Source organism: Plecotus auritus (genome assembly GCF_963455305.1).
Source record: "Plecotus auritus genome assembly, chromosome: 2".
Lineage (NCBI taxonomy): Eukaryota > Metazoa > Chordata > Mammalia > Chiroptera > Vespertilionidae > Plecotus > Plecotus auritus.
This window is the reverse complement of record NC_137771.1, coordinates 159,007,922-159,139,970: the sequence shown is the minus strand read 5'-3', so window position 1 is coordinate 159,139,970 and position 132,049 is coordinate 159,007,922. Positions and strand designations below refer to the sequence as shown.

General features: G+C 40.8%; 2 protein-coding genes and 1 pseudogene across 3 annotated transcripts; 1 reads left to right on the top strand and 2 right to left on the bottom strand.

Annotated features, from left to right (window-relative positions):
• Nucleotides 1-15,504: 15,504 nt before the first annotated feature.
• Nucleotides 15,505-110,489, bottom strand: CD96 (CD96 molecule; the record flags this gene model as incomplete). The annotated part of the gene is made up of 15 exons (XM_080655218.1): nucleotides 15,505-15,613; nucleotides 17,462-17,585; nucleotides 20,498-20,587; nucleotides 22,372-22,434; nucleotides 32,511-32,582; nucleotides 33,838-33,906; nucleotides 55,055-55,147; nucleotides 62,390-62,578; nucleotides 68,640-68,730; nucleotides 69,826-69,867; nucleotides 81,246-81,301; nucleotides 84,998-85,205; nucleotides 95,584-95,708; nucleotides 108,115-108,471; nucleotides 110,429-110,489. 15 exons carry the CDS (start codon nucleotides 110,487-110,489, stop codon nucleotides 15,505-15,507), a joined length of 1,749 nt encoding a protein of 582 aa, XP_080511344.1.
• LOC308241685 (cytosolic 5'-nucleotidase 3A-like) lies at nucleotides 24,774-25,509 on the bottom strand (annotated as a pseudogene). The gene has a single exon. The product of its transcript is annotated as a cytosolic 5'-nucleotidase 3A-like (transcript).
• Nucleotides 74,951-75,604, top strand: ZBED2 (zinc finger BED-type containing 2; the record flags this gene model as incomplete). The annotated part of the gene is made up of 1 exon (XM_080655219.1): nucleotides 74,951-75,604. One exon carries the CDS (start codon nucleotides 74,951-74,953, stop codon nucleotides 75,602-75,604), a length of 654 nt encoding a protein of 217 aa, XP_080511345.1.
• Nucleotides 110,490-132,049: the final 21,560 nt, after the last annotated feature.

Here is a 132,049-nt window from a genome sequence, read left to right as displayed (position 1 = left end):
ATAAGGCAGTAACTGTGTAGAGAGGATCGAAGCTTTCGATGGAAGATTGAACTAGATGGGCTTTGGGGTCTCTCCAAGCACACTCTGTTTTCCCCTCCTTCAGCTGCAGAATTGTAACTTTACACAGTTCAGCCTTTCCTTCTTCTCCTGTTTATTACGTTTTCTTATGCAAATCTTTGGCTTCTTTTGCTGGAACTGGGACTACTGGGCTATCATATGTATAAATATGGACCTGACATTCTAAAATTATGCTGCTACCAGAGAAAGTTTGAGATTGTAGTTTGTAGAGCAGTTTTCTAATATAGCTTTTATATTGGTCATGCATTCTAGCCCCTGGGGCAGCTCAAATTTTTCTCTAATCCATCCCCACATTCAGAATCGAGGATGAGATGCTCTGACCTCAGGAAGCCAGTCTCAGAAAACAAAGTTCTCAGAGTGAGGAGTATGAATGGCCTGCATGCTCACCTTTCTATGTTTCCAACACCTTCCCAGTAGTAGCACTGGTATGTGTGTGTTCTTAGGGCAGAACTTCTCAACTCTTCTACCTAACAGTGGACACTGCCCAGAGCCCCATGTGGCAAGGGAGAAAGCACTGATCATGGCATTGCTTTCAAGATGCATGGTTTGTTTTTCCAATTCATATACAATTTATATATAAAACAAAATTTAAATGAATATATATATAATTGAGGCTATAGCTACTCTGTTTATCCTGTGGCTGAGTCCTTCTTGGAGCACATACATATCCCTGGGTAGTCATGATCCCTAATATGCAAGTTTGAGGTCTGAGGGAAAGGCACCGAGAATCCATTTAGACACAGTTAACCTCTCTTGGTTCACTCATGCTTTGACCCAGTTCAGCAAGGTAGAAGACTGTAGGTGGATTTGGGGTCAAAGCTCAAAATCCTGTCCATTTGTCCAAACCTTAGGTAGCATGGGGCAACAGCAGGTTGAGAATCAGGGATATGAGACAAAATTTTCTTGAAATCAGAGACATGGCCATGTTCTTGAAGAGAGTAGAAGACCAAAGACATCCTACCTAAGACTTAACTCTTTGCTCTTGACTTGATCTGGAAAACCACCTGCAGGGCTCTGCCTGTCTTACCGCCCAATGAACAGTAGCATAGCCTGACCAGTTTCGCAAAGGAGACAGAAGATGGAGGTCTCTGTCCCAGGTCTAGAACTCCCGTGGCAATCCTGTTGAGACCTGTTCTTACTCTCAGTTTCAGACCACAGTGCCTTAACCAGTGTTTTTATTTCTCTTCAGCTTTGCTGAAATGTAATTGACTTGTGTAAGTTTAAGTTGTATAACTTGATGATTTGACACACATATATATTGGGAAATGTTTACCACAATAAGGTTAGTTAACACATCCTTCACTTCACATAATTACCATTTGTTGTTGTTGTTTTTGTTATGGTGAGAACATTTAAGGTCTGTTCTTTCAGCAACTTTCAAGTATGCAATACAATATTGTTTGCTATAGTCACTATGCTGTATGTTAGATCCCCAGGGAACTTATTCATCTTATAACTAGAAGTTCATACCCTTTCACCAACATCTCCCCATTTCCTCCAGCCCCCAGGGTATTGGTGTTGACTTATTTTAGTCTTCATTGATTCCCTAGATTTGGCTTTTCCTCTGCACCAGTGGATACTAGCCTAATCCTACCAATCTGAGTGAAATATTGAAATGGAGCCAGAGGCCTGTTCAATCTGCCAACCCCGCCCCCAGATTTAGATCCTGACCTCTCCTAGCTTGACTGACCTGCCCCCATAAGAAACATGTGAAGAAAATAGCAAATGGATGTATTGGTCTTTGACATGGAGTGAATCCAATAAAGCTCAGATCACCACATTAAGTGACAGACCATGACCCGTTTTTGGCTAAATTCTGTGATCCACAAGTCTTTTTTTTTTTTTCTCCTATTCACTCATTTGCCATCACCTGTCATCAGTGACACCTGTCATCCAATACTTAATTGAGCACTAACTTGTCCCAGGCCTCACCCTTACTCTGGGGTGCTGATATGTGCAAAGGAACCGCATGCTCTTGGGGACATTCCAGTCCAACAGAGGAGTTCAGGACCTGAAATTGCTTAACTGGCAGTGACATTATACGTTTTGATTTGAACATTATACCAAAGGTAAGAAGTTTGGTTTCTGTAAAATAGAGTGTATCTTCAAATTAAGTATTTATTGAACAAACTAGAGGCCCGGTGCACAGATTCATGTGTGTGTGGGGGTCCCTCAGCCTGGCCTGCACCCTCCTGCAATCTGGGACCCCTCGGGGGATGTCCCACTGCCGGTTTAGGCCCGATCCCTACAGGATTGCTGAGCCTTCTGTCCCAGGGTTGGGGAGAGTCCAGGGCCTGCGGGGATTGGGTCTAAACTGGCAGTGGGACATTCCCAAGGGATGTAGCAGTGCACCAGGTGGCAGGTGGCCAGGGAGGAGCCTGAGCCGGGGCTGGGCGCTGCACCACTCATGCTCATCCCGGCCTGCTGTGCCTGCCACCCTCTGCCATGGAATCAGGAGAGGCTCTTGCTGCCACAGCTGTGCTCACCAGCCATAAGCCCAACTTCTGGCTGAGTGGCGCTCCCCCTGTGGGAGCACACTGACCACCAGGGGGAAGCTCCTGCATTGAGCATCTGCCCCCTGGTGGTCAGTGCACTTCATAGGGACTGGTCGACTGGTTGTTCCTGTCATTCTGGTTGTTCTGGTCGTTCGGTCGTACAGTCGCTTAGGCTTTTACTAGTATATATATATAGATACATATCAGTCATCCTTTACCAAAATTTGGGGTGCTCTGAAGCAGGAGAAAGGGCAGTGATTGCTGAGTCTTTTGCCCCAGGATTGGGGAGAGTCCAATTGCTAGAGGGAGCTGCACCCATTGCCCTGGGTGCAAATTGGGCTACAGGGACTGCTGTCAACCTCAAACTGTTTCTATAGTTTCTACTAAGGAGAAAAACAAAAACACTGCCCCAGGGTGTGAGGAGGAACTGAAGTCTCTCCCTTGGGGAAAGAATGGGGAAACACAACTTAATCTCCTTTGATATGAAATGGTTTAATGGTGGAGGAAAAGTTTGCCCTGGAGTCCTGGGAAAATCAAAGGGCTCTATTCATTTTCTTGGAGAAAGAAAAATTGATTGAAGTTTTGGTGGCTCCCAGCCAGTACCTAAGGCAGAATAAGACCCAGAAATGAAACAAAAACAGTGGACTTGCAGGATGAATCCTCGTTTATTTTCTTCTGAACTATGCATTAAATAACACCCAGAGACTAGAGAAAGAAAACACCCTGAAATAAACAGATTGTTGCATCTCCTCATGCTGTTTGAGAGTTGCAATGTTGGGAAAAATAGGCTAGTTTTGAGTCAAATTCAGTATTATTTATTAGTGTTTTACGTACTTTTTAAACTTTCTTTTTGGAAATAATTTTAAACTTTAAAAAAGATTGCAAAAATAAAACCAGTAAAGAATCCCCACGCATTCCCTTCACCTAGATTCATCTAGTGTTAACACCTTGATTATCTGCCTTTCTCTCTTTGTCTGTGTATGTGTATGTATGCATGTATATGCACTTATGCATGTAAGTACTACATATACATACACCCATTTGAGAGTGAGTTATGTACATAATGGCTGTTTAATACTAAATACTTCAGTGTGAATTGTGTAAGATTAGAAATATTTTCTTACATAAGCACAACAGAGCTATCAATACTTTTATCTAGCTTTCTGCCCATATTCCAATTTTGTTAGATGACCTGAAAGATATTAGGTATGGTTTGTCAGATTTCCTTTATAGTGTTTTTTCCCTCCAATAAATGATCCAGTCTAGACTTACTTATTGCAATTAATTGTCATGTCTTTTTAGCTTCCTTTAATTGGGGGAATATTTTTAGAGCTTCTCTTTGTCTTTTTTTTTTAATTTAATAAATCTTTATTGTTCTGATTATTAGTTGTTCCTCCTTTTTCCCCCATAGCTCCCCTCCACCCAGTTCCCACCTCACCCTCTGCCCTTACCTCCCCACAACTGTCCTCATCCATAGGTGTACGATTTTTGTCCATTCTCTTCCCGCACCCCCCACACCCCTTTCACCCTGAGAATTGTCAGTCCACTTCCTTTCTATGCCCCTGATTCTATTATATTCACCAGTTTATTCTGTTTATCAGATTTTTTTTATTCACTTGATTTTTAGATTCACTTGTTGATAGATATGTATTTGTTGTTCATAATTTTTATCTTTACCTTTTTCTTCTTCTTCCTCTTCTTAAAGAATACGTTTCAGCATTTCATATAATACTGGTTTGGTGGTGAGGAACTCCTTTAGCTTTTTCTTATCTGTGAAGCTCTTTATCTGCCCTTCAATTCTGAATGATAGTTTTGCTGGGTAGAGTAATTTTGGTTGTAGATTCTTGCTATTCATCACTTTGAATATTTCTTGCCACTCCCATCTGGCCTGCATAGTTTCTGTTGAGAAATCAGCTGACAGTTGTATGGGTGCTCCCTTGTTTTTCTCTTGCTGCTTTTAATATTCTCTCTTTGTCTCTTGCTCTTGGCATTTTAATTATGATGTGTCTTGGTGTGGTCCTCTTTGGATTCCTTTTGTTTGGGGTTCTGTATGCTTCCTGGACTTGTAAGTCTATTTCTTTCACCAGGTGGGGTAAGTTTTCGGTCATTATTTCTTCAAACAGGTTTTCAGTATCTTGCTCTCTCTCTTTTTCTGGCACCCCCATAATTCTGATGTTGGTACGCTTGAGGTTGTCCCAGAGGCTCCTTACACTATCTTCATATTTTTGGATTCTTTTTGCTTTTCGGGTTGAGTGTTTTTTGCTTCTTTGTAATTCAAATCTTTGACTTGATTCTTGCGATCCTCTAGTCTGCTGTTAGATCTCTGCACAGTATTTTTTATTTCAGTCAGTGTATGCTTAATTTCTAGTTGGTCCTTTTTCATATTCTTGAGGGTCTCACTAAATTTATCAGCCTTTTCTAGAAAATTCTTGAAAAACCTTATAACCGTGGTTTTGAACTCTATATCCAGTCGTTTGCTTTCCTCCATTTCTTTCATTTGTGATATGTTTCTTTGTCTCTGCATTTTGGTTGCTTCCCTGAGTTGATAGAGTGGCTTTGTGTGCTAGGTGTCCTATAGGACCCAGTGGCTCAGCCTCCCCAGTTACCTGAGGTGGACACTCTTGGTGCACCCCTTTGTGGACTGTGTGCAGTCTTGTTGTAGTTAAGCCTTGATTGTTGTTGACATCACTGGGAGGAACTGACCTCCAGGCCAATTGGCTGTGAGGATTAGCTGTGTCTACACTGGGAGAACTTCTGTGCTGGAGACACCCTTATGAGACAAGACCTGCAAGAGCCTCTGTGCTCAGCTTGGATGGGGCAGAGTCTCAGGGCAGGGCAGACAGCATTGGTTTCCTGTCAGCCCTGCCCTAATAGGCCCCTGTGTCTCAGTGTCCCATGGTAATCACTGCAAGCACCTTGAGAGAAAGCCGCCCTTGAGTTCCGCCCGCTGCCAGACAGTCCAGTTTCTCCCCGAATGAGTCTGGGTCCCCAGAGTCTCACCTGGAACTGGAGTTCAGTGCAATCGGGAGCTTTTGTCTCCCTCCCACTTGAGAAAGCCAGCTGCTCACTCAGTTGCCAGTCCTTTCCATGCGCGCCTCGGTACCTCTGCCTTCTGCAGCTCCTCTGAGTCTCAATGTGCTTTTCTCTTTCCTTTATGTTGTAGTATTTCCACTCAGGCAGCCTTCCTGTAGTTCTAGATGATGTCTGTTTTGTCTTTTAGTTGTAGTTTTGAAATTGTTGTGCGAGGCAGCTGTTTAGGTGTTTACCTATGCCGCCATCTTGGTTTCTCCCCTCTTTGTCTTTTAAACATTTTCTATTTTGTGGTATTTTATATTACTTTGTGTTTGCATAGGTGATATTGTTGCCTTCCCAAGGTGTTACAAACAGAGGAGCACAATATCTATCTGTCCATCACTGGTGATGTTAATTTTGATCAGTCTGTCAAGTTATTCTTTTTAGTCTAATTTCTCCACCACATAATTACTGTTCTTTTGTCCTCCCTTGAAACTGATAAGCATATTCCAGGGAGATCCTTAAAGACCATGCAAATATCATGATTGTCATAAAATTTTCCTCTTTGACTTAATATCTGTTGATGAATCTAGGCTAATTCAGTCTTTATTATGATTATTACAATATAATAACTTCCCAATTGGAGCACTTATTCCATGTTTACCAGTTAGATCTTGGCATTCTCCTGTAGGCAACAACCCTTTCTTCTTTTCTTTCTCTTCCTCTCTCCCTCTCCCTTCCTTCCTTCTATCCTTCTCCCTCTCCCTCTCTCATTTATTATAATTTCCAATTCTTGTTAATGGTTCCTAATTCATTAGTATACTTAATTATATTGGTGCTCTAATTGTCTTATATTTAGCCAGGAATCCATTCAAGCTTACTCCTGAATCCTTTTGACATACCCCAGCAATTTTTGGTATTCATTCCTATTTTTTGATACAACAAGATACTCCAATCTCATATTATAGCTACTTGGTCTTTAATTAGACATTTATTTGAAAAGTTCTGATTCCTCTCAGCAGGAAATGATATTAGTGACCAAGATCTGGGTACCAGTGTTGCTCACTGCTACTGGGATATCTTTGCTTCTTTATCTTTTCAAAAGACAGATCTAGGAAAGATAGGCGTGTATATAGTATACTTATAATGCACACCCACAATCAAAATTAACATCACCATTGATAGACAGGTGGACATCATGGACCTCCAGATGTGCTACCCTGAAAGGATACTATTATCTATGTAAATACAAATGCATACACACATATGTTGAAGAGGTCATGAGTTCATTGATACCTCCAATCCATTCCACATCCACTCAGGGTTCTTTCCTCTCCTATTTCATATTTATATGTTCCTTCTCCCACATTGAAAATCTGGGCTCCCCAAAACACAACATTTACACATTTACTCAATCTTATAATACATACAAAACAAGTTGAAAATTGCTTTATTCATATCTTTACAATAAAAAAAAGCCTACTACAAAGCTTTCCAGATTTGTTTGCAATTCTCTCACCTCCCCCTTCCCCTTGTACATAAGACTTGGGGTATATGGTCAAGCACTGTGTTCATGGATACTGGGGTTGACATTTTTTTCTCTCTTTCTCTTTCAATGTGATTATGGTATTTATTTGAAATACAACTGAGTTCCTCTGTTTTAGTTTGCTTTCAGTTTTAGGATTTTTTTCTTTCTGTTTTTATTTATTTAATTTTTAATATGTAGAACATTAACATACTTTTGTCAGTCAAAATTATACAGAAAAGCGTACTCAGAAAACTGTTGCTTCCTTCCAGATTCCCTCTGTTCATTTCAGTCCCCATTCCTGGTAGATAACCAACTCTACTTTTCTTGGTTTATCTTTCCTGTGTTTCTTTTTGTAATAGGCATATACACCGAGTGGCCAGATTATTATGATCTCTGAATGCATAATAATCTGGCCACTCAGTGTATATCCTATATAATAAAAGGCTAATATGCAAATTGTCCCCTCAACCAGGAGTTTGACCAGCAGGCAGGCCGGCCAACTGCCCATGTCCCCTCCCCCTGGCCAGGCTGGCCAGACCCCCACTCATGCATGAATTCATGCACCAGACCTCTAATACACACACACACACACACACACACACACACACTGAGTGGCCAGATTACTATGCGTTCAGAGATCATAATAATCTGGCCAATCAGGGTAGTTTAATATTTTTGGAGATAGAACTTCAAGGTACATTCCTAAAGAGGAATTTCTAAGTCAAAGGATGACTTACTATGAAGCTTTCTTAGATACTTTCAAATTTCTGTCTGTATTGGTTGTGCCATTTCACATTTCCTTCAACAACATATGGGTGTACCTGTTTCCCCACAACCTTGGCAGCAGAACACATTGTCAAACTTTTGAAATTCTTGTCAAGTGAATGAGGAAGAAATTATATCTTAGTCAAATTTTAATTTGCATTTTTAAAATATGGATGAATTTGAAAAATTTTTCAAGTTTTTAAAAGTTATTTTTATATCTTCTTTGTGGATTGTTGGTTCATAATTTTGGCCCAATTTTCCACAGGACTTTTTAGCCTCTTTATTCTCAATATTTGTAAGTTCTTTCTCAGTTTGTAAGTTCTTTATTTCCCTTTTTCTGTGATACATGTTGTGAATCTGTTCATCTAGTTTATCATTTACCTTTTGGCTTTTTTATTTTTCATGAAAATTGTTTTTATTTTTAGTTGTAAACTTTATCCATCTTTTCTTTCTTTGCAGTTATTGTTATAGTAACAGTTAGCTATCTATCTATATACTATAACCATAGTATCCTATATAATAAAGAGGTAATATGAAAATTGACCTTCATGCCCTCACAAGATGGCTGCCTACGACCAGGCCAGCAAGGAGGTTAGTGAGGGATGACCAAATGACTGAACAAGCAGGCTGCGTGGGGCGACCTGGCTGGCAGGGGTAGTTAGTGAGGAACGACCAAACAACTGAACAAGCAGGCTGCATGGGGTGACTAGGCCAGCAGGGGGGTTAGTGAGGGATGACCAGGCCATCAGGGGGGTAGTTGGGGGCGACCAGGCCAGCAGGGGGTCAGTTGGGGGTGACCAGGCCAGCAGGGTTCAGTTAGGGGCGACTAGGCCAGCAGGAGAGAAGTTGGGGGCAACCAGGCCAGGGGGGGGCAGTTAGGGGCGATCAGCCCAGCAGGGAGGGTGCAGTTGGGGGTGACCAGGCCAGCGGGGGGGGGGGGAGGCAGTTAGGGGTGACTAAGTCGGCAGGGGTGCAGTTGGGGGTGACCAAGCCAGCAGGGGAGGTGCAGTTGGGGGCAACCAGGCCAGCGGGGGGGGGGGGGGCAGTTGGGGGCGATTAGGTTGGCAGGAGGGGCAGTGAGGGGCAACTAGGCCAGCGGGGGGGGGGGGGCAGTTGGGGGCAACCAGGTTGGTGGGGGGAAAGTTAGGGGCAACTAAGCCAGTGGGGAGTAGTTGGGGGCAACCAGGCCAGCAGAGGGGGGCAGTTAGGGGCAATCAGGCCAGCTCACAGAGGGAGTGAGGGGTGATCAGGCCGGCAGGGGGGGTAGTTAGGGGCAACCAGGCAGGTGAGCGATTAGGAGCCAGCGGTCCAGGATTGTGAGAGGGATGTCCAAGGGCTGGTTTAGGCCCGATCCCCTGGGACATCCCCTGAGGGGTCCCGGATTGGAGAGGGTGCAGGCTGGCCTGAGGGGACCCCCTCCATGCATGAATTTCATGCACTGGGCCTCTAGTGATATATATTCTAACATATGTATGTATATACAGTATAGTATATATAGTTATTATATCTATACACTAAACAATAGTGTATATATGTATATACATACATAGGTATAACTATATATAAATAATTATGAAATAGATATGTGTACACATATTATACACATACACACATATATATAAGGAAATATTCCATTTTCTCAAGAGTTTTTACTAGAAATGGGAGTTGAATTTTGCCAAAGGCTTTTTAAGCATCTATGAAAATTAATATTATGCTCTTCCTCTTGAGCACTATTTATATGGTGAATTATACAGTATTAATAGAATTTCTATTATTGAACCCTCTTTGCATTCCTGGTATAATCTTCAGGTAAGGTTTTCAAGTTTCATCACTCTTGCTCAGATATCAGGGTCTCTATTGCATTGCCTTTGTCTCTACTAATGGTCTCCTCTTAGAAGCTGTTTAAACTATTTTTCACACTCTGTCCCTGGAATAATACCCTCTTCTTTATTTTTTTCTCTTCTGTGAACGTGCTTTTATTTTTACATGTTTCAGATTATACTATATTTGTTTAAATATCTGTCTCTCCCATTAAACTCTATACTCACTGAAGGCCTGAAGTGGTGGGTTTTTTTTGTGTTTTTTTTGTTTGTTTGTTTTTTTGTGTGTGTGTGTTTTTTTATCAGTTTCTTGAGTGTGAAACCTAAAAACCCTAAACTTTACATCCAAAAGAATTACCAGAAATGGTGTTTGTCATACTTGTCCATTAACTAGCCACAGAAATTAGAATCAATTACTATTTATAATTATGTCAGATTCATATCTAGTAGGCATCAAAGCATGTCCCTTTGAATCAGTGCAACAGCTTTATGTTTAAGAAAAATCCAGTGCAACCCAATTATCTATAAAAGTGGATTTATACTCATCCCAAACTAGTGGTGCAAAATGGTTCTACCATATATGAAATTCCCCAATCTCCATTCCTCTTCCTATTCAGCATTAATTGATATTGATGTCATGAAGAGAGAAAAGGCAGGACAGAGAAGGTAACTCTCATACATGATTCTCAGGTTGTCAGGCCCACATCAAATTTGTCTTCACAGTTCATGAAACTGTTGTTCCATCCCCTCCAATCTGCCTTCCCAGCAATTTTGAGTATTTTCTGGTGATTGCGACATGGCATAATACTGTAATCAGTTTTATTTGATGGTATGACTTCTTTAGACAGGAAATGGGGAACTGTCTGACAGAACTCAGGACAATTGTGCACATGTTGCTGGCATTTACCAAGGGTTGCTGGATGCAGCCCTATCCATGTTCTCTTCTTTATGTTGTGATCTTGGGTTTGTTACCCTTCCCCTTTATTCTCTTCTGTGCTGCTCCCTATAATCATAACCTCACAGAGCCTTTGAGCAAACATGAGGCATGTGAGTGAGCAGACTAGGCAAAGAATATATCAGAAGTTAGAAGGGAACAAAGATGCTGCTTGGGGAGAAAACTTCAGATTCCATTGTTCTCATTCTATGTTAATTTGCACCCAACCAAGGTCCAGACCCATCACAGAGTGCAAAGCAGGGTTTAAGAGTAATTTCAAAAGTGTTTCATGGCCCTGACCTTGCCTAAAGCCACATTCTCCTGTGCTCTGGTTATGTCTTCCTGGCTGCAGCATGAAGACTTGGTAGAAATCACAGAATCCAGGAAAAAAGGCCCCATTTGCAGGAGCTGGGAAATAAAAACGCCCTGTTCCCACCAACTCAACACATGTTTCTGGCTGGAACATCAGCCCATTTTTGCTAGTTAATGTCTTTTTCTCCAATAGTGATAACAGTCATTCACCACTTCAGCTGTGTCTGTTGGACACGCAAACATAGTTCAAGTTTTTTACTGCTGTTGTCAAAAACTTGAGCTATGTATGTCAGCCCTCAGAGAATAAACTTTTTATGTTTCTGCAGATTCAACCTTCAGGTTCAAGCCACAGGCGCACTCCTAAGTCAGAATGCTGAGAGGGCTGCCTTCCAGAACCTCTTCCCCTGCTCAGAGCCTCTGAGACAAAGTCCTTTTCATTATCTCTGGCCTTGATCAGTTTCTCTAAACTCTCCAGCTTCTGACCTTGATTATTCTCTTTTCAATTTATAGTCTTTTCCCCCCCACACTTTCTTAGCCATGCACCCCTAGGGCTCAATTATTTCTACTTTCTTTGTTTTCTGTCAACCATTTTTAGAATATACAATCTGGGCATTAAAAAAATCAATATTTACTTAAGTGCACACAAAACAGTTCTTATTTATACTAGGATGAGATACAAAAGCAGTTAAATATGATGATTTAATAGAGATTAATCACATGATGTACTGGAAATCAGAGAGCTGGGTCATCATTTTAACTATGTCACTTCTAATTATGTGACCTTGGGCAACTCAATTTCACAGAGCCTCTAACTCCTTATTTGCAACATGACCTGTAATGCACATCCTGGTTAAATGTTTCATAATGTTAAAGATCTGTACTGCAAAGTTAATTTGATCAAGCCAACCATATGTTCTTCAGTTAAAACAAAATTTATGCTGAACCAAGGGAAACACTTTTTTATTTTTTTATTTTTTTTATTTTTTACTAAGGCACTTATTTTACTACTCATCGTAGGCACTTGCATATGAGCAAAACTTATGCCTACCTCTGGACTTACGTGTATAGGTTAACAATTGCTATGATAATGCTGTGTAACAATCTCACAATTTCAGTGGCACATAACAATATTTAATTTATACCCCTTTGAAGTAGGTTGGAGGTTGGTTGATCTAACTTGAGCATGGCTTGGGTGGTTCTGCTCTTCTCCACCAGTCTCTCATCTTCTTGGAGCTAGCGGGCTAATCTGAAAATGTTCTCATGGTAATGGCATAGAATAAGAGAGTAAGTTCAATCATATGAGCACCATCCAAGCCTTGGGTAGACCATGTTCTTGATATTCCATTGTCCAAAGCAAATTGCATGGCCAACCCCGAAGTCAAGAGATGCTCATGATGCAGGTGGATAAGGAAGTGAATAGTTCTGAACAACAATCTAACACACTGTGCTTTGGAAATGAGTGATGAAAATGCTTATGTATGGCTTTTTCTCAGTGAAAATAAAGGCAGTGATGAAGATGTGCAGAAACCTTAGGGATTAGTTGCTACTTTTCCTCCTGTGGCACATAACTGAATGCACTTCTAGGGAGAGGAGTTGCTGGTTTTGAGACAGCCTTTATGAACTTGCTTGCATACAATTTTAAGTTGCAGGTAAAATGGTCATTGTACTCAAATGAGGGAGGTCAAGATCATGGCACTGTCTCTAAAGCATCCCGAGCCCCTCTGATTGGCAGATTTGTGAAAAATTCCTGGGAACCACTGATCGAGTATTCCTCCATAGGCAAGCTCCTGCTCACTCTAGTCAAGTTGGAGATGATTTTGAAAATGCTGATCAGGACTTATTTATAAAAGCAAGGGATGGTGGTTCAAAAAGGAGCTAGTGCAAAAACACTGTGAGACACCTCCTATCTGATCGATTGAAAAATCACATGACTTATGTTGTATTTATGTATATAAAACTGTCTATCTCTTTACTGAAAGAATCTAAACAGCCTTCAACTCTGCCGCTTTTTACCCCAATGCCTCCACTTGTTTTCATGTCTTCTGATGAAACAGTAAAATAAAACCACAATGATGACACATTACTGATGATTAAGTTGTATTAAGCAAGAATAACTACACATGAAACAATAATCATATATTATATTATGAAGCTAGTCTGTTTCTTGAGAACTAATGAGAAATTGAGGGTAATTAAAGCAGGCAAACCTTAATTTATTTTTCCATTTATTGGGCTATATTAGTTATCTATTACTGTGTAATATATTATCCCAAATTTAATGGTGTGAATCAGAAGTATTTATTATGTCACATAGTGTGTGTGGGTCAGGAATTCAGAGGAGGCTTAGCTGGATGGTTCTGGATTTCCTGAGGTCCCAGTCAAAAAAATCAACTGAGGTTTTAGTTATCTGAAGATTTGAGTGGGGGCTGGAGGAGCTGCTTCCAAGATGGTTCAACCACATGGCTGGCTAGTTGTTAGGAAGAAGCCTTGGTTCCTTGACAGGTAGACACATCAATCAGGCTTCCTGAGTGTCCTCACAGCATGGCAACTGGCTTCTTCCAGAACAAGTGGTCAAAGAGAGATCAAGGCAGAAGCTACAACATAATTTATGACCTAGCCTTGGAAGTCACACTCCGGTCATTTCTACAGCATTTTATTGGTTATACCAGACCTGGGACTGGTACGCACTCACAAAATTATGTAAGTGCATGCCCTGAGTGTGAATATGTCCTTAAATTTTACACCCTTGCTGCTTTGCTTGTCTTAATCTAGTCCTGACCAGCTGTACACATTTGCTTTACTTAGTGTTAGAGGGGGCTATATAAAAGGCAAGAATCATGGGAACAACTTGGAGGCTGGCCACCACAAGAGTTAAGCACTTAACCAAGATTCTGATCAATGAGAAGGGACTTCCACTGGCTCATCAGTTCTCAACTTTGGTTAAACACTTGAATCATCTGGGAGTGATGATTTAATTGATCAGGAGGGACAGCCATGATGTCAAAAAGGTCTCCAAATTATTCACATGTGCAGTCAGGGATAAGTACATTGAAAATGAAGTAGAGGTTCCTTTTGAGACTGAATTCCACACAGAATTTGCTGTTGTATCTATCAGCAACATATGTTCTTCCCTCATGGAGCAGAGTGTGGAGCAAGGTTTAGAAGGACAAGGGGCATCAGTAATTTATTCTCTCACAAACTGTTGCTGAAAACAGAACAGGCCAGGATGACTAGATGTCTTTCCCCACCACCTGTATGTTCTGTTGAACCATTTTATAAAAGACTAGTAGCCCTGCACATGAATCCATGCACCAGTAGCTCTCTGTGGGGCCTGGCCACTCCGTGCCCACTGCCCAGAGGCTCTCTGCGGTCCAGAGGCCCATCCGCGGCCGGACGCGGAACGCTTGCCTCGTCGCCAAGACAACAAAGCAAGCATTCTGCCAGGCCGCTCAGGCTGCCCACTCTCAGCGGCCACCCCCCTACCCCCCCCCGGGACTGGGGGACTCCGGCGGGGCTGAGAGGACTGGGTGCCACCATCTTGTGGCTATGGGCGCCACCATCTTTGTGACGGAGTAATGGTTAATTTGCATATTACCCTTTTATTAGATAGGATTGGTAGGCACAGGGTTAACTCATCAATGCTAGTCTGATTTGAGGTTCTTTATTTGTTTCAAGACATATAAAAACAGGCACATTGGGTGAACAGAGAGGTCCCCAGATGAAAAAGAGAATAATGGAAATTAAATGAGTTAGATTGGGGTTAGGCTGTCTGTTTACTTATATACCAGTTTGCCAGTGGTTTCACACACACACACACACACACACACACACACACACACACACACGTAAAGCTGAGAATGAGATTACGCTTAGCTCATATAATTTTAGAAGCCAGTTCACGTTTGTATCTGCTAGCTACATGATTGTTGAGTAGTTATCTCTTTGAACCTTCCCTATCCCACGGGGCAGGAGCCTGGGCTGAATGTACTGGGAAGAAAGGTGAAGGAGGATTGGAATGGAGTTCTTATGCAGGATATTCTGTTTTTCTCCATTGAAAATAAATAACAGAATTTCAATATGAAGACTCCTGCTAAAACTTTCACATTTTCTTTTTGTAATTTTCCTAGGAAATGCAAAAAACCTCAGAGATTGTCATGATTTTGGCAAATAGTTTAGAATGTTGTCAGTTGCCCGAAGAGAAAAAGCTCTGTTACAGACATATGCTTGAAACCATTGTTGTCACCTCAATCAGATAATTAAAATGAAAAATAAAACACTACAAGCATTTTTTATGGCAGTAGCCTAATTTGCACTTCTTACATAAGCAAGGACATTCCTGCAGATTGCACTGGGTGTCAGCATAACATATCCTCTCACTCTTCTGTGAAAGCATACTCAGATGAAAGGGGACAAGTTGCTGGGAAAACAGGTCATTCTCTTCTGACATCCATTTCGGCCACAGAAGAGGCTTGGCTAGAGAGTGAATACTTTATAAACAAAATATCTACCTGCTCAATAGGATTCTAGCAGAGTTTCATTGTATGGCAAAGTTTTAAAGGGTTAGAGTGCTTCCATCTCGTGACAGGGTAGATCACTTCCAATGGACTCTTGAATGCAAGTGTACTTGATGGGAGGTGGAGGCGGCTTGAAAGGTGGGGGTCTTTCCATGCTAGGAACAAAACGTTCTTCTTTTAATGCTAAGAATGTGAGGGGGTGATTGAAGTAGGAAACAGAGAAAAAGAAAGACATACTCCACTAGCTCTCTCAGAATTTTCTTGGCATAACTTTCTGCTTGTTAGTTTTATCATGATAATATCATTAATTAATATTTAGATGGTAATTTTATAGTTTGAAAAAACTGTTTTCATTATAACCTTGTATCTAGAAATTGAATATTACTGTCACCATTCCATATATAAAAATTAGGCACCAAGGTTTTAAGCATCTTGTTCAAAAGAACCAGACCAGCAATTCAAGTCTTTTAACCAAAACCTATACTCTCCATGGCAACTGCTTCCTAGTAGAAGTGCTTCTCTTATGTGAGTTAAAAACTTTCCTCCAGAGACAAAATTTTAAAATTCTGTGTGCTGTGGGGATCTGGTTTAGGTGGGAAGTAAAGACTGAAATGTTACACTCAACTGAATCCCTGAGTTGGTTGGTAGAGGATAGGTAATGCCAGAGTCCCTTCTCTTTAAATAAGTGAACATTCTGAATGTCATCTTTGTATAAAGTGCTGTTCTCTGTTAGCACAACTCATCTCTTGTCTGAAATGCATCAAGCATAAAGGTGAGTGTGAGATTTAGCTATACAAATGCATCAGCCGTACTGATAATAGAAAAAAGAAATATATCTTTGAGCAGATTTATGTCCACAACCCAAACACCTGTAGCCTTGTCTGTCAATCCATAGTACCTTAACTTCTCTCTCTCTCTCTCTCCCATCAAAACATTGTTTCTCATTTCTATATAGCATAGACATTTGACTATAGCACAACAAAAAAATCATTTCAAATTTTCACAGTCCCATAACTTTCTCATTCTATTATATAAATTCCCAATGTCTATTACCTGGTTTTCTGATGCTTTAATGGAGACAGTATTTATCAAAAGGTAGATAAAGTATTAAGAAATTTGCACTTCTGTTTTTTTCAGGTAAATTCTGAATTTCTCAAGGTCATATGGTGACCAAAGTGTAGTACTTGGATAAGAATCCATAAATTCTGACTACTGGTTTAGTGTTTTATTCACCACAAAACACTTCCTGCATATGGTGATAGAGTCTTCAAGGATACTCTCAGAAAAGTAGAAGAAGGTATTGCATGATGGTCAATGTTATCTTAGATAGTAGTTGGAAGATATGTGGAAGATCAGCCCTATGTATTATGAGGGTATCCTCTAATCGTGGCCTAATCTGGACTGATTCAACATAGCCCTGTCAGAAAAGTAGAGCGTAACCTTATGTGTCATTTCAAATTGTGGATTGGAAGGAGAAGAGTTCTGGAAAAATTTCAATAAGATGAAAAAAGGGGGTAACCAACTGCTTAGTTTCTTTTCCTCTTGGGGAAAAAGGTAAAGAGCAGTAAAAGCTCATTCTGCTGAAAAGCAGCTGGAAATTTCTTAAAATTACCTTTCTCACTCAATTTCACACTTGAGCATCTCAGCAGGGCTAGGCTCAGGCAGGTCAGAGATGCATGAAAATGAAAAAATAATAAAGATTAAAAGAAAAATCATTTTCAATTTTGAGGTAAGGTGAGGCTCGGTTTTTATTTCATGCCCACTGACTGTTCCACCTGCTGAGTGTAGAGTTATAGCCTGAACAAGGCAGAAGGGCTACCAAATCAGAAGTTGTGTATCTAAGCCCAACTGTGTGGTGCTGGGAAAGCTATATTACCTCTCTGAGTCTTATTTCCTCTGTTAAAAATCAGAGAGACTCAATATAGGAATGATATCTATAGTGCTGAGTGAGTAATGCATATTGAAAAAGTATTGGTTCCTGCATATCTTGGCATTATACTCACATTTCTTGTTGGTACTGACACCATTTTCTTACTCCAAGACCAAATGATACCAGGCAGAAAAAGAGCAAAGCTGCTACCATCACTGGCCAGGACATTCCATCTTTGGGCTTATTAACCACAATACCTGAAAAGGGCATAAAGAGAGGAATTTCAATGCCAAACTTTGACCATTGGAAACCTGAATTAATTGAACTATTTCTCTCACCTGACAGATATTTTAGTCAAGGACCAAAAGGTGTTTCTTGATCACAGTCACACCGAGGGACCATGTCTATGTCTTGTTCTAATTTCTGGTTTGGCATTTATACAATTGCATTTTTACATGAATGTCTTTCTTGGTCATGTGTTCCACAACTGATCTTTTCCTTCATTTTCCCAAGACCCTGGACAATTCCTGACATGTGGTACCCAATGAAATGTTATTTGCAGGAATGAATAAATTAAAATAATCTGTAAATTAACTTTATCTGTGAAACAATGGTCTACCTTTGGGTTTTCTTATTCTTGAAGGAGTCACTAAATGCTTTATGGAAGCACATGTGATAGGAGGAGGAAAAAAGAGTAAAACGCAATGTGACATTCCAAAGTCCTGAAGAGCTAAAGCTGAGAAGCCCTGGATAATACCTATGGAGTTGTAGTGCAGAAAAACCACGTTCCAAGACTTCTCATTTGAATGTCACTCAAGGAATCATATCCAGGCTAGAGATTTTCTCATCCTTTTCTATCACCTCCCCTCCTTTTTTTACTCTCCATATCCATTTCAGGAATAGAAAGGGAAGAGGGACAAAATGGATAAAACTGAAACCAGTTGGTTTTGTCATTTCTGTAGTCTGAAAGGGAGGAAATTGAAAGTAACAGACTGGCTAAAACTATATTGGTGAGTAATCAATGGGCTATTTTTCTTATCCTTGCTGACCATACGCATACTCAACTCATTCATTAACATTTTAACATTTGAATATTGAGTTAAACTGCATGAATCAAAGACTTTAAAGTATTATGGATTCTAGGCTAGCAGCAAAATAAATATCCTACTCTGGATGGTTTTACTTTATAGTAAATGAGGTTGCCTGGTTCTACCTGGCAGTTAATAGAAGTATTTCCTTTTCAAAAAGTATTTTATGATCATGTTAACAATTCAAACTGCACAGAACTATAAAACTACAGTGAAAAGGAAGTGCCCTTACTACTTTAGGTACCAGTTACCCACACTAGAAACAATAACTTTCAATAGTTAATTGCATATCCTATCAGAAACTTCCTATGCATACATAAACATATATATGTATCATGAATATACATCCCTTTTATTACAAATGCAGGCATACTATACATATTGTTCTGCCTGTCCCCTGGCTTTTTTTTCTCTTAAAAAATGTTCTTGGAATACTTTCCAAATAAGTGTATAGAGATTTACCTCATTCGATTAAACTCCTGGCTAGTTCCCCAAATGTAGAGATCTACCATAGTTTATTTAATTGGTCTCTTAATGTCAGGTGGTTGAATTGTGTCCAAGCTTTTATTATCTCTAACAACACTCCAGTGGAATCCTTATACATTATAGACAGATCTTTAGCTCTTTAGATTACATACATCATTTGGGCAAAAAGTGCATTTTTATATCAGAATTGTCTGGATTGATTTTCTTTTATCATTTCAACTAGATTATAAACTACTCATAGGTTTTTATTTTCTCTTGTTGCCTAGATTTATTATACTGCTTTCCATACAGCAAGTCTCAAAAAAAAGATACAGTCTAAAAAACTGGATTTAAAATATTACGTACCAAGTCTTTTCTATGTCTTACATAGTTTGGACTGCAGCCACATTATGTCAAGTTAACAGTGTGTTGGTTATCAGTGTGGAAGACTGAAGACTTTTTCTCTCACAACACACACATCCAGGATTCAAGGTCTTCCTGAAGCTCACCTTACCTCAGCCCTGTCGAAACAGACACTGAGGGTACCCTGGAAGCTCATGTAGTCCTGCCATACATAACCATGTGGTACTGTGTATGCATCGGTGACTAAAGAGAGTTCAGAAATTCAAACCACTGGAGTACTGTGATCACCAAAGGAACAGCTCAGGACTACACAAAGTTCTGTTTTAGTGAAATCAAAATTGACGAGGCTCTACACTAATAATATGGTAGGAAATAATATTTATCCCCAAAGTTTTAGAGAAGTAAAAGAACAAAAGGTTTTTTAAATGGGTGTTAAATTAATGTTTACAAATTTTCTTCAAACCAAATATAGAATGAGACCATTGACTTCAGGAATGTCTCAGTGCAGAAGTAGAGCTCCAATCCGGCCCCATTTCCAAAGTAGGCAGTTCTTAAAGGCAGCAATATCTTAAAGATATTGGTAGGACCACAGTTTGCAACTCTGTTGCCATGTTGTGTGAGGATGATGCTCTAATGATCTGAGGATTGCATGACCTTCCATGTGAAAATAATGATTGCACAGGCAAAGTGCTCACCAATCAAGTGAACAACCCCTGAAGTGAAAGAGTTGATTAGACCTCTGAATTTATGATTAAGACCTGCATTGGGAAGGTCCTAACTTTATTGAATCCCTTGCCCTCTTCTCATATAAAATAATGGATTACATTTAGCATTGATGAAATTTTATTAATTGAATATAGGAATTCTATTTGTTCCAACAATCTCTTTCTTGATTCAGATTATATTTTCACAAGACTAAAATGTTACTCACTACTTTTCTCCTGACTAATTCTTATTCATTTTTCAGATTTTAATTTAAATATATTTTCAGTGAATATTTTCCTGTTCTCCAGTTAAAATCAGATCTTTCTGTTAGATGCTGACAATACCTGTACTATATCATAGCATGTCACAAATAAATTTAATTGTATGGTTACTTACTATATATCATCTCTAACAGATCATTATCTTCAGGAGGTCAGCGTTTTCACTGTATGCCCAACAATTGGCACAGTGTCTGGCAAACGGTACTCAATAAATATTTCTTGAGTCAATAAAACATAAAATCCAAAAATAAATGGCATATGGCTCACCAGTGATATGGATGTCATTATTTTGAGTAGATCTATTGGCAGTTGTGGGAACTTCTGGAAATTCTTTGGTTGTCCTGATGAAGTCATCTCCTAGGGATACAAAGGGGATTATCTGAACTGATCCTAATAGCCATCTCAATCTGATCAAATAGTATAAAATCATGACTGGATTTCACTTGCCGTTAGGAAGAGCTCAATTTATATGGCTTAAATACTCCTAAAATATTTTATGTGTAAAGTTCACTAAGGACCAATTTACAGCAAGGCTAAGATCCTAGGCTCTGTCTAATATGGCACCAAATAGTGAAACTTCCTATTGGCTTAAAGAAAAAAATAAATAAATGGAGAGAGAGAGAGAGAGAGAGAGAGAGAGAGAGAGAGAGAGAGAGAGAAGCTGTATAGCACACACAACAACCCAATATCTGCTAAAGAATCTCCATGAGAAATTTAAGTAATTATGGGAAAATATCTTAAGTTGGGATCATGGAAAGATGAGGTCTATCCCTATTCTCTCACAATAACAGAGGTCTAGCCCAGTGGTCAGCAAACTGTGGCTCGCGAGCCACATGCGGCTCTTTGGCCCCTTGAGTGTGGCTCTTCCACAAAATACCATGGCCTGGGCGAGTCTATTTTGAAGAAGTGGCGTTAGAAGAAGTTTAAGTTTAAAAAATTTGGCTCTCAAAAGAAATTTCAATCGTTGTACTGTTGATATTTGGCTCTGTTGACTAATGAGTTTGCTGACCACTGGTCTAGCCAATTAAAATACGGATTCTCTCCACTCTAATGTATTTGGAAAGGTCAATAAAAATCCATTGGCAACATTCAAGTAGACAAATCTATATTGACAAATCATTCAATTTTCCAATGGAAAAATAAATTGCATTTTTAATGAATTTAATTGGTTAAAAAAAGCCATTATATAGATTTAATCCTATATAATAAAGAGCTAATATGCAAATGGTCATCACACCTGCACGCCATAATGGCTCAGACATTCAACACTGGGAAGAGAGGTATGGGGACCAGCCAGGCACAAATGAGCTCGCAAGAAAGGAATGGGGACCAGCCAGGCTATGGCCTAGGAGAGGGACAAGCCACCTGCCCCGCGGTCCCGGGTGCCAGCGGCTGTGGCTGCGGCCCGGTTGAAGCCGCCTGCCCATGGTCCCCTGCGGCTGCAGCTGGCCCGGGCAAAGCTGGCCTGGGTCCTGGGTGCCAGCAGCCAGCCAAAAGGAGGGAAGCCTGGGTCCCAGGTGCCTGCAACTTGCTGGAGGAGAGAATCCTGGGTCCCGGGTGTGGGGTGAGGCAGAGGCAGTTAGGGGCAATCAGGCCAGAAGGGGAGCAGTTAGGGGCAATCAGGCAGTTGGGCAGAGGTGGTTAGGGGTGATCAGGCAGGCAGGCAGAGTGGTTAGGGGCAATCAGGCAGTTGGGCAGAGGTGGTTAGGGGTGATCAGGCAGGCAGGTAGAGTGGTTAGGGGCGATCAGGCAGGCAGGAAGGCTGGCAAGCGGTTAGGAGCCAGCAGTCCCACGTTGCAAGAGGCAGTTAAACATCCTCTGAGGGGTCTCAGATTGGAGAGGGTCCAGGGTGGTCTGAGGACTCCCCGCCCCTTGCACAAATTTTGTGTACCGGGCCTCTAGTTTTGAAATAAAAGACAGAAAAATCTAATACTTGGTCTCTGACTATCTTCTTTCAGTGACTGGGCAGAATTTTGGTTCCATTCATTATCATTGTCATTGTCACTGCCATTTTCATTATCAAGATGCACTTTTAAATATCTATCTGAGATTGGATTCTTACCAATCCTTGTTTTTTTAATCTCTGTCAAGATAAAGCAGACCACTACCTCTCCTGACCCTAAATCTTCCCCGCTACTTACCATGAAGTGTCGAGCCCGCACCTGAGGGGTATGAACTGTATGTTTCACTGGGCATCCATGAAGCTGCTAATGGAAGAACATAATGGAAGAATCAATCTGTAAAAGACTAGTTATTTTCTCTTAACTTTTAATTGAATCTAATGGTTATTTAATGTCTATTTAAAGCAACATCATTGAACTATTCTGCAGCACACATTAGAAAGTCCCAAACTAAAGTGGGAGTTGAGGTAATGCTTGTGGAAGGTCTGTATTATAGACAAATAGGAGAAGGAAGAAGAAATGAAAGGAAACTACTAGGAGAGGTTCTTTCAGCCACAGAGAAGGTGTTGTGACTATTCTCATGGCCATCCATGGGTGAGCTAAAAGAATCGGAGAGAACGAAAGCCCAGGTGTGTTATGGTGGCTTTTAGTCAAGGAGAGGTGCCAACAGGACTTTGAAGAACTTGGTAGAACACACGAGGGAACAAAATAGTTTGTATTTGTGAGTAAGCTGACATTTTTATTCAACTGTGAAAACTGAACTGTATCAACAGTGAATTATCAGATCCCGATTGTTACAAGCCTGTTAGCTGCTGGGTGTATCCTTTTGATGTATTCTGTGGCAAACCTTCCCCTTGAGTGGATGGCAGCAAACTCAGCACATATGGCTTTTGAAATAGAGCCATTAACTCATTTTGTTTAGTTCCCCATCTCTGGCAAGAAAAATCCACTTCTTGGCAAACTCCCCATAACTGTATTTGATAACAGGCCAATACTGTGATGTAAAGTAAAATAACTATAGTGGTGCCTGAGTAGTATGCTCATTTATTTAAAACATTAGCATACATGATTTTGCAAGTTAAGTGTTTTCTTGTGTGTCCAAACCAAAACAATCAAAACCAAAATAAAATAAAACAAACATTAAAAACAAAACAAAAAACAGCCTCAGCCTTCCTCTTTCTTGGTTTTTCCCTGAATGCCAAGGGCATTTGCAGCTGTAGACAAAGGTATGTTATTAGGTCCTTCAGAAGAGGCATTGGTCCCCGGACAATCTGGCATGGCAACTTCCATGGGTAGTCAGCTCACAGGAAAGGGTGGTTTTGTACATAGCTATTTAGAGTTTGACTAGGCCAGAGAGATGTTCTTATCTTCAATATAATTCTCTGACTCTGCACCTGTGATCTTGACTCTTTTTTTTTTTTTTCCTGGTCTACCAAGGTATACAGATGATGATGTACTGAGTACTTTTTAAATGTCCATTGTTAATGGTTAAGTCATTAAGCCAGGAATTTGATTGGCAAAGAGCAACAATTATAAAAAGAAATTAGGACGAGGCCTGGATTTAGGTACAATTATGATGAAGGCAGTTTGTTCAGTTTTTTTGTTTGTTTGTTTTGTTTTTGGTTTTTGCCCACTATTGTGTCTCACTTGCTTTCTATTTTTAGGGCTTGATGTCTTTATATATTATCTCTTCAAATTCAGTTTTTAAGAAAGTATGTGATAACCTTATGCTAAGGTTATAAATGGTTGACCAAGTGCTATCCCTTTGAGAAAGACAAGTATTTTTTAAAAATATTTTTCCATTTCATGATTATTATCAGCAGGTCACCAGAGAACAGTTTGTAATGATTAGTTACATGTGGATACCAAGGTGTTTTGTTTTTTTTAAGCGTAACACAATTTCAGGAGATGGTGATATCATTAGTATGATCCATCCAAATTACAATACTTAAAATCATGCAAATTATTTGACCATTTCATAAAGCTTCTTTTTAGACTTCTAGGAATTTTTCAAGTGTAAAAAGACATCTCAAAAAATGTGTGATAGAATTAAACTACAAAAACTATTTTGGAAGAGTAAAGAGTTATTTCTCTAATTTTGGATTTAAGCTTTTATTTTAACTTTGTTTAAAAAATACAGTGGGGAGTGTATTGAGAAAGGTGAAGAAAAAGGAGCTTCCAGTTGATGGATTCAGCATGTCTGAAAATATTTAAGTAATGTAAAAAAAAACTTTAAGAGCCCTAGCTGGATTGGCTCAGTGGATAGAACATCGGCCTGTAGACTGAGGTGTTCTGGGTTCAATTCCGGTCAAGGGCATATGCCCAGGTTTCAGGCTCGATCCCCAGTGTGGGGCGTGCAGGAGGCAGCCAATTAACGATTCTCTCTCTTCATTGATGTTTCTATCTCTCTCTCCCTTCCTCTCTGAAATTAATAAAAATATATTTTTAAAAAACCTTCAAGAGAAAGAATATATTATAAATAAAAGCTCAGCAAGATGAAGAAATGAACAATTTTTGCAATAAATGTGCCCACAGGAGGAGGCCTTCCTTAAGAATGCTTGTTTACAGCATCCTTAGTAAGATAGAATTGGTTATGTACAATAACTCATCTTTCACTAAATGCAATACTTTTCTGAAAGTTCCTACACTCTATCATTTAGCTATAAGATTTTTAGAATATGTTCCACATTGACTACACCATCTGCCATTTTTAAGTCTCAAGAGTCTCAGCAGAATTGTGTTGTTATTGTCTTTTAATTGATTGAAATATTCTGTGTTCTTCAAGTCATATTTGTTAAATACAAGAGTTAAATCTCTTTCAAACCTTTGAGCACCCATTTTCATCAAAATCCACAAATGAACATGACTTTGATATTTAGATGATAAACACCAGCTTGATGGATAACCTCCTTTAGCACATCACCATTATCAGCTAAAACATGAACACAGGGATACTATGTTGATGGAGTTTCTCAAATATATTTTTATATCGTCTTTTTAACATAACCTTGGTTTCTTCCACAATTTCTTTATATTTTACTTTTGGTAAAGCTTGTTCAACAAGGAAACTATGTGATACCATTCTACCATAAAAATGTACTTCTCTTCAATGGTAAAAACAGGATCAACTTCAATAGCACAGTATTTTTCATTTACTTGCAATAACTCTTTTGGACATCTGTCTGTAACTAATTTGTAGTTATCAATTTCATGACATGGCAGGCATCTTTTCCCTTTGTAGAGAAATCTACTCAGTGTCATATCAAAGTCTGTGGTTACCTGAAGTTTGGCAGCTCATCTTTTGATGAAACCAGTGATAATTTCTGTTACTTTTGTAGGATTCTTGTGGCAAACTGAACTTTCAAATTCTGGAATCATTTTACATGTCCAGACTTTTTTTTTGGTTATGTAGTCTTCCTTAAGGCACTCTGAGTTCTTCTGTCACTAATTTTGTCCTAATACAATGGCATAGGTGGCAAGCAATAACTCAAGATGCAGGGCTTATACCGAGATCTCAATGACCTTGGTCTTCAGCCTCATCTTCCTCTTCAGGTATGTACTCTGCCAGCACCACCTCTTCCACTAGAACATAAATGCTGGAACAAGTTACCATGTGTACTCTTGCCATGATCACCTAGTCCAAAGATGGGACCCTCATACTCTTCCTGGCCACCAAAAGAAGATGACATGCATGAGCTTTCAAAGTGTAACGTTTGTGTTCTCGCTGTACAGAAGTCCCCAGAAACTGGTAGTTTAACAAAAAATATAATTTTAAATCAGAGAAATGCATCTTTAATTTGAGACTGACCTAATTAGAAACTATATGACAGAAGGGGAGAACAACATTTTAGAGGATAGGAAAATGGAATGAGATGTGATCAGAGACATAAAAGATTTTAGAATTTGAAAACAAGAGTGGTGAATTCAGAGAATCAGCATCAAAGCCAACAGGGAACAGAGGGACTGAAAATTATCCTGGAGACTGAAATAGGAATAAGACCCAGCGCTGCTATAGGCTCTCTCATTCCTATGTCCCTGCCACTGACCCTCAACCCCTCATCTAGCCTCTCCATCACCCTCTGTCAATGGAAAGTAGAAAGGGTTGTTAAGAAATTATTAGACACAGCTATCAAAAGCCTGAGAAGAACCAGATAGGACCAAGGGCAGGATAAGCAATGCATCTTCAAGATTTAAGAAGAATACATAAAATTTGAAGGATAAGGAATGCATGGTTAAAGAACAGAATAAAGACCCCATGTGATGTCAGTAAGAGGTACTGTGAGGCCTAGGTGTGTGTGTGTGTGTGTGTGTGTGTGTGTGTAGTGAGCTTGTTGATTTTTGTTAATGGAGCAAGTTGGAGGCATAAGGGTTCATGGAGATTCATATCATTTTTCTGCTTGTCTAACTTTGACATACTGAATTAAATATGGTTTTCATCTCCAGTGGACCAGATGGATGACAGGGAAAACCAAAAATAAAAAAGTAATTAAACTTAAATTTTCTGCTCCATGGTCTGATCATCTGAGTGTCAGGAAGAAAACATGTTCTCAGATGTTATTAACCTTATAGATTTTGGACATTTAGTTGGTCAGATTTGGTATCCCCATTTCACAGGTGCTTAAAGTAAAATAAGCATCTCTGTTTCAGATTGAGGAAACTTGGAAGCTGAACTAAGGTTAGACTTTAATATTCTTGAATCCCAGCTTAGACTTCTTCAAGTTGATAAACAAAATGACAACAAAATAATACATTAAACCATATACTTATAAATTTAGTGTAAGTGCAATGAACTCAGAAGCATCTAGTGACACCCAAATAAATACGAGCTACATAAAATACATGTATATAAACAAATACCCCATATCACCAGTTCACAAATAGCAAGGGCCTTAAAAACACTGCTGTGGGATTATTTCACCAGAAGACCATTCATTATTATTCTTTTTCCTGCCTTTGAATATTTCATAAATCTATTGAAATAAACATACTGGAAGAAAACAAATCCCATTACCAATGCCTGCCATGAGTCTTGTTAAGTGCATCATCTAATATTGGATGTCACATTACAGTACAATCCAATGAGTAGGAACATGTTTCAAAAATAGTTTGGGAGTAAGCAATCAATATGCACTTGTTGGATCCTAATGTGTTTTTGTCAGTGATTATAAATAGAACAACTCACTGCAGGGAATTTTTCTATGTTTATGGATAAAAAATGACAATTTGTTAACAAGGACTTCTTATTCTTGCACAAGTAAAAATATGGGTGTTTCTCTGCCAGGAAAAATATTGTTTATTGGGTTTTAAAGTTTCATTCTTCATTTCACAATTTCTAAAGCTATTTTCATTATAAAAATGATAAAGAGATATGTGAGGATAAATAAAGTTTTCAACTGGGGAAAGACAGAAAATGTGAGGTGTTACAATAGTTCATTTCAGTATGAAATCTATTAGAAAGACCAATAATAGACTTGTGTAAATTATAGAGTACTTTCAAGTCCTTTTCAAGTTTTCCAGTGTCTGAGACAGAAAGTACCTTGGGTGGCTTGCCTGCTTCATATTGATGTGATGCCTGGGACGAAAAACATTTTTTTTTATTCCTGGCACACATAGTATTGTAGTAAGAATTTAAATAAAGCAAATAAATAAAAAGGTTAAAAATTCCATTTAAGTAGATCATTTTTCACTGTATCTATGTGTGTTTTCTTTCTTGTCCTTGCCCATGTGTTCACATACTCTTTCAAATACTCAAGAAATATTTGCTGAGTACCTATGTTTGCCTGCCACTCTACAAATACTAAGACACAATAGTGAACAAGACAGAAAAAGGGTTAGGTGCCTGTTCTTGTGTATCTTACATTCTAGTATAATTTAAATAGAAAATCAAATAAATAAAATAAAGAAAAACATCAGACAATAACTGTTATGCTGAGAATTAAAATATGGGATAATATATATTATATAATTGTAGCATAAGTTTAAGTTCAGCTTTTTGTTATATCATTGTCCAATAAACTCTTTTGCTCACTGCTACACAATTCCCTCCACCCATGTCATCAACAAGTATGCTTTAATTTATCTTTCAACAATATTTATTGAGAACTAACTATATGGCAGGCATTATCTTAGGCACTGGGGACACAGGTAAGCAAACAGACAAAAAATCGCATGGAATTTACTTGCATTATAGTATTGAGAATAAGGCATGACAAATTAGTGAGGTACGGTTTCAGCATAGTTTATTACAAACAACTCTATTTTTTATTAACACCATATAGGATAAATGTTAATTTATTAAGTATAGGCTTTCATCCCCAGTCTAACGAATATTTTTATTCTCAATTTATAACTGATTGGTAAATATTTCTAGCTCCTAGCCTTGTCTACATAATAAGACATACTGTTAGTACACTATGGCTATAGTTTTAATGGGCTTCATAATATTTCATTGACTTATTATCTTATCCTATTCCACATTCTCTTATTGGAGAAATTCTTCCCAAATGCCCCATCATTCTCCTTCATACACACACATTTTTTAATTTTTTAAAATAAATGACATTATATGTCTACCTCATCTCACCCCTGTTATTCAAAAGCAAACACTGTTCTGAATGTTGTGTCTATTATTCATTTACTTAGATAGTTTTAAAGTTTTTTTTAAATCACATATTATACCTACACCATATGGTGTCTGGTTGTACTTGCTTTTAAATTTATTTAAAAATATTATTCCATATATTGTCACCTGGCATTTACTTTTTGGATTCAACACAATGTTATGAAGATTCATTCATGTTGTTGTATGTGACTGTCATTTACTCATTTTTCATTACTTTATGATATTTTATTATATAGCTACTAGAGGCCCGGTGCACGAAATTCGTGCATGGGGGAAGGGGGGTGTCCCTCAGCCCAGCCTGCACCCTCTCCAATCTGGGACCCCTCGAGGGATGTCTGACTGCCCGTTTAGGCCCGATCCCAGTGGGATCGGGCCTAAACGGGCAGTCAGACATCCCTCTCACAATCCAGGACTGCTGGCTCCCAACTGCTCGCCTGCCTGCCTTCCTGATTGCCCCTAACCGCTTCTGCCTGCCAGCCTGATCACCCCCTAACCACTCCCCTGCCAGCCTGATTGATGCCTAACTGCTCCCTTGCCAGCTTGTTTGCCCCTAAATGCCCTCCCCTGCAGGCCTGGTACCCCCCAACTGCTCTCCCCTGCAGGCCTGGGTCCCTCCCAACTTCCTTTCCCTGCAGGCCTGGTCGCCCAACTTCCCTCCTCTGCCAGCTTGGTCACCCCTAACTGCCCTCCCCTGCAGGCTTATTCGCCCCCAACTGCCCTCCCCTGCTGGCCATCTTGTGGTGGCCATCTTGTGTCCACATGGGGGCAGCCATCTTGTGTGTTGGAGTGATGGTCAATCTGCATATTACTCTTTTATTAGATAGGATAGAGGCCTGGTGCATGGGTGGGGGCCAGCTGGTTTGCCCTGAAGGGTGTCCTGGATCAGGGTGGGGGTTCCCTTGGGGCGTGGGGCAGCCTGGGAGAGGGGCCTGTGGTGGTTTGCAGGCCGGCCACGCCCCCTGGCGACCCAATAGGAGGCCCTGGTATCTGGGGTTTATTTATCTTCTACAATTGAAACTTTGTAGCCTGGAGTGGAGCCAAGCCTTCTGCTTGCTCCATGGCGGCAGCCATTTTTGGGGGGATTTATGTAATTGAAACTTTTAAGCTTTAAGTGGAGGCCTGGGCCGGCCAGGGTGTGCAAAAAGATTGGCTTCCTTTATCGCCCAGGGCACCCCTAGCCTCCTGCTCTTTCCAGCTCTGTGGCTGCCACCATTTCTGTTTGGGTTTATGTATCTTCTATCATTGAAACTTTGTAGCCTTGCGTGGAGGCCTAGGCCAGCAAGGGCAGGCGGAAAGCTTGGCTTCCTCCATTGCCGGGGAAACCCAAGCCTCCCTCCTGCTCTCTGTGGCCGTAGACATCTTGGTTGGGTTTATTTGCATATTCGCTCCTGATTGGCTGGTGGGCGTGACTGGTGGGCATGGCTTGTGGGTGTAGCGGAGTGATGGTTAATTTGCATATTACTCTTTTATTAGATAGGATGCTACAATTTATTTATCTAGTCTCCTGGCTATGATCATTTAGATTATTCATAGTTTTTGCTATTATGAATAGTGTACATATCTCCTGGATATGTGAGCTAGTGTTTTGTTGTGTGTGTGTTGGAATATTTATCCAGGAAAAATTGTTGGATTGCAGTGTATGAAAATATTCATTTTTAAAACATAATACTAAAGTGATGGTAACAATTTATACTCTCACTAGCAATATATAAAAATGTACATTGCTCTCCAGTCCATATAACACGCAGTAATTACAGACTTCTTAACTGTTGCTAATTGATTAGGTATAAAATGGTTATCTGATTATAGCCTTCATTTGCATTTCCTGATTAATAGAGAAGCTGAGAATCCTTTTTTTTTCTAGCCACTGTTTCATGTTTTGTGATATACCTGTTTGCTCATTGTCTATTGCTTTCTGCTTTTTTTCTTATTGATTTGTAGGCATTCTTTATTACCCGTGACATAACATTTTGATCCATTGTGAATTATATAGTCTTAGTCCTTTTTCAATTACATGTGTGACAAATATCTTCTCTCAGATTATAGCTTTCTTTCTTTTTTTTTTACATTCCTTAAGGTGTCTTTTGATAAAAGATTATTTTTCTTAATTTATTTGATTCTATTCTTTTTATTTTGTTTATGGTGAGTGCTTTTTCTTTTTTCTTTAAGCCCTTCCCTGCCTCAAAGCTTGGAAGAAATTCATCTTTATTTGATTATGTTTTAGTGCTTCGCTTTTGACATAAAGGATACGGAGTTTATTTTTGTGTAATGTGCATGGTAGAAGTACATTTTAATACTTTTTTTCCTTATAAATAATCAATGTTTCTGGGTCATTTGCTGAGCAGTCTCTTCTCTTCCCAGTACTCTGCTATGCTGCCTTTGACACACATCGAAGTTCCACTTATTTGTGGCTCTTTGTGTGCTCTCTCTTCTGATGATGCCTTTTCAGTCTTGTATTTACTTAGGCAGTGAGTTTACAAGTGTCTCTTATAGTCGACCCTTGAACAACACTGGGGTTAGGGGCCCTGACCCCTTTGTAGCTGAAAATCCGCATATAATTTTAACTCCTTCAAGACAATTGCTAATAGCCTGCTGTTGACCAGAAGCCTTACTGATAACATAGTTGATTAATACATATTGTGTAATATTGTACTCTTAACAGAAAGTAAGCTAGAGAAAAGAACATGCTATTACAAAGATCAAGAGGAAGTGAATACATTTACAGTACTTTATATATTTATTGAAAAAATCCATATATAAGTACATCTGTGCAATTCTAACCCATGTTGTTCAAGGGTCAACTTATATTATTAACATATTTATTAAAATAAATATGACACATTAAATTATAGAGGGTTATACACAGACTAATGTTGAAAGTGTCTCATGAATTAAAAATTATGATTAATTCAGGTCTGTGAACCTGATGTCCATAAAAGAGAAGAAAGCAATAAATAATGCTATAGAAAGCAATATTATATGTTTCTCTTTTATTTATTTCCTAAGAACAAGTTCCAAACAGGGAGATGACTGAATCAGTGGGTAGAAAAGGTTTTGAGAAGTTTTAAAGGTACAACTTAATGCATGCCAAAGGGAACATGGCCATTTACTGTTCGTGGCAAAGAGCCTAGCAGATAAAGTCACAAATCTGCCCCTTTGGCATCCTAGGTTTCACTTCTGCCACATCCCTTGCTGTGCTGTCACAATACTGATCTTTGTCAATTCCTGCCACACCGCGGCTGCAGACACTGCAGCTGCCAGGTGGCCAGATTAAAGGTAAAACATCATTTCTGTGCCTCACCTGGGCTCCCCCTTACATTTTTATTAGTGATAGTATGCATTCTGCTAGGATGCTTCTTCCATGGATGTACTAAAGCTTGCACTTCTACCTCCATTACTTATATCTTTACTCAGATGTCACCTTAAATTTAAGGCATTGAAAAGCTTTACTCTATTTAGAATGGAACCCACTCTGACCCTATATTCTCACTGTCTCCCTTTGCTGCTTTATATTTTCTATCTCACTCATCATCATTTGTCTGTCTTTCTTCAACTTAGATCTGGAACTTAGATTTGGAACTTAGATCTGTCTATTCACAGATGTCTGCCCAGCTCCAACATTAATCTTTCAAATATGGTAGATGCCTTATAAGTATTTGTTAATATTATGAAAAAAGCACATAGGAGTTACTCAATATGTGTGTTAGATGAATGAATGGGGCCCAGAGGACTAAAAGAGACTCATGGTTATACTTACAGTTTTTGATATCTTTCCCACTGGAGGTCCAGGAGTAGTTGAAGCCTTGGGTAGTCACACTGGAATTGCTTGCTGTAAGACAAAATTTTCAGAATCCAAGCTTTTTATAAAGATGTAATTTAACTTTGCTGTGATGTGCTAATTTTTAATCTATGTGACTTTGGGGAAATCTGAAAATTGAAATATGCCTCCCTATGCAGTAACACTAGCTGGCATATTGAGGGAAAGTTCTGCAGCTTGTGTTTAATGCCAACTAATCATGATTTACTTTCTTTTTCTGTTCTTGTAACCAACTCAGATCACTAGGAATGCTGTCAAGACTACTTAAATATTATCTTAAAATCGCATGACAAATAAAAGGTATCTATAATAATAAAAATGTAATATGCTAATTAGACCAGACAGCCAAACAACCTTCTGGATGTCATTCTGGACGTCCCTCCTGATGAAGCCTGGTGGTGGGGGCCAAGGCAGAGGCGGTTAGAGGCGATCAGGCAGGCAAGCGAGCAGTTAGGGCAGGCAAGTGGTTAGGGGCAATCAGGCAGACAGGCAGGCAGAGTGGGGTTAGGGGCAATCAGGCAGGCAGGCAGGCAGGAAGGCAAGTGGTTAGGGGCAATCAGGCAGACAGGCAGGCAGAGTGATTAGGGGTGATCAGGCAGGCAGGTGAGTGGGTAGGGTTGGTCAGGCAGGCAGGTGAGCAGTTAGGGGCAATCAGGCAGGCAGAGGGGGTTAGGGGCGATCAGGCAGGCAGGCAGGTGAGTGGTTAGGGGCAATCAAGCAGACAGGCAGGCAAGTGGTTAGGGGCAATCAGGCAGGCAGGCGAGTGGTTAGGGGTGGTCAGGCAGGCAGGTAGAGTGATTAGGGGTGATCAGGCAGGTAGATGAGTGGTTAGGGGCAATCAGGCAAGCAGGCAGAGGCGGTTGGGGTGATGAGGCAGGCAGGCAGGCAAGTGGTTAGGGGCGATCAGCAGGCAGGTAGAGGGGTTAGGGGCAATCAGGCAGGTAGGCAGGCGAGCAGTTAGGATCCAGCAATCCCAGATTACGAGAGGGTGAAGGCCGGGCTGAGGGACCCTCCACTACCTCCATGCACAAATTTTGTGCACTGGGCCTCTAGTAGTAAAATAACAATCACTAACCTTTTTTTAAAAAAATAAATTATAGTGATTGTCATATCAATATATAGTGACCAAATTACAACAAGCAACTCAAACCAAAAATATCAACATCAAATGAGGAAATATAGCCTTTTACCCAAACCTCCACATTATCGTGTCTTTTGAGCCTGCTGTCTCTTTTGAAACATTTTTGGAAAGTCTTGCTATACTCACTTTGAGGCGTGTTGTTTGGAGTCAGTGTGCTCACATCTACAGGGGCCATTGAAGATGTAGCTAGGTATCCTATTTCAAAAACAAATTTCCTAAATTGTCATAGATATTCGCATTCACATGTTTAACTCTGCCACTATGATGAACAAGGGTGGCATGCAGGACAGCTGGAAAGAATCTTAGTGAATACAGAGTATTCACTTCATTTTATAAATGATAAAATTGAATCCAAAAGGTACAGGCCTATGGTTACATACCGAATATTCAACATCATTTATTTGATACTAACCCAGTCTCCTAAATAATGCCAAGTGCATTACATTCATAGTTTCAAAATATATTGTTACAGTATCAACTGTCTGCCAGACTCTATTCTACATGGACATAACAATAAAGATAAGGCTCTCACCCTCATGGAACTTACAGTAAATCTTCACAACTGGTATAATGTTTTAACATAGTAAATAGGGTTTTGTATTTACATTAATTCCTATCTTTTTATAATCCATCATTTCCCATTCTCCTTCTCCCTCTCTTACCCCTAAAATGAAAGATTAGTTCATATTCATTTGAATATGTCTCTTCAGATAAAGCAAATTAGATTAAAGAAGAAAAATACTTAGCCACACTCATTGAACACATTTTATGTTTCTTGGAAAGACAAATTTTCAGTATATTTTATTTATGTGTATTTTTCCTCTGTTCTAAAACATTATTTAGGTGGCTTACATAAATATGCAATGCAAGAAGATAACAGAAGTGGAAAGGAAAAATAAGAGTAAGGAAAATATAGTTAGGAAAAGTTTGTTGAGTCCCATTGAAACCTGAGTGGAGATAGTATAAAAATGCACTTCTTGATGTCATGTACTTTTGGTAGCTGTGTGCCCCCCATTTGGTCAGAACTTTCTAGTAACAATGCTAAGAAATAAAGTGTATGTTTTGCCATCAATGGACATCATAAGGTCAGAAACAGTCAATTTTTAAGAAAAACACAGCTATTCCTTTTATGGTAATTAAAAATAAATTTCTCCCAGGCTTGATACAAAGAATATTGTATAATGTTTTCACTATTCTCAAAAAAGATCCTTACTAGTACATTCTGACAGCCAGCATGCTCATGACCCCTCTAGCTTTAAATGGCAGTGAGTGGCACCGCAGCTTCCCAAGTACCTCAATTCTGGGAAAGACTATGCCTCAGATAGAAAGCATGGGTAATCAAATCTCTGAAAAATATATGTAGGATAAATAAATAAATTGGCACTGGGGTTTATGCATCTATAAGGAGTTCAGCTCTAAACATGATCAACCAACAATCGTTTTGCAATGCAGTCTACCAATGAACATCAAAGATATGCTACACCCCAGGTGTGTTAGAAACTGCCTCAGATCATGCTGTATGAGCAACTAAAATGGGCAGCCAGACTGAGAATAGGCAGAAAAAAAATATTTTAAAGACCAGATATAAATAACTTTATTTCTGCAACAAATACTTATTGAGTGCATAGAATAGGGGATAAAATAAAGAGAAAGAGAAACTTGCCTCTGCCCTCATGGAACACAGTTGAGTGAGAATAAAGGTCAGGGTGGGAGACCACTGGCTGATCACCGAAGCCAGCACTCTTCTTTCTGGCACAGATACAGTGAGTAGAATTCCTACTCCCCTGTGTGGTTAAGTGTGGTCTTGTATTGAGTCCGAGCCAATGGATTGTGAGTGATGACTGCCATTTCAAGGCCTGACCTATAAAGCCTCCTATGCATGATCCTCCATGAGCTTTCCTCAGGTACTATTCAACTCTTACAGTGAAGGGAGACTTAGAAGGCATAACTTAAAGGTGACAGAGCTGCTGGTAGCCTGGGTTCTTGAATGACTATGGGACAGAGCACCCAGCCACTGGCTTAGCCCTTCATTGGCTCTTAATGATAAAAGGACTTATCCTATATAATAAAGAGGTAATATGCAAATTGACCATCCTATATAATAAAGAGATAATATGCAAATTGACCATCACTCCACACATAAGATGGCCGCCCCCATGTGGACACAAGATGGCCACCACAAGATGGCTGGCAGGGGAGGGCAGTTATGGGTGATCAGGCCAGCAGGAGAGGGCAGTTGGGAGGGACCAGGCCTGCAAGGGAGGGCAGTTGTGGGTGGTCAGGCCAGCAGTGGAAGGCAGTTAGGGCCAACTAGGCCTGCAGGGGAGGGCAGTTAGGGGCGACCAGGCTGGCAAGGGAGGGCAGTTAGGGGCAATTGGGCTGGCAGGGGAGCAGTTAGGTGTTGATCAGGCTGGCAGGGGAGTAGTTAGGGGGTGATCAGGCTGGCAGGCAGAAGCGGTTAAGGGCAATCAGGCAGGCAGGCAGGCGAGTGGTTGGGAGCTAGCAGTCTTGGATTGTGAGAGGGATGTCTATTGGGATCGGGCTTAAACGGGCACTCAGACATTCCTCGAGGGGTCCCAGATTGGAGAGGGTGGAGGCTGGGCTGAGGGACACCCCGGCCGTACACGAATTTCGTGCACCAGGCCTCTAACTGTCCTCCCTTCAGGCCTGGTCTCCCCGCCAACTACCCTCCACTGAAGGCCTGGTCCCCCCGCAACTGCCCTCCCCTGCAGGCCTCTTCTCCCCCAACTTCCCTCCCCTGCTGGCCTTGTTCCCCCCCACTGCCCTCCCCTACAGGCCTGGGTCCCCCCCAACTATCCTCCCCTGCAGGCCTTGTCCTCTCCCAACTGCCTTCCTCTGCAGGCCTGGTCCCCCCCAACTGCCCTCCCTGCTGGCCTGACTGCCCACAACTGCCCTCCCCTGTAGGCCTGGTACCTCCCAACTGCCCTCCCCTGCAGGCCTGATCTTCCCCAACTGCCCTCTCCTGCAGGCCTGGGTCCCTCCCAACTGTCCTCCACTGCAGTCCTGGTCCTCCCAACTGCCCTCCCCTGCTGGCATGGTCTCCCCCAACTGCCCTCCTCTGCTGGCCCGGTCACCCCTAACTGCCCTCCTTGCTTATCTGATTGCCTACAACTGCCCTCCCTGCTTGCCTGATTGCCCACAACTGCCCTCCCCTGCAGGCCTGGTCCCCCCCAACTGCCCTCCCTGCAGGCCTAGTGCCCCCCAACTGCCCTCCCCTGCAGGCTTGGGTCCCCCCAACTGCCCTCCCTGCAGGCCTGGGTTCCCCCCAACTGCCCTCCTTTTGGCGTAGTCTCCCCCAACTGCCCTCCTCTGCTGGCCTGGTCACCCCCAACTGCCCTTCTCTGCTGGCCTGGTCACCCCTAACTTCCCACAACTGCCCTCCCCTGCAGGCCATCCTGTGGTGGACATCTTGTTGTGGCCATCTTCTGTCCACATGGGGGCAACCATCTTTGACCATATGGGGGGGCCATCTTGTGTCTTGGTGTGACGGTCAATTTGCACATTACTCTTTGATTAGATAGGATGCTTTTCTAATAGGGTGATCGCAAAGGTTGAGAGTCATTCCTATCAAGTTCTTAGAAAAGTGCCTCACATGAGGTTAAGTGTTGAAATGTAATATTAGAAGCTATAAACTAGGGCATCCACAGTTTAGTTCAGGTGTTGAAAATACAAGCATGTCATACCAAGAGGAGACTTGAATCTCCTGATGAGTTTTACAATTGCCCATTTCCCTTGTTCTTTCTAGGAGGTCCATTCAAGGTAACTAATCTCTCCTTCCCCAGGCTGACCCAAGTCAAGAACTACATCCCAAAAGACTGCATCATAAATGGGTAATTGGCAGGGGTGAAGAGAGTGGCAGCTTTCAGGGGCATTAACTCTGTGATGGGGAAGTAATTTCTACTGGCAGTTACCTACATCTCCTCTTTCAATTCACTGAGCCACCAGTAGTTCAGATTCTTGTGCAGTAATTGTAACTTCTAACTCACTGCCTCCCCCACTCATCAAAGAGGAGGGTCCAGCAGAGTCTGTATCAAGAGCAGCTATGCTTCTCCTTGGTTATAATTTTATGAACCTATGGATCACAAATTCAATTTAAATTTTATTTCTGTCACTGAGATGGCTTTATTTTTGTCCCTAGCAATTTCTTCAGCTACCTGTTTTTAAAATTTTGTATTGTTATGTACTTTTTAAGTTATCTCATGTCATTTTGGGAGCAAGGGGAAGTAAAAAAATGCATAGATAAAAGCAATGACTAGACATAAATAATCATTAGAAACTGTGAATTATTGAGATATGATGTGCTCCTCCTAATTCATAGAGGAAGAAAGGATGAAAAAGGGAAGGGAAAAGGGAGAGGACAAAGAAGACTCTATTCATGTTTTGAACAATTTTCAGAAGGATAGTGAAAATGATCTTTACTCTGGGACCCCATTCCTTATGTGAAGCTTTCAGTGAGAGTCTACAGTCTCTTATCTCCGCTTCCATGGGCCAGCATCATTAATTCATTAACTAATTCATTCATTAATTCTTCCTTCCTCTCCTCCTCCCTCTCTCTTACCCTGAGAACTGACCTCCATAGAATTCACTGACTTAGTAAGTGAAAACAAAAAGGAATTGTTTTAACAAGGGTGATGCAGTACCAATCCTATATAATAAAAGAGTAATATGCAAATCGACTGAACTGTGGAATGACCGGTCACTATGACGTGCACTGACCACCAGGGGACAGATGCTCAACACAGGAACTGCCCACTGGGGGTCAGTGTGCTCCCACAGGGGGAGCGCTGCTCAGTCAGAAGCCCAGAAGCCAGGCTCACAGCTGGCGAGCCCAGCGGTGGTGGCAGAAGCATTAAGGATGTCCGACTGCAGGCTTAGGCCCACTCCCCAGGGAGCGGGTCTAAGCCATCAGTCAGACATCCCCTGAGGGCTCCCAGACTGCAAAAGGGTGTAGGCCTGGCTGAGGAACCCCCAGAGTACACGAATCTTGTGCATCAGGCTTCTAGTGGTGATAATAAAGACAAAGAAAACTCGGAAATGATCAGAGAACATTGCATTTATTTGTAAGCTACACTACTATTACCTAGACATCTCAGGCTACTCAGCAATTGCCAGCCACCTTTTAAAATACTTGTTACTTAAAAGCAATAGACATTTTCCCTAGGAAGTTTGATTGCCCACACTGGGTGGCATTGAATAGTTCCATATGATTTAATTCTGGCAGAATCATTGTAACCCTGATGAAGTATGATAACTTTACTGGGAATTTCGTTTGTATTAAAATGACTGATTAAATGATCTTTTCTTGAGGTTAGAAAATAATGTGACAAAAATCCTTGCTTACTGCGGGTTTGCTGTAAAAGAAGGAGAGCTTATTGAGCTCCATGTAACATATTGTTTGTGGACCATGTGGGAGGAGGAACATGTGAATGCTACCTTGATCTTCATGTTATTGTATCTCTTGCCTGGCTTAGATATCATTGCTGCTCTATGTTTCCTCTCACAAGCAGGCCTGTGGAGTTTGTTGAGGGCTGAATATTGCCAATAAGCTGCTAGGAACAAAAGGGTCAATGATACCCCCGTCACTATCCTGAGAAAGCCAAAGGTCCTTTCTGTCTTATTGGTCTCCAGCTGAATTTTGTTTGGGTCTTGTCCTGAGGATCTGAACCAGGTTTCACAGATTATTGAAAGAGTGCTCCCTTTACTATGAGACCTTGTTCATCAAACAGAAGGCAGAGCTGAAGTCATTTAGAGAACTATCTAGTTTCCTAGATAAATTAAATCCCACTCACTCCTCTCGGCTTTACACCATGATTTAAGGTTAAGGACCATGTCCTTTAAAAATATATATATTTTTATTGATTTCAAAGAGAGGGCCCTAACCAGTTTGGCTCAGTGGATAGAGCATCAGCCTGCAGACTGAAAGGTCCCAGGTTCGATTCCGGTCAAGGGCATGTACCTTGGTTGCGGGCACATCCCCAGTAAGAGGTGTGCAGGAGGCAGCTGATTGATGTTTCTCTCTCATCAATGTTTCTAACTCTCTATCCCTCTCCTTCTCTGTAAAAAAGCAATAAAATATATTTTAAAAAATGAGAGGAAGGGAGAGGGCAAGAGAGATAGAAACATCAATGGTAAGGGAGAATCATCAATTTGCTGTCCCCTGCATACTCCCTACTGGGGATCGAGCTGTAACCAAGGCATGTACTAAGACTGGCAATCAAACCATGACTTCCTGGTTCAGGGGTCGATGCTCAACTACTGTGTCACAACAGCCGGGCAAGGCCCCTTGGCCTCATATGAGCTGACCTCTAACAGTATCCACATTGCTACCTCTTATGACTCACTGCAAACATTCTTTCATTTATTCGACCAGCATTTGGGAGACTCTATCTTCCAAGCATTGTGCTTTGCACGGGGTGGGCGATCATTTCCCCTGGAGTTTAAGTTCATGTAGGATATGGACATCAACCAGAAAATCAATCCAAATATGAGAACACATGAAAGAGGGAGGGCTGATTCAGAGTTCCAGAAATGCTTCCCTGAAAAGTAGCGGGAGAATTGGGGCAGGAGAGGGGGATGGTGGTAGTTTTCAGGCCACAGCAAGTCCAAGGCCCTGAGGGCAGTCTCACATGTATGGTTTAGTAATAGCAATGTGTGTACCTGTCCATTCCTGGTGGGCCTTAGCAAATCTTCAAGGACTGCTTGTTCTGTGTGGTATTGTGGTGTATAACATGTCTCCATTCACACCCATGGCCTCAGTAGGACAGTGATCTAACTAGGGTACACTGGTGGTAGCAACACTGTTTATTCCTCAGTGTTTTATTGTTTTTAAATGAAATCCCTTCTTAAAGCCTGACCAGGAGCCTCTGTAACTATAAGAGGACATATCTATCTCCTGACACCAACTAGAGAATTAAAAAATATATATATTTGTATTACTCCTCGCCAAGTCTTTAAAGGACTCATTGATTAAGATGAAAATCAATAATCATGGAAGATGGAGAACATAGACAAGATTTTAAAAAGTGCAACTGAAGATGAGTTTCAGAAGCAAAATCTGAAGATATAATAGAAGAAAATAGTGATGAGATGAAGACTTAACAATTAATATAAATTTAAAATGTTAACCAATTTATAAAAAGAAAGTAAACATAGTAACATTCTCATATAAACAAGAACTCAAAAAATACTTTTTTTGAAAAAAGTTACCTAATTAAAAGGTGACATCTCTAATATTTTTAACAATAAAGATAAGTTAAAAAAATAAATCTTTAAAGGACCCACAAAAACAAACAAACAAACAAATATTGCAATCAAAATAAAACCTTCAGGGATGGAAGGATCATAAAGAGACTAGCAGTAAATACTGAAATAGGTAAAAATAAATTCATATTGGTCACATATTTTAGTATCAAAGTTAAGTTTATTCTTCACAACACAGCAAAGTTTCTTCAACATTTAATAGTTGGTTCTATATTATAACTTAGTATGCATACAAGTAATGTGTCAAACCCAGTGGAAGAGAGTTGTTTGCTTTGCTTGCTGGTTTCTTAGTTATTCTCCAGTTTGAATGTTTAGTGTTATTAAATCTTATTAGTAAATCTTATTACATTATAATAAGTTGTTTTCAGGAGAGTGGTTTAGAAGAAAACCCTTTGTACAAATACCTTGTTTATATTATTTCATAAACTACCATGAAGTTAGGTAAGAGGGCTTAAAACTTTACTATTTCCATTTCTACTCTTAAAAAAATTTCTCACTAAAATTAAAAATTACCCCTTAATATTATCATTAGTAATTCAATTAGGTCAAAAGACATCTCTAGTCAGTTCTGAGTAGAAGAGAGAAAACAGAAACATATCCTATAAGAGCTAATTTTACTTGGGTCCTCATGACATCATGAAGCAGAACCAAATAAATCTCTTAACCCAGACTACAGCCATCTTTCCAGTAACCTTTCCTTTTACTGCTAGAGGAGGAAAGACAGAAAAATACATGGTGGATAACTGGAGGAAATCCTATATAATAAAAGCCTAATACACAAATTGTCCCCTTGACCAGGAGTTCTGCTGGGAGTTCGACCACTTGCTATGATGTGTGCTGACCACTAGGGGGCAGCGTGGAACATGGCAGGCACTGACGAAGCTGCGCTGGCAGCAGATAACAGTGAGGTGCTGCAGGCCCTGATGGGCCCCCATGAGAGTGGGACAGGGGCGGGATAGTGGAGCAGGTGAGTGGGCGGTGCCAGGACAAGGCGAGTGCAAGCCACTGGTCACCGGGCAGGGGCCCATCATCCTGCCGATCTGATCACCTCACTGCTGCCGGGCTCCCAGGCACTGAGGGAGCCGGGCAGGGGCCTGATGCCCCATCAATATGATTGCAGGGCGACCAGCAGTGGTGGCAGGGGGTGGGGCCACCACCTGGCTCCCTCAGCACCTGTGAGCCAGGTGGCAGTGGGACAATTAGTGGGGCGATCAGGCCCTGCAGGTGGTGACTAGCAGCAGTGGCAGGGGGCGGGGGCGGTGGCAGCTGGAGGCAGTGGGGGATGGGGCTGCTGCCTGTCTGTCAGGTACTGAGGGAGAAAGGGCAAATAACAATATTAAAATATTTTTCTAATTATTTTCCTTTCAATGTGCATGAATCCGTGCACTGGGCCACTAGTATGGAAATATTTTCCAAACAATTTAAATTTAAGGATCATTTATTATGGACCTACTATGTGCCAAATGAAAGAAACAGGTGAGCAGGTGTGATGTAAGGTAGTGGAGGATAAAGAATAAATTGGTAATAAAAAATAAAAGAAATATTGACTTGGTCATTGTTTCAAGTAAAAAATACAAGTAAAGGTCTTGATTTATTTAAGATGAATTTTGTTTGCTAGGCTCTTCTTTTGATCTTGGCATGCCTTTTCATGTGGGTCTTTGCTTTATAGTTGCTCTTTATGCATTTTCACACTCGAATCTCACAATAACCATATGAACTAGATAATATTATTGTTGTCTTTGAAGATAAGTAAGCAGTATTAGTGAGGCACAATGACTTGCCCAGGTTCAGAGCCAGTAGGTGGCAGAGACAAGAATTGAACACAAGCCTGTCTGACACCAAAGCCAGCAGTTGGCCATCCCCTGAGGAGTCCTTAGTGCTACCGCCACTGCGCTCACCAGCCGTGAGCACGGCTTCTGGCTGAGCGGCGCTCGCCCTGTGGGAGCACACTGACCACCAGGGGGCAGCTCCTGCATTGAGCGTCAGCCCCCTGGTGGTCAGTGTGCATTATAGTGACCGGTTGTTCTGCTGTTCAGTCAATTTGCACATTACCCTTTTATTATATAGGATTATTGTATAGGATAGTTATACTGTACTAGTATTAGATCTCTAGATTTATTAATCCTACACAACTACAACTTTGTACCCTTTAGTCATCATCTCCCCATTTCCCCCACCTTCCTGCCCCTAGTAACTACCATTGTATTCGACTTCCATGCATTTGAGTTTTTAGATTCCACATGTGAGTGAGATCATGCACTTTTTTCTTTCTTTCTGTGTCTGGCTTATTTCATTTAGCATAATGTGTTCCAGACTCATCAATGTTGTTGCAAGTGACAGAATCTCCTTTTGTAAGGATGAATAATATTATTATACAATTTCTTTATCCATGTATCCATCAATGGAAACAGATTTTACTCATATCGTGGCTATTGTGAATAATGACGCAATGAACACCAGAACATCTATATCTCTTAGAGGTGACTGATCTAATTTCCCTTAAGTATATAAGAGAAAATGCTGGGTCATTATAGTTTTATTTTTAGTTTTCTTAAAAACCTCAAAAACTATTTTCCATTATGTTTTTCATACTGTTTTCCAAGGTGGCTGTACCAATTTACCTTCCCACCAACAGTATACTAGGATGCCCTTGTATCCACATCCTCACCAACAACTTGTTGTATTTTATTGTTTTGAAGGTAGCCATTGTAACAGGTGTGAGGTGATATCTCATTACGATTTTGATTTACATTTCCCTGATTAGTGATGTTGAACACCTTTCCTTACACCTGTTGGCTATTTATATGCTTTCTTTTAAAAATGTCTATTCATGTCCCTTGCCTACATTTTAACAAGTTGTTTCTTATTTTGCTGTAGAACTCCACGAGTTCCTCATATCTTTTGGATATTAATCCATTATCAGGTATATGACCTGCAAACATTTTCTCCCAATCCATAGGTTGCCTTATATAAAGTTGATTGTTTTCTTTGCTGTGCAGTTTTTTCTTTCGTTTGATATAGTATACTTTTTAAAATATATCTATTTTTATTGATTTCAGAAAGGAAGGGAGAGGGAGAAAGAAATAGTAACATCAATGATGAGAAGATCATTGATGGGTTGCCTTCTGCATACCCCCCAACCTGGTCATGTGCCCTGACTGGGAATGGAACCTTGACCTTCTGCTTCATAGGCCAGCCCTCAACCACTGAGCCACACCTGCCCAGCAGCACAGTATACTTTCTTGTTTTTCCTTTTGTTGCCTGAGGTTTTGGTGCCATATTTATAGAGTTTTGCGTAGGCCAATATCAAGGAGAATTTTCCCTATACTTTCTTCTAGGAGTTGTACCGTTTCAGGACTTATGTTTAAGTCCTTAATGTATTTGGATTGTTTGTGTGTGTGTGTGTATGGTGTAAGATAAGGGTGCAATTTCATTCTTTTGCATGTCAATATCCAGTTTTCCAAGAACCATTTATTGAAGAGACTATCATTTCCTGTTGTGTACTCTTAGCACCCATGTTGAAAAGTAGTTGACCATATATGCTATGGCCTCTCTATTTGTTCTATTCTATTGGTCTATGTGTCTGTTTTTTTAAAATATGTTTTTATTGATATTTTTAGATAGAGAGGACGGGAGAGATATAGAGATATAAAAACATTGATGAGAGAGAAACATCAATTGGCTGCCTCCTGCACACCCCTTCCTGGGGATAGAGCCACAATCTGGGCATGTGCCCTGAATAGGAATTGAACCAGTGACCTCTTGGTTCATGGGTTGATGCTCAATCACTGAACCATACTGGCTGGCCATCTATGTATCTGTTTTTATGCCAGCATCACCCTGTATTCATTACTATGACTTGGTAGGTTGGTGGTACAGTGAGGAATTAGGAAGCATGATGCCTCCTCAGAGCTCCTGGCCTGTGTGCTCTGGAGGATGGGACTAAGGGGACCAATGCCTGACTCAGGTTGAAAAGGCTGTGTTGGGAGCCAATGCTTGGCTAGCAGTGCTAAATGGGCATAGAGAAGAGAGATAAGACCATACTGAGGGAAAGGAGCACTTTTCCTAAATAGGAGACCAAGGTACCTATTTTCCCAGATAAAAACTGAAGGTCATGCAAATAATTCTCACCCTGGAAGAATAGCTAAGAGGAACAAAGAAGCCCCCAAATGAGGTAGGCTTCCAGAAACTCAAGGGCTGCAAGAAGGGAAGAAGCAGAAAATGGAGGAGAGATATGACCTGCATCAAAGGGACAGCAGCCACAGGCCAGTCACAGATTTCTGAGAAATATGGAAAGTGCCCCATGAGTTCAAGATGACCATTTTTATTCTCCCCATCCAGAAGGCACCTAAATCAGATTATAGACAACATGACAAAGAAGGTCTTCCCCTACCTACCTCTCCCCCTTTTTCTCTACCTTATGATCCCCCAAAGTGGGTTCAAGCCAATAGCTAGGAGTGAAGGAGAGGAAGAAGCCAGGAAATCACAAAGACATCTCCTGCATCTCTCCTCCATCTCCACTGACATAAAGCAAGCACCCTCTTGTCCCAGGCTTCCACAGCTGACAGACCCAGGCTTGGGAAGGGAGGAGGGAGAGAAGTTCTGGACTGAATTAACCTTTGCAAGTTTTGACATTATATTTGACAAGACTTTTTAATTATTGATAGGAGTCTGGTCTTGTGACTGAAAGGGACCAGACAACATTTATTATGTAAAAATCACCAAAAAAAAAAAAAATGCAAAGGAGTTGGCCTGAAATGTCTTTTCGAGTTCAGGAAGAAATTATTCAGTAGAACTAATTTGGTCAGGGAATGATGGAAAAAAGAAAATTAGTTTTTGCTAACCTAGCCAGACCAGCTTATTTATTAACTAACTGCAAAGGTAGAAGTTATTTATAAATTCAGGCCATTACTGCTTGAGTGATCTGATTAGTTAAACTCAATTACCCAGGACTTCACATTATTCCTATGTAAAATTGAACCTGAAAATGTAACTTATTTTCTCAAATAGTAATATTTTCACTTCGCCTTCCACTCCATCAACATACCATCTATTGGCAAGTCACCTAATCTCCTCAACAAATGCATAATTGTACTCTATCAATTACAACACCTACATCAATTACTTCACCTGCAACACAAAAAGCCTTTAAACCTATACCACCATTAACCAGAGAATTGCACTTAAAAGAGTAGACTAACAACTACATCTAAACACATCTGGGTCAGCCTCATCAACCCCTGATATCAGGATGAGGTGGATATTGACCTACAGGCTAGCATAAAGCAGATGTATAGCATGAGATCCTAATCTCTGCACAAGACCCTGTCTACACATTGGAGGCAGAACATTTAGGGAAACATGCTTCTGAATGACTAATGACAATGTCTGTTGCTGGAATATTGGTCTAGAAAAGGTTTGCAGGACTCTTAAAAAAAATATAGTGACCTGGTGCATGGATTCGTGCACATTGAAAGGAAATTAATTAGAAGGTGGCCAGTGGGGCGGGACTGGGCCAGATGGGCCAGACACGCCCTAGAGCCAACCTCCCCAGGTCCCTTCCTGGCGTCTGTGGACTAAGTGGAGTCCCTCTGGCAGGTGGGGTCCCTCAGCCTGGCCCACAGGGATCGGGCTGAAACCAGCTCTCTGACATCCCCTGAGGGGTCCAGGAGTGTGAGAGGGCACTCTGAAAAGTTGCAGTTGTACAGGGTGTGGAACACAAATGCAAGTGTGCAGTAAACCAGATTCAGGGCCGACAGTGCCCCAGCAACAACATAACCCACGGCCGAATGTGGAATTGTGTGGCCCCATGGGGAATTGGGCTCCCTCCTCTCTGGTTTTTGGGTGCGTCACCCAAGAACTACTGCTGCCAAGTGACCGCAGCTTGGCAGCTCCTGCATTGAGCACCTGCCCCCTGGTGGTCAGTGTGTGTCATAGTAACCAGTGAACACAGTATTAGACTTTTATATCTATAACTAGAGGCCTGGTGTATGAAATTTTTGCACTGGGGAGCGTGTCCCTCAGCCCAGCCTGCACCCTCTCCAATCTGGTACCCCTCAGGGGATATCCGACTGCTGAGTTAGGCCCGATCCCCTGTGGGGATGTCTAACCTGGCAGTTGGACATCCCTCTCACAATCTGGGACTGCTGGCTCCCAACCGCTTGCCTGCCTGCCTGCTGATTGCCCCTAATTGCTTCTGCCTTCCAGCCTGATCACCCCATAACCACTTTCCTGCCAGCCTGATCGACACCTAACTGCTCCCCTGCCAGCCCAATTGCCCCCAATTGCCCTCCCCAGCCAGCCAGGTCGCCCCCAACTGCCCTCCCTCTTATGCAGGCCTGGTCCCCCCTACAACTGCCCTCCCTTCCTGCAGGCCTGGTTGCCCCCAACTGCCCTCCCCTGCTGGCCTGGTCGCCCCTAACTGCCCTCCCCTGCTGGCCATCTTGTGGTGGCCATCTTGTGACCACATGGGGGTGGCCATCTTGTGCGAGCGTGTGACAGTCATTTTGCATATTATCTCTTTATTATATAGGATAATAAAAGCATAATATGCTAATTAGACCAGACATCCTTCTGGACATCCTTCCAGATAACCTTTCAGACAAAGCGGCAGCTGCCATGATTGCCTCGGGACAAGGCAAGCCATTGCAGCTGCGAGGGCTGAGCCCCTTGCACGAATTTTGTGCATCAGGCCTCTAGTATATAGATATTTATTGATTTCAGAGAAGAAGGGAGAGGGAGAGAGAGATACTAGAAACATCAATGATGAGAAAAAATTATTAATCAGCTGCCTCCTGCATGTCCCACACTGGGGATTGTTCCTGCAATCTGGGCATGTGCCCTGACCGATAATCAAACTCCGACCTCCTGGTTTATAGGTCAGCGCTCAACCACTGAGCCACACTGGCTGGACTGCGTAATTCTCTTGATGGAAGATGAAAGCAGGACAGAGTGCATCACACATCATGTGATACATTTATGGACAACTACAAAATAAACTGGAAAAAAAAATAGGTAGTTCATAGCTTTTCCTCAGAGGCATCGTACTCTGAGTGGGGAAAACTAAATAAACAAATATCCAAAGTAAACCAGTCATCCAGAAGGCTACCCTTGACTTATGGTGACAAGTCTGGAAAAAAAAGAGAAATTCTTTAACAACCTGTAACATGTGCCCCGGTTGAAATGTGATGAGAAGGTTATAATAACAAGTATTTCTAGGAATTCAAAGGAGAGCATTGAAGTTTTGTATGGATTCTGTACATATCTCTGGGCAATAAGAATTACAATAATGTTGGGAAGAGCAGGGGTAACAAAAAGAGGAGGGTCTTCTTCTCTGACTTATTTCCAACTGAGGAAGTTAACCTCACTCCCAGAAAACACTGGTCCAGAGAAAGGAAAGATTAATAGAGGCACAGCTGTCATGTTGACCTTTTCATAGCAGCTCTACCAGCTTTACACTAGAAGGGATTTGTTTAGTGTCTAAATATATTTATTGAGCATCCACCATGTACTCGCAGAGACTATAGGATCAGTCTCTGAAGTCTGACTGTCTGAGTTCCATCCTGGTTTTTCCACTTTTGGAATGACTTTGGGTAATTCAATAACTTTGGGTTCCTCAGTATCTTTATCTGTAAAATGGGGATAATAGTAGTACCTATATTAATGTTGTTGGGAATATTAAATGAGGTAATACATTTACTGCTTAGAATAGTACCAGACCCATTAGAATCACTCAAATATTAACAAATACTGTTAATATTATTGCTTGGTACTATTAATACAATCATGTCAGTTGGTAGACACTTCCAGTAATTACTAAGAAAAGAATTGGAAGGCCTTTGTGTGATAGTCTTCTAAAAACCTTTTATCCCCCCATATTTAGGCAGACAACCCTGCTGAGCCTCCTGTTGCAGTACTCTCCATTTCTACATATGCCCATTCTAGTTCAGACCATCATCCCTTTAAATTGTTTAAAATCTACATCACTTGGTCTTCTTGCTCCCTGTTCTTGCTGCTACTGCTTACCACACACATAACTTTTGTTTTACTTACATTATTCACATACTCAAAAAGCCACAGTGGCTGTTTGGTGATGTTCAGATCACAGCCCAAGTCCATAGTTCATTAACTTAAGCTCACCCTCATCTAGTTCCACCTCAGCTGAGCACCCTTCCAGCCACCCCCACCCCAACAAGCACTGCCAGCCCGCATCGTGCTTGTCTTCTTACATCCTGCATTCACTTTATTTTATTTACCAAAACTATTGTCTGAATATCTGTCTCTCATCTTTCTTCCATTTGGGGCCATATCTCCTTCCAGACTTCCCTGTGTGGACTTCCCTGATTCCAGTCCCCTCACCCTCAGCACTCACTTATTTTTCTTACTTTCAGTGCCTAGCTACTTTTGACAGTAGCAGAAGCTATCAGCCAGCAATGGAGGCATCTAGACACTCCAAGGAAGGCATGACGTGACCAGGGAAGGTGTCAGAAGTTTCTGTCACAACACATCACCGGAATCTTCTCACTGCCTTACAGACTCTCTCTGGGAACCCCTCTTAGCTTTAGAACCCAGTATTTATGCATACAACTGATCTGGTCTGCTTCCCCTGTGATTTGTATTCGACTCACCTTATCCAACGGCACAGTTTCCAATTTAACTCTCCACCCCTTTCAGACATGCTTGCTCGTAAATTAGTAGTTTTGCTGCATCCCCTGGGCAGTTGTTTCTTTCAGTCTGTACCCTCAGTATCTGATCCCCCGCTTGCCAAGGATCAGGTGTGTTCACCTAGAGACCTGGCTGATGGTTACTCAAGGTGCCCAGGAGTAGAAATATCCACACTGTGGGGACCAGCTAAATTTTTACAGAGGGCTTAACATTAAAATCAGTATCATCAGGTTAAAGGATTCTGCACAAGTATAAAAATAGGAGGGTCTGTGGCCTGGTGGGCAGTGAAATGGAAGGCTAGGCAAGTAGGTCCTGCTAGCATAAGCTCGGTGAAACTGGGCCCTTCCTGTCTTGTCTATCACCATATCCCAGCACCTCATCGATGTCTGGCATGCTGCAGTCACTCAATGTTTAATTGTTGTTGAATAAATAATCTGTAGAAGGCACAGGGCGATCCTGGGGGCAGGAGAAACCCCCGGTTTATGCCAGTATTGTCCCACCCTGGATTTGTCAGCTGTCTCTGCTGCATTCAGGCTTGTTTCATCTCGCCCTTTAGCTTGTCAGCCTCATGTCTTTTCCTTTTCTGAGGACAGAAAATGCAGCCGGGACTCAGAAAACACCAATTAGTTCTGGCTGAATTGAATTGTATTTCCCTGGGTAGCTCTTGAAGTTTGTTATGAGTTACACAGTCTCCTCTAGTTAAAGAATATTCTTTTCATTTTTTGTCAACATTTGTTTAAAAAATATCCTTTCATTGAGGGGAAAAACACGAATTGGATGTTTGCAGCAAAATATGTAGCTTCATAATTATGATTGAACTATGTAGTTCATTACATCTTAGGATCTGAAATGAAACCATAGCCTTTTGAAGTTGGTTCCCAGGACATGTTCCATCTTGCTCGCTTCTTTTCTTAAAAGAACACAGGAGGGTGAATCCTACCAGCTTTTGGGGCAGCCAGTCCTCATTACCCTACAGCGTGCTAAGACAAAATTTGGGATTCCAGTTGTAATTCAGAGATTATTCTAAGAAAATAAATTGTATTTAGATATACTCAGCCATTGATTTAACATGTGTGTTTTTTTGTGTTGTTTTTTTTTTGGGGGGGGGGGGCGCGCATAAAAATCAGACTGAGAATTGTTCCAAACATAATCTATTGTTACTATCTTGACAGAGGTTGAAATTTTGTAAAGCAAAACAAACAAACAAAAGAACTACTCTTAAGCCAGAGCCTAATTTAAAACGGGGTTTCTCAGCCTCAGCACTGTTGACGTTTGGGACCAGATAATCTTTACTGTAGAGGTTGTCCTATCCTACAAAATGTACACTATTTAACAGCACCCATGGCCTCTACATATTAGATGCTAGTAACACCCTCCCCCCTTCCCATTGTGGTGATCAAAAATGTCCCCACACTACCAAATGTCCCCGAGGGGTTGGAGGACAAAATCATGCTGGTGAGAACCACTGATCTACAACAGTCCTGCCCTGGCTGGTGTGGCTCAGTTGGTTGAGCATCATCCCATGCACCGAAAGGTCACTGGTTCAATTCCTGGTCAGGGAACCTACAGATTTTGTATCATAAAAATGTGCACTTGAAACTTAAAAAGAAAAAAAAAATCTATATATATAAAAAGCCAGGGGCCTTCACAAACGAAACAACTGGATGGATGACCTAAAAGGCAGCATGAGGTGACCAGGCCAGCAGGGGGGTCAGTGAGGGATGACCAAACAACCGAACAGCAGGCTGTGTGGGGCGACCAGGCTGGCAGGGGGTTAGTGAGGGACGACTAAACGACTGAACAGCAGGTGGTGTGGGGTGACCAGGCTGGCAGGGGGGTCAGTGAGGGATGACCAAACAACCGAACAGCAGGCTGTGTGGGGCGACCAGGCTGGCAGGGGGGTCAGTGAGGGATGACCAAACAACCAAACAGCGGGCTGTGTGGAGTGACCAGGCTGGCGGGGGGGTTAGTGAGGGGCGACCGAACGACTGAGCCGCAGGCTGTGTGGGGCGATCAGGCTGGCAGGGGGGTCAGTGAGGGATGACCAAATGACCGAACAGCAGGATGTGTGGGGCGACCAGGCCAGCAGGGGGGATAGTGAGGGGCAACCAGGCTGCCGGGGGAGGGGAGTTAGGGGTGACCTGGCCATCAGCAGGGGGCAGTTAGGGGTGACCAGGCCAGCAGGAGGGGCAGTTGGGGCAACCAGGCCAGCGGGGTGGTGACATTTAGGGGTAACCAGGCCAGCAGGGGGTGCAGTTAGGGGTGATCAAGCTGGCAGGCAGAGGAGGTTAGGGGTGATCAGGCAGGCAGGCAGGTGAGTGGTTAGGAGACAGCAGTCCAGGATTGTGAGAGGGATGTCTGACTGCCGGTTTAGGCTCAATCCCCAGGATTGAGCCTAAACCGGCAGTCGGACATCCCCCAAGAGTACCCAATTGGAGAGGGTGCAGGCTGGGCTTAGGGGACCCTCCCCCCGTGCACGAATTTCATGCACCGGGCCTCTAGATAAATAAATAAAACAGTCCAACATGGAAGGATCTTATTTTAAGGAGATTTTTAAATCTTCAGAAATTTCCTAACTATATCACCATAGTGTGACAGTAGACCAGCATTTTTCTGTTTTCTAACAAATATATTTATTTGTGCTCTCCTTCCTTCTCTAATACTAGAGCTGTAGTAAACAGTAGACTCCTTAAGGGTAATACTGTCCTTTCCTTGATTTTCTTCACAGAAATAAGAATAGTGCTTGGTCTGATGGAAACATGTGACAGCACGCGTCAACCAACCCCATAGGAAACTCAGCTAGAAGATATTCATTTTTGCTCTCAATTGGAAGAATATAACTATCATGAGAGCATATTTTTCTCTCTCTCTTTTGTTCACTGTTGTATTTCCAGCACCTAGAAGAGCATCTGATGCACACCAAATGCTCAATCAATATGTAATAAAGGGATTATGTCATTTCTTTTCTAAAAATGTTTAATGGGGTCCCTGACCTATTTCCTAAAGGAGATTATTTGGAATCCTTAGGCTGAGGTTTAAGGCTCTCTTTATTCTGCATTTTCCAATATTCATCTGTGCTTCTCTGCTACACAATCCCACTCTGGGACCCAAGCTTAGCTCCAAACATTTTCTCAAATTCTCACAAACATTCTTGCTAATGAACAACTGCTCAGTTTGTTCTCAAGCTCTCAACCGAGTCAAATCAATACAACACACATTTCAAGAATCAGCTTATTTCATCTCTCTTAGATAACATCTGAGTCCATAAACTCATGGGGACCTTTCTTTGCTCAAAGCCTAAGACTTACTGGTCTGTACCTCATCTTGTGCATTTTAATTCTATAAGATGCAACACCTTTCACTCTATGATTTTGAGTTGACATTTCCATGTATGCATGTCATCTCTCTCCAAGTACACTGCAACTTTTTAGAAGGCAGGAACAAATTATCATGTTTTAAAATAATATAGAGTCTATTAATGATAGCTACATAATGAAGGTATGTTATTCTCATTAATTGTTTTATTCATTTATCTATTCAACTAGTATTTTTTACTGGCCTACTCTGTGCTAGACATGTGCTAGGATGTAAAACAAATATGCTTACTGTTTTCATGAAGTGTTTAGACCAGTTGGAGAAAACATGATATCTAATGTGGTGAGAACTAGATATACCATCAGAAGACTTTGGTATGAATACTAACTTGGCCACTTACTAGTCATGTGACCATTTATGCTCTTAGCATCTTAGTGTCCCCATCTGGAAAATAGGAATGATAACACTTTTTCTGTCTGCCTATGATAATATAGAAGATCACACCACATTGTATTTTATGTGAAAACATTTTCTAAGTGACTGAACATGGTGGTTTTAATTTGTTCACAAATTCTTTGATACAATCCCTTCAACAAGTGGACCCTAATTCTCCTCTCCTTCAAGATGAAGCCGCTGCAGCGGGGGCCAAGGCAGAAGTGGTTAGGGGCGATCAGGCAGACAGGAGAGTGGTTAGGGGTGATCAGGCAGGCAGGCAGAGTGGTTAGGGGTGATGAGGTAGGCAGGCGAGTGGTTAGGGGCAATCAGGCAGGCAGGCAGAGTGATTAGGTGCGATGAGGCAGGCAGGTGAGTGGTTAGGGCAATCAGGCAAGCAGGCAAAGTGGTTAGGGGTGATCAGGCAGGCAGGCAGGAGAGCAGTTAGGAGCCAGTGGTCCTGGATTGCGAGAGGGATCCCGGATTGCGAGAGGGATCCCGGATTGCAAGAGGGATCCTGGATTGCGAGAAGGTGCAGGCCACACTAAGGGACCTCCCCGCCTCCACCCCCATGCACAAATTTTGTGCACCGGGCCTCTAGTGTTTTATAAGTTGCTAAATTTTGGGGTGAAATATTTGTTATGAAGCAAAAGACAATCCACAGAGTACTGTACAGACTTAAGGTACTATTTTGAATATGCTATTATTTGTTAAATGAAGCATATCATAATCTATAATGGTTTATTTCTGAATGATGAATTAGAAGTGAAAGAAAAAGAAACTTTAAAAGGAAAATGACAAAACCTTAAGAACTAAAAAAAATCACATGAATGTAAACTTTCTAACTTGCAGGTGATGCTCACTCTATTTTCTGAGAGTTATCAACCTGTGACAGTGGCTGCAGGCTATCTGCCAAAGGCTACATGCTAAAGGAATTGTTCATCCCCAGTGACTGCTTTTATTTATTCCATTTTCAGTTCTCATTTTGAGCTAAAATTAATAGTTTTAATTAAATAAGAATGAAAACTTTACTTCTACTCTTCATAGAATATATATATTTTTGTATTAGAAATAGTCACCATAGTTCTTTGTTAAATACAAAGGACATGGACATAGAAATTTATAATTTGTTTTCCAACTTCTGAAAGTCAGTGTTATTTCTTTGCTGTAGAAACACTAACCCAGCCTGACCTCCATTATTAATAATGTCCCTGTGAGGCTGAATTCATAGTCCTCACTAGTCAACTTGGTCAAAATTAATTTGAACCAGGACAAATTTAAATTTAAAATTTTATCTACCTACCTCTGGTCCACAGAATCTCTGTTTACAACCAATTTCTTAAACATCCCACTTAGAAGGAGGAGGGCTGTCAATTTATTAACCTACTTAATAATATAATACAAAATTTAATTTCTCACTGAATATTTATTCACTTTGTTTTTTTCTAGGACTTTAAGTGAAGGACTTTGGAAGTTGTGCTAACTCTTGGAAACCTCAAGAATAGTACTTATATGTTTATCTGAAATATCATAGATTAGAAAAGCTCATGAATGACACAAATGTTCTGAAATTTTTTCCTTTATCAGTATGCTTCCTTAAAGGATTAATAAATAGGACATGGAAATTAAAACAGTGTGAAAATATTCTTACCTGTGGGAGATCTGTTGTTGGCTGGAGAAGGTTGGGTGCCAAGGGTAGATTCTGTAATACCAAGTGCAGGATCTGTCGGAGGGTTTACTGAGGCTGAAAGGACAAGCAGAAATTTATAATGAATAAAAGTACTATAATATAAAGATAAAGTATTGACTTAGTCTTCCCCACCCCAACTTTGTTTATTCATTTAACAAATCATTATTGAGGCCTTTTAACAGGCAAGGCAGTGGTACATAATGGCAAATAACAGAGTCCTGGGGCTGTCTCTAAAAAGCATACAGCCTAGATCAGTGGTCGGCAAACTGCGGCTCGGGAGCCACATGCGGCTCGCGAGCTGCGGTTTGCCGCTCTGTTGACTAATGAGTTTGCCGACCACTGGCCTAGATGATAGGTGGGGAGCCAGGCACTGTGTTGATGCTGTGAGAGTGGAAGTGAAGGGAGTCAGGGGGAGGCCCAGGAGGGGCACCCTGTGAAGGGAGTCAGGGGGAGGCCCAGGAGGGGGACCCTGTGAAGGGAGTCAGGGGGAGACACAGGAGGGGCACCCTGTGAAGGGAGTCAGGGGGAGGCACAGGAGGGGGACCCTGTGAAGGGAGTCAGGGGGAGGCCCAGGAGGGGCACCCTGTGAAGGGAGTCAGGGGGAGGCCCAGGAGGGGCACCCTGTGAAGGGATTCATGGGGAGGCACAGGAGGGGCACCCTGTGAAGGGAGTCAGGGGGAGGCCCAGGAGGGGCACCCTGTGAAGGGATTCATGGGGAGGCACAGCAGGGGCACCCTCCTGGGATTGGGAGGTCAAGGAAAGCTTTCTGGAGAAAGTGACATTTAACCAAGACCTAGTGAAACAAACACAGCAGCTAATATCTGAAATATTTAAAAAGTAACCACACAGTTTACAAATCCATAAACCCACAAAAATTGTTTTATCAGCAAGCATAGAAACAACAATACAACTACCAGACTGGATACAACACCAATGAACTTAAGATTGATGGTATGATTATGCTCTTTCTAAAATGCCTGTTTTTGTCATAAAATTTTTATTTGGCTATACTTTTCTCTGTGTGTGGGAGGGGGTTTAATGAAAGAGAGGCTGGAATATGTGATTTGACTTATTATGTATCCATGTCAATTCCTTAAAGCCTCCATTATTTTACTGTAAGATATTCCTATTAGCAATACAAAACAATTTACAAATGCCAAAAGGATCTACTAACTTTAGGAATATGTGGGTTAAATATGGGTAAGTGAACTTGAGGCTAGGGAACTTCTTGATTTTCTAGATAAAATGGCATTGGGTATAGTGTCACGTATCTGATGTCAATTATTTGGATATTTGATTACAAATTATACTGTGGGTTCTATTCCGTAATTTAATTTAAGGGAAAAGTATATATTTTTTAAATTATGTCACTTGAAGCCACAGCATATTGGGAGGAATTTCTTATTGTCATCTAGATGCATCTATGTTTTATTTTTATTGGTGGTAATGTTGTTACTGTTATTGGCTGTAGGTGGCACTAACAGCTGGCTCTGATTTGCTATCATACAAATGATTCCTTGTTATTAATCTCTGCGGAGGTGGGAGAGGGTAGTTATATGGAGAGTATATGAATAGGTTAGTAGAATGACCATCTTCTTCTCCACATGCCATCCCAAACAAGATGCACCTCTTAGCATGATGTGCACATTTGATCATGATTTGGTCCCCTATCGCATCCCCAACTTCATTTCCTGATGCTGCCTATCATCCTTTATATCTCTCTCAGATCACATTCTCCATCCAGCAGGTGATAGCTCAGCCCCGTTTCCTAAACACAATATGCTCTTGATGAGTGCTTGATCTTTGTGCATGCTGCTTCTAACACTTTCTCACCCAAACCTCCTGGGATGCACTTCCTCAAACTTAAATAAGCCTAAGGAGCTTTATGATGTGTTCAGAGTTTACCCGGCAAAGGCCTTATTACTTATGGGGCATGCCCTTCAAGAGAAGTAATTACTTTGTTCCTCACTTTGTATTTTTGTATTTTATGCAAGTGGATGATGATTCAGTGCCTACAAATTCCCTCTTAACATTGGAAGGAAGAAGACCAACTTTAAGTACAGAGCTGACTGCGGGTATATCATAAGCCTTATTTTCCAAAGGAATAACCTTAATCAGTTGGAGCACACCTGGAAATATGATGCGGAGGTGTTTTTCTCTGTGGATTGCTTAGAAAAGAGGTTGCCACACTGTGGCTCACATGTCAAGTCCCACTCATTGCCTGTGTTTGCAAACAGAGTTTATTGGAACACAGCCATGCCCATGTGTTTATGTATTATCCATATAAGAAAAATCTGTTGTCTCAGTGCTAAAGCAGAGAAATTCTGGGAATATTACAGAGCAGAAAAGAGACTTAGAGGAGAGCAGTTTTTGTTGCCGTTAATAAGAGTAACAATGTTGGTAGGCTGCAAGATAACAGTGTCTGAGGTGCTCCCTTCCCCACCTACCCAGTCTCCCAGGAACTCCTCCCACTCTGACAAAAGCGATGCAGAGCTTTCAACATGAAACTTGAGGCCAAAAATATCCTTCTGGTTTCAGATTGGCCTGCAAAGTTGAAACTCTGCCTCAGTCAAAACAAAACTCAGGGGTATAAAAATGAGCAGCTCAAACCTAATAGGGAAAAATTATTTTCTGAAACTCAAATGCAGAATTTAGCAAACACATGTCAGCCAGTTTTCAGACCATCATGTTGTCAGGGGTTGAGCTACTGGCCAAAAGCAACTCACTTTGTTTCCGAGGGTGTCCACTCTGCAGCAGGCCTGTCAGGGCCCTCAGGACCAGCAGTGGGTAGCAATGACCACGTGTCTGGCCCATAGAGCAGCTGGGTGAGTTTTAGGGTTTCCTTAGAGCTTGAATCAGCCCTTAGCTATTCCACCTAGAAGTGAACTCCAGAGCATGTTAGAACCATGCTTCTCAAAATGTGGTTCATGACTTCTCGTAGAAACTTAATGGAAATGCAGAATCGCAGGCTCACCCCTTTGATTTACTGAATCAGAGTCTGCATTTTAACAAGATCCTATGTGATCTGTATTTAAATTAAAGTCCTTTATTGTATGAGGGACATAACAGAAAGTATTGTCTGGCACATCCCACCTCAATATTCAATGGTTCTCTCGTCCCATTATTGACATATCCCGTTTTAATTCTCTCTTCACATCCCCAAAACACATGCACACTCACACACACTCACATGACTCATTAATCCTTAACTCTCTTTCTAATCTTGACCTTAACAGTTACAGTTGGAAATCCATTTAATAAAAAAATCTCAGTCAAGGCTGATGACAGCCAGGATATTATCTTTCCCCTGGGGTATTCACACTGAGCAAAACAAAACATACCCTCCACCTCAATAAAACAAAACACACTTTGTATATGCCAAGAAATGGACTCTGCATTGCTACCATAGTAGACATACCAATAGGCTAGGCCAGCAGGAGAGGATATTTTTAGAAAATTATTCTTTTTTTAAAATACACTGTTGAATTACAAGAGTCTACAGGCTCCGGTACTCAAATAACTGCTTGATGAGCTGCCAATCACCCCGACCCTGACCCCATTCCCTTTCTGAGTTTTCTAAAGTAAGAATCACTGAGCACTTGAACTGCCTGGGAGACTGCGGTAGGTGGGAAGAGAGCACCTTAGACCTTGTCATCTTGCAGCCTTCTAACATTGTTACTCTTCTCTGGGAATAAAAGGGAGCAAAAACTTGTCTCTTCTCACTAATCTCTTTTCTGTTCTGTAATGGTTCCAGAATTTCTCTGCTTTAGCACTCAGTGACAACAGATTTTTCTTCTGTATTTTCATCTTACTATCTGTCAACAATAATAGCTTGATACGGCAATGACTCTTGGACAAATCATGAGAAGTTAACTCCAGTGTTTATATGGCATCCAGTGGTACCACTACAGACAGAGAAAGCATGTTTGGAAGTGTTTAAGAACTATAACAAATAGAAAAATATGATAGAGTGATGACATTATTTTATGGAGTCTCAACTGCATCTTCTAAATCATTCACAAAGATGTATGTCAGATTGTGACCAGAATACTAGCTATAATTTGGGGAAACTGGAATCTTCAAGATTTATTGTCTTTCATATTTTATCACAAAGGATAAAAACTCATTATAAAATTTTAAAAATAACCATCTGCTCAGATCCTAAAATTATATTAGATCCAGGGCTCTCCTATAATATTGGAATTATCATGTGCTTTGGGTATCAGAATGAATGCTCTTCCTTATTACCTTGAAATATTCATTATTTTTGCCCTAGCCGGTTTGGCTCAGTGGATAGAGCATTGGCCTGTGGACCAAAGCGTCCTGGGTTTGATTCTGGTCAAGGGTATGTACCTCGGTTGCAGGCTCCTCCCTGGCCCGGGCCCTGACCGATCGATGTGTTTCTCTTACATCGATGTTTCTCTCTGTCTTTCCTTCTCTCTTCCACTCTCACTAAAAGTCAATGGAAAAATATCCTCGGGCAAGGATTAACAAAAAAACTATTTGTTATTTTCTAATCTTAAAAATAAATATAATTCAAGAGAATGAGAAGATACGCTACAGACTGGGAGAAAAATATTTGCAAGAGACACATCTGACAAAGGACTGTTATGCAAAACATATACAAAGAACTCTTAAAACTCAACATTAAGAAAACAAACTAGTTGATTAAAAAAATGGGGCCAAACCTTTAACAGACACTGAACCAAGGAAGATATACAGATATCAAATAAGCATATGAAAATGTGCTTCATATCACATGTAACCAGAAAAAATGGAAATTGAAACAACAATGAGATATCTCTACAGAATGACCAAAAGCTAGAACACTGACACCAATCTCAGATGACGATGGGGAGCAACGGTAACTCTTATTCATTGCTGGTGGGAATGCAAAAGGAGACAACTACTTTGGAAGACAGTTTGGTGGTTTCTTACAAAACTAAACATACTTTTACCATACAATCCAGCAACTGTGTTCTTTGGTATATAATAAAGTAGTCTAAAACTCATGATGGCATGCCCTAACCGGTTTGGCTTGGTGGATAGAGCATCGGCCTGTGAACTGAAAGGTCCCAGGTTCGATTCCAGTCAAGGGCATGTACCTTGGTTGCGGGCACATCCCCAGTAGGAGGTGTGCAGGAGGCAGCTGATTGATGTTTCTCTCTCATCAATGTTTCTGACTCTCTATCCCTCTCCCTTCCTCTCTGTAAAAAATCAATAAAATATATTTAAAAAAAATAAAACTCATGATGGCATAGAAATCTGCACATGAATGTTTATGGTAGCTTTATGCATAGTTGCCAAAACTTGGAAGCCACCAAGATGTTCTTCAGTAGATGAATGTGGTACATGCATACAATGAAATAGTATTTAGTGCTAAAATCAAAAAATGAGCTATCAAGCCATGAAAAGACTTGGAGGAAACCTAAATGCATATTACTAAATGAAAGAAGGTAATCTGAAAAGGCTACATACTGTATGATTTTAATATAACATTCCAAAACAGCAAATCTACAGAGATAGTAAAAAGAGCTCAGTATTTGCCAGGGGTTGGATGTGGGAGGACAGGGGTTAATAGGTGAAGTACAGAGAATTTTTAGGGCAGTGAAATGATTGTGTATGATACTATAATGATGGATACACATTATTACCCATTTGTCCAAATGCACAACACCAAGAATGAACCCTAAAATAAGCTATGGACTTTGAATAATTATGATGTGTCAATGTAGGTTTTCCAATTGTACCAAATGTACATTCTGGTATGTGTTGTTGATAATGAGGGAGAATATGCATGTGTGTGGGGGGTGGGGGATGTATACAGTAAATCTCTGTACCTCTCTTTTTTTTTCTGTGAAGCTGAAAGTGCTCTAAAAATAGTCTTTGAACAAAAACACAAGCACAGTTTTAACATCACAAAATATAGTTTTTTTAAACATATGTCTGTGACAGAAATAAGGTCCTCTTTGGAATTTGAGGTTGTTTGGTCTATAGTTCATGTCATTAGGTTCTGCCAAAGCTATTGGTAAAACGATGTGAGAACCAGTTACCTTTAATTACCTTTAAAGTTCCAAGACTGCATCCTAACTATACCCAGCCTTCTTCAGCAAAGAAGGTGTATTTATTTTTGAAAGAATTAGGCAAAGTTAAATATGGAGATATATATATATATATATATATATATATATATATATATATATATGGTATATGGAGAGAGAGAGAGAGAGAGAGAGAGAGAGAGAGAGAGAGAGAGAGAGAGAGAGAGAGAGTTATAGGAGGGATGGGGATGGTGCTACTGTCCCAGTATCAAATAGGCACTTGTTTCTGAATAGTGGGGAATGGACCTGCACTGAGCTATCCCTATACCTTTGCTGGTCCAAGGATCCCAGGAACCAAACGCCTGCATTTATGACAGGACTGGGAAGGACCCAAGATGCAGACCGTGGCCTGAAACAAAGGGAAACTCTTTCCCTCATCAATTATTCTGTTTTTTATGAGTATGTTATAGACTACAATACCTCTGAAAATAAGAAGGTGGTAAAGATGTTAATAGTCCTGCAGAGTTTATTAATGACTTGCAAATCTATTTAAGTTTTATAGGCATTACTTTACTATTATATATATGCATATTTGATGCTTGTCATTACAAATTTCTATTTTTTTAAAGGTAATCTGTTGTCACAGTGTTTGTTGGAACATTTGTTCATTTCTTTTATATGGTAAAATATTCATTATTTGATCTAGTTAGTCAACTGCTGAAATATGTAGAATGATCCTACATATCAATTTTGTCATAAAAATCTTTGTGTCAGACTCTGTGCTTCAAAATCAGGGGTACTAAAGCAAGATACAGTCCCTATCCTTAAAATATTTATATCCTATACATGGTTTAGCCATTGCGCTATATGTATTTGAATGTTTTTAGCAATCCAGAAGGAATTTTTGGATTTTTTAAAATGCTAAATGATCATCTCTATTGATAATTAATATAGTAGTGTTAATGCCAGTTAGTTAAGAGTTATTATTAATGGAATTTGAAAAAAAATATTCTGTATTCACCTGAAATTCTTGAAAACATTCTTGAGTCAGCTTTTTATTTAAAGAATATTTTTTTCAGTAGGGTCCCATTTGTCAAAAAAAGTTTGCTACTTTGAAATTTAATAATTTTGAGTTGTGTAGCGAGATTAAAATATCATGGAAATAATGAGTATTCTATTTGTTCCAATTAGAAATACTCTGAACTTATGGCAGTCTTGGACACCCCTTTTTGACCTTATTAAACAGACTACTCACCCAAGGAAAAAGTGATCTTTTCAGATGAGATATTCCACACTTTATTTCCAGGCACTGGAGTCTGAGCCATACACCAGATGGTCAGGTTGTTTGATTGAGCTGGTTCATTGGCATACACCCTTGTGAAAACAGACTTGATGTTCAAAAATCCACTTTTGTCTTTTCTCTCTTCATTTGTAATGTATATTTCTAGAAGATGAATAAGAGCAAGGTTAGTCAGGAACATTGCCAGCATGAGCCATACAGTGATGCCAAGGCCTGGCTGGAGACAGTTTGGTTTATGGTAAAGGAGAGTCTAAAGGTGTCCAATGGCAGTATTTGGGCAGTGAGGGTATGTCCCAGCAGGCGCAGAATTAACTGGAACTGTTTGCTGAGGCTGCTGCATGGCATTGGTCCATGGTCAAGATGTGAAATGTATTGATTAAGAGGATTGTTTGGTTTGTAACCAGGGCCCAGGGGAATTCCAGGGCTCTGCTGTGGAATCTGGATACACAGCAGGAATATGCCTAAGTGATCAGGAAACTATAAAATGACCTCAGCTGAGACTCTGGGGTGCTCTGTGCCATCTCAGTGGTTCCCCTTCCCCAGTCCCCCTTACGGAGGGAGGACAAAGAAGCCCTGCCCGACCGCACTGGGCCCCTGTTGCAAACGTACATGTGATGCATATCTTTACTTTAATGGTGTTGCTTCTTGTATCCTTCTCCTGCAATAAGTTGCAGATTTATAACCACTGTCATGTTGGGTCCTGTGAGTCTGCTTTAGAAACAGAACCCTGTTTAACTGCCTCTGTTAGTCCAACTTCCAAACAGCACACACGGCAGCAGGGATTTAATGTAAAACTGTCTGTCATCATAGGCCATAACTTTCTGAATTCTCACAGCGTCTTTACATTGAAGGCTCTACATGCTAGTTCTGAAGTTATTACTGTCCAAACTCATAACCAAATGTAGTTACATGCTGGTAGAACTCTGACCACACCGTCCGGCCTTATGGTTGGGAGTGTAATTATAACTGCACAGGAACTTCATTTCTCTAATATAATTTTCTCCTTAATCCAAGCTAGCCTTGTCCAACCTAATATTGCTATGACTCACTTGCCTCCTTTCAACCAGATCCTTCTACCTGTGCACATACTGCACGTCCACTCTTTAATCATTAAGCCCTTAGGACGTTAGGGTCTGGTCAGCATCAGACTTCTGCCTCAAGAACAAAGCCTCAGGTCTGTCAATCATGAGAGCAGAGTTTCTGCCAAACTAAAGATAACATCTTGACCTCAGTTATGTTTTAGCCCCAGGCCCATGAAAGCGGAACAACCTACCACTACCAACCACATCCTCATGAAATCAGACAGGACGATGCCATGGCCAACATCGGGACCTGACGCAATGATCAACTCCTCCCTTTGCTTTGGCTCTGAGGAATCAGTGGAGCCCGGGACCCCAACTCCCTTAGCCACCTTGACTAATAATTCCCCCCTTATATAATTAATCTATCACCCAGAGGCCATTGGAGAGCTAGGTCTCAGAGTACTGGCTCACCTATGCCTCTGGGCTTGGTGCCAATTCCCTAAATAAACCTTTACTGTACTTTCTTTGCTGCAAACTACCGTTCACATCTTATTGGGCTTTGATGAGTGTAGGCAAACCAACCCCTTTAGTTTGAAGTAACATAAAGGACACATCAAACAGGGTTTATTTAACAGAAGAACATATCTATAATGACATTTAACAAATATTATCAGGATTGCATCCTGTCATTATGGTGGGTGAACTGTTTTAAAAGGAAACTAATAACAAAACCAATAATAGTTTCAAAATGAATCAAGTGCATTAACACAATGATTCATGAACACCAACTTTTTTTTTTTAAATATATTTTATTGATATTTTACAGAGAGGAAAGGAGAGGGATAGAAAGCTAGAAACATCGATGAGAGAGAAACATCGATCAGCTGCCTCCTGCACACCTCCCACTGGGGATGTGCCCGCAACCAAGGTACATGCCCTTGACCGGAATCGAACCCGGGACCCTTCAGTCCGCAGGCCGACGCTCCATCCACTGAGCCAAACCGGTTTCAGCGAACACCAACTTTTAAGTTCATTATATTTTTTAATGTGATGTTGTGCTATTTATTTTTATTTTTTTAATTTAATAAATCTTTATTGTTCAGATTATTACAATTATTCCTCTTTTTTCCCCCATAGCTCCTCTCCACCCAGTTCCCACCCCACCCTCTGCCCTTACCCATCCCCCACTGTCCTCATCCATAGGTGTATGATTTTTGTCCAGTCTCTTCCCGCACCCCCACACCCCTTTCCCCCCGAGAATAGTCGGTCCACTCACTTTCTATGACCCTGATTCTATTATATTCACCAGTTTATTCTGTTCATCAGATTTTTTTATTCACTTGATTTTTAGATTCACTTGTTGATAGATATGTATTTGTTGTTCATAATTTTTATCTTTACCTTTTTCTTCTTCTTCCTCTTCTTAAAGAATACCTTTCAGCATTTCATATAATACTGGTTTGGTAGTGAGGAACTCCTTTAGCTTTTTCTTATCTGTGAAGCTCTTTATCTGCCCTTCAATTCTGAATGATAGCTTTGCTGAGTAGAGTAATCTTGGTTGTAGGTTCTTGCTATTCATCACTTTGAATATTTCTTGCCACTCCTGTCTGGCCTGCATAGTTTCTGTTGAGAAATCAGCTGACAGTCCTATGGGTGCTCCCTTGTAGGTAACTAACTGTTTTTCTCTTGCTGCTTTTAATATTCTCTGTCTTTTGCTCTTGGCATTTTAATTATGATGTTTCTTGGTGTGGTCCTCTTTGGATTCCTTTTGTTTGGGGTTCTCTGTGCTTCCTGGACTTGTAAGTCTATTTCTTTCACCAGGTGGGGGAAGTTTTTGGTCATTATTTCTTCAAATAGGTTTTCAGTATCTTGCTCTCTCTCTTCTTCTGGCACCCCCATAATTCTGATGTTGGTACGCTTGAAGTTGTCCCAGAGGCTCCTTACACTATCTTCATATTTTTGGATTCTTTTTTCTTTTTGCTTTTCGGGTTGAGTGTTTTTTGCTTCTTTGTATTTCAAATCTTTGACTTGATTCTTGTGATCCTCTAGTCTGCTGTCAGATCTCTGTATAATATTTTTTATTTCAGTCAGTGTATGCTTAATTTCTAGTTGGTCCTTTTTCCTATCCTTCAGGGTCTCACTAAATTTATCGGCCTTTTCTAGAAAATTCTTGAAAAACCTTATAACCGTGGTTTTGAACTTTATATCCAGTCGTTTGCTCTCCTCCATTTTTCATTTGTGACCTGTTTCTTTGTCTCCGCATTTTGGCTGCTTCCCTGAGTTGATAGAGTGGCTTTGTGTGCTAGGTGTCCTATAGGGCCCAGTGGCTCAGCCTCCCCAGTTACCTGAAGTGGACACTCTTGGTGCACCCCTTTGTGGGCTGTGTGCACAGTCTTGTTGTAGTTAAGCCTTGATTGTTGTTGGTATCACTGGGAGGAATTGACCTTCAGGCCAATTGGCTGTGAGGATCAGCTGTGTCTACGCTGGGAGAACTTCTGTGCTGGAGATACCCTTATGAGACAAGACTTGCAAGAGCCTCTGTGCTCAGCTTGGATGGGGCGGAGTCTCAGGGCAGAGCAGACAGCATTAGTTTGCTGTCAGCCCTGCCCTAATAGGTCCTGTGTCTTAGTGTCTCGTCGTAATCGCTGCAAGCACCTCTGAGAGAAAGCCGCCCTTGAGTTCCACCCGCTGCCAGATAGTCCAGTTTCTCCCCGAATGAGTCTGGGTCCCCAGAGTCTCGCCCGGAACTGGAGTTCAGTGCAGTCGGGAGCTTTTATCTCCCTCCCGCTTGAGAAAGCCAGCCGTGTACTCAGTTGCCCGCCCTCTCCGCGCGTGCCTCGGTACCTCTGCCTTCCACAGTTCCTCTGAGTCTCAGTGTGCTTTTCTCTTTCCTGACAGTCCAGTTTCACACCATATGAGTCTGGGTCCCCAGAGTCTCGCCTGGAACTGGAGTTCAGAGCAGTTGGGAGCTTTTGTCTCCCTCCTGCTTGAGAAAGCCAGCCACGCACTCAGTTGCCAGTCCTCTTCACGCTCGTGCGTCTCAGTACCTCTGCCTCCTGCAGCTCCTCTGAGTCTCAGTGTGCTTTTCTCTTTCCTACTAGTTGTAGAATTTCCACTCAGCCAGCCTTCCTGTGGTTCTGGATTTTGTCTTTTAGTTGTAGTTTTGAAATTGTTGTGCGAGGCAGCAGTTTAGGTGTTTACCTATGCTGCCATCTTGGTTTCTCCCCTTAAGTTCATTATTAAAAAAATATATAATGCAGTAAGCTCTGTGTGATTCAGTTACTGTTGAAAATATGTTGCACTTTGAGGAGAAATGACTCAGGAGAAAGGTTATTGTGCCAGGCAGGGATGGCTGGGATTATTCTAGCAAAGGTTGTCATGTTTATCACCTGTGAAAAATATGGCTTTGTGTAGTCTCATCTGAGCTTATTTCAATGTGTGTTCCTACCCCAGGAACTTTTAATCCTCCAGGTGAGCATGTTCCTTGTCACGGACCCAAGTTCTCTATGTGTACTTCCTCCAGTACCCTCCCCACCCTGCCCCCCACTCCACCCAGGTCCTTACAAGAAAATGTAGAAATTATTCATTTATTGACTTAAAGCAGTGGTACTAAGTTAATTGAACTATATGAAATTATTAATAAACAAGAGGCCTGGTGCACGGAATTTGTGCACGGGGGTGGGAGGGTGTCCCTCAGCCCAACCAGCACCCTCTCCACTCTGGGACCCCTTGAGGGATATCCGACTGCCCGTTTAGGCCCGATCCTAAATGGGCAGTCGGACATCCCTCTCACAATCCAGGACTGCTGGCTCCCAACTGCTCGCCTGCCTGCCTTCCTGATTGCCCCTAACCACTTCAGCCTGCCAGCCTGATCACCCCCTAACCACTCCCCTGTCAGCCTGATTGATGCCTAACTGCTCCTGCCAGCCTGTTTGCCCCTAACTGCCCTCCCCTGCAGGCCTGGTCACCCCTAACTGCCCTCCCCTGCAGGCATGGTCCCCCCCAACTGTTCTCCCCTGTAGGCCTGGTCACCCCTAACTGCCCTCCCCTGCAGGCTTGATCGTCCCCAACTGCCCTCCCTTCCAGGCCTGGTCCCTCCCAACTGCCCTCCCCTGCTGGCCATCTTGTGATGGCCATCTTGTGTCCACATGGGGGCAGCCATCTTGTGTGTTGGAGTGATGGTCAATTTGCATATTACTCTTTTATTAGATAGGATAGAGGACTGGTGCATGGGTGGGAGCCAGCTGGTTTGACCTGAAGGGTGCCCCGGATCAGGGTAGGGGTTCCCTTGCGGCGTGGGGCAGCCTGGGCGAGGGGCCTGTGGTGGTTTACAGGCTTGCCATGCCACCCAGTGACCCAAGCGGAGGCCCTTTTTTTTTCTTCTAGAATTTATTTATCTTTTATAATTGAAACTTTGTAGCCTTGAGCAGAGCCAAGCCTCCTGCTTGCTCCATGGCCACAGCTATTTTTGTTGGGATTTATTTATCTTCAATAATTGAAACTTTGTTGCCTTGAGCAGAGGAGGCCAACGGAGGCCAGGGTGTGCGGAAAGCTTGGCTTCCTCCATTGCCTGTGGTGGTTTGCAGGCTTGCCATGCTGTCTGATGACCCAAGCGAAGGCCCTTTTTTTTTCTTCTATAATTTATTTATCTTCTATAATTGAAACTTTGTAGCCTTGAGTGGAGGCCTGGGCTGGCCAGGGTCTGCGGAAAGCTTGGCCTCCTCCATTACCGGGGAAATGCAAGCCTCCTGCTTGCTCCATGGCCGCAGCCATCTTGGTTGGGTTAATTTGCATACTCATTCCTGATTGGTTGGTGGGCGTGGCTTGTGGGTATAGTGGAGTGATGGTTAATTTGCATACTATGCTTTTATTAGATAGGATATATGTTGAATTAAACGTCTTGCCCTCATCTAAGAGTTCTGCTTTTACCCACAGTGAAATAAAACATTAGTGTTTATATATAAGTTGAAGTCAAGTGTATTTCTCACATCCTGGGAAATGATACCCCCATCCTCTTGGAGGAGCCAGATGAGTATCAAAAAGTGGCATTTAATGGGCAAGATCCTGTTTTTCTTGGAATGTGAATTGTCCTTAAATGCCAAGACAAACTAAGCAACCTCAATTTCTATTGTTTTTTGTTTTCTTTATTTTCCAAACCCATTTCCATCGAATGATTTCCTTACCTTCTCTTTCACCTTGAGGAAAACTTCTCTCTATAAACCATGTGAGATTTGCTGTAGGAAATACATTCCTCAGTGAGCAGGTAAATGTTCTCTGGATGTAAATACAAGACACAGGAAGAATTATTTGCAAGTTCAGAAGAAAGGAATACCCCTTACATCTCCACTAACACTCACAAAAGGCAAATTGGCAGAAAACATTTTCTCCACTTTTAACAATGCCATGTTTTAAGAGGTTGTGTGAAAATTTGAACTACAAATAGACTTTCTCTTTATAAAGATGTTATAAATTAACAGCTAGAATCCAGGACAATACTGGTGTTGCAAATCTGGATTATTGGTTTTATAAAAGGAAAATCACAGCTCTGCACAGGCAGAATAAAATAGTAGTAAATGGAAATGAAAAGATAGAAGGAAGAAGCTATAATGGGCAGAGGCCAGAGAAGAATATTCTCTTAGAATAAATGCTACACTTTGGTTATTTCCATTCCCCAAATAATATAATGTAGAGAGTGGCTACAGGGCTTGGACAGGTTCAAGCTTCAGACTAATGAGAGGGCATGGTCCTCTCATGGCAAAGCCATGTGCAAGTTCCAGCTTGAAGGCCAAAGCCCTCCTTGACCTGATGGTCTGAACCTGTGGTCCCAGGTGGCAGAGTGATGTAGGCTGCAGGAGGTGTAGCAAGTGCTGCCAAAACAAAGCTTGATAGAGTTCAGGTGCATGTAATTGAGTAGATTCAAAACCTGTGAGAACATTGTAAACATCTTGACCACACCCTTACTTTGCCTTGTGGAATCTGGCTATAAAATAAAGACTCGGCTTGCAGGCTGTGGCACTGTCTCTCCATTGGAGAGCAGCATCCCACCTAGCCCCAGCTTTATTCTCTTGTCTGTCTTCTTTAATCCTTCACCGCACCCCCCTCAGGTTCACCCCTGGCCGTGCTGAGCGAGGCACAATATAAAATGTTATTTGTAGCAGTGGCCACAGCAACCCTTTACTATAAATATCTCACTTTTGACTTGTAGAGAGTTTTCCTAATTCATTTGCATCTTATTATCTTAATACTATAGGGTAGGAAAGATACACCTTATTATTGTCACTTGACAGGTGGAAAAACCAAGGCACAGAATCACAGAGTAGCTAAAGGGTGTGGGATGTCATTGATAGCACAAATTGGGAACTGTATTACCTCAATCCCAGTCCAAAATATCTCCTGGTAAAACACATTGTACTGAAATAAGAGAGAAGTAGAAGAACAGGTTGTTTATGTCACAAAACTAGAAAGTTTAGAGGTAGGATTAGTTATGTTTTATTTTCAACACTGTGTTTGTTCTTTGTGAGATGGTGGTTTCTTCAATAGCTTGGTGAAAATATCCAATAAGACTTATTGGATCCTCATTATTTTATCTGAGATACTGAAAAATAATAATTCCATTTATAATTACTTACTTTCTCATCTAGAGTTGTGTGTAGTTTTACATATTACCAGCCCTTGTTTTTAGTTCTCAAATATTTCCCAATTGATGAATATACTAGTTAATTAATAAAGAACCGTTAGCTGTATGTGATGCTCGGGGTGCCAATTTCCCCACAGACTAGTTAGCCCTAGAGTCTGGACCTTCTACAGAGCTGAGAAACCAAATTTAAACATACTAAATTACATTTCTCTGGTGAGATCCTACTGAGGTGCAGTATAGCATACCTCAGTATGTCACTACAAAAATCCCAAGGAAAACTTTCAGAGGAATCTATCTGTTGTGTATCCAAGATGGCCAGGATCAAACATTGCAACTCCCATTTTCCCACTCATTCAGCACTTGACAGTGGGGATACATGCAGTGGCAAGAATGCAGATATGTGAAATTGCTTCACTTTCTGTCCTAAAAAATCAAAAGTAGCCCTAACTGGTTTGGCTCAGTGGATAGAGCATCAGCCTGCAAACTAAAGGGTCCCAGGTTGGATTCCGGTCAAGGGCATGTACCTTGGTTGTGGGCACATCCCCAGTAAGGGGTGTGCAGGAGGCAGCTGATTGATGTTTCTCTCTCATCGATGTTTCTATTTCTCTATCCCTCTCCCTTCCTCTCTGTAAAAAATCAATAAAATATATTTTAAAAAATCAAAAGTAAAATAGGTCCCCTAAAACATATTCCTGTTAAGTAAAGAAAAAAAGAATTCAGTTTATTTAATCCAATAAAATTCCAAAAATTGATGATTATCTCTATGATGTAAGAGTTATAGGAAATGGAGTATTATTATATCAACTAGAGGCCTGGTACACGAAATTCATGTATGGGGGTGGGGGAGGTCCCTCAGCCTGGCCTGTACCCTCTCCAATCCGGGACCCCTCAGGGGATGTCCGACTGCCTTTCGCAATCCAGGACCGCTGGCTCCTAACTGCTTGCCTGCCTGTCGGCCTGATTGCCCCTAACCCCTCTTCATGCCTGCCTGATCGCCCCTAACCACCTCTGCCTACCTGCCTGATTGCTCCTTACTGCTCCCCTACTGGTCTGATCACCCCTAACCATCTCTGCCTCGACCCACACCCGGGACCCGGGCTTCCCTCCCTCTGGCCAGCCACAGGCACCCAGGACCCGAGCCGGCTTCACCCGGGCTGGCCACAGCCACAGGGGACCGTGGGCAGGCGGCTTCACCCGGGCCCAAACCATAGGTGTTTGGGACCACAGGGCAGATGGCTTGTCCCTCTCCCGGGCCACAGGCGCAGGCACTGGCACCCGAGACCATGGGGCGGCAGCTTGTCCTCCTCCTAGGCTGGGCTGCAGGTGCAGGTGCAGCTGCTGGCACCCGGGACTGTGGGGTGGGTGGCTTGTCCCTCTCTTGGGCTGCAGCCTGGCTGGTCCCCATTCCTTTCTATTGCGAGCTCATTTGTGCCTGGCTGGTCCCCATTCCTCTCTTCCCAATGTTGAGTGTCAGAGCAGTTAAGGCAGGGGTGGGCAAACTTTTTGACTCGAGGGCCACAATGGGTTCTTAAACTGGACCGGAGAGCTGGAACAAAAGCATGGATGGAGTGTTTGTGTGAACATTATAATATAAATTCAAAGTAAAGGAGTGGAGGGGAGAGCAAGAGAACCCTCTGCTCTTTCGGCTCCGCGAGCCGGATAGAACAGCCGAATGGGCCGGATCCGGCCCGCGGGCTGTAGTTTGCCCACGGCTGAGTTAAGGTATAATGGCATGAGGGTGTGACAATGTGAGGGCATGATGACCATTTGCATATTAGCTCTTTATTATATAAGATACTGTTAACCACTCTTACGATTCATTTTCTCCATGCTCAGTTAACCCATAAAAAGTCATATCAGTAATATCAGTAACAAGTGGTGGTTCCATTATTTTTTAAAGGTACTATCTCACTGAAAAAAAAATTCTTGTCAATTAAAAAAAATGTTTAAAGATTTACTCTTGTGGATTCTCTGAATTCAGATTTTATGGAATGATTTAGACTTCAGATATTCTATACCACCTCCAGACTGTGTCCCAAGATTTTGTTTAGGAATATAGTTCTTGTCCTAAAACTCCTCCCAGTCTCTCTAAAATGGTAGACTAAAGTAGTTGAAGTTGAAGTCAAATATCTTAGGAAACATGAGCAGATATGGTTTTGCTGAGCAAACAGAACTGTCTTTATTTAGAAACTTCTACTTGGTCCAAATGAGTAAGAAAAAAAAAACATGTTAAATTTAAAAAATAAGAAGTAAATATGCACAAAAGTCTACATGTACACACATACATACACAGAGACCTGTTCCTCTATTCTAAATTAAATCATTCGCTCACTCTTTGTGTGCCTGTTGCCTCCGTGAGATAAGCCAAATCATTGATTTCCCCAACACATTATTTTAAGTCCACCTGGAATAAGTGAGCAGTAGCACAAAGAATTGTGTAAAAAGTGCCAAATGTATTGGGAAATTTCTGTAGGAGTTCAGAGAAGAGTAAAATCTGAAAGTAGCTTAGAGAACAAAGTTGAATTTTGTGGACAGGGAAGAAGATGAGCCCAGACTACAGGTAGGCTCTGTTGGAAAGTAGTGGGGAATTCACAAAGCTGGGTGGATGGAATGGGTTCCTAGGCCAGGTGTGAGCTGGGAACATTGTCCTGGAAGCAGAGGAAAGCCAGTGGATGGCTGGAGCATTATGGGATTGAGGAGTCAGGAGAAATAGATCTAAATCTGGCTGTAAGACTGACCGTTTCCTTATTTCCACAGATGAAATACTGAAATGGTGACCATTTGTCAGTTAACCCACAATTAGTTTCCCTAAATTTGGACAAAACCTTTTCCAAAGGGCTTTGCAAAGAATCACTTTGAAAACATTTAGCTTTTTAATCTAGAAAGAAAAACCTTAAAAAAAAATTCCCTGTGTTTTTACCAACTCTTCATTCCTATCTGGAGTCTTCCTCCCCACCCTCACCCCCTTCCTTTTCATTTGGAATTTTACTCTCAGGCTCTATTTGTTTTTTACTCTGCCTATTTCTTTTTCCTATAACTCAGTTATTTTCTTCCTGTTTCTTCTTGGCAGATTTTCTTCTTAAATTTATACATATATATTCACTTATTTATAATATGTATGAAAATGTACTTTTTGCTTAAATTGTGATTATCCTTTTATTCTACTCCAACTGAGAGAAGGAGCTAATCAAATCTCCACTTTTCCAATTCTAGTTACATAATATAATAAAAAGCAAATCCAATTTTTTTCTCAATTGGCTATATTTATTTGAACTGGGGTGTTTTCTTTTATTTAATCTTCCCTTTCCTGTAAGTTCTTTGACTTTTTACTTACTGAATTTACTTCTATAGTTTCTAAACCAAATTGAGACTCTTGGTCTGACAATTGGGCAAGATATTTGGAACCACAGATGCCCTTGAGGCATGTGGCTTCTGCCCACATTCACCCCTTTCCCTTAAATCTCCTTGGCTTGAAAGCTAGATGATCTAGTCACCTGGAAACAGAACTACGACGTGTAGGTGCTGGGTTTGCTCCTTTAATACATGACATTTGCCAGGAACATCTTTTTAGTGCTGGAAGGGGCGGAGAAAAAGTTTGCATTTGTGTCTGTGTTGCAGAAAAACCCACAGGCAGGGACACACCCATTTGGGAACAAGGCTCCTCTGAAAGTAGGAGGGAACAGGAACTGGAGGTACCTCCTCTGGGGCAGGAGTCAGCTAATAACTAACTATTCAAGGCGCACAGAGCACTCACCCTGCACGGGAGCCACTGGAGACAAGACCAGCGCCTCTGGTGCCTGTAAGTAACCACTTGTGGCTGGTGGGTGTTTCCCAACTGTTGGGGGTTGCAAAGCTTGACGAATAAGGCTCTCATTCCCTTCAGAAATGACCCAAATAAGGAATCAGAGGTCAGGCTGCTTTTAAAATGTAATACAATTTTCATTTTTTTAAAACCCTTAAAATGTAGTAAGTAAGTGAAACATCTGGAGTAAGCTGCTGTCAGGAAGGTCTTATCAGCTGTTGGCTTTGCAGGTGATGGTGCCGGGGAAAGTGGAGCGTGCTGAGCTGCTTGCCCAGGACCACCAGGCGACACTGAGCCTGTGGAGAGGTTCCACTTGTTCCTCCTCCGTGCCTGCCAGTTCCTCCCGCTGAAAACAGCTAAGCCTGATGTTCGGATTTCTTAGAATCCCGGCCCCAGAGGACTCTGGAGGGATGAACTGACCTCACACTAGGAACTTTATTACCCAGACCCTGGCAGGCGTTGTAGCCGCTGACTGCTTGTTGCAACAGTGCCTGGGAAGCATAAGTCGCTTTCACTTCAGCATCTGTCCTTGCTTGCTGCTACCCACACTGAGAGAGACCTGGGGAAGCCCCAGCTTGGGCATCCTGAACAGCCTGGACATTGAGGCTGTTCATCCGACCTCCAAACACATTTTACAGGATCTAGGAGCACAGAGACAGTGGAAGCAGCCAGGAGAAAACCTAACATTTTCAACATTCAAAGACACTGTGTCGTGGTGGATGTAGTTGGAGAACACTGAGTGGACTGAAGAGCTTTGCAATTGTTGCACTAATTTGCTTTGACTCTGGCTTTGCCAAGGAGGGATCAGCACATCCGGGGCACAGAGGGAATGTGCAGGGGAGCCTCAGAGGCCATTTTGCTTGGCTCTGACTCACCCTGACTCTCCGGTAAAGCAAAAGGAGAGAACATCACCCCAACCAGGTGTGGCCAGCCTTTGATCATTACTGTGAAACCCCAAGAGTTGCCACAGTTCCTTTCCAGGTACACAGTTGGCCTTAGTTGTGTGGTTCAACTGAGACTTTTAGCTCAAGGAAAGCTGTAGAAGAGGAGACAGTATGAGGCGGGAAGAGGAGGAAGAGGAGAGAACCAGGATGACAGCAAAAGGGGAGTTACTGATGAAAGAGGAGGAGGAGATCCATGAGAGGGGAGAACTGGTTGGCCCTTTTGTGGGTGCCATGCCAACCCCAGTGCCCCACAACAAGGGGACCCGGTTTTCTGAGGCCTGGGAGTATTTCCACCTGGCTCCTGCTCGTGCTGGGCACCACCCCAACCAATTCGCCACTTGCCGCTTATGTGGCAGGCAGGTCAGCCGTGGCCCCGGGGTTAACGTGGGCACCACAGCCCTGTGGAAGCACCTGAAGAGCATGCACAGAGAGGAACTGGAGAAGGGTGGCCATGGTCAGGCAGGACAGCGCCAGGACCCGAGGGGCCAAGGGCCTCAGATCCCCATGGGCATCGAGGGCGAGTGGGCCAGGCTCCTGGAGCAGGTGGGGGCCCTGGCTTTATGGGCCAGCCAAAGAGAAAAAGACCTTCTCAGGAGGGAGAGGGCAGTAGAATGGCGGGAGAGGGCTGTGGAAAGGAGAGAGCGAGCTGTGGAGGAGGTGGAAAGGGCCATCCTGGAGATGAAATGGAAGGTGAGGGCCGAGAGGGAGGCCCGCCAGAGGGAGACAGACCAGCTGGCAGCAGCTCACCCCTTCCATTTTGTTTAAACCAGGCTTGGGGAAATCTGTTCTGAAAACACTGACTTTAGATTCCTAGCAAAGAGCCATTTTAGTTCCAGCTTAAATATATAACAAGGCAATCTGGTGGGATTTTGCTTTTAAGAGAAAGCGTGTGTACTATGTGTTAATATCAGCAAGTTCTGAATTAACCAAAGGTTTAACTACGGGGTTCCTAGTGCTGTACTGATTAAAACTTTCAAATACACTAACTAAATATAGAGGTTGTGTCACACCATGGGTCTGTGAGTTGTTCTGGGTCACAATGTACCAGCCTGTCAGCTCTGATGAGTGAAAATACTGGGATGGATACCTAGCACTTGGTTTTGGTAAAGCTGGAGGTTTTGACAGTTGAGGTTGGTCGGGTAGCTGGAACGTGCCTGCCTGGCCAGCTCCCTGTAAGAGGCCTCACCAGGAGCAGAGCTGGGGCTTCCTGGGCCCAAGGTGTTGGCGTGATTTGAGAACTGGATACAAAGCTTGTTCTGTAAAACTGAGCAGTGGAAGGACAAAGAAGCGTGAGCCCGAGGTCTCCAGACCCTTCCGATGTATACCTTTCTCCCACTGTGGCAGTGCTATGATGCCTGCTTATATTAAAGCTGTTCCATCATTCTAATCTGTCTGAATCTTGTCTTTTCAACAACTTAACACAGAAGTGATTAATGCATAATTAGTGCAGAGAGAATGAAAGACTTTATAACTCATTTGAATTAAATATTAAGAATAGAGGACATAGCCCTAGCCAGTTTGGCTCAGTGGAAAGAGCATTGGACCGTGGACTGAAGAATCCAGGGTTTGATTCTGGTCAAGGGCACATACTGTAGTTGTAGGCTCAATCCCAGGCCCTGGTGGGGGCACATGCGGGAGGCAACCAATCAATGTGTCTCTCTCACATCAATGTTTCTCTCTCTGTGTCTCTCCCCATCCCTTCCAGTCTCTCTAAAAATCAATGGAAAAATATCTTCAGATGAGGATTAAAAAAAGTAGATGACATAAAAATGTATTCATAAATAGTTAAAAATGTAATCTAGTCTCATATTAAGGTCTGTTAAGGGAGAAGGAGTTAGTGAAGAAGAGATGAAAGAAACCCAAAAAGAAAAAGAAAATGATAGAGAAATGGGTAAATAGAAAAAATAAAGATCAGAGGCAGAAAAGTTAAAAAGAAAGAAAAAGGGATAAAGAAACATGAAAAGATAAGAGAAGAGAGACAGCTCCCTAGGCAAAATTCACCACAGAAAGATAAAAGAGACCATGACTGTCTGGGAGAGTGAAGGACAGAGAACATTTTGTTAAATTCTGAGGTCAATTTTAATGAGTTCAGTTGCTTTTATTTTCTTTCCACAGAACACACAGACCACTTGTCCATTTGAGCAGTAAGTTTTGGATTTTATTCCTACCTCTGAAATGCTAACTGCATACTGTGCTCAAAGTTTTTAAAACTCTTCAGCATTAAATTTTCAGAGATGTTTTGCAAAAAGGGTGACTAATAGTCCATAGGAAGAGAAAAATTCCCTGTGTTGCTAAAGATATGCCTAAAATGTTAACTCAGGAATAGAATAAAATCAAGGTGGAAATTACTCTGGTCTTTAAGCTAGAGATGAGTGTTGCTTTAGATGATTCCTCTAGAGGACCTTTTTTTAAAAACTGGGCTGGGAATAGGAAAAACAGAATGGTGAAAGCTGGGAAAGATAAGAGGAGATAAAGGTAGTAGCATTTCATTATCTTGTAGGTAGTCTAAGCACTCTATGGGTGCTGTGCTTCCTGACAGTAGACAAGATCCTCCTATAATAATGGTGTCTTGCCTTGTTCAATCCTCACCTACATGGCTCCCTCTTATTGCTTGTTCTTAGACTCCACCAGCAGCTCTAACAACCAGATCCATCTTCCCTGTGAGCTGCTTGTGGAACAAACACAAGTTCAAACACCAGGCTTGTGAAAAACCCAGGCTGTAATGCAGTCCTATAAATCCCTTTATTCCACGCTCCCCTCCCCCCGCAAGAAACCTGACTGATGTTAAAGATTGACTGATGTTAAAGATTTCACTTCCCATGTGGTTTCCCCACCGGGTATGGTTGCCCTCTGAGGCCTTCCCAGGTGTAGTGAAAGCTCAGGCCCTCACCACTGCAAGGATGATGGCGGCTGGCAGTCTCATGACCAGGCATTTGGACTCAGAGACTTATTGTGCCACAATATGCTAGAAAAAAAAGAAAAGAAGCCTCAATACCTAATCTTACACACACACACACACACACACACACACACACACACACACACACACACGGAATGTTTCTTAGGAAGGTCAAGGAATCCCCCAAGATTCGGGCTTTTACAAAACCAAAATTAAATAAACAAAATATCAAATTCTGTAAACAACAACTAGAGCTTTCCTTTCTGATATGTGTTTTTAGGTTATGGTGTCTGTTTTAGATGGTTCTTATTATTCTTTTTTTCCTTAGGCATGTTTAAGCCCAACTGCTTTTGTTTCCTATGTTTCATGTTCGGTAGTTTTCTTTATATTTTCCCCCTAAATGTTGTCAAACATTACAAAGGTTAAGAGTAACAAGAACAGGACCTATGGAGATGACTGAGTTACAGTATAAAGCACAGGCCTAAGGAGAGACACATGGCTTGCGGAGAGACTGCACTGTTGAGTCAGCTCTGGAATTTTTATGCGTCTCTCTTGTGCCTTCTTTTGCTGTGTCATCGGAGCTGGGTGTAGAGGGCCAGGGGCTCTGGGCTGAGGGGCTCATTGGCTCAGCATCTTTTGCTCTAATGTAAAAATCTGCTACATGGTGGGATCCTGAAGTTTAAGCTGAAGGTCGTTTTTCCATCTCAGCTACGAAGGGAGACTCCGTGCCATATTGGAACCCTGGTGAAACCTCCCTCTCAGGAACACACAAGAACATGCCATCACAAGTGTGACACTTGGACACCTTTGGCCTGTCTAAGCCTGAGAGGCATCATTGTTACAATAATTTGGGAACTTTTCTATCTTACAGGAAAACTAAATTAACCATAAACTTTATAACTTTAGTAATGCTGGAAAACACTACTTACAACTGACCAAATGCCCATTGCTCTAACACTGAGTGCTGCATGTGTAGTAATATGTAGCACATAGTAGGCATTTAATATGTTCATGTTGACTTAGAGTTAATTTCTAAGGAATGAAGGGAGGGCATAGAAAAGTACCACTGCCCAACACCTGTTGTAGCCAGATGGCAGATACTTTGCATATGCTCTCCCATTTGATCCATACTTCACTCTTGTGAGGTTCGGATCAATGATGAGGAAGTCAAGGAACTGAGATTCCAGGGTCCAGAGTCAATAAGTGACAGATAAGAATTCAACCCAGGTCTATCAGGTTCCGCAATCTATGTTCCATTTTTTCATTATCTCACACTGTCTCAATCACATAGTAGATTTATGAATATAAATGCAGAGGAAGGGATGGGTGAAAGAGAGTGAGTGAATGATAAATACTGGGGAGGAAAGAAATATTCCTGAGACATTTACAGTGTGCCATGTACTTCATTACTGTGCATAAATTTAATTCACCTAAGAGCCCTGAGAAATATGTATTATTAGCCCAATTTTAGAGGTGAGCTGGCTGAGACTCATGGGGGTTAACTACTTGGTGAGGATATATAGTTAGTAAGTGGTCTAATTAGGTTTGACAGTAGTTCTACCTGCCCCTGGAGCTGACTCCTTTCACTGTACCACCTGGCCTGGATATGGGCATGCTAAATTCTCATCCCAGCTTGGCCCTTTAGTAGTGACTCAGCCAGTTGTTCAGACTCTCCAGGCCTCAATTTCTCGTCTGTAAAATGACAGATCCCTACCTTTTTTTGAGGCTTGTTGGGAGCATCTCATGATGAAGGCGTGTGAAAGGGTTTTACAGAGTTAATAACTTATTGAAAATACAATGGGGATTATAAGAATATCAGAGTGAGGAATCATTAATGTTTGGCAAGATGTTAAAAGATCCATAGACAAGCCATGTCCTGTAGCTGGTTAGATGAATTTGGTGAGAGTTTATTCACTAATTCCCTAGGAAGTAAGGTCTCCTGTTTTCCCTCTCAGCACCTGGGCAAGCTTGGTACAGAAGAGGAAATTTGATAACATATAAGACAAAGTCCTTTTTTTAAAAATTGGAATTTTTGGGTCCAATTTTATGGTTACATATCTAATTGAGTAATATTATCTATAAACACTGGTACCAAAAACCTACAAGAAATCCTTATAAGAAACAAAATACCTACCAAATATTATACCACTAGATTATTGGTTTTATTTAAATTAATGAAATGAAGCCCACTGATAAAATTGGGAATTAATTGTGACAGAACAATTTAAAATATTTTTCTATATGCTCAGAACTTCAATAGCAATGATCTAAGACTAATACATAAAGTCAGCAAAAGACACAAATACTTGGGTAATATATATATATATATATATATATATATATATGTATATATATATATGTGTGTGTGTATATATATATATATATATATAACCCAAGTATTTGTGTAATATATATATATATATATATATATATATATATATATATATATATATTCATCTAAAACCATCCCACAGAGTCTGAGCTATAATTCAACTGTCAAATTACATGACTGATATTCAGCAGGACTAGAAATCATAAGTAATTTAATGTTCTTGGGACTAGAAGAGACTAGAATATAAGTATAATTTTCTCTCATCCCATGTAATAGGAAATAGGAGAGTTAATGAAAATATTTTTTATTTGGAGTTATGAAAAGCTTGAATGAAATCATAATGCCACAAGACAGTTGATTAACATACATAATAGTAATATGAACAAAACAACAAAATAATATTTATTGAGCAATTAATTTATGCCACACTATATACTAAGAATTTTTCATAGGTTATTTCATTTAATTCTTAAAAACAACAACAATGTGCAGATACTCATCTAATCCCCTCCAGATGAGTGGGAAAACGGACTACAAAGACGGGAAATAACTTGCCTAAGGTCACAGCCAGCAAAGAGAGGAGCTGGAAGTGAGCGCTGAGCTCAGATTCCAGGTGATTAGAGTCTGGGAACTACCTACTAGAAACTGAAGTCAGAGGGTCTACTTTACTTCCCTGTTTCTCTTGCCCTTTCTCCTGCTGCCTACGAAATAGCCAGGGTTCCGAGGGGTACCTAAGGACAGGTTTCTTCCTGTTAACTTCAAAATAAAAACAATGGGAAAGCTGGTACAGGAAATGGCTTTGAACAAATTAAATGTCAGCTAAGCAAAAAACTCATTCTTTCACCAGGATTCACACTGCTCTCTGCCCTACTTTTCCTTCACCATCTACTTCAATTTTTACTAAAAAGAAATTTAAGCTATTGAGACCTTTTTTTCTTTCAGAAAAAATAAGGACTCAGGACCACAGATCACATACTCTGAGAGCCCTAAGTCAGAAAGTAAGAATGCCCATTAGGTTTCTAGAATCAATTCAGCTTCCCTTCTACGTCACCAGAAATTAATTGGCTGAGGGCCAAAGGGTAATATCCTTTGGAAAAATATTCTGGACAACGATGTAACCTGACACACCTCGGCGTGTTATACTATAAATTTTCAAAGGCTTTAATGTGACTCACCTCTCCCAAGACATCCATGGAGTTATTTTCCATAATCATGGGGATTTCTGGCTTAGCTTAAAGGCAAAGAAAACACAGTTAGTGGCACGTAATGCCATCTTACCTGGCTACTAGTGTGTGTGTGTGTGTGTGTGTGTGTGTGTGTGTGTGTGTGTGTGTGAAAAATTCGTCATTCATAATATATTAAACACTCATTGTGTGCCTGGCAGAATGTTAGATTTTTAGGAAACAAAGGTGGGCAAATAATCTTCACTGTGCTAACGATATTTATATTTTCCTGAAAAATACAGATACATAAACAAGAAATTAGAAAACATTGAGATAAGCACCATAATTGAGGACATATAGGATTTGAAGAAAGCTTTTAAGAGAAACTGCTAACCCAGCCTTGGGGAATAAGAGGAAGCTTTTGGAAGTTGCAACATCTAATTGATAGTTGAATTATGATTATTAGTGAGTCAGGTGAAAAGGGGACTGTGGAGGACGGGAGGGACAGAAATACAGTATAAAGTATAGGCCTCTGAAAGGGACAGGACAGGAAAGATACTTTATACTTTAGTTGTTTGGTACTAGAAAATATTAGGAACTATTTCAATGATTTTGTTATCCTGCTTGATTATCGGTGCCTCAAAGCCAGACTGTTTTATTCATCTCTTCATCTCAAGCTCTTAACAGAGCCCAATCCAAAGTAGGTATTAAGTATATCCTGTTGAACTTAGTGGTTTCAAGTAAGTTCTTTACAAATATTTTTAAATTTCATTTTATTTTGTTAATCCTCACCCAAGGATATTTTTCCATTGATTTTTTTTTAGAGTGAGTGGAAGAGAGGGGGAGAGATGGAGAGAGAGAAACATCGATGTGAGAGAGACTCATCAATTGGTTGCCTCCCACACACAGCTGGGGATTTAGCCTGCAATCTAGGTATGTGCCCTTGGCCAGAATCAAACCCAGGACCCTTCAGTTTGCTGGCTGACGCTCTATCCACTGAGCCAAACCAGCCAGGATTCTTTTTAAATATTTTAAATATATTTTTATTGATTTCAGGGAGGAATGGACAGGGATAGAGAGACAGAAACATCAATGATTAGAGAGAGTCATTGATCAGCTGCCTCCTGCATGTACTACACTAAGGATGGAGCCCACAACCCGGGCATGTGCCCTGACTGGGAATTGAACCATGACCTCCTGGTTCATAGGTTGATGCTCAACTACTAAGCCACACTGGTTGGGCTCAAGTAAATTCTTGAGTACAGCAGACAAAGCCGTCTATGAACCAGTGGAGAAAATATTAAAATACTAAGACCCTATCACAGGTGCTGTTATTGCCTGCAAATCCACTTGACATTTGCCTTTATTTGCTGGTTGAGAGACCTCACTAAGTAGAGGCAAATGTGATACTCTCCTAAGGATTTATTGGGGCTAGGGGAGCACACTGAGTCCATAAGCAGGGCAAACACGAAATTCCATCTGTTGTGGCACTAACAGATGGGGAGTTGTGGCTAATGCCCCAGCTTCCTAGCCTTTGTTTGGGATAACTCTGATGTGTGTTCTTCCAGAGTTCCCCAGGGGTTCTAGCTCTAAACCCACAGCTTGATCGTGTACATTCTATTATCTTCCTTCCTCTTCTGATGTTTCAGAGGATTACCTCTCAAATAGATGAATTCAACCCCAATCCTTTCCTTGTTTTCTTTCAGGAGAACCCAAACCAAAATACAACCCTAAAACACTAAGGAGAGGAGGGGCATTTCTGACCTCATATTAGCAACGAATACTATAGAATAAAGGACCCAAAAGAAAGAACAATTACTAAAAATTGCAGGGGTGGTAGAGATTATATTTGAATCTCAGGACAATCAGATTTAGAGCTGAGGAGCAGGAATTTGTTATGGCAGGTGACTTACCACTAAGGAAAGGAAAGTTAAGGGAGATGAGTGAGGGAGATGCAGGAAGCCACAGAGGAGCTGGGCAAACTTCCAATCCCTGGTCTGTTAGAGAGTAAAGGCATTGCCAGGAAGAAGGAAAGAGCTGGATCTAGGGCATGTAGAATGGGTCTGTGGTACACTTGGGTATTTATTTTGAGGTTTTCGTATTTTTATTCTTGGCTTCATCTATTTGAGGAATAACCACGGAATTCAGAGCGGGTTCTAAATGAACTATGTATTGTGCTTCTATGCCAGGGCCATGATAATATATGTTCGGGTGACAGCCACAAATAGGTTCAGACTAGATGAGACTATTCTAACACAACCTAGCCAGCCCATTTGGTAAAGGAGAAAGTCCAGGAAGCAGGGAAAATCTAATTATATCAACAAGGATGCAGAATTTCCTATTTTTAAGCATGTACTGAAAGGAGTTCAAAGAAGAAACAGAAATGTTGAGACAGATGTACAGATAGATAGGGTGAGAAGAGTGAGACGTAAAAGTCAGAAGCGATCAAGACCAAGATGAAAGCATTTTAATGCAGCAAAGAGGACACAGTTTAATTTGACAAGGCAATTAAGTCAAGTTATGGTGCAAAAAACCCTTGGTCAAAAGGGACACAGTTTGCCTTATTTAGAATTGATATTTCTTTGCACATCCCGGATGCCTGCCTTCATTGCTTTGCCAATAGTAAGACCAGATGAGTTGGTTTCATGTTTGTGCTAAGACAGTCACACCGCAGTAAGTGTGCTGAGGGTGATAATCAATAAAAGAGATGAACAGTCTTTCCCAACTCTTCACAGAATGTTGTTTAGGCTCCATAAGGAACCTGGCCATCAGGGGCGATTGATTATTTCCTAGCCCGTCCATGGGGAGAGCTGGGGAAGGAGGAGAGGTGGAAGGGCAGGAGGAAGAGACAGAGGAAAACTATAAGCAAGAGGCTTCAAACTATATTAATCTTGGCTGTAGCTAATCCATCTTTATGAACTGCAGGGCTGGCATTTCCTTCAAAATACTGAATTGTGTGACCTCTAATAATAATGCAATGAGATCATAAGTAAGAAAGTGAAAACAAAGATTTTCTTTTTACTTGTTCTGTCAGTTGTGACTTATGTTTTGTAAAGTTATTTTCTTTTCGTTTACCTCATTTCCAAAATCAATTAATTGCTCACTCGCATCACTGCTTTTCTCTTTGCCTTAATTTAGAAATGCTGTTTTAAAAAGCACAGTTCTTAGTCACAAAGATGAAAAAAATATTCAAAGCTAGGAGTTTTTGTTTATTAACATTTCCTTGCATCACTGAACAAAATAGAATTTTCACATCTCCCCCACCCCCCACCCTGTTTGGAACCTGCAGAGTCAGAGGCCTCTACAGTGGGCGTCCTTGCTGGAGGAGGTGGCCTGCATTCACCCCAGCTGGCTTTGGTGAGGTGTGGGGGCGATGCCCGGAGAGTGTCTCATCCTTCTATTCTCACACTGGCCATATTCTGTCTTGCTCCAGTAATCAACTAAGACAATTAGATAGCTGAGCAATTATACTTTGACAGCTATAATTAAAGAGATTTCCAGTATTCTTAGGAAATATTAAAATTGTAAGTAAGGGAGTGGTCACCAGGAAACTGACCAATTGTGTGATTTCAATCTATTAACAGAACAGTTATTCTTTTACTTCTTATCCTCCTCCCCAGCCCCAACATGAAAGGCAGGTATCAAGGTAAATAAAACTCTGAACAGCTAGCCTTACTTGGCTGCACTCCAGGTCACAGGGGGAAAGCGAGGCAGGCAACAGGGATGGCAGGATGGCAGGGAGTCCAGAGAACAAAAACTCTTACCGAAAACCTTGACCCTGGTGGAGCTCCTCAAGATTTTGCCAGGCCTGACTGTAACGTGGCAAGAGAACTTGTGATCATCATCGTGGATTTGGACTGGAGAGAGGTAAAGCCCATAGTCTGCACCTAGCTTGACTCTGTCTTTAAATAATGTGGCTTTGCTGATGGGGTGATCCTGGGTGCAAAGTGTTTCCTGAGTTCCATTAACTTCCTGGTGAGAAAAATAGTTACCAGTCATTGAGCACTCAAGTGGGCTAGCTCTGGGCTAGGTATTCCACAAGTATTAATTTATATCTTATAAAAAGAGATATGAATGAAGGATTGAAGTTAAGAGGTATTTAGTATGTTTCTAGACAAAGTATCAGTACCCTTGACTTTCAGCTAAAAACTATTGTCAGTTTCTCCTAATATGAACAGATACTTGCTGCTCTTCTGTTGAGAACTCCCTCCTTGAATCCTCTATACACTGCATATTTGCAGGGGAGGGCACACAGCACTGGGGGCTAATGGCAGATCACAATTCTCATGCCAAATTCAGAAATCTTAATGGCAAGGTGTGCTGAGAAGGGTTTATGTTTTCCTTTAAAATCTTCAACTGAACTGGATAATTATAGTCACTCTCTCTCCCAGCATTACTTTAGAAAGCACTCATTTAGATTCCCTCAGGGCCAGGACTAGGATGAGGTAAGGAGACTCCTAGGGCACAAAATTTAAGGAGGCACTCACTCTCAGGTTCTTGTAAATGCACCCTGGGCACCTGAGTGCGAGCGCCTCCTTAAATTTTATGCTGTAGGCACTTCCTTCCCTCACCTCAGCCTCCTCATGGCCCTTGCCCTTCTGCCCTTATTTCTGTGTTTGTACTGCCTTCAAAGAGGACACATGAAGAGTAGGCTGTAAATGTTAATCTGAACTTTGGAGACCAGAGATCATTTGGAGTATTTGTTTCCTCTCTTCCATATCCTTTCTTGGATCTGTGAAGAAAAGCCCCCATTGTTCTTATCCCCCTCATTATTTCCATGGACAAGGTCCTGGGGGTGTCACAACATTGGTCCATGTCAGTCATTGCTGACTAAGGGTCCAGTGAAGAGGGGACTCTTGAGGGGCACAGGATAGAGGAAGGGGTATAGGGGTATGTCCTTATACCCTTTAGTATAATAACATGCTCAATTCAGTTGCTTTGAAAACACTCAGATGCACAAATTTATTCTCTGGGGGTTTGAACTCAGTTGTTCTGGGGTGAGATCCTCAGAGGGGCAGGACTGAGAACCATGGGTCTAACAACAGGTGGATCCTATGCACAGGGGCCAGAGGAAATGGAGGGAACTAAAGCAGATGAGGTGAACAGGAATACATCTGGTGGGGAAGAAGTCATGAAATAATGAGAACAATGATCTGACTTGGAATCTCTAGTTCAAAAAATGAGACAAATGCAGCGTGAAAGAAATGGAAGCAGGTGAGTGAGAGAATTCAAGTATGGGCTAGGAGCAGAAACAGTGGAAACATGAACGTAGACTTTTTAAATAGTTTATATAGATATTTCCAGAATATACTCAGTAGAAACTCTTATGTAAGACACAATTCTATAAATAACTACAGCTGGGATCGGTATCATCTTTACAAATATATATATATATATATATATATATATATCATACCCTGCTTAAAACCTACTCCTGAAGCAATGCACACACCTTATACTCACATAAAGAAGGACCTATGTGTCTATCCTGCTGTCTTCTTAATGAAGAAGTGTTCAGAAAGTTAAAGGGAGAGAGCTTATATTCTGGAGACAAGGGTTCCAAAAGAGCCTTAAGAATTGGCTGGCACTTGACTCAGCATTTGCAGACTTGGAGCCCAATAATTACGGAGGCAGGCTCCCCCTGCAGGTCCTCCAGCTCAACAAGCTTGATTTTCTAGCTCCTGCTTTATGCACAGGGACTGTTTTGGTGAGGATCTTGGAGTTCAAAATGCTGCTTGACTTTTAGTAAATGACTAGCCACCTGGAACATTTCCATCTGTCACTGTTGTGGGAAGAAGGGCAGTCAGAGGCCATGGATGGAGACTGGCAAGGAAAACTGCCTTTTCCTTTATTGTGTAGCTGGGTGTGACTAATCCGGGTGGTTTCATTAGTGGAGGAAAGATACAAAACAAAACAAAACAAAACAAAACCCCCAAACCCCAATTTGCTCAAGGGTTCATTGTTTTTCTGGGCAGTTGACTGTTGTAGAGGAAAAGGTTTGTTTCTTTGTTGGGAAAGACAGGATTCAGTTGCAAAGTTGTGCCTCATAACTTACAGCATTCAGAGATCCTGAAAGAATCTAGAATACCAGTTATAAAAGGGCCAAATCAAGACTGCACATGGGTGTCTGCTTTCATGGAGCAAATGGGACGAGAGGCAGAAAAAAACGAGTGCAGCCAAGCACTGAAATGTCTAGAGCTGGGAGATGGAGAATAATACCAATATCATCCTATGACCACTACTAAAATTTTATATTCTTGTTAGTCATGGCTTAAGTTTATTTAGCACCAACTGTTTTAGGCACTGGGCAAAGTTATTCCAAGTCTTATTTACCCTCTACAACAATCTGGAATGAACTGAAGTTAAGTTTAACTTGCTCAAAGGTCACACAAAATAAGAAGGCACTTACAAAGGCTTTCTTTTTATAGCATCAAAAAGCAGGGATGCCCAGGACCAGGGACAAGTAAGCCTCAGAGACAACACACACTAATGAAAACCAAACCATCACACACACACACACACACACACACACACACACACACACACACACCAAAAAACAAAACAAAGAAAACAAAACAAAAAACCACTTCCAAGAGTATCAGAAGAGAAAAATTTAAAAGAAATCCCTGGAGGCCAGAGGGCATTATGTAGGTTGTTGATTATAGAGGTGTGGACAATTTGCTGATTGAAAGGGCCCTTGGGAGTCAGATACCCTATGACTCTAGGGGTCATCGAGTGTACTTCAGCTGCCACTTGATAATGATAATCTTAGGGTCAGCAGGAAACAGACTGGTAAGAGGGTCTTATTAGATAGTCTTTATTCTTGACTGTTTTTCTCTTCTTGTTCTTTTAAGAAAAAATTTTGACAACTTTCATGGACTCCCAACTTAATGGACTCTATGATTTAATGGAAAATATAGATTGCACTGGCATACCTACACTAGTTCTGACACTCAGTATATGTTCAAGTAATACGAACTGTCCTCCAGCCTCGCGGATGATCAACCAGCTACTTCATGAGTATTCTTTATCTGCCCAATAAACCGAGGAGCTATGGAGAGCCATAAAACCAACTCTTTAGAGATTAGTTTTTAATGCATAGTAAGAACAGGAATGTGCTCAGTTTTTTCATTGTTACCTTATTCATACCTCTCAATAATACCATGAGGTCAGTACTATAATGATCCCCGTTTATAGATAAGGTAACTAAAACTTAGGTTACACAACATAGCCAAGATATGAATTCTGAGACAAGAGGAAAAACATGTACCCCTATATGCACTTATCAAAATACCCTTCCATACTTTGCCTAAGTGGAAAAAGTTCTATAATTAAAAAAAAATTAATGACCACATAAAGCCATGCATTGCTCAATGTGTTCTCCTCTGTCAGCTCTTCTACATGTGCCCGTGGGGGACACGATGCCAGGAGGCCCCGGAACCACAGCCTGATTGGGAAACACCGTTCCTTGGACAGTATAGCTGGGTCTCAAAACGAACAAACAGCAGCCTGCCTTTATTTAAAATGTTGACATTTTCTTCATCAGAAAATTTTCCTAAATTTTGATTTCAAAATACTTTATTAATATTTATATCTTGATTACTGATTTTTTTCAGCACTCCCTTAAAGTGTCATCCAGGGTGTGGGTCCTATTTACCCTAATCTTGGCTCTTAGGCCACACAGCTAGTAAATGGAGGAACCAGGACTTGAAAAAATAATTTCCCTCCAAAGGTCATGCTGTTAATAACTGCTATATATAGCCTCACAAATGTGGTAGGATAAACAATCCTTGCCTTGTCTTCTTAGAGGATATTTGAGAAGAATTAGTGCACAAGAAAAATAAATACAAAACCATACCCCATACCCACAGAAGAGAAATAAACATATAATTAAGTTATGGACAAGAGTTAGATAAGATAATTTCCATGATAAGCACTGGCTGGGGTCATATTGAATCATGAAACACTGCTTCCCTGTGTTCCTTAAAGACCTGAGAAACCTGGGAATGAATGGTGGAGGCTTTCCTATTTTTGTACTAGAATCAGAATTTCCAATCCAGAAAAGGGACATTGGTACTATTTGATTTCGTGACATTATTTCATTCCTGGGATGGCACAAGCTCCATGTCAGAGCCGGCAGTGTTGATTACAACACATGGTGGGTGTTGAGTGTCTATAGCTCATTCAGTAAATTCTGTTAATTGTGTTGATTGCTACTTCTTTATCTCCATACTGCTTCCTATCTTCACGCCCCCATTTATTCTCCATCCAGTCAGTGCTGTCCAAGCAGCTGCTTGTGAAGCCCCCAGGTCCACTCTGTAGAGCACCAGAACATTATTTTTCTAATCATCACAATTGTAGGTTGGCTAGCACTTTAATTTTGATTATGGTGAAGACAATTAGAGGATACTGTCATCAGGTAGAAGGCGGCAGTTTTGTTTTCTGAATTGCTAGGCTTCTCATAGGCATGGAAAACAGCATTGTTTATTAGCACCACGTATCTTTCGTTTAGCTATAAAACATCAGAAATATTAAAGAATGGTATATCTATAAAGATACATTTATAGATAAAAATTTTAAAAAATATAAGCATTTACGTTTTTAAAAATGTTTTTATTGATTTTTAGAGAGAGAGGAAGGGAGAGGGATAGAGAGATAGAAACATCAGTGAGAGAGAAACACCATCGATCAGCTGCCTTCTGCATACCCCGCTCTGGGGATTGATTCCTAGGCATGTGCCCTTAACAGGAATTGAACTGCGATCTCTTTGTTCCTGGGTCAACGCTTAACCACTTAGCCACACCAGCCAGGCAGCATCTAGGTTCCTGTCCTTCTTGTGATTTTAAAGAGAAAAACCATGGGTTTCTCTTTATTTACAACTTTGGGAACAAATATTTCCTCCTGCCCCTTATCTCCCCAACTTGGGTACTCATGGGTCCCAGGGTTTTAGTACATGTCTGTCATTTGCTGGTCAACTGTTTTTTAAATATTCAGCTCAAACATAATCTTTGAAAGATTTCCCAGGTCCACCTAGTCAGAGCCAAACTATTTTCCCTCTTTTTAAAATTTTCCCTCTTTTTAAATTTTTTTTAATCAAAATTGAATTTCATGGTAGGAAATATGTCCAATATAGTTTGTATCCCTGCAGGACCTAGTACCCAAAACAGATTTGCATATGTTTAGTGGATTGAATCAAATTTATACTGTGGGAAATCAGGATGATCATTTGGAATAAAAACAGAATATTAGATATATGTAGAAGCTCTCAGAACAAGTCTGCAGAATTTCCCTGATGAATGTATGTTTGTGCCCCAGGACATAAAACTTGCCCCCCCCCTTTTTTTTAACAACTGCATCCCGTATATTGTGTGATTTCTAATGTATCACCTGCCATTCACTTAGACCTTCTGTGTCCACTGAAGGGTTAACCCTTTGTGTTCACTTAGTTCCCTTCCATGCTAGGTCAATGTTGGATACCCTATTTGTGCCTGATGCCTTTTTACTTCAGTGTAGTCACAATTCTGGGAAGTAACTTCCCCAAATGCAAAGGATGTGCCCAAGAACACATTTAGCACAGCCTTCATATGGGATCAGATATATATACCAAATAATTTTCTGATGTTAACAGAGAATCCTAATAATCTCCATGAGGGTCATAACTGATTTAATTAGATGCTATAAAATTCTACATATAGGAAGGCATACTTTTTATTTTCCAGTGACCTAGATGAAAATAATTATAGTTTGTAAAATTCTTTCCAGACTCTAATGCAGACTTGAAAATGGGAGCGTGCACAGCTTCCTGGAGCTACTGAGTTCATTACAGCAGGTGTCTGTCCTCCTGAGCTCATCTCCTTCATCTCTGAATTTTATAAAAACCACATTACATAATGTTTGTGAAGATAACTGGCTTATCGTTATGATTGTTATTGCTAGTTTAACAAGAGATTAAAGGACTAAAATAGGGATTGGAGAGGATATTTATGTCCTCTGCAGACCTATAACAGTCATGGCATGAAGTACTGCAGTTTATTCCTTAATATGAGGAAATCAGATAATTTCATATCAGACTTGCTGAATTCCGCAGCCTCCAACAGCATGGAGCACGGATGTAAATCAGAAGAGCAAATAGATTTTGACATTTAAAAATGGAATGCACAGTAGGAATTTAATCAGCACATTTGCCAATATAATATTTCCTTTGAAGAGAGGTTTCTTTCAAAAAGATACCTCAGGTGCTCTGCATCATGATGCATTGTTTAAAGTGACAGCATGGCTTGAGGTTCTAGCAGAAGTTTAGGATTCACTCTCTCAGTGTGTGACCTCAGGTGCACTCTCTCTGCCCCTCATTTATCCTAACTGTCTTGGCAGGATCCAAAGATGAGGCCCATTTAGTCTTCTTCATTTCTTTAAAGAAAATTACTAGATAAGGATACCTTACCATTTATCAAGTCACTGACACTTAATGAGCTGCTATTCATTAATCAATCAAATGCACAGCATCAATTTAGTGACCATCAATTTAATACGAGGACAAGGAATAGGACTGTGGGGGAAGGAGACAAAGAGACACAGAGCCATTCCATTATTCATTGAGTGCCTATGTTCTAGGCACTATACCAAATGCTAAGAATTTTTGAAGTGAGTGATGTAGCTTTTTGTCCTGGAGAAGCTCATAGTCACACAAAGGACACTGATCAAGTGAAGGCTTTACATTTGCTTGGAAAAACAGATCACATACCCTAAAGATAAGATAAGACACTACAGATCAACTTACTAGCCAGCCAAAATCTCCATAGTGAAGATTTACTAAACTTTATTATTATTTATTATTAGTAAGCTTTATTACTCCCACATTAGTTGAGTTTATGATAATTGGGGTAGAAACTTTTTGCCTATTCGTGGAAAACATTAAAATTGTAAGCCAAGGTATAGAAAGTGCATTTCCATTACTGTAATGTTTAGTATTACAAGTTTCTGCCCTCCTGGGGTCCTCTCCTCTTCAAAACCTTTTTTTAAGAACCAAATTGTATCGCATTTTTCAAGAACAATTGAGTTATACTAACCATAGGCATAATGCCCAGGAAGACTTATATCTAAAAACCAAACACTGTGAAAGGATAAGAGCATTTTCTGACCGATAACGAAGAGACATTGGACAATTTAGAACAGTGAGAAAGATATTTTAGAATATTTTTCCTTTCATTTTACTGACTACCCAAAAAATATGTAGCCAGTGAGAAATTATCTGTAGGTTGTATTTCAAGGCCTACTAGCAGGTCAGTTATTTTGGATTTGTCACATCCCCAGATAAATCTTTTTATATGAAGGGTCTACTTACTTTCCAAGACAGTCCACAAAAATCTAGGTCAACTTGAAATATGAATGATAACTCAAGCAAATATAGTATTTTGCAAACTGTATCAGCTGCTATGTTCATGGATATCCATGATTCTGTAAGAATTTTTTAATTTTGTGTTTTTATTGTGATGACAAGCTAAAAAATAATATAATCATATTCTGGATCATCTAAACGAACACTCATGTTGTGATTACCACAACTATGTTTATGATTATCTTTATAATTGCTTTAGTCTTGTGTTATTGTAACTGTGCAGAAACCTTATTTTCACATTATTGCAGGAGTTCCCCCCACTCCCCGCTTTTCCCTTTTGCCTACCTCCACCCTCCCCTGTCTACCGTTCCTTGGACTTCACCAGATTATTGTCTGTGTCCATGGAATACTCATAGGTGTTGTGTAGCTATTTCCTTCACCTTTATCCAATCACGACTCCATCCCTCTCCTTTTGGGCACCGGCCAGTCTAGCTTTCCATGTATTTCTGCTTCTGGTTACACTTTGTTCATCAGTTTATTTTTTTCATTAGATCCCACATATTAGTGAGATCATATGGTATTTGTCTTTCTCTGACTGGCTTATTTCATTTAGCATAATACTCTCCAGGTCCATCCATGCTGTTGCAAAGGGTAAGACTTCCTTCTTTTTTACAGTATTCCATGGTGTAAATGTACTGCAGCTTTTTGATCCACTTATCTGCTGATGGGAACTTGGGATGTTTCCAAATCTTAGCTACTGTAAGCAATTCTGCTATGAACATAGGGGTGGATATATTCTTTCTGATTGGTGATTAGGATATATTCCCAGAAGTGGAATACCTGGGTCAAAAGGCAGTTCTATTTTAAATTTTTTGAGGAAATTCCATAGTGCTTTCCACAGTGGCTGCACTATTCTGCATTCCCACCAGCAGTGCACAAGGGTTCCCTTTCCTCTATATCCTCTCCAGTACTTGTTATTTGTTGATTTATTGATGCTAGCCATTATGGCAAGTGTGAGGTGATATCTCATTGTGGTTTTAATTTGCATTTCTCTGATGATTAGTGATGTTGAGCATCTTTTAATATATCTATTGGCCATTTGTACACCCTCTTTGGAGAAGTGTCTAACCTTATTTTTTTTAAATCTACCCTTTATTTTGATTTTTTCCCCTTTGATACAAACTGGCCTCAGCCAGTGCCTGGACTCTTCTACCTCCCTCCCCTTGCTTAATAATTAAGTCCCAGTGAGGTTCTGGTCAGCATCCAATAGTCCTGGGTCTATTGACTACAGAGACAGAGTTTTCAATCAAAATAATAATAGTATCTTGGCCTCAGTTATGTTTCAGCTTTGGACCTAGGAAAACGGAACAATCCCACAGAACAAATCCTTGTGAAACTGGACAGAACAACCTCCATGGTTCACATCAGGACTAGATGCAGTGATTAATATTTCCTACTCTAGCACCCACCAATCAGCAGAGACCACACCCTAACTGCCTTAGTCACCATGATTAATGATCCCCCCAACCCCATATAATCCAGCCCTGGACACCAGTTAGGAGCCAGGTCTTTGAGCATGCGCTACCTGTGACTCCGGGCATGGCACCGTATCCTTAACAAATCCTTACTTTCTTGGCTGCAAACTCCTGTTCATGTCTTATGGGGCTTTGATATGCACAAATGCCCCTTCAGTTCAGTAACATTATCTGATTTAACAACATTAGAGGTGGACTATGTATATTGGCTAATAGCTGGCTACCATTTGATTGGCTTAGAAAATTTCTCATAAAATTCTAGATTTCTGGATTTGTTTTTGAAGTCAGAAAACAAGACAACTGTAGGTTTGCCAATCCCTGTGGCAGTAATAGAGCTGACCAGTGGCTGTTTGTAATAAAGGTCCTCCTTCTATCAGGTACATTTTCCACCTATCTATATATATAAAACCCTATTATGCAAATAGACCAAATAGTGCAACAACCAAGCAACCGAACAACTGAACAACCGGTTGCTATGACGTGTGCTGACCACCAGGGGGCGTGCATGGAACATGGCAGGTATCAGCAGCAGGCAGTAGAGCACGGAACATGGTGGGTGTCAACTGCAGCGAGATGATGGAGCAGGTGAGCAGGAGCACCAGACCAAGACGGGGTCCTGGTTGCTGTCATCGGGGTGAGTGTGTGGTGGTTACTAAAAATTCTTTGCCCGGTGAGCCGGTCCTGATAGCTCAGCGCTGTTAGCGGGTGCAAGTGGCAGCTGCCAGCCCCAATCACCCCTGAGGGTTTCTCCACCTCCCCTTGCTCCTGAGGGGTGATCGGGGGCAGCAGCTGCCGCTTGCACCCACTGATAGCACCGTCCACAATCGTTCAGCATCATCAGGGGGGTGCGAGCGGGGCTGGTGCCATCATCTCATGGGAGCAGCAGCAGTGGGAGTGGGGCTGCCGGAACACAGGGGACCAGGGTCCATGGTAGGAGGGGCCGGGCGGGGGCGCGGTGGATGGGCCGAGACCCGTCCCTGTGCCCACCGCAGCCTTGTGGCCCACAGTTCCTCTCAAGGTGCACAAATTGATACACTGGGCCCCTAGTATTTTATATGCATTAGATTTTGTGTTTCCTCTCATAAAGCAATGTTGTGTATTTCCCAGGATGTGATGGTAAGCATTCTGAGAAAAGGCAGTCTATCCCTAGGCATACGTTGTTTATAAAACAAACATTTGTGAGTAGGGGCTTCTACTGGATGTGGCTCCTCTCCAGGGCACCATCACATTCTTTTCTGTAATGGGGGCTTGGCTTATAGCTCGAAATAGAAACTAACCTTTAGAAACTAATTTCTAAATCAGTGCATGCATAGACCCAGAGACTTGCTGAGTGTCTCCCCACAACCATTCCCAACCTGACACATAATACCTGTCCCTCATCCAGTATGTGCTTCCTTCCCTATTATTATTTGTTATTCATTTTTACTTCATTAATATTTAAAGATCATTGCAGGTATTCACTGAAAAGGGCAGCACTTACCACCAACCATTCGAAGGTGAACTCAGATGAAATTTCCGAGGAGATATTTTGAAGGCATGGTATTTCCAGAGTCTGGTTTATCTCTATTTCTATTGTATTGTTGCTTCTCCATTCTTCCTGTATAACTGTAACAAAACATAAGGTGGAAAAGACATGGATCTGTGATTGGTTTATAAAGTGCCTTTTATCAAAGAAATGAGAACTGTTTTAGCATAAAGATTCACCTATCCTCAGGGTATACCTATGAAGTAAAGAGGAGAAATCCTTACTGTGTAAATGGCAAAACAAAGTCACTAAGAAAAATTACCACTGAAAAATTATAGGGACTCTTTTAAAAGAAATAATGTCACAATTTGACATGTTCCTCTGCTTTACCCCTAAATTCATGCTTTAGTCTTCAGATCACATTTCCTTAATCAGATAAAATGTAAAACATTAAATCTTAGCCTATAATTGCCTTTTTAAATTTTAATAGACTTAATATTTTTATGTCTGTGAACCTCAAACAGCAAAATGAGTGGAAAGTACAGAGAGTTCCCATATTCCCCTTGGTCCCATGCTTGCACAACCTCCCCGACTATTAATATCCCTAATCACAGCAGTACATTTGTTATAATCATGAACCCACACTGACTCATCTTTATTACCTAAACTGCATGGTTTATTTACATTAGGGTTCACTCTTGGGGTTGTGCAGTCTATGGGTTTCGACACATGTATAATGACGTGTTCACCACTGTGGTATCATACGGAACAATTTCACTGTCCTGAGAATGGTCTATACTCCAATTATTCATCCCTCCCTCCCACCAAACTCCTGTCAACCACTGATCTTTTTCCTGTTTTTATAATTGTCTTTATAGAGCTTATAAATTCCTTCAAATAAAAAATGATACAGAAAAATATATAAGGAAAATCTAAGGAAGCATCATTAACACATTGGTTTCATTTTAAAAGTGATATGAGATAAATAGCTGTCTATAGCCTTTTTGAGTGGAAAGGTTTATACACATACGTGTGTGTGTGTGTGTGTATGTGTGTGTGTGTGTATATATATATATATATATATATATATATATATATATATATTAAACTAAAACATCAAATAATAACCCCATATACTAAAAGGCTAATATGCAAATTGTCCCCTTGACCTGGAGTTCGACTGGGAGCTCAACCAGGGGCCTGGGCCAGCCGCCAACTGTCCACAGTCCTTCCACGCCCTGCCCCCGGCTGACCCCACCCCCAACGACCAGTCCCCCCACCCCTATCGGGGCAGGCCGGCCAGACCCCACCCATGCATGAATTCATGCACCGGGCCTCTAATAAAAACAACTCTATCATCCTAATATCTTAAAAACGTATTTTTTAAAAATATATTTTATTGATTTTTTACAGAGAGGAAGGGAGAAGGATAGAGAGTTAGAAACATCGATAAGAGAGAAACATCAATCAGCTGCCTCCTGCACACCCCCTACTGGGGATGTGCTCGCAACCAAGGTAGATGCCCTTGACCGAAATCGAACCTGGGACCCTTCAGTCCGCAGGCTGACACTCTATCCACTGAGCCAAACTGGTTAGGGCTAAAAACCTTATTTTTATATCTATACAAATCTTGTTTGTGTGCATGTGTTTCTCATAATTTACAATCCTATTAACCAACAAATGTTATCTTATAAATTTTACTTAAAAATGTTTTGCATGATTCTTAAACAATTTGTGGTTAACATTTTTAGAGGCTTTATGTCATTCCATCATATATACCCATCGTCATCTGTTTAGTCACTTCCAATTATTGAATGATTATGCTCTTTCAGTTTGGGTTCTTATTTTATTTAAACTATTACAATCTATATAGCAAAGATCATCCTTATACTAATAGCTTTTCTGACCATTCAGCTACTTAAGAAAAATTCCCACGAGTATGATTAATGAATCGTGGATGAACATTATCATTATTATCAACAGTATATATATTTAGAGTGGAATATTTCTCAATTTGAGGATGGTATATCTACCTAGCCTTTAGAACTTTGTTATAGTTTAATCTCTCATAAGTTCCAGCTATCCTTTTTACTCTCTCCCCCTTCTACGCTTAATTGAAACCAGGCCTTCCCATCAAGGAACATCTTCCCTGAATCATTTTCAAATAGTGGCTGCTTATTTTCTTGTACCCTTATTTCCTCAAGATCAGGAGTTGCGTCAGCCCCTTTCTTGCTCTCCATTGCTACTTTCAAGTATTACTCCACCCCATAACTTAAAAAAAAGTACACCTGCCCTTTATAGTTAAAGGCATTTAGCTATAACAGTACTTCCAAATAAAGTTCTTTGTATACCACCATCACAATATTTTTGCCACATTTGCATACCACCATTACTACTATTTAATTTTATTCTTGAAAATATTGTCATTGTTTTACTTAAATACATTTATTTTAAACAGACAACTATCTAGGCACTAATATTTGTGAAGTCCATAAAATCCACCTTATATGTTAATTATATTTTAATGTACATTACCCAAATACATAAGTATTACATTTTTGTAAATTTTGTCCAGATTCTGAAGTTGTCATCAAAGAAGTAAAAATCTATCAAAAACAATAACCTAAAAATGTAATATCAGAAATTGAGAAGCAAATTGATGGGATTGAAAATCTATTATACATTACAAAAGATGGATTTACGAGATGGAATAGAGAATTTATAAAGTGAATCACAGAAAAGAAAAAAGTAGCAAATATAGAAAAAGACATATTAGGGATGTATATAAATTTAGGTACTTTTTTTTTACAATTGAAACCTAACATCACAAATTTAAATGTTAATAAAAACACCATGGAAGTGTTAGAAATAATGACTGCATTTCTATGTAATCTGGAAATGGGAAAAACTTTTCCTATGATTCAGAATCAGGACCAACATGGAAAAAGAGTGAGAGATTTTATTTCATAAAAGTAAAATTTATTCTGCACTGGAAACATTATCAGAAGAAAGCAAGGAGAGATGACAAACTGGGAAAATATTTGCAACTTATATGCAAATGGTTAATAGCTTTCATATATGGGGCATTTTCAGCATAATAAAGATAGCAACCATATGAATCAAAACTCATGAATGGGTTTAAATTATATAAGTTCATGACACTTAACACAAAATAATTACTGTCACTTAAGAGTGCTAGTGAACCAATTTATTTTTACAACTGGTAAATAAGGGAAAATACCAAGTAAGTATCTGTTCTGCTTTTCTTAGACAAACTGTATATCATGTAAATAATTGGTGGATAAGAAGAAGTTTTCTTTATAAGAATGGGTCAGCTAATAAATGAAGGAATAATAGATTTAGAACATCTGTTTGGAAATCCATAATAAATTAGTGGACCTAGGTAATATTCATTAGTGGCTGCTTATATTACATGGCCAGATATTATGTGCTTCTGATGTAATTCTATAACATCATCTATGATGTACTCTTGCCAAAAAACAAAATATAAAAACAAAAACCTTAATGTGATTAAATCTCTGTATTTAACCAAAAGGTGAAAGAGGAATATATAGATATGGGGATAATCAGACTGTAGATAATCAAATTTACTCAACAAATTCATCACAAAAGAAAAATAAACAATGTAAAATAGCCTTCAGATGAAAGAGGTTTATTAAATAATCACAACACATGGAGATTATTTGGATCCTAACTTAAACCAAATGTAAAAATAAAGATTATGAGGCCAACTAGATATTTGATGACAAAAGGAATTACTAGGTGTTTTTTTTAAATTCTGATAGTGGTATCATAACTACATATTTTTTCAACATCTTTATATTTTAAAGATTTATTATAAAATGAATAGGTTATCTTGATTTTCTTCAAGTATTTTGTGAGGGGGCAGTTGATAAGAATTTAAGGAAAACAAGATTGCATATGAGTTGATAATTGTTGAAGTTATATGTTTAGAATTTTGTTATAGTTTAATCTCTCATAAGTTCCAGCTATCTTCATGATACTATTCTATATAATTTTGTATATGTTTGAAATTTCCCACAATTAGGAATTTTTAAGTTTTTTCATGAATCACCTAAAATCATCTTGGATACTAGCAGCTATATGTAACATACTTGAGAAAAATTAAAGAATCCCTCTCCACTACTTTTCCTCAATCCATCACCTGTCTTCTTTCTTTTCTTCTCTAATATCATTCCTATTACCCAATGGTTGTAAAACTATGGCCTGTGAGCCAAATTTGGCTTGCTGCCTGATCTATATATATATAAAAGACTAATATGCAAATTGTCCCCACTGGAGTTGGACCAGGAGACTGGGAGTTCAATCGCTTGCTATGATGTGTGCTGACCACCAGGGGGCAGCATGGAATGAAGGAAGGCCCCAGCCGGCAGCGAGAAAAAGCTGGGGAAGGAAGGCCCTGGCCAGCAGCCAGAAGGCCCTGATAGGCCCTGATTGCCGGCCAGGCCTAGGGACCCTACCTGTGCATGAATTTCGTGCACCGGGCCTCTAGTTTTGTAAATAAGGTTCTATTATAACATACATATTGTATAGAGATGCTCTCATGCTACAAAGGTGAAGTTGAGTAGTTGTAGCAGAGACTGTATGGACCACAAAGCCTAAAATAGTTACTATCTAGCCCTTCAGAGAATGTTTGCTGACTCCTGTTCTAACTTTCCATCATCCATTATTCTTTGATATAATCCTGGGTAATTTCAGTGACCATGTAGATGACCTATTCAATACCTGGCCTCTCAGTTCTTTCCACTGTCATCTCCATCAACTATCTCCACTCCATTTCAGCCATGTACTCTCACAATCACATCTCAGACCTAACACCCAGCACTATTGCTTCACCTACAAAATACTAATTCAAACCTACAAACACATCTTCTTCTTATGCAACTAGTCCCATCTCAACTGTTCTCTGACCTTATTGGATTTTTTAATGAGTTGATATCTCTACTTTTCCTCAATCCATCACCTGTCTTCTTTCTTTTCTTCCCTCATTATCAAGCTAAACTTCCATAGTTTCTATCATTTCAATAATATTCTTTCTAATATCCCAAATCCCTTGCCTTTTTTTTTCATCTATTTAAAGAGAATTAGACTGTGGTAGACCTAAACTGTTTACTTTTTAATGCACAGACCCAAACAGCCAAGCAGTGCTGGAGAAAGCCACAGTGCAAATTGTTTTTCCTGTACTTTCATACCACAGTCAAATGAATGTTCAACACTGATCAAATATCCAAATACATCTACCTAGAGAACTCATTTTCCTTGTATCTGTAGAAGGTATTTCAAACCTCTCCAAATGTCTTTTTCTGAAGCCTCCTTATTTGCTTGAAGATAATCTTCTCCATTTTAGAGGAAAGATTACAAGATGGCACATACCTTATCATATGTACCCATCCTAGTTTCCTTCTCTCCTGGTATAATGAAAAAAGTTCTTTTTTTCCATTTCAAGATAGTCCTACTACTAATGTTATGGATCTCATTGCCTCCATCTTCTCAGAAACTTTAATTTATTTATTTTACCTTTTTCATTGTATATTTAACTACTCTCAACTGCATCTTGCTTATTGCTTTGGAACAATAGCCAATGTCTTTCATTAAATAAAACTGTGACTGCCACCACCATTACCATGACCATGTGAATGAAAACCCTCATTTAAGTTCTCCTACCCTTTGCATTACTACTGACACATTTCTTAGAAGTTGTGTCAATATTTGCTGTTTTCACTTCTTTGACTTCTATTCATACCTCTTCTCCCTTCACTCTGACTTCCAACTCTAATAATGACACAAAACAGCTCTTGTGATCAATAAATTTTATGTTTATAAATACAATACAATAATCATTTTGCCCTCTCAGAAACATCAGAAGCAACGACTACTTCCTTTATTAAATATTATTATTATTCTAGGTTTTTATAATGCAATTCTCCCAATTTTACTCCTGCCTCTTTAGTTACTGTTCTATTCAATTTGAATATTTGTTTTTTTCCATCCATCACCATAGACTCTGTTGAAGGGCCACATTGCTTTTCTAAGTTGATTTTCTACCTCTATATGATTTCTTTCACTTTCAGAACTTCAGTTAGCACCCACACTCAGGTGGTTCACCAGTTTGTGTCTTCTGTTTAAATCTGTACCTAGATCAGGAATTGTATATCCAGTTGTTTGCCTGACATCTTCTGTATGTTTCAACTTCCTGTCTAACTCAACGTGGATGAAGTCAAACCAAAATAATCCCTACGCAATCTGACCACCCATTAGTGTTTTCTAACACAATGAGTAATTTCCCATTTTTTTCCTGTTCTACATATTTGAAACCAAAGCATCATCCTTGATACTGCTTTTTATTCCTCACTCCACATAAGCAATCTGCCACCAAATCCTATAGGTTGATTCTTCTACATATTTCTAATCTGAGCATTCTTCTCTATCTACTGCCACTTTTCTGTTTTACCGATATCTCTCACCTAGATTTCTGCCATTGCCTTCTAACTGGCCTACACTAACTATCCTCTCAGTCCTTCTCCAATCCATTCTATAAATGTTGGTCACAATAATCTCTTTAACATGCAAGATAAAACAATAAAAATAAAAACAAACCACCTTTTAATTATTTTCCACAGTTTTTAGGATAAAAACAAAACTTAACCAGACTAATCAATCTCTCTAGCCTTATCTTCAACCTCTTTCCTTCCAAACCTGCTCCTTTAAAAAACATTAATACCTTTTAAAATTCCCCACAGTTACCATATCTTCCTCCTACCACAATCTTCGCACACTCTGTTCTTCGTAAAACTATATTCCCCACCATTACCTGGTTAATGCCTGATCAAGTGTCATTTCTCCAGGAAAATTTTCTTGATTTTTATATTATGCCCTTTTTAACACTGTCTACTTTCTTACTGAAGAGCAATTCTCACTATTGCAATTTGAAATTTGTTTTCTTATTTGATTAATGTCTGTCTCCTCCCATTGGACTTCCTGATTCCCGAGGATAGAATCATGTCTAATGCATACTACTGTATTCCTCATGCCTAGCATTATAATATATTTGTTAAAAATATTTGTTAAAGAGTTATACAACAATTTAAGAAGAGCTAGCATTCAAATTCAAGAACAACTTATATTATAAAAACATATATAGATCAGTGGGACAGAATAGAGAGCCCAGAAAGAAATCTACACATATATGATCAACTAATTTATTACAAAGGAATCAAGGGTATTCTGAGGGAAAAGGACAACCTCTTTAATAAATGGTGCTGGAAAAACTGAACAGCCACATGCAAAAGAATAAAACAAACCTCTACCTTACACCATACACAGAATTCAACTCAAGATGGATTAAAAACTTGAATGTTTTTTTTATTTTTTATTTAACAGTAAAATGAAAGTCAAAAGGAAAAATCAATAAGTGGAACTACAACAAACTAAAAACTTTTGTACATCAAAGGAAATCATCAAATGAAAAGGCAACCTACTGAATGGGAGAAAATATTTGCAAATCATCTATAATAATAAAAGCGTAATATGCTAATTAGCCCTGACAGCCAAATAACGTCCCAGACGTCATTCCGGACATCTTTCTGGACAAAGCCGCTGTGGCAGGGGCTGAGACAGAGGTGGTTAGGGGTGATCAGGCAGTCAGGCGAGTGGTTAGGGGCAATCAGGTAGGCAGGCAGAGGTGGTTATGGGTGATCAGGCAGGCAGGTGAGTGGTTAGAGGTGATCAGGCAGGCAGTTGAGTGGTTAGGGACGATCAGGCAGGCAGACAGGTGAGCAGTTAGGAGCCAGTGGTCCCCAATTGCTAGAGGGATGTCCGACTAAACCAGCAGTCGGACATCCCCTGAGGGGTCCTGGATTGCGAGAGGGTGCAGGCCGGGCTGAGGGACCCCCCCCCCCGCCCCCTGTGTACGAATTTTGTGCACCAGGCCTCTAATATATCTAATAAAGGGTTACTATCCAAAATATATAAAGAACTCATACAACTCAATAACAAAACAAACAACCTGATTTAAAAATGGGCAAAGGAATTGAATTCACAGTTTTCTAAAGAAGACATACACATGCCAACAGGTACATGAAAAGATGCTCAACATCACTCTTCATCAGGGAAATGCAAATCAAAACCACAATAAGATGTCACTTTGTAATAGAATGGCTATTATAAAAAAGACAAGAGATAACAAGTGTTGGTGAGAATGTGGAGAAAAGGTAAGTCTTGTACACTGCTGATGAGAATGTAAACTGGTACAGCCACTATAAAAAACTGTATGGAGATTCCTCAAAAAATTAAACATAGAACTACCATGTGATCTAGCAATCTCACTTCTGGATATATATCTAAATGAAATGAAATTATTGTCTCAATAAATATCTGCATTATATGTTAATTGTAGCATCTATAATAATAAAAGCATAATATGCTAATTAGACCTTCTGGACATCATTCCAAATGTCATTCTGGACAAAGCCACCGTGGCAGGGGCCTAGGCAGAGGTGGTTAGGAGTGATCAGGCAGGCAGGAAAGCGGTTAGAGGAGATCAGGCAGGCAGGTGAGTGGTTAGGGGTAATCAGGCAGGCAGGCAGAGGGGTTAGGGGCAATGAGGCAGTCAGGCAAGTGGTTAGGTGTGATCAGGCAGGCAGAATGGTTAGGGGTGATCAGGCAGGCAGGCAGGCAAGTGGTTAGGAGCCAGCAGTCCTGGATTGCTAGAGGGATGTCTGACTGCCTGTTTAGGCCCCTGCAGGATCGAGTCTAACCCAGCAGTCAGACATCCCCCGAGGCATCCCACATTGAGAAAGGGTGCAGGCTGGGCTGAGGGACCCACCCCCCATGCACGAATTTCATGCACCAGGCCTCTAGTTATTTATAATCGCCAAACATATGGAAACAATGTAAGTGCCCATCAATGGATAAATGGGTAAAGGAAATGTTCTAATACACAATGGAATATTATTCAGCCATGAAAAGGAAATCCTGCCATTTGGATAGGATGGATGGACCTTGAGAGCATTATGCTAAGTGAAATAAATAAGACAGAGAAAGACAAGTACTGCATGATTTCACTTATATGTGGAATCTAAAAAATAAATGAAATCAGATACAGAGAACAGATTAGTGCTTGCCAAAGGTGGAGGTGGGGGATTGGAAAAATGGGTAAAGGAGGTAAAAAAGTACCAACTTCCAGTTATAAGATAAATAAGTTCTGGGAGCTAATATACAGCATGGTGACTAAAGGTAAAAGGCCTCTAAGGCTTTTGTTGTAATCTGGGAAATTAAAGTCACATTATACTCTTATAATGAATCCTAATAACTACAAATTTTAAAATGCATCAACATCTTACAATCTACATCAATAACTTGAAAGCTCCTAACCTAAGGGGAAACCCTGTTGAGTAAAAATGAATAAGAAGCAAACACCAGCTCAGTTGCCATAGCTCAGTGGTTGAGCATGGACCTATGAACTAGGAGATCATGGTTTGATTCCTAGTTGTGAGATTGATCCCCAGTAGGGGATTTGCAGGAGGCAGCTGATCAATGATTCTTTCTCATTGTTGATGTTTCTATCTCTCTCTCCTTCTTCCTCCCTCTCTGAAGTCAATACAAATATATTTGTTAAAAGAAGCAAACACCTAACTATTTATTATATCTCTACCCTCATCCACAGCCTCAGAGCACTGACTAACACAAAGGAATGAAATATTGAGAAAAGAGAAAAACATCCCTTCTCAGCTAGGCCCTCAAGGAACAGGGGACAGGAGTTAGCACGCCCTGTTGTGTGAGCAGAGGAGGGGGTGGAATAACGCATATGACAACAGAAAGGAAACAGGAAGAGGTCCCAACTGCCTCTGGTTTCTCAGCATTTTCATATTTAGATTCTTATATATCACTTCAATTTGCATCTATTTATGTACATCATAAATGTTTGCAATCCATGTGTGCTTTGCCCACACAACTAGCATGCAAATGTAAAGATCTCTCCTGGATTTAAGAGGGAAATGGCACGAGTATGAATAGAAGTGAGACAAGATCAAAAGAATAAAGGGGGAAAAGATCTATCATTGCGTGGGGGCCAGACAGGGTTTTTGAATGGCAACCGCCTTCTTTGAGTGAAGTGTCTACCCCTTAGCTCTATGCCAGGCTTACATTTTTAGTCGCTCCACAGTGAAGAATTTTTCCCCTTGTTTCTATTTTCCTCCCTTTCTACCTAAATACACAATACTAGAACCATTTCCCTAACACTGAGGCCATTGCTTTTCATCCAATCCAGCTGACCAGCAGCAAAGCTAAGTCAGAAGCCTGGGGATTTTCTAACCACACAGGATGCAGACTTGGCTCTGTCTCTCTATTGATGTGCAGGGTTTTTTGTTTGTTTGTTTTGTTTTTGCTACAACGGGGCCCCTTGGGTTGCCCTTTATTTTAAGAAACACACTTTCCTTAAAGGCAATACCACTCTTCATTTTAGAGAACATACTACCTCTTTTCCATTTCTGACTTCATGTTGAAAACATTATATTTCATATAAGATCTGTATCCTATTTCCTAGAGGCATATCAATCTATGTTGCCAATCTTGAAGAGTAAACAGTAAGTCTTCAGATATGTAATAGTATAGTTTCCAGATCTACACAGAGGTAAAAAAAATCTATGTCTAAGCCAAGGTCAATGTGTACTTGTGCTCATGTATAATAAATGTACTCTTGGGTTCCAAATTAGACAAGTATAAAAAGAGGGAGGAGGGTTCATTTTTAATAAGAATTGTAAAATAATTTACTCAGTACTATATTATACTTAATGAAAACTACCATTTACCACACTTGTGTCCTTCCATAGGAACCATGCTAAGTGCTTCACATAGATTATCTCTTTTAATCATCAAAATAATGGTATCTATAGAGGAGGCACTATAATTACCTATTATGTTTGTTATATAAGGAAACAAAAGCTTAGAGACTTGAAATAAATTGGCAAAGATGACGTATATAGTAAACGACAGAGTTAACATTAAAATCTGAGCCGCCTGACCCCAATGCATGAATGATGTTCTCCTTATTTCTATTCACTCAATCCCACCCCACCCTATTCCCAATTGAACTCAATTGCATTTTTTTTTTCCTGGAAAACAAACAGCAAGGGAACTAGGGCACTGTAAGGTGGTGATGGAAAAGGTTCTAGTCTGTAGGTGGACTGTTTCAACCCCATGGTCTTATTTCTTGATAATAAATGGAGAGGAGGTAATAAATCCATACCTGCTTGTCATGGGCAGCTCTATGCCCCCCCTTAGCACAGCCTTCATGAGTTATTTTCTGGTGTGTTTTTTTTCTTGTATTACTAGGCCACTTTGCCTTGAGTTAAAAACATTCCATTTCCAGTGCATTTTTCATTTGTTGACTTATTAGTAGAAATAGAAATAATTGATTTTATGACCAAGTACTTTAGGGTGGGAATTATTATGGTGATTTTCCAGATGGACTCAGAGAATTGACATGACAGATCCCAGGTGAAATTCATTTCTAGCCAGAAAGGAGCTAGAACTTAAGCCTAGAACTCCTGCCTGCAGAGCAGGTGCCCAAAGCATCTTTGTGTGAACGCTACATGTGCAGCAGCCTTGTTGGCACCCTTAGCTACCCTATACTAAATATATCCAGAGCACTTCTGTGAATTCCTCCACAAACCTGCTCTATCCTCTTTGCCTCCTACCTTGGCAAATGGCACTGCCATTCAGGTGTGTGTGCCAGACACCTGGATATCAACCTCAATTTTTCTCTCTCCTTCACTCATACTGCAGTTGTCTTATACTACCAAGTCATGTCTCTTTTATGCCCAGTGCATAAAATTTCTCTTTTTCTTTTATCTTTTTCTTTTTATATCAACCCAAACAACACTGTCTCCTCTGGTCCCCTAAGATTTTTCCTAATTTGTCTCCAGCATCTCCTTCTTATCCACCTTCATTTCATTCTCATACTAAGGTCAGGATGATCTTTTCATAACACAAATACAACTAGGCTATAAATGTCATACCATCATTTGCTGAAAATGCTTCAATGTCTTCCCACGATAAAAATCAAAACCTCAAACATGGCTGACAATGTCTTACAAGATCTGGCCCTTACCATATCTCACACTTGATCCCCTAATCTCTGCACCACAGTCCCACTGATATTTCCCATTTCCTCAGACACTGCAAAGCCCTTCACACAAGCTGTTGCCTCTCTCTGGGTCACTCACTAACCTCTCACCTCTGAAATGGTGTGAACACCTAGTCTTTCTTTAGATCTCAGCTCGGGCGCTGCTTTCACAGAGACAATTTCCGTGACAGCTATTATATGCTCTCTCACAAGATCATTGCAATTCTTGTTGCTTATCACTGTTGCAATTTTACATTTATTGGTGGAATTATTTGATCAGTTTCTGTATCCCTTATAAGGAATACTGCTTTCCGTTCAACTTTGCATACTTAGTACCATGCTTAGCCCATAGTCGACACATAATACATATTTGTGCTTACCATTTTTCTGAATGAGAAGGTTGTAGATTTTAGTCTGACTGCCTTGTGGATAAAAAATAAAGCTGCACTCATACTTCCCACTGAGTGAGGAAGACATGCTCCTTAAGTGCAGAGTCCATGTTAACACATTCCCAGGAGTTTCTGTGAAAGTCACCAGTGACTTACAGGGAACCCCACTGGCACAGTGGAAGCCATATTGGGGGTGATAAAGGGCAATGAGGTCTACCTTTTTGGTGACCTTGGACCATTGCATTTGCACCAAGATGCCTTTCTTCTGTGTTTGGCAGGTCAGATTGACATCAGAGCCAGGTAAAGCATAAATGTCTTCTCCTGCGTTGAATTTTCCTTCCCATATACCTGAAAAGGAAGAACATGAGCCATCAGTTTACATGATTCGCATGGAGTGCCTCTTAATTATAAACTTGGATGACTTTGATGAAGTGAGTGAGCACCACGGGAATGTTCTCCCTGGCTGCCTCGGGGATTGGGGAGAGCTCATGCACGACCCAGATAGAGAAGCCTGGATCTCAATACATGTGAGGAGGCATTTACTTTAGGATACAAGAGGAACTTACTTCTGAATGTTTACTTTTTGTTGGTTGGTCTAATCTAAAAAATAACAAGATCTCTAGCTACCGGTGAATAAAATCAAGACTATTTTAAAATTGAAATTCACCATCAAACTTATTATGGCAACTACTCTTACATTTAACACAATTGGCTTTTTTGGTTATGCATCAACAGCTGCATGTAACACTCAAGTGGCATTTTCTAAAACTACAAAAACAACTATAAACTCTGTGTAGCAGTTTTTAAAAAATATATGTACAAGAGGTATTTACATATGCTGTCATGTTTAATCCTTCTCAAATACTAGAGTGATATTATTAATAGTCCTTTTCAAAGAGGAAACTGAGACACAGGCAGATTAAGTTGTTTGTTCAAAGTTATACCTCAGTAAAAGAATATGAATTGGGCTGCCTAGAATCTGCACTCTTTCTATAACCTCATAACCTCCAAAATGACCCCCAGATTGGCTGAGAAGGGTAGGAAATTTGATATTCAATATATGGATTGAAAGGGCCTTTATCTCCATGTAGTTGGAGTTTATGGGGGGAGAAGGGGAAAAAACACCTCAGGTAAAATTTCCACTAAAGATAAATCATTTGGTTAGCATCATCTATAATCAATGTTTTGAAATACTAGATATAAAAGAAGATTCTCTCCCACAGTTCTCTGATCAAATGGTACAGGGGACTTAAGTATGTTAAGTATTGCATCTTTGACATACTTTCAATAGCGTAAGCCTCAGTTTTAGAATGAACATGGAATACTTTTATAGGAATGACATATTATTGTGACAAGTACCACAGAAGCTAACAAAGGGAAAAGATAAAAAGATGACAAGCAACTGAGAAGAAACAGGCTCTCAAAGGTACTCGACAAACAGGAATTATTACACTTTTATGGATGCAAAAGCATGGGTAGGCAGAGGTTAGTACAGTTTAATGTATCTCTCTGTGAGCTCTCCTTTGCTGGATAATATGCTTCTGATCCTATGATCCTATCTACTGCATTATATTCCAGCCTCCTTTGATTCAGAAATTCTCCTTAAAAATCTTAGTAGCTCTATCTGAAAAGCAGAGTTAATTCTTAAGACACTCGGGATCACTATAATACCCTCATGCTGTGGGATACAGAACTAATCTTTCTTCCTACCATTTCTAAATAGGCCCATTAGGCTTTGGTTCCCACTGTCATAAGGACCCTGCTATGTCTCCCAGGTCTGTCACCTGCACATGGCTCATTAAATTCAACATATGCTCAACTGCTAACAACATTCGTATTTAGAGGAGAAATGCTTGTTATATCCAAAAGAAGAAAAAAATGGATAGTTGAAAGAGAGAAAAAATTTGAGCAAGGATCTCGGAACATTGATGGCTTTGTGAGTTATTTATTTTTTTAGTGTTCCAGAGTTGTTCTGACTACTGTTTGGAGAACATTTCATTTCTAAGAAGCAAAATTTCCCAGTTACTCCAGAGATACTCTTAGGAAGGAAATGGGTAAAAAATGTCTCTGAGCAATGGCACAAACCACCCATCCCCTTCTTGGTTTTATTGTTCCTTAGTAATCCTTTGTAGACTCTTAACAGCTCCCCCATAGCGGCTGCTTAAATACATAACTGAAAACCTTCAGAACCATCTGCCTTTGTGCTCAATTTCAGCAGCCGTATGAGGCATCTTCAATGAGCAAGAGGCCTCCCTCGCCCCCTAAAGTGGCTGATTTGACAAGAAAGTACAACTGGAAGCCTTACCCCTGACAAAATGTATCTGGATGATGGAACAGACAGCACGGTATGTCCATTTTTTCTCCATTGTCTCCTGAAGGCCTTACCGCAGCATTTTCACCATGATCACAGAAGTCAACTGATGCCTTTAACTAAACAAACTGGAGCCACCCTATTCACACTGAAAAACCCCAAATCTACCACACGCCTGTGTCTGTTTATCACTTGGCAAGGCCCCAGGAAATGAAACGTAGACAGGAAAGTAATGTGGTTCAGAGCTCAGTATAACCTTCAACAGAACAGAGTCAAAATTGTCCTCTGAAACCTTGTATATCACCTTTGTTAAAAGACGTTTCAGTACCCACAGATTCTCTCCGTCAGGATCTCTGTGTCAGTCGAGCTGCTTCTAAATCCAAAGGAAATCACGCAGAGCAGTTCATAATGTGCTTTTCATGCACTTCTTTCAGGAGCACAAAGTCATTTAACAAATGTGAGCCTCCTGTCTTTTATAATAGTTTTTCTGTTCAATTTTAAAATGTATTTGCTTTCCAGAATTGCTCCAGGGTGAAAGAACAAAACATTAACACATTTAATAAAATCTGAAAAGTAACTGAGGGGAGCATTAACTATCAAACCAAAATTTATTGTCTCCCCTCTTGCAGGGGACCCACATTTCCTGGGGGTGGGGAGTGAGGGCTCCTTTTCTGCCCCTGGTCTGGGAAGAACTGGAAGTTAGACAAGGAAGTCACCCACAGTGCTGGTGGGAGGCCTCTTGTGCTGATGGCATAAAAGCTTGTGTCTCATGAGGCCCAAAACCGTAGAGAGCAAGTCTGAAACAATCAAAATGCAAAGGCAGAGAAGTTCCTACCTCAGCTAGCCACCAAGCATGTTACATCTGCCCAGTCACTTCCATTTACAGAGGACCAAGATAGGAGGACAGGGAAGTGACCCCTCGGACATGATGAGTGTCCCTTGACAGATATGACTTCGTGGTTTTCTAGCTTAGGATAAAATAGACCATCTTCACCTTCCAACATTAAGAAGACAAGCATTAGTTGGAAGACTGCAGTGTTAAGTGTAATAAAGTATAAAAATGAGTAATATATGTGTCAACATACAACTATATGGACAATAGGTGACATATTCTGTGACCTCAATCTCACTACTACATTTTGGCAGCACCCAGAAAACCTAAAGACAAAGGCAAAGGTGGAACTTCATTCACGAGGTGACAATTTCTTTTTGAGGCCAGGGAGAGAGAATTTTCACCAGGTTGTCAGCATGTATCATGTATCATGTATCATGACATCATGTCATTAAGTGCATACTGATCTCCCCAATTCAGGGACTTGGGGTGAATATGAATGATGCTAAGACATAAGGCATCATCCTTGTCATTGAGGGGATTAGATTTTAGCTGGGAGAAGAGAGATTTGCAGATGGTGAAACAGGGCTACCATCTTCCTGGATGTCCAGGCTACCCTGTACACATACTTGCCATGATTGTCATACTTACTCATTACTACTCAGCTAATGATGTTTCCTGCAAAGGGCAGAAGATGGAGTTACCTATTTCCTAATTTAGGCCTCTTCAAGCATTTACCACGCCCCCAACCTACCCACCAAGTCTCAGATTACTGGAGGTGTTGGGTTAGGTGGTGATGACAAGCATATTTCAGAGAGAGAGTTGGGGAGTTTAGAGTCTTTGATTGAAAGGAGGAGACATCATGGCACTTGATGCCTTCATCCCTTCCTCATTTCCCCTAGAAATTCCAGTAAATGACAGTGATGGACTATGGAGGTAAAAACAGTTCAATAGGTATAACGGGGAGATCCTGATCTGTAGGTTGGTGTCCCTACTAAATTGGGACACATTGCAAGGCTGGGGAAGAAATTTAGTTACCTAACTCCACTTCTCATATTAAGGGGAATTTACCTAAGTGGAACCAATAAACATGTAAATTTATTGAATTCTCTAAGAACAATATCCCTCCCCACTCGATGTATTTAGATATCTCCTTTTTTTAAAAAAAAAATCCTAGTATGAGGATATGTTTATTGATTTCAGAGAGAGAGAGAAAGAGAAAGAGAGAGAGAAATACCTGTGTAAACGAGAAACATTGATTGATTGCCTCTTGTACAAATCCCAACTGGGGACCAAACCCTCAGCCTAGGTATGTGCCCTGACTGGGAATTGAACCTTTTGTTGTGGGTAACAACTCTAACCAACTGTGAGCCACACTGGACAGGGCTAGATTTCTCCTATTTTTTATTTCTTTAAAGTAAAGCAACTCCACAAAAGATTAAAAATATAAAATAAAACACCTTAAATTTTATAAAAAGGAAATTGTCATATATTTTCCTGAGCTATCTATTAACTTTTAATGGAATCCTTACCTCTCATTGGGTTTGGCTACTCAAAGCACCTGGTCAGTGGCTGCTGGGCAAATCGGCCCTCTCTGGGTATTTATTCAGGGCCTGGTTAATGGTTCTTATATCTAGAAACCTCTGCAGCCAGAGGTCATCAGATTTCACTAGTTTTCCTTTGGGACCCACCCAGAACCTAAGAGAGGGAAAAAGAAATTCAGATGCTCACAGAATCTTAATTGGATGCACCTGGTGTCCTGCAGCTGCGAGACCCAGGTGACAGCTGCTCCATGGCTGTTTTCATGCAGCAGGTGGCAGCAACACCCTGCAGACCAGCACAGCTTTCCCAGATGATGGGAATTTTGCTTCCATTGTCTTTCAATCCCAATATTATTTTCTAAAGGCCCTTTCAGCATGGGGATAGGCATTCTCTAAGCTTAAAAATAACTCTTCTATAGAAGTCATGTCAATCTCTTCTATTATCCTCGCTGCTCACCAAATCCCAATTGCACGGCATTTCTTCTGTCTTAGAGTATACTCTGCTCATATAAAGAGGAAACAGAAGCAGTCAGTTTCACACACAAAAAGAAATCTTGAACTCCTTGAACTTCAGAGGCAAATTCAATTATTTACAAAGAGAAGCAGGGACACACATTATTTCTGCTACTGGCAAGCCATAACTGGTTGTTTTGGACAAACTTTTTCTATGCTCCATCTAAACACTTACCCTCAATGAGAAAAGGACATTTTCAGAAATAGGAAGTTGAGCAAAATGGTAAACTTACTTTTGTGGTTTTCATAGAGGTTAACTCAAACATTACTGATTTGTCTTGCATTTTATTCTTTACTTATACACACACACACACACACACACACACACACACACACACACACAAAGTGGAGTGTTAGGTTTCTCTCCCAAAATGTTTAGAAACCATAATGCTTAATGTTTGTGCTAATAAAAAAATATTTGAGTGACAAATCTTAAAAGATTACAAAGATCAATAGTTCTAGGTGATTTAAAAACATAAATGATAAAAACCATGTCTTACCCTTTAGACACTTGCATTTTGCTGCAGAAAACATCCCCAAGTGACACAATGCACAGGATCAAAAGTGGAAGTAGGACAGGTCTTTAGGAAAAAGGAGATCTCCCAGGGATCAAGTGGGATAGTAGCCTATGAAGCGTGGATTCTAAATTTGCCTTTATATTATAGAAGTGGATCTGGTGGAATCCATGAGGTAAGCCACCCAGACAGAGAAAACAGTAAGAACCAACACTTGGTAGTATTGAAGCTAACGGTTGATTCAGTGATTTGATTGTTATCATTGAATAGAGACTTTACTGGAGGCTTGAGGCAGACAAAATTGCCCAACCAGTGAGCTTATTATGGAGGGCTTTAAATTTTAGCCTATAGACTTTTTTCTTATGTTAGATAGAATTATAGAATTTTCAACAAAAGAGCAATGTATTTAAATGTAACATTTTAGAAGGGAGAGTGAATTAAGTTGGCATGCATAGATTGAATAAAAGATGGAAGAAATGGGAGGCAGAATACCTGTTGGGAATTTTATATTTCTTTAGGCACCTGGGGACGAGAGCCTGATGATTGGCAGAGAGCGATGGAGGCATGGACGCTACAAGAAAGGGGAAGTAAGGCTTGTCCAACTGGACATGGAGTCAAAGTCTCCTGCAAAGTTTTATGCACCAGAATTAGGAGAAAGAAAGCCTGTAATAGAGCTGGATGCCTGTTGGAAGGGCCACACCAAGGAGCACTTGTCAAAGGGTCACTGGACTTTGGTGGGAAGTGACGAATCACCAGCCAGGGTGCAACACAGAGGCCCTGCCTTCCTGAGAGCCAAGTTCCTCCTTTTGGTTTTTACTCAAATTTTATGAGTTTTAGGAATTACCATCTAATAGAGAGAAAGAATTTTGTGAGACTTTCAGCATAGCAATCTGTTTTACCACCATCATATCTACCATGCTCAATCCCATCTATGAAAGACTGCTTTTAATTTAATACATTTTCCCAATGACAGCATCAATATCTGCTCATTACCAGAAAGCATTTTCAAAGATTAACAAAGAAAATAAAAATCAGCTGGAATCCTAATCATCTAAAGACAACACTTATTTTTGTCTTATATCTTCTTAGACTTTTACATAGATGAAGAAAATTGGTATTTACTATTTTTACTATGTGCACTCTAACCCATGCTTTTCTGCTTACACTATACAACATATTGTAGATATCCTATATAATAAAGAACTAATATGCAAATTGGTCTGGATGCTGTCACAGTAATGACCTATCAGCAGGAGGCTGTGTGTGCAGCAGGCACACACAGGTGGGTGGGGCTGGGCATGGGGAGGTGCAGGGCTGCATGTGCCACAGGTCACCAGGAGATGCATGGACCACCTCTCGGTCCCCCACACTCCTCACTCCTATGGGCAGCAGTAGCGGCTTCCTCCCACCTCCCGTGGGCGGCAGTGACAGCTGCCTCTTGCCTCTCACAGAAGCGGTGCACTCCCTCCCAGCTCCCGTGGAAGTGGCATGGCTCCCTCCAGGCTCCCGCAGGTGGTGGTGGCTCACTCCCGCCTTCCACGGGCAGAGGCGGCTTGCTCCCGGTTCCTGCAGAAGGGGCGTGGCTCCCTCCCACCAGCTCCCAGAGAAGCAGCCTACTGCGCACGATATCACATGCTGGGCCACTAGTATATACACGTTCTAAAATAAAGATAAGCTTCTTCCTTTACAAATGATTGCATATTTCATTGTATGGATGCACAGATAATAATTTTAAGTAAAATAAATATAAAGCTTCCTCCTAATGTCTCACTTTGAGAAATACAATTATGAAGTTTAACTTAATAATTATAGTTAGTAATATTTGAATGTATCTTTTTAGCAGCAAATTGAAATAAGGGGGAGAGGAAAAAGGGAGAGAGAGTGGAGGAAAGAGAGAACTTAATTTTTTCTAAAATGCTGGGAAGCTAATGTTGACTCAATAATAACTCAATAATTTTGACTTTTGTAGAAATACATTTTTGAAACCATTAGTATTTCTAAGGTTAAGTTAACATAGCCAAAATGTGGAGAAATATTTTAAATTCTACATTGTATCCGGTTTCAAAACTTTGAAATTTATTTAAAACTGGAGGCCCAGTGCATGAAATTCGTGCACGGGGTGGGGGGCGGTCCCCTCAGCCCAGCCTGCACCCTCCCCTCTCCAATCCGGGATCCCTTGGGGGATGTCCAACTGCTGGTTAAACTGCTGTTTTACCACCATCATTTCTACCATGCTCAATCCCATCTATGAAAGACTGCTTTTAATTTAATACATTTTCCCAATGACAGCATTGGGAAATTATATTAAATTAAAAGCAGTTCACCTGCCTGCCTGCCTGCCTGATCACCCCTAACCACCTCTGCCTGCCGGCCTGGTCACCCCCAACTGTCCCCCTCTGCCGGCCTGGTCACCCCTAACTTCCCCCCCCCCCTGCTGGCCTGGTCGCCTCTTAGTGCCCCCCCCCCCCCCCCCGCCAGCCTGGTTGCCCCACACAGCCTGCTATTCAGTCTTTTGGTCTCCCTCATTAACTCCCCTGCCAGCCTTGTTGCCCCACGCAGCCTGCTGTCCGGTCATTACTGTTACTGTGACAGTGTCCCAGACAATTTGCATATTCCTCTATTATTAGTATAGATGTCTTCTCACAGTAAATGTAGAAAACACCTTAAAAAACTGAGCAGTGTTGCAATTGATTTTAGACCTTAAAAAAATTGTATAAAGCTAAATCACATACTGGGATCCTTTTGTAGACAGCTACAAAAATATTCTTTTTTAAGAAAAATCTTTATTGTTGAAAGTACTACATATTAGTATGTCCCTTTTTTCCCCCCTCATTGACCCTTTCTATCCTGCCCCCACCTTCCACCCCAGGTCTTCACCACACTATTGTCTGTGTTACAAATATATTCTTGACTATATTGTATTTTTACAACTGTAGATTTACATAGAAATATTGTGTTTCTATACTTGGTGAAAACAATAGGCTAGGTAAAATTTACCAAGGATTAGATCTGATCTTTTGCTAGTAATTCCCCCATCCTACTTTTTCCCTCCAACTTTTCTTTTAAATAGAGTTCTGAGTGTGAGAGCAAGATGGAAGGAAAGAGAGAGGGAGGAAGGGGAGAGAGAGGGAGGGAGAAAGAGAGAGAGGGAACTTGCACTTTTATATTTGTTACTTTTTGTGATGGTGTAGCTCAATACAACCTCAATTATATGATGCTATCAGAAAATATATTGTGATTAATAGTATTTCTCTGTTAACTGAGAACTAAATCAAAGTCTTGGGAGAGGGAGGATTGTAATGGGGAGGGAAAATGAGTATGTTAGAAACTTAGTTCTTATTGCTGAACATCTTTTTTATATTATTGCTTCACATTTCTGGCTCAATGAAAACCTTGTGATGAAAATTATTCATTTTATTTGGTGATTGAGGTTCTTATAGAGACCACCAGATGAAGAAATTGAGCTTTGAAAGGTAAAGGTGTCATACCTAAGTTAATGAGCTTGTTGTAAAGAATCCCATACTACTTGTTATATTGAGCCTTATGTTACACCATTAAGTTATTTAGTTTAACATAATCAACAGTTAAAACCAACCATTCTTCAAATTAAAATGCAAATTGCCTCTAATATCTGGTCAAATAAGAACCAATCTAGAAATCATACCTTATAAAAAATGTAATTTCTCTCTATTAACCTGTACCTATATGTATCACAGAGGAAACTATAGTAAATATATATATATATATATATATATATATATATATATATATATATATATATTTGCCCAAGAAGCTTCTGTTTGTGTGTTTTGTTCACTTCTTTGCTGTTCAATTTGATATTCTGGAGGAACTCTGACCAACTCTGGGTAAATCCAGACACACTATTTTGTATTGAAGGTATTGAATTAACCTCATATTGGTGTTATATAACTCAATATCAATTCATTTCACTTTCATAGTTCCTTAGCCATTTACTATGTATTTATTTTTCCCTTTAGTTTGGCTCAGAAAAAGCAGTGTAAGTCTCCTATTTACATCTCCAAACAACGCTCTTTCTCTTTCTAGCCTCTCCTCGATTCTCAGCACACACAACCCCTGACTGCATGGGAAAGCTGCTATAATTATCCAATGCCTAGCTGGGATGGCCCCATTTCTAGGAGAACCAGATGATGATACAAACAAATGAACAAAGGAAAATACTGTGTGGAGAGTCCTCTTAAACAAGCGAGGATCCTCAAAGGTTTTTTATCCTAAAGTAAAATCATGCCTTGTAGCTTTTGAGGATGTTAGAATCGCCTTGGAATTGGGAATATTTGTATCAGTTTCATCCTCTAACCATAATTATGGAACTAGGGGACTTCAGAAGAATCACCCCCACCCCGCTTATTACAAATGAGGAATCTGGTGACCAGTGAAGAGAATTGATAAACTTGAAGCCACACAGTTATCTACCTAATATAAGAGTAACATGCTAATTGACCGTACCTTCACAAGGCCCACCAGCCAATCAGGAGTGAGTATGCAAATTAAACCGACAAAGATGGTGGGTTAATTTGCATACGCAGGTGCCAAGCGGCCAGGGGCGGGGCGGGATGCAGGCGTTCCACACCACCCCAGCTGCTCTGGGCCTCTGGGCAGCATGGGAAGGCAGAAAGGCGGCTCCGGACCACAGTGGAAAGGCAGCTCCAGGCAGAGCACAGGCGGTGCTGGCAGCCAGGGAAAGGAAGGCCCATTCTTGCATGAATCTTTGTGCATCAGACTTCTAGTTTATAACATAAATACCAACTCAAGAATATGGCTTTACCTTAGGCCATTTCTTCCCTCATAAAGATTAATCACGTCATAAATGTTGCTATTTGCAGGACCAGGAGTAAAGGAAGCAGGGTGAAATGTGGCCACTACATTACAAATGCTTGAGAGGAACCCAACATTTCATCACAGCTTTGCCAGGCCCTGCATTACTCTGTTGACCCTGACTCCCTCTCCTCCCCCCTCAATTCCACACTCCCTCATTCACCATAGTTCTGCCCCTTCTATCTTTTCTATCCTTCAGAAGCTCCTTGTTCATTAAACCCCAGGAGGCATTTGCCAAATTTTCTGCTTCAAATACTCTTTCACAGACTTGTTTCCTGACTGGATTCTCTCAATCTGAAGAATCACCTCCTCATTTTATAAATGAGGTCATTCAAATACCTTCTCGTCCTCGAGAACTTTCCTGACACCTATAACCATTTAAGGGAGCCCCTTATTTATCTTATAACTGGAAGTTTGTACTTTTTTACCACCTTTACCCATTTTTCCAAGCCCCTGCCACGGATCGCTGTCACATCAAGAGCTGTATGTCCCTGGATTGGCTTTCAATTTTTTCCCTGCTTTATTTATTTTTTTTAATTTCCCATTCCTGTTTCAGAGAATAATATTCCAAAGTACCTGTAACAGACCCTTACCTTGGGCTGTGCTTTTGGGCAGAGTGCATGTTGTGGCTGTCTCCCTACTCACTGCTCAACCCCAGCCCTCAGAATGGTATTGGGCACATCATAGATACTATATAAATATTTTGGGTGATACTCTCTTGACCAAGTAATGCCATTTCCCATCAAGAGGAACAACAATGTAGCACACTTATCTCACAATGTTTACAGCATTGAAATAAACTAATTAAATAGTCTTAAAAATAGGACATACTTTTTATTCCAACGTGTTTCTCGACAAATATTGGGCTCCATCTACATGGCAGGCAGTAGGATTGACTCAGAGACAAAGATAAAGAACCTTTCCCCTCTCCCTATGTCATTTCAGCATTATCATGGGAAGGGATGACCTCTACAAGGATGAGCAGTTCAAGGATCCCTGTTGGATTCACCACCAATATGACCTTTAGGTCCCCTATGAAGGACATAAGGCTAAAAAAACTAGCAGCTCATAAAAGAGCCGACAGTATGTTCCCTGACAAAAGTACAGACAATATGTATCTTAACAAAGTGAATATAAAGTTTAAAAACATTTCATGGCTGACTTTTCAAGTGCTCAAATCAACTGGGGAAAATAAAGAAATCTTGTCACATACGACTTGAAATTCAATAGCAGTTCTTAAGATAGAAGTAAGGGTGACAAATCTAAGTCTACCGATGTCTATCAGACAAGATTTTTTTCTCTGATAACCAGAGAGTTAAAGGGTATAATGCTATAACTATGGAGAGATGAATGTGATAAAATCCAGGGCTCTTACATATAGACACATAGTATTTAAAAATATCACAAAAGCCACAATGCAATCTTTGCTGTCACTATGGCTTAGCATTCACTGAAGTTATTGCTCCCTGGGAGCTGCATTACTCCAGACACGGTAAGCCAATTTTATCCCTGCAGAAAACAGACGGCACACTCAGAAGCGATAATCGGGTAGAGTTTAATATGTAATTCATTTATGAAGTTGTGGTTCGGTGTAGGGGAAACAAGGGTTGACATAGTTCTAAGGACTATCACCAAGGGGAAACCATTTTCTTCCTCAGAACTGAGGGGAAATGGGGGAGGATCAGTAGGAGAGTAGCAGTGGGGAGGGACTTGTTGACAGGAATGTGGCCTCAGTATGGAAGTGCAGACAAACTGGCAAAAACTGTCAGGTAGGAAAGGAGCTGGGGACATAAATATCCTGACTTCACTCTGTTAGAGGGAAAAAGGAGAGTTAGGTCAGATATTTATTTGCACTCATTTGCTGAAGCCAGAGATCAAGAGACCTCGTTTACACAGTCCACACAGCTTAGCCTCCCAAAGGATCTAGAGCAGGGGCGGGCAAACTTTTTGACTCGAGGGCCACAATGGGTTCTTAAACTGGACCGGAGGGCCGGAACAAAAGCATGGATGGAGTGTTTGTGTGAACTAATATAAATTCAAAGTAAACATCATTACATAAAAGGGTACGGTCTTTTTTTTATTTATTTCAATAGTTTTATTCATTTCAAACATTTTAACAAGAAGAATGTAAACACTAATTATTATAATTTGAAACTTCAAAAAATGGAGGAATCATAGCACAATAACATACCTTATATTGAAGATGGCAAAGGCAAAATAAAATTGCCTAACAAAGGAAAAGAACAAAAGCCTTTCAAATTAAACTTAAATATAATAAAATAATTTACAACTGAAACAAATAGAAAAGAACAAAATGTGTAAACAGTAAGTTAAACATTTTCTTTAGTGCAAGTTCCAAATTATGCCCGGGACGTAGATGTAGATGGCAATGTAGACTGGGTTGAAAGGTTTTTGATCTTTAAAACATCAACTTCAGTGGGAACAGTGTTGTTGGTCTCCTTTTTAGCTAATGCTCTGATACTGTGCTCTTCAGGGGCGTGTCTCCCTACATCACCACGATAACGTGTCTACGCATTCCCAGGGTGATGTCGGGAGACGCGTCCGTGGGCATTACAAGGAGCCTCTGGAAGATTGAGAGGTTGTTCCTTCTACTGAATGGGCGGATATAAATCCGCCCCCTCAGAAGAAGGAGCTGTGGCCGTGTTTCCCGACGTTGCAATGTTAACACTGCTGCTGGTGAAGGAGCGGAGGGGAGAGCAAGAGAACCCTCCGCTCTTTCGGCTCCGCGGGCCGGATAGAACAGCCGAACGGGCCGGATCCGGCCCGCGGGCCGTAGTTTGCCCACGGCTGATCTAGAGAGACAAACAGGTAATGTGCAGCATACCAGCTATGTGGTCTTCAGTTAATGTAACAGGAGAGGTCACAGGCTTTCTTTATAGGTTGACCTGTACCAGAGCAGGGCTGGCCCTTCATTGCCCAGCCTACTGGTGAGGAGGCACCTCAGAAACCACCAGTCAAACAATGTGAGCAGGATGATGGATGAGGACTCTTTTCTTCCTTAGAGAGAGGCTTAAAAAATATCTCTTTAGTCATGTGCAATATGAGGTGTATTTTATGGAATAGAGCTCCCCCTATTGGCAATGCCTGAAAGAGGTTCTCATCAAAGATCTCATGAAAGAAAGGATACTATGTCCTATCATCTGTAAAACAGATGGGTGTGAAGATCGATGCTATATACAGTGCTTGGCACCAAAGTAAACTTACTATAAAATGACCTATTAAATTAACACAAAATATAATAATAATAATAATCTTTTGCCAAATGTTGATATGTATTTATTGCCTAATTCTTTCCTTGATTAAAACAATTTGTATTTTTTTCCTCTTTGTGTCAACAGTAGATTCAAAGAGCTGGAGAAAAGTGATCTGTGTTCTGGTTAATGCTATCCATCATTAACTGAAGTCCCCAACTATGTTCTGAATCCCTAACACAGACAGTGATAAATGGAGCAAAAGGTGGCCAAAAAGAGTGCTTTTCAGACAAGGATTTGAGGTCAGAGGAATAGTTTAGAAATCACATTTTGCTTAAGAGAGACATTGGGAAAATGAGACGAGTGAGAGAGAATATTACAATGTCATCTTTTTAAGCAATGTTATGTATGGGGCATGGTCAGGAACTTAAGGTCTGGATTGATATTAGCTTTAATTTAAAATCTGGGATTCACTAGATGTTCGGTTAATGGCCTTCGTCAAATAACTTCTTTGAGCTTCAGTAAGGTTGTGATGAGAATTCAGTGGGACTGCATATGTGAAAGCTGTCAGGAGTCCAGAGTCTGGCTCATAGTATAGCTAATGAAGCCACAGTAAAGTCCATAAAAATAAGATGCAAAGGAGAGGAGGTAAGAGAAGGAAGACTTTCCAGACAAAGCTTTTCCCCCATTCAGTGATGTAGACAGATAAGTCATTTAACTTTTCTGGACTCACATTTCCTCATTAATAAAATAGTAAACTGCTAAAGATCATACAAATGAACATGGCCTCTAGTTCATTGATTCAAGACAAGTTTAATGGTCATCACTGAATGACTTTGAGAGATCTCGACATTATGCAGTCTGCTTGGCCTGCCATTAAGTTATGAAGCATAAGATATCTACAAAATATAGAGATGATAGGCCATATAAAACAAAAAATTACAATAAGTTATATGAGTGAATATGTTAGCTCTGGCAGATGCAGCCTATAATCCCTTAATGCTTCCCTGCCCTCCACTAAGGAGGCTTTTTCTCTGATCCTTAAAAATCAATGTTACAGTGAATTAATCATAGCCTGCTATAGTGATTGGCTTAACGGGAAGATCTTTCTAGGGCTTACATAAAAATCTAAAGTAAACAGCCACCCAATATATAGATGTAGTGGTTGGAGCATGGAGACACTACAAAAGACATTTAAAATTTAATGAATAAATGTACTTTAAAAAACTTCTAAACTGGAAGAGGCTAGGATCTCATATTCTCTATCATTTTGCCTCCTTTGCAATTTTTAACAAATCAAATTTAAGTTTTATTAAAACCAGGTTCTGTGGAAGTCATAGGCAAGTTAACCAATGCTCCTGCCCCAGTTACTTCCTGGCATGGTGTTGGTTCTATGTTATTTAATCTAGATCATAGGAATGTCTACATCTCCATCAAATTCATTTGTGAATTAAATTAGCCCCAGATTATTCAACAACTGAGTCTTTTAAGCTAAACCTGAGAAAGTCTTTCAGGTTTCTTCAGCAGAAGAAGGTTGTAACACCTTGATAGCAAAGAGGGATGATTAAAACACTCATTCTCCACAAATTTACATGGTTCAAAACATTAGGCATAAAGAGGCTGGGATCTCATGTTCTCATCAATATTCAGGAAATTATGAGTCAATATGTACTCAGAGGTAGCCAAAATGTTCTGATTTATCATGTGTTACTTTCCCCACAAAGCAGGTGACAGAATAGGAATAAAGCAAAATGAATCTATTCTTATTAGATTGGGGCCACAATCTCATATTGTGTTTAGATATTGGATTTCCTGACAGCTTCCTGTATTGTCTGCTCATTGCTTCCAAGGGAGCCAGGAATGGCCCAGGATACCAGTGTGTCTAGGATGTGAGACATCTTAAATAGATGACACAAGTTCCCTGGGCTCTGCTGCCAGTGGAGTTCCCTAAGCGAGTTAGTGTTTATGTGTTGGTGATATTTGGGGGATCAATGGAAACCAGAGTGAAATGATCCTTGCCTGGAATAATGATAGCATGAAAGACAGCGAGAACACAAAGATGAATACTCTTATGATGGTATTACTCAGGCAGTATCGTCTATCTGAGTGAGGAGCTTTGTTTCCTTTGCGTGAGAAAAATTCAAGGGCTCTTTTGGCATTGGTTTCCTTTCCTTTCAGGTTTTTATGGACTATACTTGCCTCTGATATTTCCCTTATACCCAATCATGGGATATTCTGCTCTTTCCTATATTTAATGTGACATATGCTCCCAAATCCACATGTTGTAGGGTTGGTTCTTTAATCCTTTCTAACAAACTTGATCTGTCTGGCTCAAGGCTTCAGTGTGACAAAATAATAAAGTACCCTCTTCTCTTTGAGTTATACTTGAGCCTTGGTCTAGCTTTCTTTTTTCTTAAAAATATGTTTGATGATAGGTCCTGAAGTTTGCAGGTAAGTGGAAGACCAAAAACATTTTCCATTAATTTAAAAAAAAATGACATCATCTGTCACAGAAACAGAGGAAAAAGTAGAGAACTTTGAATCAGAACAAAACCTGGAAATTAATAGTGCTTTGTTAAAACAGAAGTACCTGGGTTGGAAGGTGTGGGTGGATGGGCAGGCGGGGAGAGGTGAGAGGCATCACACCACCCAATCAGAAGATACCTTCATCCTCCGGTAGCTCCATCTAGAATTTCTGGGCCCCATAGCATCAGCAACTGACTGATTTCTCTGCCCAGCAGTGCCTGGCAGGAGGATCAAAGTCAGCCCTATACCTGCTGCACTGGGGCTCCACTCTGTCCCAGCAACGCACCCAGAAACTGACTGGGTTAAGGGGTCACCTGGCTGGAAAGGAACATTGGCTCTTTCCTATCCCAGCTCCCCTTGCCCAGAGGGTGGGGTTCCTGTGAAACTTGTTCTGACTTCTGCAGGCAAGTCCAGAGCAGTACTTTTCTGCTCCCACACCCACCACCCCCCACCTCCATACACACTTGTGTGGCCAGCTCTTCTCATTCTTCTTTGTAGGCCATTCAGCCTTCCACTCCACAATATCATCTGTCTGAAGTTGTGTTTTCTTTCTTCTTTTCTTCTCTGTCTAGCCTTCCTGCTCTATTTCTCACCAGCAAGTTCAAACAAGCAGTGCATGGAGGCTGAGAGTACAGAATTCTTCTGGAAATAAAAAGCAGAGTCAGAGGTAGCAGGAGAGGAAAGCAGTTAAGTACTTTTAGGATAGGATTTTGACAATGTAGCATTTATTTTAGGCTGAGAAGAAGCAGAGAGTGAAGAAGAAGAGACTAATAATTCAAAAAAAAGGGGAAATATAAAGGACTGTATTTGGAATCAGATTAAGAAGCCAAGTTCCAGAGCATAGATGAAGTAATCAGACTGAAAAGGAAAAGCAAAGTGGTTCCCCTTTAACAAGGGAACAATATTATGGTGAAAAATGCAAGTAATATTGGGATGTGGAAAGTAAGAAAGTTAAAAACATTCAGATTTGAGTCCTCAACCTTGGATATAAATAGAAGAGAAGGTGGGACATTTTTTGAAAGTCAGTGAGAGGATCCCTGAGGAAAATGAGCAGGAAGATTTGAACTAGCAACTGGGAGGATGGGGAGGTCAAAGAAATAAAGAAAAGGGTTCCTGAGCAGAAATGAGAATGTGGTGCAAGATGACAGGTTGACTTTGTACTGGAATCAATAGTACTTGCTGTCAGGGAGCAGGAGAGGAGAATGTGTGACAGGTGGTTGCTGCTTGTAAGATGGTGACATTAGAAGATTGAGAGGTCCAGGTACAAAGGGAAAAGGGGAGACACATAAATTTGCTGATTATGGGGTATGTAGGCAGTAATGGAAACTAAGAAGGTAGCTGAAGAATGGGGAGAATAGGAGGGCTGAAGGGGAAAAGAGAGAAAAGGGAGAAGGTCAACTGTCCCTCCATTGTTCATCATTCCCACTGGATCATACTTTTTGCTGTAATTTCACTAGTAGCTTAAAAAGCAAGGAGTTGTTGCCGAAACCGGTTTGGCTCAGTGGATAGAGCGTCAGCCTGCGGACCCGGGTTCGATTTCGGTCAAGGGCATGTACATTGGTTGTGGGCACATCCCCGGTGGGAGGTGTGCAGGAGGCAGCTGGTCGATGTTTCTCTCTCATCGATGTTTCTAGCTCTCTATCCCTCTCCCTTCCTCTCTGTAAAATATCAATAAAATATATTAAAAAAAAAACAAGGAGTTGAATAATATTCAATTTGAAATTTTGCTACTCCTTATTCTAATAGCTCATTGTTGTACTAGCTAACATCAATATATGTGGGCAATTTGCTTTGTCAGAGGGAGACTACATGCTGTGGCTTTTTTGAGTGGAGTGAGGAGAAAAAGGGTTGTGCTTTCAGCCTAAGATTAGCAAACTGAGAACCACAGGCCTTGGACTTGGGAGTCAGGGAGTGAGGGATGATCCTTAGAAGAAGCAGGACACTAAAGAATAACCTTTGCCTACATTATTTTTGCCATGTTGTGTCTTATAGGTATCTGGCATTGAGGTAAAGAAATGGTTATGAAATTCTATCTAACCTCTGACCCAGGATCACACTAGTGCTCAATTAGGAACCAAGAACTAGCATTCTGTGGAGAAGTGGGAGGGAGATTGCCTCATTAGATCAAGACAGTCCACCACATCCAAATACAAATGGTTCCAGACCTTGATTGCCTCTTTGTCTTTGGGCAACTGCCAAGTTTCATCCCAGGAGGTCTTTATTTTCTTTCAAGAAACCAAAAAAACATCAATCACTTAATTCTTCCTGAAGTTAAGGGGATTAGAGTCAATTATAAACACAGTCCCTTCTGCCATACTTCCTGGGGACCAACAGAAGCTTGTCAGATCCCTCATTAAAGCAATTACTCCCACAAACCAGTGATATCTACTTTATCTATTGGCCTTCCTGAGTCTATATTGAAACCAAACCAGAGAAATTAAGAGAACAAAATAGAAAATAAAATACCTGAAAAATGTCACAGATCCAGACTAGAAGGACTGTGCTTACAGTCATGATATATAGATAGATAGATGATAGATAGGTGGACAGACAGATATTTATCATAGATCAGGACTGATGAGAACTATTAGTTTTAAAGTTGATTAATCTGCCAAAACCGATTTGGCTCAGTGGATAGAGCATAGGCCTGCGGACTGAAAGGTCCCAGGTTCGATTCCGGTCAAGGGCATGTAACTTGGGTGCGGGCACATCCTCAGCAGGAGGTGTGCAAGAGGCAGCTGATTGATGTTTCTCTCTCATCGATGTTTCTGACTATCTATCCCTCTTCCTTCCTCTCTGTAAAAAATCAATAAAATATATTTAAAAAATAAAATAAAATAAAGTTGATTAATCTAAATATTAATATTAGAGCAACACTTTCTGAGCTAGAAGAAATGGAAATGATGGTGGTATTGGTAGGAGATGAAAGGAAATTGAACATTAAGTAAGTGATAGAATGGAGGGGCCCAAGAAGACATCTGAGCCTGGAAAGAACTACTGGTGCCTCCTGTACATCGCAGAAGAATGCTCAGCCTCAGAGCTATGATAAATGGTGCATCTGCCCAGCTGGCTGCTCGGCCAGAGCAGAGTCCACATGAGACATTTCTATGACTCAAAACAATAGGTCCACAGTCGTGTTGTTTAAACATTTGCCAGGTGTCAAGGTGAACTGGAGTTTGACAACCTAAAGTCTTTACTGTGTGACCTCAGAGTCATTTCAAGCTGTTTCCTCATCTTTTATGAATATTAATTCAGCTAAATACACTTTTATGTATTTCTTTTTAATATTTCAGGTCTGTCTAGTGATGCTTCACTTTTTAAAAATGTTTAATAAAATGATACAGAGTTATCGTTAAAACAATAGGGTGGTGAAGGCCTGGGATAGGAGGTGAAGGCAAGCTAGAACCCATAATCCTGCATGCCTTTTTGCAATATAACTTTGCCACTCCTTCAGTTAAGTGGTTGAACCTAATTGCCTTCCCTTTGATCTGAGCTGGTCTTATGATTTGCTTTGGGCACTAGAATATGGTGATTTCTGGGCATAGGCCTTAAGAGGTCTTGCAGCTTCACATTTGCACCTTCTTGGAAGTCAGCTGACATGTGAAGAAGTTCATGATAGACTCTTTGATGACTGGAAAAGAAACAAGATGCTCCAGCTGGCAGCCAGTACCAAGGCTCTAAATAAGAGTGGTCATCTTGGGTCCTTCAGCCCCCGCCTACACCTTCCAGATCTGTCCTCACAAGAACAATAAAATAATTGTTTGAGGGAAAAAATAAAAGGGGTCAATGGGGGTGAAAAGGGACATATGTCATATTTTCAACAATAAAGATTTTTAATAAATAAATAAATTTTAAAAAGTTAATGCAGTCTCAACATAGGTATTTTAGTCACACAGGAAGGCAGAAAATATCCTAGCAAGTACTTAGAATTTCTCATTCGCATGCATGGAATTAATTTCTTCCTGTGCTAGTACAACGGGTTCAGCTATGTTTGCTTTGGGATTTTAAACTTGAGATTTTTGCTGGCATTTACATGATTAAAAATCCAACATTAATTTCATCTTGATACATAGATATGGTTTATTTTTATTTTTCCTCTTTCAGAAAGGAGAGCTGGTGAGAGCAGAAAGGGGACAGGGACATTCATTTGGTAACTAAGATAATGAGTTGCTAATGTAAGCCTTATGGAGAACTCTGAAGAAAATGAAGGACAAATAGCAGTGCTTGCCCAAATTGTAAGCCAGTCATTCTCCACTGAAGTGAATGGGCTATTTCATTTATAGGGAAGAGCCTTCTCCACCTGCAGTATTAGAATAGAATTTAAGTTATCAACAGCACTGAATTTAGAACACAAAACCTGAACTTGAGCCCTATTTCTGTTATTTACTAACTCTATAAACTTAGATAAATTATTTTATGTCTGAGTCTGCTTTCTTATATGGAATTAGAGGCCCACTGCATGAAATTCGTACATGGGTAGGGTCCCTAGGCCTGGCCAGCGGTCAGGTATGATCGGGGCCTTCCAGCTGCTGGCCGGGGCCTTCCTTCATTCCAAGCCAGCCCCTGGTGGTCAGCACAGGTCACAGCGAGCGATCAAACTCCTGGTCTCCCAGTCGAAGTTCCAAGGGGACACTTTGCATATTAGCCTTTTATATACATATAGATGAGAATTTTCCAAGGTCTTCTAACTAGAACATGAATTTTCCTGGCTTTTTAGAGGGGTTGGAAGGGTTAGATGAGCTCACAAAAGAAACAATATCCAAGACAATGCCTGGTGCATGATAGACATTGAATAAATATTTGGCCATTTTCTCCTTTCTTGTTTTAATTAATAAAAATGATTTTAGAGAAATTGCTTCTTGGAGTCACATTTCTAACTACTTAAAACATTGGCAGGTACAATATCTATGTAAATCAATTTATAACCATTTCCAAAGTACTACCATTCCTAAACTACTCCAATGAAAAAAGGTTCTGATCTTGACAATTTTCCAGTCCAATACCCTTGTTTTATAGACAAGGAAATTGACCCAGAGAAGCTAAGTGAGATACCCAAGGTCACACAGACACATGGTAGCACAGTCAGGACTTGAGCCAGGTGTCTTGCCCTGTTACTGTGTTGATACTGGGCAAGAGAAGTGCATGTGGGTCAGGGTACCTGTGACGTCTGAGGTTCAGGAATGCTTGTAAGTTTTCAATCAGCTCATTGATCTTAGCAAGTGCCTTAACCTAGCATATCCTCAAATCACAAGAGGATATAAAACCTGACCAACAAATAAATACTTTCAGGAATGTATGCAGGAGCTGAGAGCTAACCTTGAAGCTAACCTAAAGCTGGACTCTTCTACTTACCCTATGGCCCATGGTGGTCTGATTGCCTGTGTCCTAAATAGCTTTACCTGATCTGATGGTGGCAAATGAGGTCTAAACATGAGGGATGGGATCAAAACAGCCTTGCAGGACTTCCAAGCTTAGCCTACACCATCTGCTGCCCAGGCATCAGATTGGGCTTGCAGCTGAAATTTTAAAGGCAGATGATGTCACATGGCACACTTCAGGGGGTACTCACCCAGCTCCAATGGAGGACTGTAAGGGATTTTGTTTGAGGCCATTTGGGGAGAACTTTTAGGTTTTCAGAGGCCAGTCTAAAGTCTTGTGCCAGACTGCCTAGCTGAATCTCTAGGACACCTGTGCAGAGAAAGCTTTAAGAAATAGAGATCCCCAGCCCCCACCCCGAGATCCACTTTTGGTCAGTCTGTGGTGGGATTTGGGCATTTCTCATTTTAAAAGTGCCTTAAATGCTTTGATAAGCAACCACCACACTAACTCAGGGTGGGGGCATTTGGAGGAAGATAGCAGGGACTCGTACAAAGAGCAGGTGTAAGGGGTTCTAAGCCAAGTGCCTCCCCTCATGAAGTGATGTAAATAATTATCACTAAGTATCCTCACCTCACTCTGCTCTTCCACAGGCTAATCCTCCTTCCACAGCCTAATCCTCCTTCCACAGCCAAAACCTGATCACCAATCCGTCAGAATCCAGGCATACACCTTGAGTACACCTCTGTATTTCACTCTGCCTAGTGGGGGGGGGGGGTAGCTGTCTGCTCCCTTAGTAGGAGTAGTGAACTCCTTGAGTTGAGAATGGAGACTTCAGGGACCCCTGTACCTGGTGCTGGCACATGGTGGGAATGCAATAAACATGAAAACATAAATTATATCTAACTTCCTTGCTCTCAGAAAATGGCATCATCTCAGCTTTGGTTTTAGGAGGAACGCATATTGACATTCCTGGGAAAACTCCATGTCACTGAGAATTCTGAGATTTATTTTTCCAGGAAACTTGCAGACTCAATCCCTGAGCTTAATCAATTTCCATGAAACAAATCCCAACCTGACAAGTGATATAAACACCCACAGTGTCACTTCAGGAGAAGAGCCATGTGGCCCTTGGGCCTTCCACATGGCTTCCATGATTCTAAGAGTAATTCAGCCTGTGGCTTTTAAACAAACACAGATGCTGATCTGGGAAGCAGAATGAGGTTAAAAGCTGGTGAGCCCACAGTCTATAATAAATCAGTCTTTAAATCAACGGGGATACTTTGGGAAGCGTGTCGCCTTTTGAAGCAGATTCATCTTCAGCTGCTCTGAATTAATTTGGGGCTTTATAAAATTGGAGTGTAGGAATGAGAAAACAATGAAAGTGTCAGCTTACACTGGCACCCAAAGAACTCAAGTGCATGAGCGAAAGTTACTTGGCTTGATCCAAATGGTGATTCTGCTTTTTATTGAAAGTGAGAATGGTGCGGGTCACAGTGCGCCTAAACTCTGTTCCTTTGGCTGTGGCTCAGGCCAGGCTGGCTAACTCTGGTCAACTCAGAAGTAGATCTACCAGAAGTTTATGGGACTGAGGGTAGTCTTGTTGAGAATTCATCTCATGGCAAAGATACACAGTCAGGCTTGGCTTGGCCGTGAAACCCCAGGATTAAGAGGCAGTGGGACTTAAAAAAAAAGTAATTTATATATATTACTTCAGAGAGAGGAAGGGAGAGCAAAAGAGAGATAAAAGCACCAATGAGAGAGAAACATTGATCAGTGGGAATTTTGTATACGTACTGGTGTCTCTATTTTACATTTGTCTCCTGATTTAGTCTGTATGAACTCATATCTTAGTCTATAAAGGAGAAAGAAATAGGGTGGGGATAAAATGATGTTTGGTACAAAACTACAGCCATAACTACATAGTATATATAAGCTGCACTGGTCCAGGCTAAAATTTAATACTTCTTTGTTTTTCCAACATTTTGTGAGAAACTTAGTCCACAGCTACTCTAACGAAAGCCTCCTGTGCTCTCCAAACTTTTGAGCACTCCCAAATCCCTTGAAGTCTCTCATTATTGCATCCTAACAGAATTCTCTCATCTACATACTCTTGTCCTCTCTATCCTGGTCCATCAGCCTCCCCTCTCCTTTGCACACAGCATTCACAATATGCATCTGATAAGGCATATCCCTCTACCATATGCCCCTCCCCCCGCCCCACCTCACCTGGAGATTTTTTTTTCTTTTTGGATTTTTTATTGATTTTTAGAGTCAGAGCAAGGGAGAGGGAGATAGAGAATCAT